This window comes from Sminthopsis crassicaudata, chromosome 1 (genome assembly GCF_048593235.1).
Source record: "Sminthopsis crassicaudata isolate SCR6 chromosome 1, ASM4859323v1, whole genome shotgun sequence".
Lineage (NCBI taxonomy): Eukaryota > Metazoa > Chordata > Mammalia > Dasyuromorphia > Dasyuridae > Sminthopsis > Sminthopsis crassicaudata.
The window spans coordinates 374,396,140-374,540,318 of NC_133617.1; the positions used below are offsets into that span (position 1 = coordinate 374,396,140).

At 35.7% G+C, this 144,179-nt stretch overlaps 2 protein-coding genes across 2 annotated transcripts; both read left to right on the forward strand.

The window, feature by feature from the left end:
* Positions 1–409: 409 nt before the first annotated feature.
* On the forward strand, positions 410–25,831 carry ELAC1 (elaC ribonuclease Z 1). Its single transcript, XM_074279381.1, has 4 exons — positions 410–644; positions 5,621–5,785; positions 19,367–19,834; positions 20,724–25,831. The coding sequence occupies exons 2-4, from the start codon at positions 5,629–5,631 to the stop codon at positions 21,203–21,205; spliced, it is 1,107 nt and encodes a 368-aa protein (XP_074135482.1). The 5' UTR covers positions 410–644; positions 5,621–5,628; the 3' UTR covers positions 21,206–25,831.
* Positions 25,832–42,862: 17,031 nt separating this feature from the next.
* Positions 42,863–99,569, forward strand: SMAD4 (SMAD family member 4). Its single transcript, XM_074279383.1, has 12 exons — positions 42,863–43,016; positions 61,226–61,609; positions 62,239–62,413; positions 62,726–62,755; positions 65,613–65,825; positions 69,396–69,515; positions 69,607–69,723; positions 70,497–70,547; positions 88,663–88,846; positions 89,863–90,031; positions 96,124–96,262; positions 97,725–99,569. The coding sequence occupies exons 2-12, from the start codon at positions 61,361–61,363 to the stop codon at positions 97,934–97,936; spliced, it is 1,659 nt and encodes a 552-aa protein (XP_074135484.1). The 5' UTR covers positions 42,863–43,016; positions 61,226–61,360; the 3' UTR covers positions 97,937–99,569.
* The last annotated feature ends 44,610 nt before the right edge of the window (positions 99,570–144,179 follow it).

Below are 144,179 nucleotides of genomic sequence, written 5' to 3' on the forward strand. Positions count from 1 at the left end.
TGGAAAAGGACCTTCAGGATTTAAGCGGGTTGGGAGAAGAGGGGAATAGGAAAAGCACTAGAACCTGAATTAGGAGCCGTGACTTCTAACCTAGGCTCTTGATTCCAAATTAATTCACCCGGACCCCGGTTTTCCTCTTCCAACATGACAAGAGTCATCAACGAAACATGTTTGTCTGGTTTTTAAAGCCGCAGGTCGGAACCTTTGATCCTCCTCCCGCCGGTTCTCCCCACGGTCCGCGAGGCATATCCAGGAAAGGGGGCGGGTTGCGGTTTCTGCAGCCCCCACTACCGACGCTACACACAAGGATTTAGGGTTAGGTGGATTTCTGAGGAGAAAGCGCTTCGCGGCCGCTCCGGATACCGGAAGCTGGCCAGCATCTCCTGCGGGCGCGCGGGGCAGCCCGAGAACGTCGCCGGGAAGCCCAGGCGCGCCGGCTCGGACACGGAAGTGATCGCGGGGGGGCCGAGAAGCGGGAGACACATTTCCGCCCACTGCTTATTTCGCGCCCCCCAGCGTGGCTGCCCGCAATCTGCAGCGCTTGGGCTTTGGGTTAGACTAGCGCCCTCGCTTCGGCCTGGCCCTCGGGAGGCGCGCTGCTTCTTTTCCCTTCTTCTCCTGCCCCGCGGCCGCCCCGAGAGCTGGTGAGTAGAGCCTTAGCGCTAGGTCCCGTGGTTCTCCCTGACCCTCCTTTCCCCGCCCCGGTTAGGAGGGTCCGGCCGGCAGGCGGCCCGCACCCTCGCGCGTGCGCTCTGCTGCCGCCCGCGGACTCGCTCGGGGCGTCTGCACGGGACTGCCCGCGTGCCGCCCCGCGAAGCCTCTGCCGGCTTCCTCTGGAGGCGCTCTTCCTGAAGTACGTGGCGGTGCGCGCGGGCCAAATCGGGCTTCCTGGGGCTTGAACCTTTCAAACCATCTGGGCTGGACCAGCGACTTCCTCAGTTTTCTCATCTGTAAAATGGGAGAGTGCAATTAACTACAAGATCCCAAGAAACCTAAAGTCTGCGTAGTAAAAACTTGTGTTCCTTAAGTTCATAAAACCATAGCAGTTAGAAACTCGAAATTCATTCCCTCGAATTAGGGAAAAGTGGAGAATCTGATTTTTTTATTGTTATCAATAACATCCCAGTCCAGGCTTTTGCTTTCTTTGCAATTGTGGTTTTAGATGAAGAGGTTAATCTCTTTTGTGTAATAAAACTCTGTCAGTCTGGAGAAATCTATGGACCTCCATCTCAGAACGTCTGTAAATATATAAAATAACGAACCTAAGGTTGCACAGGAAATCAGTAGTATTGAAGTTTAGTTATCGAAATATTTATATTTTAAAAACCTGGGAGGACTTAAGTGAGTTGATGGGAGTGAAGTGAACTAAACTAGGACAACCGTGCACACAATAACTGCAATATCTATCGTATTCAAGAGGGGCAGCTAGGTGGCGCAGTGGATAGAGCACCAGCCCTGAAGTCAGGAGGACCCGAGTTCAAAGGTGGTCTCAGACACAACACTGCCTGGCTGTGTGACCCTGGGCAAGTCACTTAACCCCAGCCTCAGAAAAACTATATATATCGTATTCAAGTTTGAATGACTTAATCTCTGCAATAAAACTGTCCCGATGGATTCATGATAAAAAAAAATCCTGTCAAAATAACTATTTGGACATGTACACATATATTGTATTTAATTTATACTTTAACATATTTAACATGTATTAGTCAATCTGCCATTTGGGGGAGGCGGTGGGGGGAAGGTTTTGCAATTGTCAATGCTGAAAAATTCATGCATCTATCTGGTAAATAAAAAGCTATAATAAAAAAAAATAAAATTAGCCAAAACTTAAAAAAAAAAAAAATGCTGTCCACCTCCATAAAGAGAACTGATGGATTCTGCATGCAGATTGGAGAAAATATAATTTTTTCACTTATTTTTCTTGCCTTTTTTTTTTTTTTTTTTTTTTTGCAACAAGGATAAAATAGAAATTTTTGCTTAATTTCACATGTAATTGATATATTACTTACATTTAAATGGATGAGGAAGGGATAAAAATTAGAACTTAATATTTTAAAAAATATTATAAATTTGTAAAATTTATATCATGTTATATAATGTGAGATATAAGTTTATGTAAAATACTTAAAATGTTAGCTATTTTTAAGTTAAAAAAATTTAAATTGTATTACTATGAGCATTCAAGAAAGAAAGACATTCGAGAAATAAAACTCACCCACCCCAGATTAAAAACTTCTCTTTTGGAAGGCATCTTTCAGGGTTTCAGTAGTTTTAGACTCTTTGTGATCCTATTTAAGTTTTTTCTTGGCAGAGATACTAAAATGTTTGCAATTTTCTCCTCCAGCTTATTTTACAAATGAAGAAATTGAGGCAAACAGGAATAGGTGACTTGTCCAGATGAATCTTCCTGATTCCAAGCCCAGTCCTCTATTAACTGTGCCCCCAACTGCCCCTCTAATGCCACCCATCCCCTGTGAAAGATGAGGGACTCCAAATAGATTTAGCATGTGGCAATTTGCTTTGCATGACTTTGCATGGGTGTAAAAAAGGCTTTTGCATTTTTTTAAACAAGAGGAAGTAAGAAAGAAAATGATTTCTCCCAAGATCCCTCAACCAGGGCCTCAGAGTTGGGATCTGAAATAGTTTTTCCAGGGTCAAGGCCAGGGGTACGAGGAGATCCAGAAAAGATTAATGATTTTCCTGAAGTCACACATCTTTTTAGTAAAAAAAAGGACAGAGACCCAGTTATCTTGACTCCCATTAAGTCAGGTGGCAGAGAAGGAAGGCTGGAGCATTTGGGAATAGAAAGAGGGAAAAATCAAGAAGCAAGACTATTTTACAACTTCAGTGTTGTTTCTGCATTTTGTTAGACATGTTGGGTCTTAAGAGAATTTTAGATACACAAATATCATAATATCTACTTTTAAAATTATTATTCATGCCTCTGTTCTCAACTTTAATATATTTCTATTGTCCATTCATTTTCACTTGTGTTTGACCCTTCATGACCCCATTTGAAGTTTTCTTGGCAAAAATACTAGAATGGTTTGCCATTTATTTCTCGTTTGTTTTATAGATGAGGAAATTGAGGCAAACAGGATTAAGTGACTTGCCTAGGGTCACACAACTGTGGAGATCAAATTTGAACTCAGATTCCAGGCTCAGCACTCTGTGCACTACACTATCCAGCTGCCCAATCTTAAATTAGGTTATTATTAATTTTTAATATTTTAACTGGGCAGTTAGATGATGCCATGTCTTTGCCAAAAAACTAAAATCCAGATGGAGTTATGAAGAGTCAGATGAAATTGAAATGATTGAACACCAAGTTTAATGTAATTTATACAATTTACATACAGTATGTTATGGTTTATTTTCACCATCTCTACTTGGTATAGTACAGTGATTCTCAAACTTTTTGGTCTCAGGATCCTTTTCCAATCTTAAAACATTTTGAGGATCCCAAAGAGCTTTAGTTTATGTGGGTTCAATCTGTTGATATTTACTATATTAGAAATTAAAATCAATTAATTCATTTAAAAGTAACAATAAGATGATTACATTAATTCAAATAACATTTTTATGAAAGATATTTTCCAAAACAAAAAATCAATAGAAGAACATCTTACATTTTTTTTGCAAACAAATCTCATTAGTTATGGCTAAATAAAATATAACTGATTTTCATATCTGTTTCTGTTTCTCAATCTGTTGTAATATTGCTTGAAGTATATGAAGAAAACTTGGCCTCACACAGATAACTAGTTGAAAAAGGGAGGAATATTTTAAGAGGCAAATAGCACCTTAGTATTATTATGAAATTAGTTTTGCAGATCCCTATAAAGCTCTCAAGGATCCTAAGGGTTGGATTCTGACTTTGGAGTCAAATCCTGGCATATATTACCAGTTACCATTCCATTTACCATTCTGACATCCAAATTTTTCATTGTCAAGTGGATAATGATATTTTAATTAGCTGTCTGTCCTGAGAAAAGCATTTTTGTAAACTTTAAGGACTTTGTAAATGTGAGTTGTTATTCATTAGAAATTTGAATTCCTACTAATTCCTGAAATGGGGCTAGTACTATATTAAAAGGTGACAGGAATTTGAAAGAAACAAAAATATGTGGTTCCCTGGGATTTAGGTTTAGTTGGGGAACAAAGTTGTACGTTCATGAAACAATTAAATAGCAAAGAAGTGTTGAAATTGAAATCTTTTTGCATGAATAAACTGGGGAAACATTTTTACATTCAAAAGTTCTGATAAAGGCCTTATTTCCAAAATATAGAGAGAACTGACTAATTTATAAGAAATCAAGCCATTCTCCATTTGATAAATGGTCAAAGGATATGAACAGACAATTCTCAGGCAAAGAAATTGAAACTATTTCTAGCCATATGAAAGGGTGTTCCAAATCATTATTGACCAGAGAAATGCAAATTAAGACGATATCGCTACACACCTGTCAGATTGGCTAGAATGACAGGGAAAGATAATGCAGAATGTTGGAGGGGATGTGGGAAAACTGGGACACTGATACATTGTTGGTGAAACTATGCATGGATCCAACCATTCTGGAGAGCAATCTGGAATTATGCCCAAAAAGTTATCAAACTGTGCATACCCTTTGATCTAGCCTTGCTACTACTGGGCTTATATCCCAAAGAGATCTTAAAGAGACCTGTATGTGCAAGAATGTTTGTGGCAGTCATTTTCGTAGTGGTTAGAAATTGGAAATTGAATGGATGTCCATCAATTGGAGAATGGCTGAATAAATTGTGGCATATGGATGTTATGGAATATTATTGTTCTGTAAGAAATGACCAGCAGGATGATTTCAGAAAGGCCTGGAGAGACTTACATGAACTGATGCTGAGTGAAATGAGTAGGACCAGGAGATCATTATATACTTCAACAACAATACTGTATGATGATCAATTCTGATGGATGAGGATCTCTTCAACAAGGAGATTATCCAAATCAGTTCCAGTGTTCAGTAATGAAGAAAGTCAGCTACACCCAGAGAGAGAACTCTGGAAATGAGTGTGAACCACAACATAGCACTCCCACTCTTTCTGTTATTGTTTGCTTGCATTTTTGTTTTCCTTCTCAGGTTTTTTCCTTTCTTTCTAGATCCGATTTTTCTTGTGCAGCAAGATAACTGTATAAATATGTACACAAATGTTGAATTTAACATATACTTTAACATGCTTAACGTGTATTGCACTACCTGCTATCTAGGAGGGGAGGGGATGGGGAGAAGGAGAGGAAAAGTTGGAACAGAAGATTTAGCAAGGTCAATGGCGAAAAATTACCCATGCATATGTTTTGTAAATAAAAAGCTATAATAATAATAAAAAAAAAGAAAAAATGTTTTTGCATGTAATTAGGAAACACCAAATGAAATAAAAATATATAGAAAAAAAGGACTTTTTGAGCCCTGCAGTATTTAGAAGTTTACCCTGTGTTTGTGTGTAATACTACAATATTGGGTTGCTTCATGGAGGGTACTAATACCAAGAATGCCATTCACTTTTTAGCAGTAATGTCTACAGGGTTACCAAGTTGGTGATTTAGGATATGTAGAGATCTTAGGATTCTTTTTTGTTGTTCCAGGGTTGAAGATGGCCATGGATGTCACTTTCCTGGGAACGGGCTCTGCATACCCATCACCTACCAGGGGAGCTTCTGCTGTAGCTCTCCGATGTGAAGGTACCTGCTGGCTCTTTGACTGTGGGGAAGGGACACAAACGCAGTTCATGAAAAGCCAACTGAAAGCAGGTCAGTCATTTTATCTTAGGTGCTTCTTTTATTGTTTAGAATCTTTTAAAATTCCATCATTTTGTCTACTTTTCAAGGTTCTTTAACCCAGACTGTTGCCTATTCAGACTACTCTCTCATTCACCAAATATTTATGAAGTGCTTATTTCCTGTAAAACACTTTGCCCAGTTACTTGGGGATTTAAAGCTGTGTAAGAAAATCCTTGACCTCATGGAATATCCTGAAATAAATACTATTGATTTTGATGGTTGTGATGAAAATGATAAAAATATCAGGAGGCATACAGATGCCTGTATCTGAGGCAATTGGAGAAACTTTCATAAGGAAAGTGGGTTTTTTATTGAGCTTTAAAGAATAAATAGAATTTTGATGAGTTGGATTGTTAAAATTTTTTAAAATTCTACATTCATCTCTTCCTTCCATCCCTTCCCCCAACCATTGAAAAGGCAAGAAATATGAAACAGTTAGCTATGTTCTTCCAAAAAACACAAAGGAAAAAAATATACTTTGTTCTACACTCTGAGTATATCAGTTTTCTATCTAGAGTTGGATAGCATTTTATAGAATGAGTCCTTTGGCATTATAATGGATCATTGTATTGATCAGATCAATGATCTTAGCATTGATCAGCTAAATTTTTCACAGTTGATTTTCCTTATAATATTGCTTATTTTTGTGTAAATTATTCTTGTGCTGCTTACTTTGCAGTTCATATATGTCTTCTCAAGTTTTTTTAAAAATCATTCCCTTCATCATTTCTTACCACAGAATAGTTAATTCAACACAATGATATACTACAACTTGTTCAGCCATTCAGTTTCCAATTTTTTGCTACCTCAAAAATTGCTATTATAAATATTTTTGTACAATTAAGTCCTCTTTTCTTTTCTTTGATCTTCATGAAGTATAGACCTAGTAGCAGAATTGCTGCATCAAATGTTTGCATAAATTTATTGCCCTTTGGGCATAATTTGTTCCCTGTTGAGGTTTTCTTGGGGGTCTCTGGAAGCAGCCTTCTGTTCAATTAAGTAATCACCATAAGTATAGCCAGGTGTTAAAGTCCAAATCCTTTATTGTCTCCTTCAAAGTCTTGTCTCCTTTCCTGGCGCCCGGTTAGCTTTCTTAGAGACCTATTTCTCTCCTCGGTTCCAAGAGCTTGAGCTCCTGCCTGCCTCCTTCTCTGCCCTCTGAATCTCTCAGAATCCAAAGGTTTGTGCTTCAGCCTCCAGCCACCACAAAGGTGGACAATGGAATGAATCTATTTCAGCCTCCAAGAGCTTTTAGTGCACTTGTCCTCTCTGGCCCTAAGAGCTTCTCTTCTGTGGTTCTCAGTCCCTTTGCTTATATGCTCAACGCTGAGTATACACCAATCATTATATCACTAGGAAACCATTATTTGTTGGAGGATTAAATCAATGCTAAACTAGATTTAGCCATTTTCTCCTCAATTCCACTTAGTAACTTGTTTCAAGTTCTGGCCCATAACATCTCCTTATAGGATTAAATCAGTCATACTGAACCATGCTAAATTAGATAATTATTGTCTCTATCAATTCCACTGACTTAGTACCTTGTAAGAATTCTTTGGTTCAAGTTCAGATTTCTGGCCCAAAACAGTTTTATATTCTCTAGAATAGTTGGATTAAAACCACCAACTGTACGTTCCTTTCCCTATTTTCCTACATCCCTTCCAATGTTTGTCATTTTGTTTTTCTTTCATCTGGGATGTCCTAGGAATAGCATAATATCTTCTGCAAAAAGTGATAGTTTTATTTCATTTTTGCTTATTTTTCTGACATCTTAGCCATTTTGAAGGGTGTAAAGTGGTACTTGAGAGTTGATTTAATTTTCATTTCTCTAATGTATCAATGAAAAATCTAAGAGGCAGTTTATGGGTAATTATTAATTAATTTATTAATTCTAGTTAGTAAATCATTAATAAATCAAGGTCACTGGCCCGCTTGGAAACTGAAGATACTTCCTGGAGAACAATGAATGCCATTGGAAAAGAAGGTTTCAGTAATGATAGAAATCAGCTTTGACTGGTTAACAATCAGTGAGGGGATAGATATATTAATGAAGTGGACAAAAAATCTATAGCTCCTCCTGCTAAGAAGGTGACCTAATCCTGAGACTCACCTGCCTCCAGCAGTTTAGACAAAAGGGATACCCTAAATCCTAATGGAATGTCCTAAGGACAGCAGCTTATTTCTAAAAGGCCAGAATTTGCCTAGACTGGACTCTATTTGTAAAGTCTTCTAGTTGGTTGGGGTCTCACCCAAGATCGAGTAATGTGCTCCTGGACGATTTGAGTGTCCTTCAAAGACTGGCTGAATAACCTACAGGGACTGGTGTCTGAAAGAAGATTTAGGAAGGATTTTCCCTTAATCCTAATATAGTAATTGGTTATTAAGAAAAGAGAAAAAGAATCATTTCTCTTATTATTAGTGATTTAGGATTTTTTTTTTTTTTTTTTGCTGAGGCAATTGGGGTTAAGTGACTTGCCCAGGGTCAGACAGCTAGAAGTGTGAAGTGTCTGAGGGCAGATTTGAACTCAGGTCCTCCTGATTTCAGGGCTGGTGCTCTAGCCACTGCTCCACCTAGCTGCCCCTAGAATACTTTTCATATGACTTTTGCTACCTTTGATTTCTTTTTATGTGTGATCATATCCTTTGACCTTTTCTCAATTGAGAAATGGCTCCCATTTTTTATAAATTTAGCTTAGTTCTCTATATATTTGAAAATATTCATCAAAGAAACATGCTGTAAGTTTTCCTCCTGCTTTCCTTCTAATTTAGGCTAATGTTTGGGAAAAACATTTTAATTTTATATAATTAAACTTATCCATTTTATGTCTAATCAACAACTCTTCCCTTGCTTGGTCATGAACTCTTTGTCTAGTTATAGATATGATAAGTAATTTTTCCCATGATCCTTTAACTGTTTTTGATAGGAACATTTATGTCCAAATCATGTACCCATTTTGAGCTTGTCTTGGTATACACAGTATAAGATATTGGTCTATGCCAGTGAGTTCTTGTCCTAATAGCTGAGAACTTTGGTTTTCTTAAACTCTAGATTACTGTGCTTATTCACTTCTGTATCAATGTACCTAATTGATTCTGTTAATCAGCCAGCTTCTTTCTTTTTTTTTTTTAAATAATAGCCTCCCATAGATAGCAAGTTATTCAGTATATGTTAAACATGCACAATTCTTCTATACATATTTACACAATTATCATGCTGCTCAAAAAGAAATGAGAAAGATAAAAAAGCAATCAAACAGCAAAAAAAGGTGAAAATACTATATTGGGATCCACATTCAGTCCCCATAGACCTCCCTCTGGGTGCATATGGCTCTCTATAAAAAAAGTCTATTGGAATTCAACCAACTTATTTCTTAGAGTAACAAATTGTAATATAGTTTGAGATCTAGTACTGATAGGCTGCCATGTCATTTTTTTTCATTACCTTAAAACTCTTAACTTTTTGTAGTACTGAGTGAATAAGTTAACTTGGATAGAATTGTCATTTTTGTTATTGTCTTTGCTTATCCATAGGCATTTAATAATACTCCTATTATTTAGATCTATCTTTATTTGTGTGAGGGGTGTGGTGTAGTTGTGTTCATATAATTGTAGTGTGTGTCTTGATGGCTCAGATTGAGTATAAATAGCACTTGTTTCAGTTTTGGCCAGAAACCCTGAAGATCCTCCCTTCTCAGATTTTTTTCCCCCTCTGGGTAAAAAAGGTCATTCATTCTTTGTTTCATTTCTTACTTAGCTTTAAGCACAGAATGGGCAATGCCTCAGACAGACTTGGGAAAGATCTTAGAATAAAGCCAAGGCCTCCCCTTGGAACCAGGGCCATCTCTACTTGTCTTGATCCACATCTTGCCAGATGAATCCAGAGGAGAGAGGGAGGCAGCTGGCCCTGCCCAGCCCTCCCTCACTTCAGTCCAATTCACTTGCAAGTCATAGCATCACCTACCTGATGTCAGGGTCCTTTTCCAGAGATAAGGACAACAACAACATCTTAGCAAGTGAACTCCCAAGTATTTTATACTCTTTACAGTTATTTTATATCTCTTCCTGCAAGGTTTTATTGGTAGTATGTGGAAATGCTGATGATTTGGGTGGGGTAACTGTTAAAGTTGCTTCACTTAGTTTTTAGCCATTTCTTTTCAATTCTTTAAGTGTGATGAGTACTTCAGGCTTTCTCTGCTAACCCCACCTAGTTACACAGGACCTCACCTTCTGAAGAAAGTGATAATCTTGTTTCCTTGTTGCTTATGCTTTTTCCTTCAATTTATTTTTCTTGTGTCATTTCTATAACTAGCATTTTTAATGCAATATTGAATAAAGTGGTGATAAAGGGCATCCTTGCTTCACCTCTGATCTTACTGGAAAGGCTTCTAGTTTGTCATTATTACAGGAAATGATAAGTCTTATTTTTAGATAGATACTGCTTATTTTAAGAAAAGCTCAATTGTATAAATATACGTAGATTGGATTTAACATGTTTCTATCATGTTTAACATATATTGATTACTTGCCATCTAGGGGAAGGCATAGGGGAAGGGAGAGGAAATTGGAACACAGGGTTTTGCAAGAACTGATGTGGTTTTTTAAATGTATTTTTTATTATTATAGCCCATTTTTCCCTTCTTCCCCCCACTCCCTCCTCTAGATGACAGGTAGTCCAATACATTTTAAATATGTTGAAATATATGTTAAATACAATATATGTATACATATACAACAGTTATCTTGCTGCACGAGAAAAATTGGATCTAGAAAGAAAGAAAAAAACCTGAGAATGAAAACAAAAATGCAAGCAAACAATTAACAGAAAGAATGAGAATGCTATGTTGTGGAATACACTCTATTCCCATGGTTCTCTCTCTGGTTGTAGATGGCTCTCTTCATTATTGAACAAGTGGAACTGGTTTGAATCATCTCAATGTTGAAGAGAGCCACGTCCATCAGATTTGATCATCATATAGTTTTGTTGTTGCTGTGTATAATGATCTTCTGGTTCTGCTCATTTCACTCAGCATAGTTCATGTAAATCTCTCCAGGCCTATCTGAAATCATCCTGCTGGTCATTTCTTATAGAACAATAATATTCCATAATATTCATACACCACAATTATTCAGCCATTCTCCAATTGATGGGCATCCTCTCAGTTTCCAGTTTCTTGCCAATACAAAAAGAGCACCCACAAACGTTTTTGCACATATGGGTCCCTTTCCCTCCTTTAAGATCTTTGGGATATGGGCTAAGTAGAAACACTGCTAAGTCAAAAGGTATGCGCAATTTGATAAACTTTTGAGCATAGTTCCAAATTCTCTCCAGAATGGTTGGATCCGTTCACAGTTCCACTAACAATGTATCAGTGTCCCAGTTTTCTCACATCCTTTCCAACATTTGTCATTATCTTTTCCTGTCATCTTAGCCAATTTGAGAGGTGTGTAGTGGTATCTCAGAGTTGTCTTAATTGCAAGAGCTAATGTTGAAGAATTGTCCACTGTTTTGAAGAATAAAAAGCTTTTAAAAAATTTGAAAAAAGAAAAAGCTGTATTACTTTTATGCTTTCTAATGTTTTAATAAGAAAAGAGATTGTACTTTGTCAAAAGCTTTTTCCTATTGATATAATCATATTTTTGTTTTTGTTATTGATATGATTAGTTATGCTTATTGTTTTCCTAATATTCAGCCAGTCTTGCATTCTTAATGTAAATCTCAATTGGTCATAGTTTAGGCCTTTGTGATATATTGCTGTAATCTTCTTGCTAAGATTTTATTTAGATTTTTGAATAAATATTCATTAGGAAAATTGTTCTATAGTTCTCTTTTGCTGTTTTCTCTGATTTCGTTATCAAGCTATTTGCGTCATAGAAGAAACTGGTAGGACTTCTTTACTTACTTTTTCAAACAGTTTGTATAATTTTGGATTTTATTGTTCTTTAGAGATTTGGTAGAATTTGCTTGTAAATCCATCCGGTCCTTAAGGTTTTTTGTTCCTTTAGGGAGCTTGTTTATGGCTTTTTTTTTTTTTTTTTTTTTAAATGATATGGCTAAAGTATTCTATTTCAGTTCTGTGAAAATGGGCAATTTATGTTTTTATAGATATTCATTTACGGGCAGCTAGGTGGCGCAGTGAATAGAGTTCTGAACCTGAAGTCTCATCTTCCCAAATTAAAATCTGGCCTGATACACTTAGTATCTATATCACTTTAACTCTTTTTGCCTCAGTTCCTCAGCTGTAAAATGAGCTGGATAAGGAAATGGCAAACCAAAGCAGTATCTTTGCCAAGAAAACTTTAAATGGGGTCACAAAGAGGCTGTCAAAATTGAAATAAATGAACCTAAACATATTCATCCATCCTAGATTGTCGTTTTATTGGCATATAACTGGGCAAAATAGCTTCTAATAATTATTTTAATTATTGGTTGTGCATTTACCTTTTTCATTTTTGGTAAAGAAATTTGGTTTTCTTCTTCCTTTAAAAAAGTCAAATTAGCCACTATTTTATTTATTTTTTTCCATAAAACCAAGTTCTAGATTTATTTATCAATTCAGTGTTATTGTTTTTACTTTCAGTTTTACTAACCTCTTTTAATTTTTAGTAATTCTATTTTGGTGTTTAATTGGGTATTTTAATGTTCTTTTAAAGTAGTTTTTTTTTTTTTTAATAAGTTACTTATCAGATTCATTGATCTATTCTCTCTCTCTCTCTTATTTATGTAAGCATTTAGACATAGACATTTTCCCCTAAGTACTGCTTTGGCTGCATGCCACAAATTTTGGTATGCTATCTCATTGTTGTTATAATCTTTATTAGCATTAACGAATATTTCTTTAATTTTTTCTTTGATCTCATTCCTTAGAATTAGATTATTTAGTTTCCAGCTAATTTTTAATCTGTTTCCAAGAACCTTTATTGAATTTAATTTTTCTTATATCATGATTCAAAAATAGTACATTTATCTACTTTTCTACATTTATTTGTTTTTATGCCTTTGTAAAGGGTAATTTTTTTTGTGAAGGTGTCATGTACAGCTGACAAAAAAACAGTATGATTCTTTCTATTTCCTTTTAGTATTCCCCAGAGTTTTATTGTAGCTAACTTTTAAAAATTCTATTTATCTCTTTAACTTTTTTCCTTTTTTTCATGGTTAGATTTAGCTAAATTGCAAGGAGATAAATTGAAGTCTCCTTTTAGTATAGTTTTACTGTTTATTTCCTCTAATAAATCAATTAACTTTTCTTTCAAGAACTTGGATGCTGTGTCATTTTGGGTGCATATGTATTTAGTATTGATACCAATTCATTGTTTAAGATTTCTTTTAACAAGATGTACTTTCCCTCTTTTAATTAGTTCTGGTTTTGCTTTTTGTTTGTCTGAAATGATTATTGCTATCACTGACTTATTTGCTTTAGATAGAACTTAATAAATTCTGCTTTAGCCTTTTATTTTAACTATGCATGTCTTTCTCTTTCAAGTATGTCTCTTGTAAAGAAAATATTCTTGGGTTCTGGTTTCTAATCCACTCTGCTATTTCCTTCCATTTTATAGATAAGTTCATCCCATTCCCATTCACAGTTATGATTGATAATTCCATCCTTTTCTTTTGTACTTATCCTTCTCTTTTTATATATTCTCACTTCAAAAGTCTCTTTTGCTTCTGATTGCTGCTTCCTCTAATTTATCCTCCTCCTTAATCTCTCCCTCCCTTTCTCTTAGCCCCTTCTCTTTCTACTTCCCTATAGAGTAAGGTGAACTTCTATACCCACAGCTGTTGTGTCTAGATAGATATACATGGGTAGAGAGATATTTTCTCCTTTTTGAACCAGTTCTGATGAGAGGTTCAAATCTTGCCCACTTTGCCTCATCATTTTCATCTCCACCATAAAAGTATTGCTTTGCATGTTTTTTTAAAGTGAGATTCTTTTCCTTAATCTTTCTTTTCCTTCTTTTCTTCCAGAGCATCCTGCTCTCACCCTCTTCCATTCTTCTTTTGAGATTATCCCAACAAAATGGACTTACATCTATGCCCTCTGAGTAGACTCCTAACTGCCCTAATAATGTTAAAGTTCTTCAGTTACATGTATCCTCTTCCTATATAGTAATATAAATAGCTCAACCTTATTGAATCCCTTATGATTTCTCTTTATGATTCTTAAATCATGTGTTTAAATGTCAGATTTTCTATTTGAGTCTGGTCTCAATTTTCATTAGGAATGTTTGAAAGTGCTCTATTTCATTAAATATTAATTTTCTCCCCTTTGGATTATACTCACTTTTGCTGGATAAGGTATTTTTGGTTGATATCCTATCTCCTTTCCTTTCTGGAATATTTTATTCCAAGCTCTTTTGATCTGTTTTAGTGGTAGCTGTTAAATCTTGTGTGATACTTACTGCATTTGGATGATTTCTTTCTGGGTACTTAACAATATTCTCTCTTTGACCTGGGAGCTCTAGACTAGAAGTTTTCATTTAGGGATTACTTTTAGGAGGTTCTTGGTGAATTCTTTCAGTTTCTATTTTGCCTTCTGGCTCTAAGATATCTAGACAGTTTTCATTTATAAATTCTTAAAATATGATATCTAGGTTCTTTTTTAAATCCTGGCTTTCAATTTGTTTAATAATTCCTAAATTGTCTCCTAATCTTTTTTTCCAGGGCAGTTTTTTTTTCTCCTCTGAAATATTTCACATTTTCTAATACTTTTTTCAGTTTTTTACTTTGTGTTATTGTTTCTTGATGTCTCATGGAGTCATTAGTTTCTGCTTGATCAGTTTTAATATTTAGGGAATTATTTTCTTCAGGAAGAATTTGTACATCTCTTACCATTTGGCCAATTCTGATTCTTAAGAAGTTATTTTCTTCAGTATTTTTTGGTACTTTGTTTTACCAAACTGTTAATTCTCTTTAAAGTTTTCTTGCATTGCTTTCCTTCATATTCTATTTTTTCCTCTCTTTTTGAGTTTAAAATCTTTTTTCTTGCTTTTTTTTATTTTTATTTTTTTAAATTTTTTTTTTATTCATTTTTCCAAATTATCCCCTTCCTCCCTCCACTCCCTCCCCCCGATGGCAGGTAATCCCATACATTTTACATGTGTTACAATATAACCTAGATACAATATATGTGTGTAAATACCATTTTCTTGTTGCACATTAATTATTAGCTTCCGAAGGTATAAGTAACCTGGGTAGATAGACAGTAGTACTAACAATTTACATTCGCTTCCCAGTGTTCCTTCTCTGGGTGTAGTTATTTCTGTCCATCATTGATCAACTGGAAGTGAGTTGGATCTTCTTTATGTTGAAGATTTCCACTTCCATCAGAATACATCCTCATACAGTATTGTTGTTGAAGTGTATAGTGATCTTCTGGTTCTGCTCATTTCACTCAGCAACAGTTGATTTAAGTCTCTCCAAGCCTCTCTGTATTCCTTCTGCTGGTCATTTCTTACAGAGCAATAATATTCCATAGCTTTCATATACCATAATTTACCCAACTATTCTCCAATTGATGGACATCCATTCAACTTCCAGTTTCTAGCCACTACAAAAAGAGCTGCCACAAACATTTTGGCACATACAGGTCCCTTTCCGCTCTTTAGTATTTCTTTGGGATATAATCCCAATAACAGCAATGCTGGGTCAAAGGGTATGCGCAGTTTGACAACTTTTTGGGCATAATTCCAAATTGCTCTCCAGAATGGCTGGATTCTTTCACAACTCCACCAACAATGCATCAGTGTTCCAGTTTTCCCACATCCCCTCCAACATTCATCATTATTTGTTCCTGTCATTTTAGCCAATCTTACAGGTGTGTAGTGGTATCTCAGAGTTGTCTTAATTTGCATTTCTCTGATCAGTAGTGATTTGGAACACTCTTTCATATGAGTGGAAATAGTTTCAATTTCATCATCTGAGAATTGTCTGTTCATATCCCTTGACCATTTATCAATTGGAGAATGGTTTGGTTTCCTATAAATCAGGGTCAGTTCTCTATATATTTTGGAAATGAGACCTTTGTCAGAACCTTTCCTTTTAAAAATATTTTCCCAATTTGTTACTTCCCTTCTAATCTTGTTTGCATTAGTATTGTTTTTTTCTTGCTTTTTAAAAAAAATGCTTTTTTTTTTTAAGCTTTTTGTAAAAATTATTTTTGGGCTTATGTTCAATTTGCATTTTCCTTTGAGGTCTTGGGTTTGTAGATGCTTTCAGTTCATTACTTTCTTCTGAATTTGTATCTTTAGTTTCCTTGTCAGCAGAGAAGTTTTTGGTTGTCAAGTTTTATTGTTGTTGTTTGCTGTTCATTTTTCCATCCTGTGTTTTGACTTTAACTTTATGTTAGATTTGGGTTTTGCTCTCTCTGGAGGATTGGAGGTAGGAGAAGTTGGATGTGGGGAGGGAATATAATGAGTTCTTCTGTTTGAGACATATTTTATTCAGTAGACCCTTGTTAAGCATCTATTAAGTGCCAGGTTCTGTGTTTAACACTGGAGATACAAAAAGAGACTAAAGCAAGCCCCTATCCTCAAGGAACTTACAATCTAATTCTAATATATAATCTCATACATATATAAATGCTGAGAACAGTTACAAATGAGACATTAGAAAAAAGCCTCTTGAAGGAATGATACTTATTGAGCCTTGAGGGGAGTGAGGGATTCCTAGAAGCAGGGATGGATGGGGTAGGAATCAAGTCCTTGGGATGAGTAGTTTGTGCAGAGAGGGGTTCGGAATATTGTTTGCGCCCCTCAATAGGCCACTTAATTTGGCCAGACAAAGCTCTTAAGGGAGTGTCAGCCTGGAACAGTAACCCCTGGCAGCTACACTGACACTGTGTGATGAACAGAGAAGAATGGGCTGTCCGGTGCAGGACAGGAGACATGTGCTAATTGTTTAACTCTTCCAGCCCGCAGTTGTCCCCAGCAGGATAAAATGCACATTCTTCTGTTCTTTCCTTCACAGCCTGGCCCCAGGGGACATTTCCAGGCTTCTTCTCTATCCCTTTCATACCCTACAGTACCTCTCCTTGCTCCCACACAGTCCTTCATCTCTCCTCTATTCCTCCTTGTAGTAGTCATCTTCCATCACTGAAGTGCACTTCTTCTCTGGCTCTCCTTCAGGTTGCAGCTCAGACAAAAACCTGTGCGAAGCCTTTTCCCACTTTGTTCCCTCCACCTTTGCCATCCACTTTGTATTAAACTACTTTACCTTTATTTCTATTTCCATTATATTATGTGTGTACATATATACATGTGTATATAATATGTATATGTATATGTCAACTCCCATTGGAATAGAAGTTCCTTTCAAATGAGATAGTTTAATTTTAACAGATAAATGCCTTTTGATTAATGAGCAAAGGGGCAGTGTGGGGGAAAGACCAGGTTTGTTTGCAGCTGAGATGCATATAAAATAGTAATGACAAGGAAGTCTAGAAAGGTCAGTTAGAGCCCAGATCATGGAAGGAATTCTACACCTAGCCGAGGGGGTTGTGCCTGATTTGCCAAGTGAGGCACCTTCTATTTTTGTCAGATTGATTGTCTTCTTCCCTCATATTGTTCTCCCTGGCTAGAATGCCTTCTACATTCAGCCTAAACAAATCTGCATCCTACAAGGCCCAGGTCGAGTGCCAGCCACTCTCCTGACAAGCATTCTCTGCTTATTTTAGTCTTCTCTGATTTCCCTGTCTTCTGAATTCCTACAGCTCTTCCATTCTAAAGCAGAGAAGTTACTCTTAATTACATGCTGCCATCCATTGCTCTCCATGTGAATCCTGTCTCCACAAATAGATCATAAGCTTCCTTATAGCAGAAACCAGTCTTATGCCTTTTCAGTACCAAAGTAGAGTGCCCCTAAGTAATAAGTATGCTGCAAATACTTGTCTTTTGGCTGATAGCATTACTCTTTAAATACTTTACATGCCTGAGTTAAAGTAAACTTATATTCTAATGGGAGAGACAAGAATTATGTATGTATATATATATATGTATATATATATATATATGCATATATATGTATATATATACATATATATATATACACATAAGTATATACATACAGAGAAAATAGAAACAAAGATAAAATAGTTAAAGACAAAGTAGATGGCAAAGGTGGAGGGGATAAGGTGGGGAAAAGCCTTCATGCAGGTGGTATCTGAGCTGCAACCTGAAAGGGAGTCAGAGAAGAAGTGCCATTGTGGACCTACTGCCCATTAGAAATTTTTTTGTCTTAAATTTATCTCTTTTAAATTTCAGTTTCCTTCTACCTCTGTTGACAAAGTTCAGATTCATTTTTTCTATCCCTCTTATGATAATCTAATTGCATTTTTACTCTTTAATCTTTCCAAATGAAAGTCCTGATTTTTTTTTTTTTTTGGCAATCTATCATGCCTATTTCCTCTTTCTTTGGTAATTGTAGTTATCTTTCTGTTTCTTACCTTATTTCTGTTATGTTTGCCATTAAATATTATATCGTCTGTAAAACTATTTAATAAAATGTGAGAAATAGTTTTTCACTTAGTAGAAAAAGGCTTTCTAGTTTTTGATATCTAGGCAGTGGCCCTAAGTTCATTTGTTGTTGTTATTATTATTGAGGAAGATGGAGAAAAAGAAGGGTAGAAAAAGAAGGGTCTGATAATATTATTGATGAGGTGAGGTTTAAACCAAGTCTTAGCAACCTCCTCAGAAGTTTTGTACACCTCTGAGAAAGATCAAATCATGTTAAGACATGCCTAGGCAACAGAAGGGGAAAATAGACATCCCAGAGATGAGTATCGCTTAGTATTTGTGTCAAAAGGCCCAATTTACCCTACTTCCTTAGACTACCCCCCAATGTTTGGCTACTAATGATAGAGAAGTTTCACAAAGATGCATCTAGAGAACAAACTGAATTGGATGTTAAACTCTTGTATCTGGAGTGTTCATCTGAAAAAACTTTTAAACCATGTTAGGTCACAGATAGATTTCATGTTTTTTTTTTTGTTGTTGTTTTTTTAATCCAAACTACAATGGAACTTTGAAAATTAGAGTAAAAAATTCCCTTCTCTTTTTCCACTTCCCCCTATGAGTAGGGAAATTGGAGTGAGAAAGAATAAATGCTTGACAATTTAAAATTATTTTAATTAAAAAATATTTGTAGGGGGAAAAAAAGAAAATTAGAATAGTCAGTAGTCTGAAATTTCATTGGTATGGCAGCTTCTTCCACCAAGGTAAATTGAAACCTGTCTATCGCTGATGGTGTTAGAGAGCTTTCTGAAACTTCAAGGTTAAGTAATGTGCCTAACTTCAGAGAGCTAGTTAAGTGTCAGCAACAGAACTTGGACCCATATGTTCTGGACTCCAAGCACCCCTTCCACTATTCTGTGCTGTATGCTATAATTATCACAAAAAAGATCCTTGAATCACTCGGTTAACTTCAGTGAATGAGATCATGGGAAATAGAACCCTTAATTATATAGTACTGCTCTGTATGCTTTTTAACTTCCAAGTCATTTTGTTTTGATCCCTCCTAAATAAAATCATGATCCTATTTTTTCTGTTTCATTTTGAAAGGGAGAATTACAAAGATTTTCATAACTCATCTTCATGGAGATCACTTCTTTGGCCTTCCTGGACTTCTTTGTACTATCAGTCTTCAGAGCAGTCCCACTGCTTCTAAAACACCTATGGAAATCTATGGGCCTGTGGGCCTTCGGAACTTCATCTGGAAGACTATGGAGCTCTCCCACTCAGAATTGACCTTCCCTTATGTGGTCCATGAGTTGGTGCCCACAGAAGATCAGTGCCCTGCTGGAGAATTAAAAGACTTTTCTTATCTAGATGGAGCTGACAGCTCTCCCAAAGAGATACAAGGGAGAACGATCCTCTTGGACTCAGTTGAAGGCTCTTATGTTCTGGTCAATGATGACCAATTTCTTGTAAAAGCATTTCGCCTCTTCCATCGAATTCCATCCTTTGGTTTTTCAGTGGCAGAAAAGGAACGTCCAGGGAGACTCAATGCGCAGAAGCTAAAAGATCTTGGTAAGTTGCCCATAATTGTGTTAGGGTGATCTTTGATGCTACTGAAAGTGTTTAAACTGTGAACCAGACTATCTTATCTGTCCAAGCATTCAAGAAAAATCTTATGTACTTAAATTCTTTACTGGAAGTTTGCTCATTGATTAAAAACTTAATTCCAGAAGGCAAAAGCTAAAAGTGTATGAACATTGGAGGGAGGGGAGGAGGAATGTTAGTGTAAATGTAGAGCATAGAACTTTTTTTTGTCAAGAGTCCCTTTGGAGCAGTGAACTATATAATTATGGGAATGCATTATCAGAACTACATCCCAGTTTTTGTTTAGATAAAGCTACCTAAAAACTACACAGATTCACCTGCCTAGCTTTTAAATAGTATTTGTACTGTATGTGTGTATAGTTATTCCAGGCACACTTCACCTGACTTCATTATGCAGTTTCTAAACAGTACAATGCTAGGTAAAATGGAAGTTATAGAATCAGGGGTTAGTTCCACAGCAAAAATATTAAGAATGCTCACTTGCCTTATGTAACAGTGACCTTTATGGTGATGGTTTGGTTTTATATAGCAACAAAGGATGTTGAATTTTGCCTTTATTCATCAGCCTGTTCAGTTTGTTGGGTGACTATAACTTACTGTGGAATGAAGGATCATTGCCGTAATCAAACCAGACAGCCTCTCCTATGTTCTGAAAGCCAGTCACACAAGATAATTGAGCTTCTAGAAAGATAAAGTTAATCCTAGTGTGTTGTATTTTTTTTTAAATGATTACACAATTGTGAGAAGAATCAAATGCTTTTTCTTTTTGACACTTGTGATGATGATAGAGTGGAACATTCTTAAGAAGTTGTAAATACCATTCCTGTGATTTAATCACATCTGCCTTCATCATTAGGTGTCCCGCCAGGTCCTGCCTATGGGAAACTGAAAAATGGAGTTACTGTCGTTTTGGAAAATGGAGTTAAAGTTTCTCCTCAGGATGTCTTAGAAAAGCCTATTCCTGGAAGAAAAATATGCATTTTGGGTGACTGCTCTGGGGTTGTAGGTGATGGAGGATTGAAACTGTGCTTTGAGGCAGATCTTTTGATTCATGAAGCCACCCTAGATGATGCACACATGGACAAAGCCAAAGAATATGGTCATAGCACCCCACGTATGGCGGCAGAATTTGCCAAGTTATGCAAAGTCAAGAGACTGGTTCTAACTCATTTCAGTCAGAGGTACAAACCACCTCTCTTGTCTGGAGAGGGAGAAACAGATGATATTAGAGAATTAAAAAAGCAAGCAGAATCGGTGTTGGATTTCCAAGAAGTGACTCTAGCAGAGGATTTCATGGTGATTGACATTCCAAAGAAAAAACCCATCAGCATTACCTGAGTATGTTTTCATGTGCCAATTTGTAATGGAGTCTACTCTCCAGATTTCTGTCTGAAATTATTTTGGGCCTAATAATCGTAGGAGGGGTGGGGCTGCATTGCTGAATTGACCTGTGTAGCCTTAATGGTATTGCTCAGAGTGGCTCTTAACACCAGCAAACTTCTTAAAAGTCCCAGTTTTATTAAGTGATAGTCTTATTAGATAAATACTTAAGGTAGTTAACTGTTTCTTTGAATTTGATCCAGTATTTTCCCCTACCAGCTGTGTTTATTCAGTTATTTCCTAAATGCAGAGAAAACTGTTTTCTTTTTCTTTCATTCTTCATCAATTAATTTTTAAAAATTAATAGCTTTTTATTTTCAAAATACATGCAAAGATAGGAAAATTCTGTTTTCTGCTAACAATGGATTAAGCAGAAAAAGAGAGGAGTATAAGGAAAAATTTTAAAAAGCATTTGAGACTGAATATAAAAATTCAAAAATGCTATATTTTAGCTGAAATGTTCTTAGCACAAGGTTGGGATAATCATCTCTCATTTAACTTGGTTACAATTTAAATCCATATCTGGACTCTAATCAAAGCTGCTAACTTGTATGGTTTTAGAATTAATATCTGGATCAGTCTCTAATAAATAAAGTATAAGAGACTGTAGGAATTCTTTGTTTGGACTGGCATACTTCACGTAATCAAATATTACTTGAAATAAATGGGTTGCAGTATGCATCAAAACATTTGTGGTGTTCATTGCAAAAAGCTAGAAATAAAGTAGATGCCTTTCCATTGGGAAATCATTATACAAATTATGGCATATGAATATAATATAATATTTCTGCAATGTAATAAAAAGTAACTATTAGGAAGTCTGCAAAGACTTAATCTGAATTGAGGTAAAGTAACCAGAACCAGGCACGTGATCTTTATGATTACTACAATAATGTAAATAGAAAAAACAGAAATGAAACTAGATGTTGTGTCATTATAATGTTCAATCTGAAGAAGAGGAGAAATTGTATCTCTCTCTTTTTAAGTACATTCCCTAAAACTAGATTTATCAATGTGTTAAAACTGTGTTATCAGTTTTGTCATCTAATAGCATCGAGAGGCAACAAAAATCTGCTTCCCTTTCAATCATTGGTTTTTTGGCCCTATATTCCTTTTTGCAATACGTTATCTAGTGGACCTTTTAAAAATATGGAATTTGAACACTACTTTTCTGCTGCAGATTATATAACATTAAAAAGTTCCACAAGAAATTTCATGCTAATGTGTAACTTAGATTGACCTGACCTATAAGTTTCTTTAGTGCATTAATTGTAAATATTTATTTAAATATATATCTTATACAGGAGTCCTTAATATTCTGGTGAATAGGTTTTAGAGAGTCCCAAGGGAAATTCAAAGATAAAAATTTTTAAAAAGGAGGCAATCATATGATCCTCCCCATGAGTTTTGACCAACTTTTCTCTGGCTCTTCTGTGTTTATGGCCTGTTGGGGAGGTGAAAGGGGTGGGCAGCAGAACTGAATGGACCATCAGAACATGGACTCCTAAAGACACTTGTAGACTTTCTCAACTTGGAAAGTGATACATTAGTTGTCAGCAAGAACCAAGGCAGAATTATGAAATTGAAAATTTCTTCCTTGGTCTTTACTATCTCCTTTCTGCTTTTCTTCTTTTTCCTAATTGCAAATAAATCTCTAATGAGGGCAGGATTTTTTTTTTCTTTTGTATCAGGGGAACTTTCTATGACCAGGCTATATGCATCTTCCACACAGTTATCCAAGTTACTGATGATATTACTCTTCTCAGTTAATTCCAGACTACTGCTTGTCTTAAGGCTCAAATATAAACTCCTCTGTTGGGCATTGAAAGCCATTCATAACCTGGTGCCAATATATCTTTCCAACCTTATTACATTTTATTCTCCTTCATGTCTGCTGTACCTCATCTATGTCCCTTGAAGTGCTGTCTCTTGTGTCCTCCTTTCCTGGAATGCACTTTTTCCTTCCCTTTGTCTCTTAGAAATACCAATACCTTTAAGATTTAGCTCATAATGGCAGAAACTAGGCATGGACCCACATTTAACACCACATACTAAGATAAGATCAAAATGGGTCCAAGATTTAGGCATAAAGAACAAAATCATAAATAAATTAGAGGAATATAGGATAGTTTACCTCTCAGACTTGTGGAGGAGGTAGGAATTTGTGTCCAAAGGAGAACTAGAGACCATTATTGATCACAAAATAGGAAATTTTGATTATACCAAATTAAAAAGTTTCTGCACAAACAAAACTAATGCAAATAAGATTAGAAGGGAAGTAACAAGTTGGGAAAACATTTTTACAGTTAAAGGTTCTGATAAAGGCCTCATCTCCAAAATATACAGAGAATTAACTTTAATTTATAAGAAATCAAGCCATCCTCCAATTGATAAATGGTCAAAGGATATGAATAGACAATTTTCAGATGATGAAATTGAAACTATTTCCACTCATATGAAACTGTTCCAAATCACTATTGATCAGAGAAATGCAAATTAAGACAACTCTGAGATATCATTACATACCTGTCAGATTGGCTAAGATGGCAGGAACAAATAACGATGAATGTTGGAGGGGATGTGGGAAAACTGGGACACTGATGCATTGTTGGTGGAGTTGTGAAAGAATCCAACCATTCTGGAGAGCAATTTGGAACTGTGCCCAAAAAGTTATCAAAATGTGCATACCCTTTGACCCAGCAGTGCTACTACAGGGCTTACATCCCAAGGAAATACTAAAGAAGGGAAAGGGACCTGTGTGTGCCAAAATGTTTGTGGCAGCTCTTTTCATAGTGGCTAGAAATTGGAAAATGAATGGATGTCCATCAATTGGAGAATGGTTGGGTAAATTATGGTATATGATAATAATAATATAATAATAATAATAATATGGAATATTATTGTTGAGGAATACAGAGAGTCTTGGAGAGACTTACATCAACTGATGCTCAGTGAAACGAGCAGAACTAGGAGATCATTATACACTTCAACAATGATACTGTATGAGGATGTATTCTGATGGAAGTGGATATCTTCAACATAGAGAAGAGTTAATCCAATTCCAATTGATCAATGATGAACAGAATCAGCCACATCCAGAAAAGGAACACTGGGAAATGAGTGTAAACTGTGAGCTTTTTTTTTTGTTTTTCTTCCCAGATTATTTTTACCTTCCAAATACAATTCTTCCTTTGCAACAACAACAACAAAATTTGGTTCTGCACATATATATTGTACCTAGGATATACTATAAGATATTTAATATGTATGGGAATGCCTGACATCTAGGGGAGGAGGTGGAGGGAAGGAGGGGAAAAATTCAGAACCGAAGGGAGTACAAGGGATAATGTTGTAAAAAATTACCTATGCATATGTACTGTCAAAAAAATGTTATAATTATAAAAATTAATAATAAAAAAATAAGATTTAACTCATAGCAATTTGGAACTATGCTCAAAAAGTTATCAAACTGTGCATACTCTTTGATCCAGCAGTGTTACTACTGGGCTTATATCCCAAAGAGATCTTAAAGAAGGGAAAGGGACCTGTATGTGCAAGAATGTTTGTGGCATCCCTCTTTGTAGTGGCCAGAAACTGGAAACTGAGTGGATGTCTGTCAGTTGGAGAATGGCTGAATAAATTGTGGTATATGAATATGATGGAATATTATTTTTCTGTAAAAAATGATCAACAGGATGATTTCAGAAAAGCCTAGAGAGACTTAGACTTGCATGAACTGATGCTGAGTGAAATGAGCAGGACCAGGAAATCGTTGTTTACTTCAACAACAATACTATATGATGATCAATTCTGATGGACGTGGCCCTCTTCAACAATGAGATGAACCAAATCAGTTCCATAGAGCAGTAATAAACTGAACCAGCTACACCCAGCAAAAGAACTCTGGGAGATGACTATAAACCACTACATAGAATTCCCAATCCCTCTATTTTTGTCCGCCTGCATTTTTTATTTCCTTCACAGGCTAATTGTACACTATTTCAAAGTCTGATTCTTTTTGTAAAACAAAATAACTGTTTGGACATGTATACATATATTGTATTTAATTTATACTTTAATATATTTAACATGTATTGGTCAACCTGCCATCTGGGGGAGTAGATGGAGGGAAGGAGGGGAAAAATTGGAACAAAAGGTTTGGTAATTGTCAATGCTGTAAAATTACCCATGCATATATCTTGTAAATAAAAAGCTACAATAATTTTTAAAAATTAGCTCATAAAGCCATGTTCCACACAAAAACTTTCCTGATACTATCTACCCCAGCTCCTTGTTTCTTCTTAAAATCAACTGTTTTGTATATATTTGGAAATACATGTGGTTTCTCCAAAATAGATTTTAAGTTCTTTGAGAGTGAGGACTGTGAGTTTTTGTTTTTGTAACCTAGAACCAGGGTTCTTAACATGTGGTCTGTAAACTTGTTTTTGTGTGTATATGTTTTGATAACTGTAATTCAATATTTTGAATTGTTTTATTTTTTAATGTATTTTGTGCATTTTTTTAAAAATCGTGTCTGTGACACAAGCCCAGAACATAATTACTTAATAAATGTTTGTTGATTGAGTCCTCTTTCCTACTATTGTATTAGAATTTGCATTGTTTAATATTTGTAGTCACCTCCACACACCTTTGCCAATTACTTGTCATCTTTTATTAATTTATTTACAGATTGATAGTTCATACTGGTGTCAAAATATTTTGGAGATATCCTGTTTCCAAAAGCTAAGGCTCAGCAAGCAGGATGTCCCCTGAGTTCAGCATAACAATTATTTGCACCTTGGAATGATCTTGCTTCTGTCAGAGTGTATTGCTTGGACCAGCACCAGGTGCTCACTGAAGAATTTAGCTCGCCTTATTTCCCAGGGCCATTCATTGCATGTTCACAATCCTTGTCCTTTGTCACTGATAGATACTGGACTTCTGTTCTTGTCCCATTACTCTGGTTCTGTACCCTACAAGGAGCCATAATCCCCATTTCTTGAAACAGTGACTTAACATGGGACCCAAGAACACCTGTGTTGTTGTCCCAAGAAATGCTAACCATGAGAACTATCTCAAGATCTAAGAATGATTGTGTTGTGAACCTTTCATGTATATAAGTGGCCCTAGCCTTAGTAGCCACACTAACCTTCTTGGAGGAGGGTCTTCCACCTGAAGGAGTCGTTTTCCTCACTCTGAAATTAATTAAGCTGACTCCTCTCCCTGACCCTGGCCACCCCCAGGTTAGAGGCCAGTTCCAGTCCAGTTGACACAAGTAATTGTTTCACATGTTGTGGTGCATAAAGCAATTACAGCATCATAGGTCTGTGGCTTCCTTGGGGAGCACTCTTAGTTCTGGGATCCCCAGTTTGATCAGGGGTCCAAGATTTCCCTAGAATGGGCTTCTTCCTGGGCATGTTTCATTCCACGTTCTCAACCTCTTAGGCTATAGAACTAATATAAATTTGAAGAGTATATTCCAAATTATACTCATTAACTACAATATTTATTGAATATCTAGGCTGAGCTCTATGAAGTGGGGCTGTTAATGAACTGGCCGGGAGAACACAATTCTTCATCTAGCTGTTTTGGTTGCATTTTATCCAGGGTCTTCTCCAGTTGTCTTGATCTATGTCTGTCCACTGGACCCAGATGGCTCTAGAGGGGAAAGTGAGGCAGGGGACCTTGTACAGCCCTCCCTCCCTTAACCCAATTCACCTGCATGTCAGGACATCACCTCCCAGATGTAAAGAACAAAAGATAAACAATAGCTCTTTATTGGGTCATTATTGGGTAGCTACATGGTATAGTTGATAGAATACCTGGCCTGGTATCAGGAAGGTTTCATCTTCCTGAGTTGAGATATGGCCTCACACACTTAATTTTGTGATCCTGAGCAAGTCATTTAACCCTGTTTACCTCAGTTTCCTTATCTATAAAATAAGCTGGAGAATGACATGACACATCACTCCAGTGTCTTTGCCAAGAAAACTCCAAATAAAGTCATGAAAAGTTGGACATGACTAAAAAACAACTGAATAACATTTATTAAATAAACAGCTACTTTTAATGAGAGCACACTCTATTAAAGCTGTTGCTCATATGGCCTGGCACTGTTTATGAGCATTCCAGAGTTCATTTGTGGCTTGCTGAGGCCATGCATATAGTATTGTTCCGTATTTATGATTGTGAGAAAAGAATTTATCTGTTGGGTTTTCTAGGATGTGGTTATTCCCAGGATGATCTGTAGGTTTTTCCACTTGAAATTAACTGTATCCCTCTAGACACAAGACAATCAGTTTATGTTGAGTATTATATGTAATAATCATTCTCCATAAGAAACCCAAAGATCCATTCATTGTCCCAGTCTTACTCTTTAACACTGGTAGCAAGGGTAAGTCCAGTAGTTTCTTTCCAAAATCTCTTGCTCAAGGATGTTCTCAGAAAAAACCTGGAAAATCCTCCATGAATTTAAGCAAAGTGAAATGTACTGTGTATAAAGTAATAGCAATATTCGTGATGAGCTGTAAATGACTGTGTTATTCTCAGCGATACAATGATCCATGACTACTCTGAAGGACATATGATGAAAGATTCTCTCCCTACCCAGAGAAGGAACTAATTGTGTCTGAATACAGATTAAAGCATACTCTCTCTGTGTCTTTATTTTAAAAAAAATTATATTTTATTTTATTTTTCTTGATTTTTTTTTTTTTTTTTTTTTTAGGTTGGGGGATCTTAGTTTTTTGTCACATGACTTTTAAGGAAATCTTTTACACAACTTCACATGTGGTTTCTTAATGGAGGTTGGCAATGGGGATAAAGGAAAGAATGTGAAACTCAAAAGTTTTAAAAACAAATGTAAAAAAATGGTTTAAAAGTCACTGGGGAAAAATATTAAATAAATAAATTTAAAAAAAAAATCTCTTGCTCAGAAATGCTCCCAGAACATTTCTGACTTTCTAATAATCATCTATGATTATTTTCTATGAATTCATTGAATTTCAAGACCATTTGCATTTTTTACTTGCCCATGTTATTTGGGGCAATGAATTTCATGTGTAAAACTCAACAAACAGTAGTAAATTCCCTATTTTGCTCAAATGCGAGGTGCTATGTTAGGTGTTGGGGATATAGGTTGGGGGGAGGGGATGACGCTTTCCCTCAAAAAGGCCACATTCTGCTGGGAGATAGGACATGTAAGCACTTAAGTCTAATCTAATTTGAGGTGCCTACAAGCAATAGCAAACAGGGAGATAGGGAAAGGATTCCCTTATCAGCTGGTTCCTGAGCTGAATTTTGAAGAAAAGTATTCCAAGAGGTAGGGATGAATTAGTACATTTCAAACATGTGAGACAGTAAAAACAAAGGCACAGAGGTAAGAAATGAAATTCTGTATTCATGAAACAAAATAGTTAGGGGCAGCTATGGGGTGTAGTAACTAGAGCACCAGCTGTGGAGTCAGGAGGACCTGAATTCAAATAGGGCCTCAGACATAAATTAGCTGTGTGTCCCTGGGCAGTGGTGGGAGAAAAAAGAATCTTGGGATTATTAAAGTAGAAAAGGACCTTTTAGTTTAATAACCTCATTTTAAAGGTAAAGAAATAGGCAAAGACCAAAACAAAAAAAAGCCAAAAAAACCACACCAAAAAAAGCAAAACCAAACCATACATAAGATTTTCCTTTAAAAGGACAAAATAATGTATTTCCCCCTTCCTCTATAAAAGGTTATGACAGCCTAATTGATGTTGAGAAATTTCAGTCTTGTTCAACTTTTCTTGAACTCATTTGGAGTTTCCTTGACAAAGGTACTGAAATGATTTACCACTTCCTTCTCCAGTTCATTGTATAAATGAGCAAACTGAGGCAAATAGGGTTCAGTGACCTGCCCAGGATCACACAGATCACACAGATACCTCAGTGTCTGAGGTCAGATTTGGACTCAGGAAAAATGTTAATTCCAAGCCCCAGTCCTTTATCATAACACTGTGACCCCTAACTGCCCAACTGACGATAAGATCTCCTTTTTATTTAAGAAATTATGATGGAGGATAGGGGTGGGTAGAAAGGCATATAACAAAAAAGGAAATCAGGGGTCTCAGATATATCTCCAAGCTTATCCAATGTTAAAAATACTTTCCTCTGAATAAAGCTGGCTGAGATATCCTGCTGCTCAGATGTCAGCATTCTAATTATATACTCGGCAGACGTGGCAGGTATGGAGATTGAATTCACTTCCATACAAGTAAAATGGGGGAAGGCTCGGGATTCAGTGTCCCAGCTCTACAAATCTTCCCTCTCTCCCCTCCCCCACCAGTATCTGCAGCCTAACCAGCCCCAGGTAGAGCCAGGTAACCGAATTTACCATTACCAGAATGGAGATTGTCCAATTCTCGTTTGTGTTGTCCGTTCTATGTTGAATACAAACCCTCCCAGAACTGGACCCAAATGGATCCGTGCCTACCTCACTCAGGGTCACTCTTTTTGGTTTACCAGTATCAGCGACAGCTGTATAAGCCTGGCGGACACCAGCAGATCACTGCTTGGGTTCAAATTTCTAGGTGCTAGAAGTGACTTCCATGGGAGAGATGTTTGCCAAGGATACACAGGATCCAGTGGCAATCAGTAGCCCCTTCCTACCAGCCCTTAGGTGGGCAGCGATACCTGGCCTGGAAGTGCCACTTAAAACTGCTTTAGCCAGGTGTGCATGTACCCAGCAGGATACTATCCTGATGCTGAACCAGCGCACATCCAAAGATTTTCTTTTTTTTTTTTTTTCTCTCTCCGTAAGGATAATCAAGGGGAAAAATACATCATAACATCTCCTGGACACAAGGACTCCCAAAAGGGAAGAAGAGGTAATCTTAGGAAGAAACCGGAGATTGGGAGCTGCAAAGGGGAGGGCAAAGCAGAGAGAACACTGGCTTTGTAAGCTACAGGAAGGCTCTCCAGTAGCCTGGGAACAATGGAACCTGCAGGCCACATTGAAGATTATCGAGTTAAGCATTCCAAGCCAATCTGAGGACAACTAATCACAGCAGCATTCTTTATATTATCTCTGATTTTACCCCCAAACAGCCCTGCCCTGGGTGACCTTCCTTCAGTCTCACAAGGCAAAGATGCAAGCTAATAGGATGCTGTCCCAATGTTAGCAGATTCCCCAGAAATTGCTGCCTGTTTGCTCCACTTTTCTAGAGGTAATCAAAGTAATTAACTCCCTAGGGGTTATGAGGGACATCCAGCAGATCCAAGCCAGCAGGCTACCTCTAGTCACTTTTTTATCAATATTCCTTAGGATTGTAGTAATGGGGAGGAGGAGCAAGGGAAGGAAGTAAGCTTTTATATGACCCTCACTATGGCACAATGCTAAGCACTTTGTAAATATTATCTCTTTTTTTATTATTATTATCTCATTTGTTGAGGAAAGGCCATTTCATTTCCCCAGATGGGATGTTGATTCTAGAACACTTGTAGTTTTAAGAAAACAGTGGAAAGGTAATGTTATTAATTTTTTTTTTAATTTGCAAAACCACAGACATAAAGTGCCAATGTTTCAGCAGGGGTGCCTCTGGATTGGTCAGTCATCTTTTAACTTGGCATAAATATTTCATTAAATATGCCACTTCCTAAAAATTATCTCAAAAACCATTCAGCATAATATTCTATTTACTATGGTTAAGAATTGCTGGATTTTTCTTTTCCCTCATATAGTATTTACCTGTTCTAGTACTTTTTTACTGTCTTATGCTACAGTCAATTTCTTAGATACAAAAACACAGTTCCTGTTCTAAAAGTACTTGAATCTATTTGGAGAGACAATATATGACCACAAAATCATCAATATAGGATTAGGAAGGCCTGTGATTCATCACTGTCATTTTTTAAAAGCTTTTTATTTTCAAAACATATGCATAGATAGTTTTTAACATTCACCTTTGCAAAACTTTGTTCCAAATTTTTTCTCCCTTCTATCCCCTCCCCCAGATGACAAGTAATTTAATGTATGTTAAATATGTGCAATTCTTCTGTACATTTTCCCACAATTATCATGCTTCACAAGAAAAATCAAATCAGAAGGAAAAAATGAGAAAGAAAACAAAATGCAAGCAAACAAAAACAAAAAAAGTGAAAATACCATTGTGATATACACTTAGTCCCACAGTAATCTCTCTGGCATCACTGCTGTTTTACAGAGGAAGAAACTGAGAGCCAGAGAGGGTAAATATTTGCCTGAGACCACAGATATTAAAAACATCCGAGGCAGGATATGAACCCAGGAATTACAACTTCAAAGTGAGAACTCTCTTTCCACTGAACCATCTTGTGGTTCTCAGTCTCTCAAACCTAAAGATGTGATCCTGAATAAAAAAAAATATATTCGTTCATATTTCCATCCATTGGGATGTTCGTGTTTATAATGCACTTTGCAAAGTAGCACCTGCTAAAAATTCCAAGAGAACCTGAGAGATGTTAATAATGCTATGCATTATTATAACATGTATATATTATAACAATAATGTTAAGCTGAGTCTTATGGTTATTCTCCACATGCATAATGTTTTTCAATTGATCAATCAACGAACATTTATTAACTGCCTACTGTGTTACAGACACTGTGCTAAATGCTGGGAATACAAAAAGAGGCAAAAGAGAACCCTTGCCAATGTGGAGCTTACTGCCTAATGGTGGAGTTGACCTGTAAACAAATAGATACAAAGCAACCTGTATACAAGATAAATAGGAAAAAATTGACTGAGAAGAGGCAGTGGAATTAAGAATAGGTTGAGACAAGCTAATTTAGGTAATCAGGTTCTAAAGAATGGAATTCCTTGGTTCTCTGATGCTTTTTACCTCATCTGGTACTTTTGTAGGTGTTCTGTCAATGGCATGTAATATATTTTATTTGACTTCACTGTATTAATTTGTTAACAGATGTAAGCATTGTCCCGCTCTTTAATTTCCCCATCTGCTCTACATTTATTCACAGATGGTTATGGGGGTGGGGTGGGGGACTAGAGACTTCTGACTGGCTCATATCTGAATATTTTTTTAAATAACTGTAATCCTCTGGAATGAAGAGAAGTTGGTTGCTGGAGGCCATTTTAGGTGTGTTCTGCAGCAATGTATAACATTGTTGTTGCCTTGTCCATCTATTTTAAAATGTTCATACAATTGCACATAGCAGAAAACTACAAATTTGTTTTTATTCTTGAGTACAGCATTATTTATTTCCATTAGCCAATATTTTAAACCACCTATTTAAGATATTCAACTTATAGGTTCAAATGTGGAAGGATAATAGGGATCATTGGACCATAGTTGGAGGAGACTTCAGAGATGACAACTTTTAGTTAATGCCATTTTGTTACATTGTTTAGAAATCACTGAGTTATTCACTTTGCATGGTGATGACCATGATGGAGAAGCTACTAATTCTGTTGAGCTCTAAGGTTTGTAAAACGTTTTGTAAACATTTCATTTAGGAACTGCTGAGGGCACAGTAGATAGAGGACTGGTCCTGGAATTAGGAGGACCTGGGTTCAAATATAGTTTCAAATATTTCCTAGCTGTGTGAATCTGGATAAGTCACTTGATTCCGATTGCCTCAAAAATAAATCAAAACAACAAACTATCTCACTTGTTTCTCACAACAACCTAAAGAAATAGATGCTAAAATCATTCCCATTTTGTAGATGAGGAAACTGAGACAGGCAGAGCCTTTCCTGATCCATTCTGTAAGAATGACCCATGATTATCTTCACTTTATTCTGCATTTATCTAGTACTTACATACTTGTTGAAGATTCTCTATTCTATTAGACTGTGGACTGTTTCTGTGAAAAAGGAACTGCCTTTTATTGTATCCTTAGTGCTTACTTAGCCAGTGCCTTGCGAGTAGTAGCTATTTAATGAATGCTTAATGATTGATTGATTTGGCAGGTCATCAAATCCTGTTTGCCTCAGTTTCCTTATCTGTAAAATGAGTCAGAGAAGAAAATGATAAACCACTCTGATATCTTTGACAAGAAAACCCCAAATAGGGTCACAGAGAGTTGGACATCACTGAACAATCAATCACACCTAATTGGTTAAGTGAATTGTTCATGGTCGCACAGCTAGAGGGAGCAGCTTGGGTAGTATTCAGACTTAGGTCTTTAGAGACTCCAGATTCAGAATTTTATCCATTGTAACCACCTAGCTGCCCTTATGGTTACATGGTGCTTTAACATTTATGAAGCACTTTACATAAATTATCTTAATGGACTAATGACACTATAAGGTGGATGTTATTACAGATGAATTAATTGAGAATCGGAAACTTGCCCATGGTCACATAGCTAGCAAATATCTGGGGTGGAATTCAAATCCAGTCTCCTGACTCCGAAGTCCAGGGTCTTATTGACTCTAATACTCTGCCTGTCTGTAATGAAATTTATCAGATGTAATGAAAATGATCAGATTGCAGGAGCACAAGAAGTAAACATAAGAAGTACGAAGTTTATGAAGAAGAAACAAAGGAGTATGGTTCTATTCAAAGTAGAAATATGACCAAGTTGATTACATCCTCCCCCCAAAAAATTATCTGAAAATTATATAAATTGGCTCTCACTGATCAAATCAACTAGATATTTTTCTTCATTTTGATATAAACTAATTTTTATTGGGCAGTGAGATGGCTCAGTGGATAGTGCACCAGGTCAGGAAATCCTGAGTTTAAATTTGGCCTCAGACCCTCAGACCCTGGACAAATCACATCATCCTCTTTGCCCTCAATTTCCTCAACTGTAAAATAGACTGGAAAAGGAAGTGACAAACCACTCCAGTATGTTTGCCAAGAAAGGCCAAAAGGTGTCATAAAGAGTCAGATACAATTGAAAACAACTGAACAACAAGTTATCATGTAGAGTAAGCAAATTTTTCTTGTATTAATAATGCTTCTAATATAATTATTAATTATGAGTATAGAGAAGAAAGGATGAAAAGGTACCATGAGGATAGTGAGAAGTATATTAGAAAGAGATTTTGAAATAGTAGACTAGATTTTAAAATATTGTCCTTGCCCTTTAGTACCTGAATGAGCACTTTGGTCTTAGCCTCCTCGTCTGTAAAAATGAGAAATGACCAAAGCCAGTAGTTCTCAAACTTTTTTTGGTTTCAGGATCCTTTTACACTCTTAAAAATCATTGAGGAGCCTTTTCCCTCAATAGGTTTGTTTGTGTGGGTTATACCTATCAATATTTACTACACTAGAAATTTAAATGTCTTATAGCTGACTTTTTGACCTCATGGACACCATGAGAGTCTCTGGGAGTCCTTACACGACATTTCAAGAATCATTGATCCAGGAGATTGCTAAAGTCCTTTTCAGCTCTAAATTACTATATATTATATGTGATATCTTAGGCATATCGTATATAATATATTTTAGCTCTAAATCCACACAATGTTAGTACTAGTAATCTAGTTACAACCTCCTTTTATAGATGAAAAAAGAAAGGTACAGAAAAGTGATGCAATGGTTAGAATGCTAGACCTAGAGTCAAGAAGACCTGAGCTCAGATCCAGTTCAAGCCACTAGCTGTGCAAACCTGGGCAAATCATTTAACTTCTGTCAAATGTAAAGTGAAAATAACAATGGCATTTATCTCTTAGGGTTGCTATGAAAACCAAATGAAAGAACAGAGCCAAAAGGACACAGTATTTATAAAATTATGGATCCAGATCTGGAAGAAATTCTCTTAGAGACCATTGAATTGAACTCCCTTGTTTTGCAAAGAAAGAACGTGAGGTTCAGAGAGACTAAGAGACTCGTTCCAAAACTCTACAGCCAGAATTCAGTTTTAGGTTATCTGACTCTCAAGCTGGTCCCCTTTTCACCACTCCATGATGCCTTTAATTTTCATTTCAAAAATATTTTTTCCAATTAGATGTAAAAACAAATTTTAGCCTTCATGTTCTACAATTTTGAGTTCCAAATTCTTTCCCACCACCACCCCCACATTGAGAAGGCAAGCAGTTTGATAAAGGTTATACATGTGCAGTCATGCAAAACATATTTCCAGATTAGTCATGTTGTGAAAGAAAACACCAACAACCCCCCCAAAAAAACCCACCTCAAAACAAAATAAAAAACCAATAGGCTTTGATCTGCATTCAGACCCCAACAGTTCTTTCTCTAGAGATGGATAGCATTTTTCATCATAGGTCTTTCAGAATTGTCTTTTTATGAGGCCTTTAAAAGTCTGACTTGGACTATAAGGAACAAGGACTGTAAGGAACTAATTGAACTTGGCCCCTAACAAAGGCTTTTTAAAGGGCAAATTACTAAACCATGTTGAGTAGCATAAGAAATGATTTGGAAAAGTTTTAACTGGAGAAAAGAAATTTAACTAAAAGATCTTTGTTAAGGTATCTTAGAGCCTATGACTCAAGTCAATGCTTTGTTGATCATGGGGAGGGATGGGCTACAATAAGACCTAATCTCAACCAGGAGATCATTATACACTTCAACAATGATACTGTATGAGGATACTGATGGAAGTGGATATCTTCAACATAGAGAAGAGCTAATCCAATTCCAATTGATCAATGATGGACAGAATCAGCTACATCCAGAAAAGGAACACTGGGAAATGAGTATAAACTGTGACCACTGTTTTGTTTTGTTTTTCTTCCCAGATTATTTTTAGCTTCTGAATACAATCCTTCCTTTGCAACAACAACAACAACAAAATTCGGTTCTGCATATATACATTGTACCTAGGATATACTATAAGATATTTAATATGTATGGGAATGCCTGCCATCTAGGGGAGGGAGTGGAGGGAAGGAGGGGAAAAATTTGGAACAGAAGGGAGTACAAGGGATAATGTAAAAAAAAAAATTACCTATGAATATGTACTGTCAAAGAAAATGTTATAATTATAAAAATTAATAAAAAATAAAAAATAAAAAAGACCTAATCTCAACACTAAAGGAGTTTGTAATCTAAGGATCATCAATTCATCATGTTATATGAGAGGAGCCTATGGGGTTCTCAAGGTCACACACCTAGATTTAAGTGAGGGTATGTGGTACCAATCCCCCTCCCCCATCCCTCTCCTTACTGCACCACACTGATGTTACTAGAAGGAACATAGGAATCACTATTATGCTGTTTATAATGAAGTACTCTGATATGTGGAACAGTTTTTTAAGTGGTGCAAAGGGGGGGATCACTCAATAATTAGGGCTCCATAGAAACCTTGGAGAAGAGCTGTTGCCTAGCACTTGGAGCCTGGAAGACCTGAGTTCAAATCCAGCCTCAGTAACTTATTAATTGTGTGAGTGAACCTGGCCAAGTCACTTAACCTGTCTGCTTCAGTTTTCTCATTTATACATTGAGCTGGAGAAGGAAAGAGCAAACCAGTCCAGTATCTGCCAAGAAAATCCCAAAATGGGGTCACAAAAAATTGGACACAATGAAATGATTAAACAACAACAAATATCTGACCATTGTTGTGAGAATCAAATGAGATAATGTAGTTCAGGGGTTCTTAACTTTTTTGTGTGTGTCATGCATCCTTGTAGCAGTCTGTAGTAAGCTAAGGATTCTTTCTCAGAATAATGGTTTTCAATGCATAAAGTAAAATACTGTAGGATTAAAAAAAAAACCAATTATATTGAAAAAGTCATCAAAATGTAAGAAAAAAAAATTCACAGAACTTCATGTTAAGAACATATGATTATAAATAAAGTACTTTCCAAATTTTATAATACTACATAAATGTGAACTATTATTATGAGAAAGATCATCATCATAACTCAATTTATGTTAAGCTTTGCAAAGTACATATCCTATAATGACCCTTTGAAGAAACAACTCAGCTTAGGGGGATGCTTAAGATTGGGACACATAGAAAATAAACCAGATCATAGTTTCCAGCCCCTTTGGCTTACCCAATGGTCCCAAAAGAATAACTTAAGGTCTTCTTTCACTGAAACTTCAAGGACAGTTTTTTTCTTTGTCTTTTAAAAAATACTTTATTTTTCAAAATACATAAAAAAGACAGTTTTCAACTTTTGCAAAACTTTGTGTTCCAAAATGTTCTCTTTCTCTTCCCTTCCCCTTCCCAAGACAATCAATATAGGTTAAAATATGCAATTCTTCTAAATATATTTCCATATTTGTTATGCTGTGTAAAAAAAAAAAAAACCAGATCAAAAGAGAAAAAACATGAGAAAGAAAAAAAAAACAAGCAAATAAACAACAACAAAATAATACTGTACTTTGATCCACATTCAGTCTTCATAGTTCTCTCTCTAGAGATGGATGACTCTTTCCTTCTCAAGTCTATTGAAAATGCAGGGGCCATTTTTTTTTTAAGATGGCATTGAAAAATACTAAGTAAGTTTTGTAGGCTATATTGACATTCAATGTCAAGGTTTTAGTAAAACACTTAAATTTTTTTAAAAAAGAAAAGGAAGGATCACTCTAACCCTTTTTCACTTTCTCACTTTAACCCTCACTCTTCCCCTTTCTTGCTCCCCATTAGATTCCAACAAAGGCTCTTTTCCAGACAGAGTATGGCCTTAGTGGTCTTTGAGTGGAATCAGGAGTCAGGATCCACATTTTAACTTAGGATCTTCTGTGACAACTTTTGACTGGAGGGTTTTTAGATGAACTTCTGAACTCTTTGGGCTCCATTGAAGTAAATAGAAGTTGCCCTGTGCCCACGGTCTCTCCCACAATGCATATCTAGAGAAGAAAAATTTTGTGATTTGTATCTAGCCAGCACATCTTCCTTGAGCAAGATCTGTGTGAGTTTCATGCCAGACCTTAGTTAGCATGAGAACCAGGCTCTAGAAAAACTTCAGCAACCAGCAACTCAGGGAGCAGTGACACTGTGGGTGGCTATGTGACATTTCTCTCTTTGGTGTTTGAAAATGCATGCATTTGGATGCTGACTTAACTCAAAAGGGAAAAAGCTCAGTTTTTGTCAGGAAAATGGGAAAGGGTCTTAAAGAGTGATTTTCTTCTATTGGACTCTTTTCCATGCATTCTCTTCTCTGTTAGAAGAGAGGATGATGCTGTAGTAGAATCAAAGGGTTCTAACTAATTTCACAGGGGCTCAGGAAGCCTGACAGGAATGAAGGAAGTATTGGGATGGAAAGCTGGGGGGGGGGGGAGCTTTGACAGTGGAAAAGCAGCAGCTGGATGAAGCTCGTCAGAAATGTCAGGCAAGGGAAAGTGAATGAGGAAAGGGAAAAGGGAAGAAGAGAAATTCTCAGAGGACAGCGGAAAAGAGAGTGAAAAACAGATAAATTAAGAGGTAAGTTCTTATGGCAATTAGAAAAAAAAATTGTTTGCAGTAGGGAAGGAAATTCAAAAGAAAATCAGATGCTTTTTTTGGGATTGTTTTGGGATTGGGATTTGGTATTCTATTTTTCCTTCTCCAAAATATTTAGAAAATATGATTTTTCAAACTTTGGGTCCACATAAAGGAGTATGATATAGTATGTATGTGTGTGTGTCTATGAAATCCTGATGTCAAGCCTATTACTTCCAACTTAATTATTTAAAAGGTTATACTTGACTGACCTACAAACTTTGTAGATAATAACTGTAATTTTTTTTTTTTTTGGTCTAAATACAGCATTAAATAAAGATCATCTGGCTTTTGAAAAAGACAAACAGAATTTAGTGCTGTTGGCTTTTTTTCTCTCAAAATTGGATGCTAAAACAAAAATCCCAACCACAAATATTCTTTAAGAGATATTTTTGTCACTGGGATGATGAAACAACACATGCCACTTCTGGATATTTATTTTGCTTTGTTTTTTTTAATAACAAAATCATTTGCTGCAGCACTTTCAATGTTCTTTTTTATGTCTATGATAGTAAGATTATCAGAAAGTGCATTCGTTCGATGGAAAGGTGTCTACTTTAGGCTGTTTTGGAGCTTACTGGGAGAAAAGAGAGAGGCAAAATAATTTTTCCCTCCTCTCATTTCTTCATGTTCTGAAGAAAATTAAATTTATTGAAAGTCATTGTTAACCACTCCACTGGAAAGCACTTTTTGTAACATCAGTCACTTAGAAATTGTGGGCTTCTGAATTTTGGTACAAATTTCTCTGATTTGTCTGGAAAGGAAATCAAGAAAGACACTCACTTTACTTCCTATTTCATTGGCTTGCTGTAAGGAAAACATTTGTAAACTTTAAAATGCTATATAAATATGAGCTTCAGTTTTCATGATTTCTAACATGTCTTTATTGATTCTCAACAATATATTTTGCATGCCTGCTATATTTGAGATGTTGAAGAAGACAGTGATCTATATACCTAAATCCTTTTCCTTATGGAGGGACTGATTTGGGGGATTCTTAAAAAATTGGGTCATATCAATTATTTATCTAGGATTTGCTTGGGTTTCTTATCATCAGGCCTGATTCTACTACATTGAGCAAAATCTGGGTTGAAGATTAAATGAGATAATATATGTAAAGCATCTTGCAAACCTTTAAATGCTAGCTATTCTAGCTATTATTATTCCAGGGCTGTGCCTAACTTAAAATGAACCAATTGGGAATTATCTTTGCCTCATCAGAACTTTGAGTCCCAAGCTTTGGATCAGAACTGATCTACTCTTCTCAGGATTAAAAACAGGATACTATTTAACTACTTAATTTCTCCCTTATTTTGAGTATTTAATCAGAAAGAAGAGAAGATATCAAATATCCTAAATGTGAAATTAGTCACTTATTGAAACATTTGTGTTTTTTTAAATCCTTATCTCAGTCTCTCTGGAATTATCACCCCAAACAAGAATCCTTTTTTTTTTTTTTTTTTTTTTTAAGTTTTATTGCTGCCTTTTGATTTTACACCACAGTTATTCCTCTTTTATCCTATTAATCTATTATAAAGTCTTCCTTGAAACAAATAAACAAAGAGTAAGCAAAGGGAAGGAAGTAGTACAATGTATCATTCCACATCCTACTCGGAATTATCTTAGCATTTTTTTTGGTTGAACTATTGCTGTTATCTTAATAAGTTACCAATATTGACTAAATAGATAAGAGGTGCAATAAGAGGGAATCTTGAACTGAGAAATTTGGGGATTTGGATTTTAGTACTCATCCTGCTTTTGGTTGTATGACCTTTAATTAAATATTAGTTAACTATTTGTTAACTTGTAACTTGTAAAAGTAACAAAATAAGAAATCAGATTATCATTAAAGACAATTTATATCTAAGTCTAAAACTCTCATTCTGTAATTATTTAACAATCTGGGCCTCGGACACTTATTAGCCCTTATTAGCCGTGTGACTGAGCAAGTAGTTTAACCTTTGCCTGCCTGTTTCTCAAATATAAAATGAGGTTAGTAACAGCTTTTGCTGTTTGGAGGATCATGTAAAAATTTTTAGCACAGTGCCTGACCAGTAGTAAGCACTACATGAATATTTCCTTTCCCTTTTGCTATTTATAAAATGCTTCATAGGAACCATGGATCAGACAATACTCCTAATTCTCCATTCTAACTCTTTATACACATTTTACAGATGGAGAAACTGAGGCTCAGTGATACTACATTAAATACTTAAGAAAGGATCTGAATGGAAATCTTATATTTGATAGTTGAACTGAAATGAGTCTAGTTTAAACTTTTTTTTGAGGTGGAGGTAGGGTGACTGATGGGGAATGAACACTAGTTTCTGTATGTTCTTTAGAAAAAGAAAAAGCTCAATTTAAAAAAATTTAAGGAACCCTCTGAAGCTCAGTCACTTATTTTGTAACACGTCTGTTGCTTCCGAAATCACTGTGATGGGTTTTAGGTGTTTGGCTAATAGAACAACACTGACTCTATCATGGATCAATTTCAAATGAGACGCTGGCTTTTACTTTCTTCAAGCTTTGTTAGCTCAAATGGAACTGTTATGTCATTGATAAGGAAGTTCCGTTTGAGCCCATCTTTCATACCCCACACATTTTGTGCTTGAATTGAAAAGGAACTTAGAAGCCAATCCAATCCAAATCCCCTTATTTTATGAAAAAGAATTTGAGGGCCAGTGATTGAAGTCTCTCATATGAAGTGTCAGGTGTTAGATTTAAGCTGATTTTCTTCTGTTAAATTCTGTCCAAAGTTTTGGATGTGGGGAGGGATCCTCCTAATTTTTTCTTGATTCAAATATGCGTGAAGCCCTGTACGAGGTACTAAGGAACGCACAAAGGTTTTCTTCTCCTTATTTGTGTAAATGGTCAGTCTCTGTGACGCCGCTGACTCCACTTTTGTTTTTATATCTCCAACTTGGTGCCTAGCACAGAGCAGGGGTGCAAAGACCATTTGTGGAAGGAACGAGGGGGGCACATGTGCGCGATGGGTGTGTATATGATACACACACGTACAACAAATGCACCTGCATTCTGGAAGTTATAGGTGACGACTGCAATATACGTACGATACATGTATCGCTGTATACGAACAGACCTTTACATATCCGGTAGCATATAGTCACGTGTCTATATGTATCATACATAGCTTGCGGCCATATCTATGTGTGTGTGAGTGTCTTCATATTACTTGGCCTTAAGGAACTTTGCAGTCACTATTGTGTGGTCATTTAACCTCCCCCCCCCCCCCAACTTTTCATAGTGGGGGAGTGGAAAACCTTGGAGTTCAGCAGTTTTGACTGGGCATTTATGAGTCTATGTATTTGGAGGTTGGGGAGAGGGTGGGAAAGGAATAAAAGGCTATTTATCCCAACTTTGCCCCAAACTATGTCTTCACGAACTCTCATTTGTCAGGGGGCGTAGTTGCAAAAAAGTGTCTTTGACGACTTCCCTTTTCTCCACCACAGGAGAAAATGCAAAAAAAAAGTAGCCGGGAGATTGCTATGGAAACTACGCAGTCACTTCTCCCGAAGCAAAGCTGGGAGCTCGAGGCTGTTCGGGTCTCTCGGGTAGGGCAGAGCCAGCAACCTCATAGCGAGTCCTCCTTGCTCCCGGCCCCTCCTCCGCTTCCATTCATTAAACTTGTCCTCCCTACTCCAGGCCTGAAGTCCAGGGCGGCGTTCGACTCCAAAGAACAATCTGACTAGCATGCGCCTGCGCTTTGCAGAGTGCTCCGAACTCCCCGAGGTGGAAGCAGGGGGAGGAGAAACAGAGGAGGCCTGGTGGCGGAGGAACTAAGAGAGGAGGGAGGAGGGAGGAGGGAGTGGGGGTGGGGGTAGGGAGCGAGTAGAGGAGAAAGGAGAAGGGGAAAAAAAAAAAAAGCCACACAGGCTCTGGTTTAAAAAAAAAAAAAATTACCCGGATGTGGTCTGCGTTTGCGCATGCCCAGTGCCCCCCTCGACAAGTTGGCAGCAACAACACGGCCCCGGTCGTCGTCGCCTTCACGGAGTGTCCCGGGTGGCGGAGTCCGTACTCCCGCTCGCTCTTCTCCCGAGGCCTCGGCCGCCTGGTCCTCCGCTCGGCCGTCGCCCGGGGGGCGGGAAGGGGCGGGCGCCCCGGCGGGTGAGCGGAGCCCGGTGTTGTCTTGGGAGAGGCCCCCGTCCGGGTTGGCCGCCCGGGAGCCCGAGCCGGCCCGGCCCGTAAGGAGGAGGGGGGCTGCCCGGCCCCGCGGAGGGGCAGGGAGGCCGGGGGCCGCGGCGGTGGCGGCCCGGCCGGGAGGGAACTCGCTGTGCGCCCCGTGCCAGGCCGCGGCGGCGGCCCAGCCTTCGCCCGAACCCAGGGGCGGGAGAGGACCGCCGCCGCCGCCGCCTCCTCCTGCCCGAGGCGGCCGGAACTCAGGTAACAGCAGCGCCATGTCCTCACCCTACCCCCTCCCGGCTGAGCTCACCCCTCCCTGGGGATCCCATCCTAGCACACGTGGGCCTCCTCCTTCCCAGGCCACAGGTGGAGCCGGCTCGGCCTCTTCGAGCTTTCCCCCCGCCCGCCCGCCCGCCGGGGCTACACCCAGCGGATTCCCGGACATCCCCGGACTGCCCTGGGCAGGGCCGGCCACTTGCCGCCACTACTCTGCCGGAGTCGCTCAGTTATATCTAATTGATGGCCGGCCCCATCCCTTTCTCCCCGACCCCTCCGGGCACTTTTTGCCTTGGCTACTTCCTATCCTTCCCCTTCGGAGCTTAGTGCATAATGCTGGGTGATGAAGCGCCCCCTCCAACATCTTCCTCCCTCTGGCTCTTACAACTCTTTGTTGTTCGGTAGTTGTACTATTTGGCCGTGCAAAGCATGTTGGGTTGGAAAACGAGAAACCTAATTTCCCACTGGAAGTTGCGGAAGACTTTTAAGTTTGGTTCACGTCCTGTTTTTTTCTTCCCTAATCCTTGCTCTGCCGCTTTGCAACTGTCTTTTTTCTAGTTTTTGGACTTTTACTTTTTAAATTCATTTACCTTTCGAGTACTGTGGTTGGGGATGCTTTGGAGAAACAACATTTATTTATCTCTCGCAGCTGTAAAGAAAAATCTGAAACGCACAACTAACTCTTGATAGTTTTTGTTTGTAGACATCCATGGTTCATTATAATCGAAGGCTATAAGTTTAGTGGAGAGTCTAGTGTGGGGTGGTGACTTCCTGTACTGTGTACGATTTGATAAAGGTTCAATCAGGACATTTGGTTATTTTTTTGGTCATGGGGAGGAGGTGGACCTTAAATCTTTCTTTAAACAATGAACAAATTTATGGCTTCAGCATTTGAAAAACAAATGGCAGGTGATTTCTAATGTCTTTAGTTTCTGCAGGAAGGCTTAAACAGAAATACTTATTTGGGGGAAAAAAAGTGAGTAATTTTAAGTAGATAATTTCTAAAGGCTTGTGAGTGAATTTAAGGCTAATTTAGTTAACGCGTTCTGACTTGTGCCGGTTAGCACCTTTGAGCCTTAGCATGATGATTGCTTTTTTTTTTTTTTTTTAAGTCATGTATTTTTATGAGCCAGAAGTCATTTTAAGATTTTAGATAATGCCTAGGCTTTTTAAAAATAGAAAACATAAAGGAATCTACATTGTGGAGAGATCGGTCTTGCATTATTTAATTTACTTATCAAAGTATAATGCAAAATTTCTTAGCATTTTTGTTCAATCCTGGTCTAAAATTATTTTAATAGATACTATTTTAGTTGTCTACAAGAAATGTTGATCAGTTATATGTTTGATTTTTTTACTTGGTTGAAATACTAAAATTTAAATTTAGGACGAACTTTTTCTTTCAATTATTCCACTTGAAGTGGAAAGACCGAATATGGATTAGTAAATCATTACATGTCTACATTTGTCAATTTAAACAGTATCATCCCTAACATTTCTTTGTGAAATAGTAAAAAACAGGTTTCTTACATCACATTTGGAAAATTAGAAATATTATAAATTACTGGGTGTATTAGATTTTTAGCCTAATAAAGAACTCTCCACTCCTGTCTGTGCCTTTGGGATATAGATTTTTGCCCCCAAAGTATATCTTTCTAGATAAAATAGGAAGTCACTTAACTAAACCCTCCTGCCCCAGTCTCATTCCAGCTTTCCAGCTAGGAAACTGCCCTTTCTGATTGAACCAATGTTACAGTGATGTCATTAAACACTATTCTAACTGGACACCTAGTTGCTGGGGCAGTCAACTCCATATCATACCTAATTGTTTTCCAATTTGAAAATGAATAATATATGTATTGACTAAATTTTTGCTTCTTTTTGAGTAAACACATAGCATATCTCTTCATTATTTTAGATGTTACTTCTCAGTTTTTCTATTTAATGAATTGTTGGCAGGGCTCAGAGACTAGTCAGTAGAATACTTTTATTGGCCTTTTATGTTTTCTTTTCTTTTTTTTTAATTTGGAGGGGGAATTGTAGGAAATGTAGAAAAAGGGGGGAAACCTATATTTTAGTAGTGATTCAAAGCAATATAAAATTTAACCTGTCTGTTTAATGAACTTTTTAATTTTAAACTTAAAAAATAATTGTCTATACCCAATGTTCTGCATATAGCAAACAATACTTTTAAAATGATTAAATAAAATACCAAGAGAAATGGTAAAATCTAAATCTATTTTGACAAAGTATTTTCCTCACAACTACCTTGTGAGGTGAGAAGTAAAAATAGCATTTGATAAAGATGAGTAACACTTTTTTCAAGTTACTTTAAGTGACCAATTTTGTCCTTAAAGCTTTCAAATGAATGCTATCTTTTTTTTAATAAAAAAAGAAGCAGTTTACAGACATGCCTTGTGGAGTTCTTTATCAGTTAAAAGTAATATTAAATAATAATTTGGCAATTGTGAAACATATACTCCCTTTATCATTTCTGAAGGAAGTCTGCGGTTTTAGTGATAGGAAATTTATAAAGTAGAACTTGAGGTTCTTTCAAATTGATTGTCATGGGATATGATTTGATACCTAAAATGAGTTTGTTTCCAGTATAAATAAAGTATAGAAATATGTAAAACCATGGGAAAGTAGATTCTTATAGCTAACAAACTTTAAGTCTTGAATCCCTGGTATTGCACTCTTTGATTAAGTGAATAAATGTTTATGTATTTAATAAGCACTTGTGGCTATCTTTAATATAATTGTCCGAAGACCTTCATATCTGTTTTAAGAATTCCATCAATATTATAGCTTCAAAATGCCTGAAGACCCATTATTTAAATTTAAATGCATTTCTTCAGAGCAAAAAACTTAAGGTCTAACCATGTAGTTTTTGGTTGTTATCCTGTACTAAGTTATAAAGCCTTCTAATTGATTTTAGTTTCCTATGTTACTTTTACATACTCAGCATAATGTTGCAACACAAATATTCAACAAATGTTATTGTTATACCTTTTTATTCCATTTCTTGTAAAAAAAAATTGCAACTTTTGTGTGATTTGTGCTACAAGACTGTTTCTTCCTTGTAATATATTCAATCAATAAGCATTTATTAAGGTACTAGACATCATGCTAGGTGTTAAGGATAAAAATAAAATGAAACAATCCCAGGCTGATAATATTGAGTTTAAGGAAATTGAGAATCAGAGTGGGAAATTTGATGTTTTTATAATTAACTATGAGTTTTAAAAAGGTACCTAAGCAAAAACAGTGCTTAAAATTATGTGGGTCGTAAATTTTAGAGATTAATAACTATGTGTAAAAGGTAGCATTTAGGTGTCTAGTGAAAATTGTAGATCCTCTCTAGGTGTGAGATGTGTTTGAGAACTATGTTAATTTCTCTAGTAACTGTGATATCATTCAGTAAGAATCTTTAATGGTACCTGACTTTGTATGTGTGTATACAAATTTGTGTGTGTGTATGTGTCATATCTATCCATCTAGATCTCTTTGAAATGTGTCTCAGTTATTATCAAAGGGGTATAACAGACTTTCAGGCTTCTTTTGTAAACTACTCTAGAAAATTAAAGCCAGTTATCATTCACTGATTTCCTAGATGTGATTTAAAGAGTACATTGAATATTCTTTAAAATCATCTTTCTCCTTTTCTTTTCATCTTTTGGGTTTTGATTACTAATTGTTGATATTCAGAATGCCTAAATAATATGTTTTGGTTGCTTTGGGAAGGTGAGAGAATAACTCCTTTTTATTATTATCTGTGTCATGATTTTAAAGCCTTTATTTACTAAAGTTGTTATGAAAATTGCTAACTCTAAATGTGTTTTGTTATGATACTTCTTTCAACCCCATACACAATTGTTTTGAAAGTATATCTGACTTTTTAATAGAGCTTTCTTTTTGTTAGTTTGTTATAATAAAAATATAGCAGTTACTTCTGCTTTTTCTATAGAGTTCTATAGGATAATTTGTTACAGCCTTAATAAAAAAAATAGAAACATCCAAATAATTTTTGAAGTTATGAAATAAAATTTTAATACTGACATATTTTACCTCGTTTGTGAATTGCTGTGACCATAGTACTAATATGATTCTAGAACCTAGTTGGCATATACTGCAAAAATTTAGTAGCTACTGATACTTATCCAACCCATTATGTTGAGTCATCTGATTGGAGGATGTAAGGAATTGTAGTTAGCAGTGTAAAATCTGCAGGGAATGAGGACAAATATTCTACAGGTGCATCCATATCACATATTTAATCACAGCAGTTTTATAGCACTAAGATTTATTATAGTTCTTCCTCATAAAATAATTCAATGAGATAATGCATTGAAATGATTTATTTACTTATTTAATATTTATTTAAACAGAATAGAATAAGTGGTGAGTAAGCTATCCAGTAAAATCAGATGTGTTTAGCTGTTAACATGTAATATTTTCTGCCAAACATGTATTATATACTAGTATATATAGAGCACTACTTATTAGGTACTAAAGAGGATACAAAGTGTTAACTATGATGTTACTTTCCATGCTCATGAGGAACTATTTTCAATTTAATATAGAGTAACACTTGTCATGTTAACTTCATTTCAAATTATATTTGAAGTTTAGATTTTAAAAATTTGTTTTCAATCTTATAACAACTAATTCTCTGAATTATTTTTTTTTGGAGGGGAGTATAGAAAGGGGGAGGTGCAGCAGGGAGGCAGCTACATTAGCAGTGGACAAGAATACAAAATTTGGAGTGAGAAAGACTTATCTTCCTGAGTTCAAATCTGGCATCAGACACATACTAGCTGTATGACCCTGGATAAGTCATCTAACCAAAGTCATTTCAGTCACAGTTTTAATACTGTAGAAGTGGTGGATTGTTAAAGGAATAGGGACAACAGTGAAAAGTGTAGTTTCTGCTACAAGGGAAGAGAAAAATCTGTATAAACTAGGTACAGGAACTAAAACAGCATTTATACCTTCAAGGTCCATTTATACCTTAAAGGTCCTGTTATAGTTATAGTACAGTAGTTCATAATGTTGACCCCAAGCACTTACAGTTTCTCATCTGTAAAATGAGCTGGAGAAGGAAATGGCAAACTATGCTAGTATTTTTGCTGGCAAAACCTCAAATTGGATCATAAAGGGTTGGACAGGACTAAAAACTACTGAACAATAAATTTCCTTCAATTAAATTGTCAGATGCACTTCCATCTCTTTTCTTACTATCTGTCTAATTATTGTTGGGAAAGTCACCTAACCTCTCTGGACCCAGTTTCTTTATCTGTAAAGTAATGATTTTTGGATTAGCTGGAGCTCCTTTTCTGCTCTAAATCTATGATCTTATTATGTCTGTCAAAACATGAAACTTTATTTTTTTAAATACATGAACCTTTGCTTTAACACTCTGGTGTTAAATCTCAGTTCTCTTTTGAAACATAAACTGAACTATTTATGAAATGAAATGTTTCCTTACATATTGTTTAATATTAGAAATTAGCAATTTTCTGAAGCTTTGTGACATATTTTCATTTCAGTCACAGTTTTAATACTGTAGAAGTGGTGGATTGTTAAAGGAATAGGGACAACAGTAAAAAGTGTAGTTTCTGCTACAAGGGAAGAGAAAAATCTGTATAAACTAGGTACAGGAACTAAAACAGCATTTATACCTTCAAGGTCCATTTATACCTTAAAGGTCCTGTTACAGTTATAGTACAGTAGTTCATAATGTTGACCCCAAGCACTTAAGAAAAGGGAGAAATATATAATGCATTTCAATGACTTCCATAAAAATGATTAAAGTTTTATATTTAAAGTGATATGTATTTGGTTATAAATAACAAATATCTATTTCATGTAATCACTAAGGATACAAAAATGGATATTAGGTCTCTAAACTTAAAGGATTTCTAATTAGTTGGGGAGATAGGACTTATCCAAAAAAAGTAAAAATCAATCAATGGCATGTAAGAAGTGTTTAATAAATGTTTGTTGTTTGATGTTTTTAAATGATGTAGCTAATCTCCACTCAGGACAAACCATAAATTTTGCTCCTGATTACAGTTCTTTTCCTAAGCAAATTCTCATCGATAGTTGGAGCTGTATATATCCTAAGAGGCTTCTTAAAATCAAAATACTGGAAACAGAACTCATCTATTCCTCCAAATTTTCATTCTTCTAAACTTTTCTGTTACTGTTGAGAGCACCACCTCAACGAGTCTTCAACTATCTAATCTATTTCTAGAACTTGTTGTTTCTTCTACCTTCACAACATCTTTCAAAAATGTACCTTCTGTCACAGTGCCACTACTTTGGTTGAGATGATTATCACCTTCAGTCTGGATATTGCAATACTTTCCAATTGGATTCTCTGCCTCATGTTTCTCCCAACACCTATCTATCCTCCATCCATTTGCCAAAAGTGATTTTACTAAATTGTAGGTTTGACCATATTTTCCTGTCCTTACTTCCCCTTAATAAATTTCAATAATTCCTTCTTCTGATCTCTAGGATTAAAGTCTTTCATTTGTCATTTACAGCACTTCACAACCATAGCTCCTTCTTAACTTTCCAACATTTTACTTTTCTACAGAATCTGCAATTCTGACCTACTTGCTGATAACTCATTCATGACACACCATATCCTATCTCTGCCTTTGTACTGCTTATACCCCTTGTCTAAAATATTCTCTTTCCTTATCTTCATCTCTTAGAATCCTTGGCTTCCTTCATGACTTAGCTTAAGTGCCATTTTCTGCAGGAGTCCTTTCTTGGTCCCTTCAGTTATTTGAATCTTCCCCTCTTAAGTTATTTTTCATGTATCTTGAAGGTGCCTGTTTATTTACATACTGTTTCTCCCATTTTCTAATTAGTTCTTTGAGGATAGAAACTATTTTTGCCTTCTTTGAATATATGGAGTTTAGCAACTTGCCAGACACAAAAGTGTGTAATAAATAACCATACACCTTACCTTTTTTTTTAAAAAAAGATGTACTTTGATTTGGCACATCACATTATAAAGAACGCTCTTTCTCCCCACTGTGGACTAGTAGAGTACTAGACTTGGATTTAGTCCTATTTCTGACAACGTATTGGGCAAGTCACTTAATGTCTCAAAGCCTCTGTTTCTCATCCATAAAATGGAGAATAATACTAGCTAGTATCATAGGTTGTTGTAGGTGAGTTAACATATATATGTGTGTGTGTGTGTGTGTGTGTGTGTGTGTGTGTGTAAAATTTGCTTGAAGCAAGTATGAATAATCATTATATTTATAGTGATTTGAGCCTATAGTAACTTTTGAAAAGATTCTTTTATATTTATACTGGTAGAGTTGACTTCTCAATATCTTTTGATATTCTGTACCATCTAGCTGTCCCTAGACCATAAAGTTCTTGAAGGAGAAGAAGATAATATAAAATAAGATAGGTTATGACTAGATCATGAAGGACCGTAAATGCAGAACAAGAATTTGTAGTTCATATTAGAGGTAATAGGGAGCTATTGGGAAATTTTTCAGCACATCAAACTTGCTCTTTAGGAAAATTACTTTTGTTGTATAAAGGATGTATTGGAGAGGGGGAAAATGAGGGGAAACCAATTGGTCGCCTTTTGGAATAGTAGTTCAAAAAAGAAAAAAGAAATGACTGTGGGACTGAAAAGACAAGTGAACAATGTGGGAGCTGTACCTACAACAGTGCCTTGGGTTTTGAAGGTAAAGATAATTTTGTTTTGGACATAAAGAATCAAACATCTAGTTCTTAAATGTTCATTCAATAGGCAGTTAATTCTTGAGCTGAGGTTGATAAATAGTTATGGAAGTAATCAGCATTGGTAATTGAATCCATTGAAATAATTGAATACTTAAGAAAACTATAGAAAGGGAAGAGAAAGGCAATAAAAAAGATGTAGAAATATATTCACAATTAGGGGAACACTGTATGACAATTTATCAAAGAGGAGTAACAAGCAGTCAGATAGGAGAATTAAGCAAGAGCAGTGTCACATAAATCTAGATAGAATATAACTATGAGAGAAAAGAATGACCCGCAAAGTCAAGAGTAATGAGAATTTGGAAAAGGCCATTGTGTGGGGCAATTAAAACTTTATAGGCAACTTGGAATTCATTCATTTGATTTTAGTATTGAGTTTGGAAGCCAGATTACAATGATTTTAATAGAAGAATGTCTGAGAGAAAGTGGGAGCAACTAGTAAAGATGACTTTTTCTAGGAGTTTGGCTGTAAAAAGGAAGGTCCACTATTAGTGATGTGTGAAGCACTTTTACATTTGTTGGTTGTAATTCTTCATTTGAAAACTTCATATAATTTATCACTTATTGAGAAACAATTCTTAGACTTCTCAGATTTTTTTTTTTATTATATATATATATATATATATTTTATAATATTATCCCTTGTATTCATTTTTCCAAATTACCCCCCCTCCCTCTATTCCCTCCCCCCGACGACAGGCAATACCATACATTTTACATGTGTTACAATATAGTCTAAGTACAATACATGTGTGTGAATATCATTTTCTTGTTGCACAATAAACATTAGAATCCAAAGGTACATGCAACCTGGGCAGACAGATTGTAGTGCTAACAGACTTCTCAGATTTTGTCAGTTTTCTATACATTTTAAAAAGTCTGACTGATTAGAGATTTATTTTTGCAAAGATTTTTTCCAGTTTTAATTGCATACTATATATTTTTTAGATTTCTTTTTTATTTTATAATTATAACTTTTTTTTGACAGTACATATGCATAGGTAATTTTTTTTTACAACATTATCCCTTGCACCCCTTCTGTTCCAAATTTTCCCCTCCTTCCCTCCACCCCCTTCCCTAGATGGCAGGCAGTCCCATACATATTAAATATGTTATAGTATATCCTAGATACAATATATGTGTGCAGAACTGAATTTTTTTGTTGTTGTTGCTGCAAAGGGAGAATTGGATTCAGAAGGTAAAAATAACCTGGGAAGAAAAACAAAAAAATTGCATACTATATTAAAATTCTGTTTGTCTTTTATTATTTTCCTCTATTCTTTGGTTATGAATTTTTCTCCCACTTGTTATTATAAAAGATGAAATTAAACATTGTACCCCTTATTTCTCAATGCCTTTAAAATGTATGACATATAAAATTCAGATATAAAGTATAGGTATGTTGTCAGGGTTATTTAAGACTAAAAGGTCTTGGACATTTCATAGAGGGATAAACAGAAATAATTCATAAATTAGTTAATAATTCTTCCTTATTATTGACATTGCTGTTGAATCTTCAGTGAAGGAAGAATAGTATAAAGTTAAAATTGGAAAACTTAAAAGCCATAAAATTGGGATCTTAGAAGTCATTAATCAAAACCTTTTATTTTGCAGATGAGGAAATTGAGTGATATATTGGTCTTGTTTTCCCCTAGAAATGTTAGACCTTTTGAGAGCAAAGATTGTCTCAGTTCTGAATAAAATCCAGAGTAGTGCCAAAGATATGGTAGGTAATTCTTAAAATATTAGTTGATATTGTATATTTTGTGCCATCATCCAGAGAGAGAAATATGGAGACAGAATGTGGATTGAAGCATACTATTTTCACATTTTTTTAAACTTACCTTTTCTTTCTCTTTTTTTTCCCTTTTGTTCTGATTTTTATTTTATAACATGACTAATATGGAAGTATGGCTAAAATGATTATAAAAGTATAGCCTATATCAGATTGTTTGCTATCTTGAAGAGGGGAGACATAAGGGACAGATGGAGAAAAAAATTTGGAACACAAAAATCTTACAAAAATGAATGTTGAAAACTATCTTTACTTGTAATTGGAAAAATAAAATACTATTGGAATTTTAAAAAAAAATGGAAACTAGGGGCAGCTAGGTGGCTCAGTGGATAGAGCACCAGCCTTGAATTTAGGAGGACCCGAGTTCAAATGTGGTCTCGGACACTTAACACTTCCTAGCTGTGTGACCCTGGGCAAGTCACTTAACTCCAAACTCAGAAAAATAAATCAATAAATAAAAATGGAAACTCTCAAATTTTTTTTTGCAGATTTTTATTTTAACAATTTTTTTTTTACAAAATTTTTAACAATTTCAACAAATTGTTTTCATAGTCAGGGAATTATGAGAATAATAAAGACACAAATTAGGGGTATTACCTTGTGCCTCAGGAAAGATTTCTCTACTTATATACACCTGTAAAAAAAAGATATTGTATATTTTGTTCAAAAAGTAATAATGTGTCCTTTGTTGTAGGGAAGAGTGCTTAGAATCAAGATATATTTATAATAGCTTTTTCTTTTTTTATTAATTTTATAATTATAATTTTTTGGACAGTACATATGCATGGGTAATTTTTTCTTTTTACATTATCCCTTGTATTCATTTTTCCAAATTTTTCCCTCCCTCCCCTATATGATAAGCAATCCCATACATATTTAATGTGTTGCAGTATAACCTAGATACAATATATGTGTGTAAAACCAAATTTCTCGTTGCACTGTAAGAATTGGATTCCGAAGGTATAAGTAACCTGTGTAGAAAGACAATAGTGCAAATAGTTTACACTCAACTCCCCAGTGTTCCTTCTCTGAGTGTAGCTGTTTCTGTCCATCATTGATCAACTGGAAATGAATTAGATCTTCTTTATGTTAAAGATATCCACTTCAATCAGAATATATCTTCATATAGTATCATTGTTGAAGTGTATAGTGGTCTCTTGGTTCTGTTCATTTCACTCAGCAACAGTTGATTTAGGTCTCTCCAAGCCTCTCTGTATTCCTCCTGCTGGTCATTTCTTACAGAGCAATAATATTCCATAATATTCATATACCATAATTTACCCAACCATTCTCCAGTTGATGGGCATCCATTCATTTTCCAGTTTCTAGCCACTACAAAAAGAGCTGCCACAAACATTTTGGCACATACAGGTCCCTTTCCCTTCTTTAGTATTTTTTTGGAATATAAGCCCAGTAGTAGCACTGCTGGATCAAAGGGTATGCACAGTTTGATAACTTTTTGGGGCATAATTCCAGATTGCTCTCCAGAATGGTTGGATTCTTTCACAACTCCACCAACAATACATCAGTGTCCCAGTTTTCCCACAGCCCCTCCAACATTCATCGTTATTTGTTCCTGCCATCTTAGCCAATCTGACAGGTATGTAATGATATCTCAGAGTTGTCTTAATTTGCATTTCTCTGATCAATAGTGATTTGGAACACTCTTTCATATGAGTGAAAATAGTTTCAATTTCATCATCTGAAAATTGTTCATATCCTTTGACCATTTATCAATTGGAGAATGGTTTGATTTCTTATAAATTAGAGTCAGTTATCTATATATTTTGGAAATGAGGCCTTTATCAGAACCTTTAACTGTAAAAATATTTTCCCAATTTGTTGCTTCCCTTGTAATCTTGTTTGCATTAGTTTTGTTTGTACAAATAGCTTTTTATTTTTCAAAATACATACAAAGATAGTTTTCAACATTCACCTTTGCAAAAATCTTATGTTCCATATTTTTTTCCCTTTCCCCCACCTTTTCCCTTGCCCACACAGCAGGTAATCCAATACAGGTTAAACATGTGCAATTCTTCTAAACATATTTCCATATTTATCATCAGCATTATTATTGTAAATAAAATTAAAAGACACATAAGCTGTAGTCAGGTGAAGTATAGCTTAGAAGTTCTCTTCAAAGTAATTGGCATAAGTGGTTTCATTATATTCCCAAAGGGTAAGATATATCTCTTGGGATATTTCATCACATCTTGCAATTCTTAAAATAATCATAATCAGATCATTAGCCAGATATTGTTGGGGTTTTTTTCTTTTCAATCTGGATCTGTTATATCATTGATTAAACTCCCAGAAAAAACATTTCACTCAACCAGTGAAAACATTTGTACTCAAGCACTTAGTTTTAGGGAGTTAACCTGGAGTTAACCTTATTTGCCTAGGTTCTCATAACCAGCATTATTTAGAACATATTGTTTTAATTGCCAATATTTGTTGGAAATTATGTAGAGGTATGTGAAGATAGAATACTTAGATGAAGAACTTGTTTGTATTCTCCAAATTAAGTCAACACATATTTAGACTTCAGCTTGAAAGTGAGTGCAGTGGAAGATAGCAAAAATTCTATAAAATATTGTCTGTTTAAGTTTGGGAGATAAGAGTGGCCAAAAACATGTTAATTGCTCTGAAACTATACTTTGTATTATGCTTTCTCTAAAAAGAGAAGTGAAAGTAATTGAGTGTGGAGCATCTGACAAAAAATGAAATCAGCTATATCCTACTAAGATGCAAGAAGTAACAAGCTGTGGATGTAACTATTATTTTGGAACACATTGTCTATGTACAGTCAAATCATATAGCAAAGGTCAGAGTAATAATGTTGCATTAGGGAGAAAAAAGTATAAAAGAAGTCACTGTGAACTCCAGCACAAACCTGGTTAAACAAGCTTTTGAAGCTTAAAGATCAGGAATGGATAAAATTGAATAGATTAATTCTTCTATCCCTTCCAAGAGAAATTTATGCACAGTAATTGCCAGAGTGAGGCTAAAAGTTCTCAGAAAATGCCTTAGCTAAAAAAAATGTTTGTTATTCTTGCTTAGTGGGTAGCTAAGGATGATTACTTAGAACACAAATTCCTTTTTTTAAAAATTTCTTTTATTTTATTAATACTTTTTATTTTTATTTGAATAATTTCCATGTATTTCTTATCCCCTAAGAAAAAGAATTAAGTCATAACCTAGCCATAAAAAGATACATTAAAAAATTAGAACATCCCAGGGTGATCAGGGGAAAGGGAAAAGAATTTATCTGTTCCAAAACAAAATTTGTTTCTTTTTTTCCTTTCTTTTTTTTTTTTTTTCTGAGGCTGGGATTAAGTGACTTGCCCAGGGTCACACAGCTAGGAAGTGTTAGGTGTCTGAGACCAGATTTGAACTCGGGTCCTTCTGAATTCAGGGCTGGTGCTCTATCCACTGCGCCACCTAGCTGCCCCCCAAAACAAAGTTTCTTAAACCACTCACAACCCCATATGAGATCTTGTAATTGAATGTGGAGATTGTGAAATTATGATTTATTATCAGTAAATGTTTAATTTGTATACTTATTTTATATACTTATATACCCAGGGTCAGATAAAAATTATTCAGGCAAAAAGGGGTTGTGAGAGGAAAAAGTTTTAAGAACTCTGTTCTGAAATATTTATAACAGCTCTCTTTGTGATGGCAAAGAACTGGGAATTAAGGAGATGCCCATTAAATGGGGAATGGCTAAACAAGGTATAGCATAGGATTGTGATGGAATACTACTGTGTTATAAGATATGATGACCTTGTTGATTTTAGAAAAATATGACAAGACTTGCTTGAAAGAATGAAGAGTAAAATGACCAGAATCTAAGAGAATGTTATATACACAGTTACAGTAAGAAAAACTTTGAACAACTAAGTCATTTTCACTATCATAAATACTCAAATCAACTGCAAAGGAAGTTTGCCGTCCACATTTAGTGAAAGAACTGACAAATAGAAGTAGATATAGTATGGCTACAACACACACACACACACACACATATATATTCTCTCTCCTCTAATGACAGTCATCTTCTCTTGGTCAAGGTGGGGGAAGGGAGGATAAAGTACACTGCATCAAGAACAAAAGAAAACTGAGAAGAAAGCACAGAAAAACATGGTAGCTTTGAAAATGATATATATTATTCATTAAATAGTTTGTTTTTTTAAAGTAAAGTGTAAAATAGAAAGTCATGGTTTTATATTGAATCCTTTGTGTTGTGCTGTGTGCGTGGAAATTTTGTCATTTTGTATTTAAGTTCAAAATGAATAAAAAATAATGAAAAAGTAAAAGAATTAAGACTAGCCAATAGATAACTGTACCTGACGCAATATTACATATCCGTAGTTTTTCTACCTTGCCATGAAAAAGGATGATACATATATCCTCATATTTGATGCAGTAACCTTGTTGGTCTTTATTCTTCAAATCTTTACCCACTTCAATCCATTTACCTCTCAGTTGTCAAAGTGATTTTCTTTATAGTATTATTGGTCTGGACAATGTCATCTCCCTTCTCAGTAAACTCCAGTGTCTTCTACTTGGACCTTCAAAATAAATATAAAATCCTCTGACATTCAGAGGTCTTCATTTGTCCTCCTCCATTCTTTTTATTTAATATTGCCACATGAATGCTTCCTTCCTCAATATATTCTTTGATCTAGAGAAACCACAAACAAGACATTCCATCTTCTGGCAGAGCATTTTCACTGGTTCTCCTCAATGCCCATAATTCTCTCTTTCTTTATCTACATTTCTTGGCTTCCTTCAAATTCTAGCTAAAATCTTATCTTTTGTAAGAAGCCCCCCATTTCTTAAGAGCCATTTCTACTTCAGGTCACATAACTACCTCTATACCTAAAATGGTGTGTCCAAATATGGTGGTTCTACTATTGTTACTGACTGAATAGGTCACTAAAAAAATGCTTTCAAGTTTGATTCTATTACAGATGGTACCATAGGAATTTCAGCTATTATGGCATTCAGGATGACTTTTTTCCTTCGAATGGTAGAGAATTTTGAATGTGGAATGTTACATATGTTAGTAGGTACACAATATCTGTTGGTTATACTTAATACTTTTTAGGGGATGGGAAATACATGTTAAAAACAAAAAGTTCCTTGAACTGGGTCTTTTTCCTCTTTTTGAATCTCCACATAGTAGACATTTAATAAATGCTTTTGGTTGATTCTTTTTCAGGGCCAGTGTTTGTATTTATAGTGTTACAGTTTTGGGACAAAGTTGTTTTCACAATACTATGAAAGGGTATAAAAATTAGTTGGACTTATTAAACTTTTCCCACTCATGACCTCTTTTTTTGCCTGAGAAATTTTTGCGCGACCCTGGATATTTAGGTATATAAAATATGACTACAAATCAAATATTTACTGATAATTAATCATAAAAAATTTTATTTTACAGCAATTCTGTGGTCTACATGTAATTTTGCCATTTATTAAAGATGAAAGTCAATTTTCATAATGAGACAGATGAGCTTGTTTATTTTTACATAAATAATTTAATTTTGGTGGAATATTTGATGTTGCAGGATATAGAGCATTCAGAAACATTTTACTGTTGCCAAATATTTCACTGGACCCCATATGGGGTTATTACTCACAGTTTAAGAAGCTTTGGACCATATGACTACTAAATACTTTGAGTATTTTGTATTAAAGAATGGTTTTAAAAAGGTATGATTTTGTATTAGAGGAAGCTGGGTGGTGCAGGTGATAAAGTGCTGGACCTAGAGTCAGGAAGACCTGAAATTAAATCTAGTCCCAGTCATTTGGTAGCTGTGTCACCTTGGGCAAGTTTGCCTCAGTTTCTTCACTTGTTAAAATGGGGAGGGAGGGAATAATAAGATCTACTTATCAGTTTTATTATAAAGGTAAAACAAGAATTTATAAAATGCTTTTCAAATCTTAAGGCATTATATAAATGCTAGATATTATTATTAAAAACAATTTAGAAAATGAACAGGCATATAGTGACATAAGAAATTAAGCTTGATCATCCTGGAGGCCATAATAGCTGAAATTCCTATGGTAATATCTGTAATAGAATCAAACTGTTAGCATTTTTTTGTGACCTATTCTGTCAGAATTACAATTACAATACAATAATAGTATCATAATAAAACCAAGAAAGTGAAACTGGCAAGTGAATGCTGTGGAAATAACAGTTTTAAAAAACTATCATAAAGGAAGGTGAAGGGAGAAGATCATGATTGTTTCTTTACCAGAATTTTTTTTAATACTATTGAGAAGGTATTAGCAGCTAGAAGTCCATTTTTTTTTTCCTATTTGTATTACTGCTTTCTCATCTCTATAAAATCTTAAGTGAGTCATCCATCTTTTGAAGCCATTGCCACTAAAGACAGAAACTGGGAAAGTTTTGCAATTGATATTTCTCAGCAAATCATACTTTTATGGTGACATAACTGATAGATATGGTTTCTGTTGTGTTTTTTGTTTTTTTTTTTTATTGATTTTGAGAAAGCATTTGGCTCTGAGTGAAGTGCTGCTTTAAAGACTTCTGCTCAGACAAGGTGTCTCTTATGCCAAAATTGTATAAGTCTCCACAATGGATGTTTCTACAGATGGTAATTTATTCCACTAAGTATTGACATTTGGACAAAATATTAAACAAGGTGAAAATGTTTTCACCAAATGTATTTGGTTAATGTTTTTGGAAGGTGTTTTATACAAATTCCAAACAAAGGATGGTGGTAATTTTTCAATTGTTATTCTTCATAGATGGCATCTTAATAATTTCCTGGAGCCGTGCAATATGGCATTTGTAATGTAGATTTGTGCTAGATATGTGTCCCATTATGTTAATCTGGGTGTATCTATATATCTGTCTATTTGAAAGAAGTAATTAGATATCAGTAATGATCTAGGTCCAGAGTTACTTAAGAAGAGATCAGGCTGATTGGCAAATGGAAAACTGAAAACATGGCACAATGATTGTATTACATGCAATTCCAACTTACATGCAATGTAAAACAATTTCTTGATAGTATTATTCTTTGGATGATGTATAGCTTCAAGTTAATAGGATAAAACAATCTCAGAAGAAATAAAATTGCAAAGAATTCAGATCAGTGATAAAATACATGACAGATCAGAATGGACATCAGACTTCATATTACAAGTGATGGCATGAATACATGGAGTATAGTAAAAGATATTCTTAAGTCAATGTAAGGCATATAGTAAGAATGAAAGAAAACAAATGGATAGTTGCAAAATAATGTTGTTACTTTTTAGAAATGGAAAGCATAAGAGGTAAGCCGATAATTATCAACCAGTGTTAACTAATACTGGTTGGAGGGCTTGTGTTCCTATTAGTATAAGCATTAATCATTGATCATATCAAGTGTCAAAGTATGTACCATTGTGTTTTGTAAGTGAAATTTTGAAAAATTTGGGACTTTGGACATGGTAGTAGTTAATTTTATTTTCTGGTGAAGTTTCCCTTTTGATTTAAACAAAGAAGAAATAAATGATAAGCTTGTGCCAAAAGGTTGGTTATCTTTTTTTTTTATACAAGTTTACATCATTATAATTACAATGTAATTATAATTACAATTATAATAAATTGTATTATTTAGAAAGGAAGAAAATCAGCACAACTAATCAATACATTGAAAAATTCTGAAAATATATAATATTTTTTTACCTTCAAGAAGGCATGGGTTGGAGATATCCTCTCATATCTCTTAATTTGAATCCTGCTGGATCTTTATAATTCTGTTCCATTTACTTTTAATTTTCTGGTGGCTAGTTCTTTTAATTTATGCTGTAGTTATTATAGATGTTTTCTTGACTCTGTTTTCTTCTTGACTGTATCAGTTCATATAAGTCTTTCCTGTTTCTGTATATTTGTTACACATCATTTTTATAGCATAGTTTAATATTCCATTATATTTAGGTACCTCAGTTTGTTTTGCCATTTTCCAATTTATGGGCATCTGTTCTATCCTGGCCCCAACCCCAATTCTTAACTATTATAACAAGTGAAATTATAAATGTTTTGGAGCATTATGGGGTCTTCTTACCAATGGTTTCTTTTGAGTATAAAGCCAGTAATGGAGTCTCTACTTCGCTAGACTAGTGATTGTGGTTGAATTCTACTCTTCAAAATTTTCTTAACATTTTTGTGATGTTATAATTATTGAATTTAATCTTTAGTTTTGAATTATATTTTATTATTAATTTTTTGTGAATTTCAGTTTACCCAACTCCTGTAAAAGATTAATTAAATACATTTTACAATAAATACACCTTTAAGGTAGTAGTAACATCTTGACAATTTTTGTCTTTCTGATATTTAAACATATTTATTATCTTAAAAGCACAGGATATTAGAATTTCAGTCTAGTGGTCTCTGACTTGACATTTTAAAAAAATACCTTATGTATGTAAACAAAGATCTCAAGTTCTATAAATTTGAATTGGGAATTGAACTTGAACTTCTTGAGAACAAGTTTTGTGTTTCCTCATTATTACAGTATACTTGGTTAAAATCAAAGAAAAAAACAGCTTTCCTAATCTTTCTTGTTCTCTCTCATATTTTTCCTAGGTTATCCTGTATACCACATGTCTGTAACTGTTTTGCCTGTGGGCAGCATTAGGAATTGTTCCTTGCTGCCTGAACACTATCAGAATTGCTCTAGAAATTTTGGACTTAATTGATTCAAGAAATAAACGGTAACAAATGGACAATATGTCTATTACTAACACACCCACAAGTAATGATGCCTGCTTGAGCATTGTTCATAGTTTGATGTGCCATAGACAAGGTGGAGAAAGTGAAACATTTGCGAAAAGAGCAATTGAAAGTTTGGTAAAGAAGCTGAAGGAGAAGAAGGATGAATTGGATTCTTTAATAACAGCTATAACTACAAATGGCGCCCATCCCAGCAAATGTGTCACGATACAGAGGACATTGGATGGCAGGCTTCAGGTTAGTTTAATACAACAATTTTTTTTTTTAAACGATGATTGATTTTCTATTCTTGTTATTTCTTTCTGAGATGTATTTGTGAATGCAGAATAAATTGTTTGGTTCTTCCATTTCAAATACTATTCTACTGAAAGACTAAAAGTTACAAGAATATATTCAAAAAGATACTTTAATACTATAAATTAAATTGAATTTTGACTTAAAAAAACCAACTTGCTTTTCTTTACTGTATATCTTAATATCTTAGAATGTTATTTAAAGTATGGCATGTATCTAGTACTTGAATTATATTGAAAACTAGAAAACTTTTCTCTTTAACTTAATAGGCTAAGGAGTTTAGTATTGAGTTTATTCCATGGTCTTAAATATATTTTGTAAATAATTTATTTAATGAGATAATAAAATTAGATGTACTTATTGCATGATCTCTTGTAACCATTCAGTGAGTAGTTTACCATTCAAATTTTAGAGGTAGACTATCACAGTCAGTCTTTTAAACCTAAATTTCTCTAGGAGCATTATGGAATCTATTATCTTCTTGAATTTATAGTTCAGTATTTTAGATGGTTTCAGACAGTTTACATTTATAATATACATTTATAAATTGTCTTATTTTAAAATTTCCTTAGGTGGCTGGTCGGAAAGGTTTTCCTCATGTGATATATGCTCGTCTCTGGAGGTGGCCTGATCTTCACAAAAATGAACTTAAACATGTGAAATACTGTCAGTACGCTTTTGATCTAAAATGTGATAGTGTCTGTGTGAATCCATATCATTATGAAAGAGTTGTATCGCCTGGCATTGGTAGGTAGACCAATCCTTTACTAATAGAATTATTATCGAAAGATTTGAGAGCATGGGATAACTTTGTTTATCTCAATTGTGAATCCAAAAAAAAAAAATTGTTGTTATATAATGTTTAGTTACTTCAAATAAATCCATGTATTTAATATTTTTAAAACTTTTCAAAATAAGATTTATAGTTGAATATATGTTTAGTCAATTTTGTAATACATGATTGTGGGTTTTTAAATTTATTGTCTTGTTCCATGGTGATAATATATTTTTCTCTTTTTTTTCCTCCTTTGTATTGTCCTCTCCTCTTTTCAAATTAAGATCTCTCAGGATTGACATTGCAAAGTTCTGGTAGGTAATCTGTTTTTAATCATTGTCTCTGCTTTCTATATTCTCCCTCCTAATTTGACTATAGATAGATAAATTTTCAGTGTGAGCATTTATATTTGTGAAATCTACAAATTCTATAAAGCAGGGCTTGATTTACTGTTTTGTTGGGTGTCTAAACTTAAGGAAAACAATAATAATGCTGATTAAACTTAAAAATATGTCCTGGTCACATTTTTCTTTTTTAGAGACAGGATTGTTAAACCTTTATCAGCACACCCACCTCTACTTATAGCTAGGAAAATTGAAACACAGATGGGTCGTATGATTGGCAAGTGGGTTTTGCTTTAAGAACTGAAGTTTGGTTGCTTTTGAGCCTATTGCTAATGATGTTATGGTCACATGGACCAGGTAAATTTGCACAAATAAATTTTTTTATCCTTGAGGATTAAACTTCTTCCCTGAGAAGCATTCATGTCATTTAGTACAATTTTCAACATATTATAAATAAATTGTTTTTTGATTCATTTTATGTTACAAATATATTTTGTTATTTGATGAAAGATTGGGCAGGTATGGGTAATTCAGAACTGTATGCTGTCCTGATAGTGGCTCATTGCTATCTCTTTTGAAATAGGAGAGATATAGAATTGGAATCAGAAGTGGTTTAAAGTCCTGCCTGCCATTTAGTAGCTATGTATTGTTTTTCTTCTCTGGGCTTCCACTTCCTCATTATCAAATGTTATAATAATGACTACTAATTTACTTCATAGGATTGTTGTGGAAGGGGGAAAATGTACTTTAAAATACTTAATATGTTATATAAATGATTGCTTGTCTTTCGGAAGGAAGGATCTGTACCTTTGATTTTTCTAGTACAGGGAACTCCCAGTGTGGAAACTTCCTCTACCTGTGCAGGGGAGCAACTCATCTGTAATTTATGAGTTACCTGGAGACATTGAATTTAAGTAATTTGCCCATAGTTGCATGGCTAGTATGTGTCAAAGGTAAAACTGGAAGCCAAATTTTGCTAATTCCAACCTTCACTTATACTGGTCTGTCTCTCTAGGCATTTTAAATTTGTATATTTTTTTAAAAAGTCCTTTCATCTCCTATAAGGGTTATTTAACCTTTTTACTCACCAGGTGACAACTGTTTTCCCTGTCACCCATTGCAGATGCAGTGTAGGACTTCAATAACTTTGAAGTTATATGCTTTAGATTTTTCAAATCTATTCCCTACCCACCATCATGGTATGGGATGATATGTAGAAAGACATAAACATCCCTCTTCAAATTTTATTTTTTGTTTGTGGAGCAAGAAGTTTTGGGGCATTTCATAAATTATTCTTGATAACACTGTACTTTGCCTCCCTCTAGTGTTGGTCCTCTAAATGTTGCCTTCTGGGACTCTTCCTCACAGAACATACAAAATCTTCCAGACCTCAACAAAGAAGTCTAAAAACAATTCCATTTAGCTTCTTCACTGATTTCACTAGATGACTTGCTCAGCAGTACTATCTAGCTGAATCATTAGTGCTTATATGTTCTAATATACCTAAGTGATATTTATAATTATCAAAGGGGAAATCTGGTGAAAACATTACAGATTTGTGATATATTAACCGTGCTCCTCTTAGAAAATTATGACAGTGCAACTATCAGTGCACTTGTTTTCTGTAATAGTAACACATTTGCCACCCCTCAAAGTATCCTTTAATTTCCTTTGCAGTCTTCTCCCTGATACAGACTGCCATTCCTTCCTTTCTTGGATTTTAGTGTGGAGAAAATTCTTGATAAGGAAACAATGACTCTGAGAGGAAAAATAGGGAAAATTTATATTTTAAAAGAGAAACTTTTAAATCTGAATGTTTTGGGAAATATAATCTAAAGATTCAAAAACTAGGTATCCCTTTTAGCTCCATTTTTTTTTTTTAAGAACATTCATCCAGGAAACTGTTTTTCATTGTATTGTTCATAATACCATACATAAATTTATTATATCTATCTAACTTTTAGAAAGAAATAATAGTTTGACCTCTATTATATAGGAGCTATATGATTCCCCAGAAAGTGTGCCAGTAAATATTTAATAACTGCTTCTCCTAAGTATCACGTTTAATTTTAATCTGCATTATTGACATATTCTCTATCACTTTTTAAGTCTAGACAATCAACAGAACAATAAACTAAGCCCTGGTTTATAAATGCTCTCATTTGAAAATTAACATTTGGCTCAATAGTTGACCTGACATCAGCATATCTCTGCAGTAGTGATAATCTGAAGTTCTTAGGTTTAAAAATTTTAAAAAGTTATTCATCTGGAATTTTATTTAATATAAGAGATATTAGGTGTTAACATTACCTGTCTTCTCTAGTAAATAATAAAGCAAAGTGCTAAAACCATGCATTTCTCTTCCTGAATGTGGCTTGAAAAATTGGGCTTTCCAGCTAGAAGAAGAAAAAATGTTTTCCCAAACTTTGATTTGTGCCATTATAACAATTAAACATATTATTCTTATGGTGAAAGTTGCAAGTCAATTAGTTAAATTCCAGCTTTCTTTTGTTGCTCTAGAATCTAAAAATTATTTTAATATTATTTATAATTTTAGTGCTAAAATCAGCCTACAATGCTTGTCTTTGAGACATTCAGAAGCTTTAGGATATTCCCCATATCAGGCAAAGAGTTTATACATTGATAATATTTGATGCCTTTCCATATCTAAAATAATAAGTAAATAAGTAATTTTTCCTGAGTTTAAGGTGATTCCCAATTAGGATTAGGATTTTCACTAAAGGAACTTAATAGGTTTTTTTTTTTTTTTTTTAATGCTTATTATGCTGTTTTGATAGATTTTGAATTTGTTTAACTTTTAATACAGCTCCATCAAGTATGTTGGTGAAGGACGAATATGTTCATGACTTTGAGGGACAGCCATCATTGTCCACTGAAGGACATTCAATTCAGACCATACAGCATCCACCAAGTAACCGTGCATCTTCAGAGACATACACCAACCCAGCCATGTTAGCTCCATCTGAGTCTAATACTACCAGCACCACTAACTTTCCCAACATTCCTGTGGCTTCCACAAGTGAGTGATATACAAAATATGGAATTAGAAAGTGAAAATCACCTAAATTAGACTACTTTTATGTAATCAGATTTTCCATATGAAATTTAAGAAATTAAAAGGAAAGAATTGCCATGGTATCCTTAGTAAGTACTTGCCCATCTAACATGTTCATTAGTCTATGGATTGATCCTGGAAAATAAAGTAAAATATATAATATAGCCAAAGATATTTATAAATATTAGTAAGATTCTCTTTGAATTATAGCTTTGTGTTAATGACCCTATTAATATAATATATAATGTTGTAGGCAAGGTATTAAGAAGTCTCAAGATTTTAAACATTCTTTTAAAGAATTTTTTTTATTGTTCAAAGCTGTTAACTATTTTGATGTTTTTTATATTATAGAAATATTAATATTGAATTAATTCATTGATCTAATTTACTTTTTATTATTATTTGGGAAAAATGAATATTCAGTAATATATATTAACTGGAATCTCAGCTCTCCTCAAAAAATACACTTGAGAAAAAAACTAAATGATTTTGACAGCTTATTGAAATATAAGTACCTCCTCTTTTTCTGATGAAATTGAATGTAAAGCAAAATTCTCTTTACAAATAATTCTCTACTTACACTAATCCTATTTTAAGAATAGGAAATGATAAATGATGGTGAAATGGCTACAGCAATTTAAGTGAAGTTTATTATTGTTGCTCTGAATTTAGTTAGTATCCTTATTGATTGTATGCCCACAATGCTTTGCTGCTAGGCAGGTAGAAAATCAAGAAAAAAAGTATCTCATCTAAATATAGTCTCTATCTCTTCGTTAAGGGCCATTATCTGGTCAGGAGAGTGATTCTTTTCATTACTCATAAAAAATTTTTTAAAAATTTGATTTTTGTAAGTAAAAATGTACTTGTGAGTTTTCTTATAACATTGAATTTGCTCCCTTCTTTAGCAAGCCTAGCAATTTGCTGATATAGTGGGATTGCTATGTATTGAAAGAAGAGTAACACTAAAGTTTTTTAAAAACAGTGTACATCATGTAATATTCTGCTGCCACTTGCACATCTGACTTAACCTAATTCAGAAAATCTCATAAATTCAGAAAATCCCAAAGTTGAATTTATTCATCCTTAGTTATTGTCATTTATTAACCCACTATGTATGAGGCACTTTGCTAAGAACTTGGAATACAAAAAAAACCAAATAACAGTTTCTGCTTTCCAGGAGGTCTTTGAAGTTTGCCTTGGTATAATTATAATTATTGGAACATAAAAAACTCAGATGCGGAGTAGCTTGCTTCTGCTTGAAGACTAAAACAATTCATTTTGTGAGTTACTTTTGCTCACATTTTTTAAAATTGTTTTTTTTCCCCCTCAAACCACTTGCTTTATATTTAAATTGGTGAATATATTAAGGAAAAATTATAGGAAATGTAACAAATAAGGGATGAAGAAGATGCTCATATGGATCTTAAAACAAAAGGCATTTTTATGGAACTTGTGGATAAATAAGAAAAAAAAAAAAAAAAGGACCATGAGGCTAATTATCTCTTTCATATGCTTAAAAATAGTGTTAAAATAAAGCATCCCAGACCACAAGCACTAGAGAAATTTTTACTAATAATCTGAAAATAAATTTTTTAGTTATTTTGATTCTCTCTAAATATCAAGTCAACTTCAGTTAATGTCATTATTGTTAATGTACTTTCTTTCCAATGGGAGTCGTTGAAGAATTGAGCTTTGGGAGGGAACAAAGTAGCTTTTTTTGCCCAGTTGAATATAAAAATTTCTCACTGATTTTTATTTTTTGTTTAGACTGTTAAAATGTTTCTTTACTTAAAGGAAAGGTACTGATATAATTTCATTTTATACAAAGAATATTTTCCTCTTTTTACCTTGTGAATTTAATCACTTGGGATTGAGGGACTGTGATTTGTGGAATTATGAAGGAGTCTGTATTTTTGACACTTTGAACAAGGGGGCCTTTCTAACTTCATAGAACTCTGATTTAATTGAGTAGAAAACACTACAAGATAAGGAAGTTAGAATTAAAGTACTACTTACATAGGAAGAATAGATTTTTTTTTTCTTGATTGAAATTTAAGCCATTTTTACATCTTTTTTTAAATGTCCCCCAAAAGTTGCAATAATATATGTGTGTGTTTCAAAGACAATCTTTATTTATACCTTTTAATAAACTAGGTAGTAAATTTCAATGTAATAAGCAGATCCTTAAGTTAATAAGTTGTATTCTGCTGGGGAGGATATTTCTTTTGGGGAGAGTATTCTTTCCCTCTTTTGAGAGAAACCAGTTACCATTGGCATTCTTTTGGTGGCAGGGAAAGGGAAATCCTTGGTAGTTCTTCAGCATTACAATTACCATCATCTAGGATGAGGATGCTTAGGATAGAAAAAAAATCTGTACTGAAAATGAGAGATTTTCAGGAAATGGATTTAGAAGGATACAGTTATCTTTTTAGCATTGGACTGCTTTAAACCCAGAAACAGTAAAATTCCTGAAAAAGAGGAAATGGGAAAAAAAAGGTGGTTCTTTTTCTCAATTTTAAATACACAGATCAGTACTTAAAATAGTCTGGAGTAGTCACATTTAGTAGTGTAGTTAAATAACAACTGCTATTAGTACGTCCTTGGTAGGAGAGTAAGCTATGATTCATAATCTTGATCTTTTTTCTCTCTACCTTTTCTTATCTCCCATTAGAAATAGTTCTCTTTATCTCTTACCAAAACCTTGCTATAGGTCTTAGTAGCTCTAAGTCCATTGATTCCAAAAGCTTAGCTCCTTTCCTATAGCTCAACTTCTTCTACTTACCTGTAGTTTTTAATTCTACAACTTTAGTGCTAACACCAAACTATGCCATTACCATTAATCCAGTACCAGCAGTATATTTAATCCTCCTAATATTCTTTCATAGTTTACCCAACTACTCTGAAACAAAGCAAAATCAGAATTTTAGAAGAGTTAATTTGTCAGTTTTTCAAAGTGGAAAATTGGCAATTCAGTACATAGTTTCCTTGGTCCTGGGACTTTGGAGTTCTATTCAGAAGAGTCCTGAGGAAACTGGAACAGATGGCCAGGTGTGGAGCAAGGAGCAAGCTGGCGAGCTTCTAGAGGGGTTATCAGAATGGATCAGGTATGGTGGATAAAAGAGGGACTGGGAGGATTTTTATGGCATTTGGACTGTATAGCAATAGTGTTTTTGTTTTTTTTTTGTTTGTTTGTTTTGTTTTTTTTTTTGTTTTGTTTTTTTTTATAAGCATTCTGAATAAATAGGCCACCATAAATTGTTCCAAATGTTATGTAATGTAAAACTCTCTTTTATCCTACTTCAGACACAAGGAATGTTTTACTTATAGATTATTTCAGATTTTTGTTCTTTTATTAAATAGTCAAAACAGCAGTTGATTTCTAGGGGCTTTCTTCCCCTGTTTTTATAGTGGTGCTTATCAGTAGAACTTTTTATTCTGAAATTATAGTGTTAAAATACATCTTTTATGCAATCTAAAGAATCAGTGACACAAATAATTTTTGATTTGTAAAAATAAAAATTGTTGTTTCTTCAGGTCAGCCTACCAGTATATTGACAGGCAGCCATAGTGAAGGACTTTTGCAGATAGCTTCAGGACCTCAACCAGGACAGCAGCAGAATGGATTTACTGCTCAGCCAGCTACTTACCATCATAGTATGTACATTTGTTACTATTTTAAAAACTTTCATATTCTTCAGAAAATAGGTAGTTATCTAAATTAATCCCTCTGGATCTTAATTTTTAGACAGTACTACCACCTGGACTGGAAGTAGAACTGCAGCATATACGCCTAATATACCTCACCACCAAAATGGTCATCTTCAGCATCATCCGCCTATGCCACCCCATCCTGGACATTACTGTAAGCTGGTTTGGAGATTTTGTTTGTTTGTTTTGATACAGGATATTGTTTTAACTTTTATTGTTCAATTGTGGGATTTAAAAAAAAATCACTAAAACATTTATAATTTTGTTATAATTACCTTTTGACATTTCTTTGTAAGCATTACTTACTTTTAGTAGTTCTAAATTCATGTCCTGTATCAACACATAATGTTATTTACACTATATTAATTTCCATTCATTTTATTATTTTGTTATTGGTCTTTGTCTTTTTCATATATTACATATGTTACATATTAACAACTAGTTTGTAAGATCCTGGAGTACAAAGGGCTAAGCAGCTGTGCTTGCCTCAGTAGTCATCAACATAGAATGAACACTTCAGATGTGAATTGCCAAGATAAATTCTTGAACATAGATTTGATTTAGAAGCATATTTCTAGCAAAGCCCTCAACCAAATATCAGTGAGACCTTGAGGGGTAGTTAGGATTAATGTTACAAGAATATGAATATTTAAAAGTTTTGGCAGTTGATCTTTTAATAGTTAATGAATTTATATTTAGAACTGATTTATATTATTTGAATCATTCTTTGGGATAGTCATTAGAGAAAATAAAAAAAGAACAAAATTTAAATCTCTTAAAATATTTACTCAATAATGAAACAAATTCATTTCTTAGAAATTACTTGGATGATGCATTGGATCTATGTTATAGACAAAGAAGGATTATTTAGAATTTTAGATCATAGGGAAAATTAATGGTGTGGGAATTTTGTTATTGTTTCTCTAGGGCCAGTTCACAATGAGATTGCATTCCAACCTCCTATTTCTAATCATCCTGGTAAGTATGTTTTTAAATATGTTTAGTTATTTTTATAGCCTTTAAAAGGCTCAAATATATTACACAATCAATCTGTGACTAGATTCAGAGACAAATAAGAAATTTTACTTATCTACCTTTTGTTAATGGATTTTTTTTAAAACTTTCTGGCAAAGGAATAGTTTCTTAATTGGCATAAATAGTTACTATATGCAAGGTGACTTTGGTGTATTTTAGACTCATCTTTTAATTCAAAAGAGTATAAAGGAGTGATTTCTGCAAAGTAATTGTGATGAGTAAATATGTGACAGGTTTGGTATGGATGAAATTCACAGTAGTGTTGCTTTTTTTAATTATAGCTTTTTATTTTTAAAACACGTGCATGGGTAATTTTTCAACATTGACCCTTGCAAAACCTTCTGTTTCAACTTTTCCCTTCCTTCCCCCTACCCCATCCCCTATATGGCAGGTAGACCAATTCATGTTAAATATGTTAAAAGTTTAGTTAAATGAAATATATGTATACATATTGATACAGTTATCTTGCTGCATAAGAAAAATTGGATCTAGAGAGAAGGTTAAAAAAAAAACCTGAGAAAGAAAACAAAAATGCAGGCAAATAATAACAGAAAGAGTGGAAATACTATGTTATAGTCCACATACTAAATCAGTATTGCTAGGTAGATATTGTTGCTAACTAAAATGAAAATGTTTCCTTTTGAAGAGGTGTAAATGTAAGTAAATATTCTGAGTGGTGCAAATTCTGAACCGAAATTATTATATTGTAACATACCTAACTCAGTCTCTATGTCAAGATCTTCACTTTAGATAAACTGCTAGCTCCCTGAGACGGCCAACTTGTGGATATCTTACATTTTTTTTATTAAAGCTTTTTATTTTCAAAACATATGCATGAATAATTTTTCAAAATTGACCTTTGCAAAACTTTGTTTCAATTTCCCCCCTCTTCTCCCTATCCCCTCCCCTAGATGGCAGGTAATCCAATACATGTTAAATATGTTAAAGTATATGTTAAATACATGTATACATATTTATACAGTTATCTTGCTTTATAAGAAAAATCAGATCAAAAAGATAAAAAATTAGAAAAAAAATGTAAGCAACAACAACAAAAAGAGTGAAAATGTTATGTTGTGATCCATACTCAGTTCCCACAGTTCTTTCTCTGGGTTTAGATGGCTCTGTTCATCACAATATCATTGGAACCGCCCTGAATCATCTCATTGTTGAAAAGAGCCATGGTGAACATCTTAAATTGTCTATCTGAGTGATCTAACATAAGATAAAGCGTCTGATTTCTGTGAAGATTTGTCTCTTAAGCAGCTGGGTTGGTAGTGGTCACACAGGTTCAACATGACCTGTCATAAAGTTACTTTCATTTCCATAATTGGATTTTGACTGGGTTCTCAGGGTTTTGTTGATTTGTTGATTTGGGCTGAACTTGTGATTTCTTTTGCATTTCTTTTGTGAGGGAACTTATATTTAGGACCTTTTTTTTTTTTTTTAATAATAGCTTTTTATAATCAAAATGTATATACATTCACCCTTGCAAAATGTTTTAAATTTTTCTTCCTCTCTTTCCATCACCCTTTTCCCTAGCAAGTAATCCAGAATATGTTAAATGTGTACAGTTCTTCTATATATATTTCCACATTTATTGTGCTGTACAAGAAAAATCAGATCAAAAAGGAAAAAAAAAATGAGAAAGAAAACAAAATGCAAACAAACCACAACAACAAAAATGAAAGTACTATGTTGTGATCCACATCTAGTTCCCATAGTCCTCTTTCTAGATGGATGCAGATGGTTCTCTCCATCACAAGTCTATTGGAACTGGTCTGAATCACCTCACTTTTGAAAAGGGCCAAGTCCACCAGAGTTGATCAATGTATAATCTTGTTGTTGCCATGTCCAATGATCTTCTGGTTCTGCTCATTTCACTTAGCATCAGTTCATATAAGTCTCTTCAGTTCTCTCTGAAATAATCCTGCTGATCATTTCTTACAGAACAATAATATTCTAAAACATTCATATACCACAATTCATTTAGCCATTCCCCAACTGATGGGCATCCACTCAGTTTTCAGTTCCTTGTCACTACAAAAAGAGCTGCTACAAACATTTTTCCACATGTGGGTCCTTTTTCCTTTCTTATTATCTCTTTGGGATACATGCCCAATAGAGACTGCTGATCAAAGGGTATGTACAGTTTGATAGCCTTTGGACATAGTTCCAAAGTGAATTGCAGAATGTTTGGATCAGTTCACAACCACCAACAATGTATTAGAGACCCAGTTTTTCCCACATCCCCTCCAACATTATTCATTATATTTTCCTGTCATCTTAGCCAATCTGAGAGGTATGTAGTGGTACCTCAGAGTTGTTTTAATTTGTATTTCTCTGATAAATAGTTATTTAAAGCATTTTTCCAATATGATTATAAATGCCACCTTCATTTCTCTCTCATTTTTCAATTGTTCATACTTTGGTTTGGGCTCACTCAGAAATGTTGCAGGTTATATTTTATTTATTTTGAATTACATTAAAAATTTTTTGCTTACATTTTAATTTCTGAACTGACTCCCTCCCTTCCTACTATCCTCACTAGAGAAAGTCATCATTCTTCCTCCCCCCTCTCCTTAGACACAAATGCAGGCATGCACATGTGTATGTGTAAAAAATTATTCCTTCTCTGGAGATGATTATCATCTTCCTTCATAAATTCTTTGTACTTGATTTTAAATATTTATAATACTCAGAATAACTTAGCTGTTCACCTTTATTTTTTGAACAGTATTGTTATTTTATACACAGCATTCTCTTGGTTCTGATCATTTCAGTTTTCATTATTTCATGCAAGTGTTCTTTTTCTTTTTTCTTTGCAAAATCAACTTCATTGCTTAACAGTACAGTAGTATTCCATCCAGTCATATATCACAACTTGTTTAGCCATTCCCCAATAGATGGGAATTCCTGTGCTTGTTTGTTTTCTGCATATCATGTTAGCTACTCTGTTTCTTACCCAAATTGATTTGATAGTTATGATTTTGTAGAATAAATTAAAATTCAATACTGCTAGGTTATCTTCCTTCCTTTTTTTTTTTTTTTTCTTTAATTTACTTGTTATTATTTTTATTATGTCATTTCATTAAGAGAGAGAATGGAGGTAGTTAGGTGGCGCAATGGATAGAGTGCTGAGCTTGGAGTTAATAATACCTCAGACCCTTGCCAGCTATGTGACTAGGAAAGTCACTATATTGCTGTTTGTCTCAGTTTCCTCAATTGTAAAATGGAGATAATCATAGCTATGTCCCAATGTTAGGAGAATCAAATGAAGATAATACTTAGAAAATGGTTAGCATAGTTTCTGGTTACATAAATGACTTTGCCCCACTCTTCATTCTTGCCTAGTTGTTTCTCCAGATAATTTTGTCATTTTTTCCCCCTAGTTTTATAAAGAATCATTTGGTAGTTTGTTTGATATACCTCTGAATAAGCAAGTTAATTAAAGTAGTATTGTTGTTTTTTTCTAATTTTATTGGCCTGCCATGATTAATTTGTATTTCTCCAATTGTTTAGATCTGTCATTATTTCTATAAAGACTTGTTTTTTAACTGTGTTCATATTATTCTTGTGTGTATTTTGACACTGACTTTCAAATAATTTATACTATTTGTGTGTGTAATTTAAATGTAATCTCTCTTGGATTTGTGGTTATTTGTTTCACAATCTACAATTTACCTGAAGTTGTTAATTTTTTAATTTAGTTTTGTAATTGACTATTTAGGTTTCTCTATTAGGTAAAACATTTTATCAACTCTAAGAAGGGATAATTTTGTTTCCTCAATGGCTGTACCTATTCCCCCTATTTCTTTTTATATTCTTATTGCTATAGGTAGCATTTCTAGCACAACATTTTGAATAGTTATGGTGATACTAGAAACCTTTGCTTTACTACTAATCTTACTGAAAAAGTCTCTAACATATTATCATTACAGATAATTCTTGCTCTTGGTTTTAGCTAGACATTATTTGTCATTTTAAGGAAAGATTCTTTCCTTTTAACAGAAAAGGGAGATATTTTGTCAGTCTTTTTTTTTCTGTTGATAAAATCATATGTTGGGGTTTTGGGGGGGTTAATTATATCTAATTTTCCCAATAATTAAGCCACTCTTCATTCCTAATATAAATCTAGCTTTGTTACAAATTATATAAGTGTATATAATTTTGGTTATATTCTATATTACTCTGCTTGCTAATGTTTAACTTAAAAATTTTGCATTGATATTTTTGCTGCATCCCCAAAATTTTGGCATGTTGTCTCATTGTTTTTATTATTATTAATAAAATTTTTGTTTCTATGTTTGTCCTTTGACCTCATTCATTAGGGTTATTTTATTTTTATTAATTTTAAATCTTTGGTTCAAAGACTATTGAATATAATTTTATTACATGTTAACAGTTCTATTTTTAGTTTTTTGCATTTGTTGTGTGAGGCTATTACATGGTCAGTTTTTATGAAGGTATCTTGCACAGCTGAGAAATACATGTTCTGTTCAGGTTCTTCAGTTGTTTATTTGTTTTTTATTTGTTTCTTTATTTTGGGATTAGATTTGATTGGATCTAAGAAGAAACTAAATGTTATTAGAGATTTTACTGTTTCTTCCTGTAAATCATTTAAGTTTTCTTTAAGAATCTGGATGCTTTGCCATTCTGTGCATATATTTTATATTGACATTATTTCATTGCTTATAATATTTGCCAGAAAAATGTAGTTTTTCTGTATCTTTTTTAGTTAATTTTTCCTCTTGCTTTGATGGAGATCATGATTGCTTCCCCTGCCCTTTTTACTTGAACTGAAGTATAAGAGGTTCTGTTCCAGATTTTTATTTTAAGTCTATGTATCTTTCTGCTTCAAGTATGGTTCCTAAAAATAGCATATTGTTGAATTCTAGTTTTCTAATCCATTTTGTTGTCTTCTTCCATTTTGAGTGTGAGTTCATCCCATTCACATTCACAATTATAATTGTTAATTGTGTGCTAGACCTAGAGTCAAAAAGACCTAAGTTCAAATCCATCTTCAAGCACTTAATAGCTTCCTGCCTCAGTTTCTTCAACTGTAAAATAGGAATAATAATAACACCTAAGTCAGAGAGGAACAAATGGTTATGATTACTCAATAGGAATTTAAAGAATATGCACATTTCTAAGCCTTTCATAGAACCTTTCCAAAATCTGACCATATGCCACATTCACACTAGATGAAGAAAAAACAAAGTATATAAGCCCATTATACTCAATTATATGCTATTAAGCCTGGAAAATAGGTGAACAAGTCACAAATGAATTCCCATAGGAAAATAACTTACTTGCAAGTGAATTTTATTAATCATTAAAAGAACAAATAGCTCCTTTATTATATATTGTTTGCAAAACCAGAGATGGAAGGTTCCTTATTAAACACACCTCAGACAGATATGGTCTTGCTACTCAGACTATGAAAAGAAAAGGAAAAATAAATTAGCTCCAAACTATAAGCCAACATCAAAAATGAATACTAATGTAAAAGTACTTTATAAATAATTAGTATAGACATTGTAGCAACATATTTAAAAGTTTAATCTATGACCAGCTTGGATTTACACCAGGAATTCAAGGATGGTTTGATATTGGGAAAATTATACATTATTTCCCTAAGGATTAAGAGGTCAGCAGATAAGACCAAGTGAATTTCAACTGCAGAAAAGGAAACTATTAACAGTCATATGAAAGAGTGCTCCAAATTACTAAAATTATAGAAATAAAAATAAAAACTTTGAGATGTCACCTATACCCATAAATGCAAACCATTCTGAAAGAAAAGAAGACTTTATCACTAAAATACTGTTGATGGAATGGCCCAATCATTCTAAAAAACAATTTAATAGGTAGTCAAAATGGCAGACTAACAGGAGGTAGTACTCTTGTACTAGAACACTCTCAAAGATCTAGAAAATACATCAGATAAAATTCTGATAGGGAAATTCGAGGAAAAAAAAAATCAGTTTTCCCCCCACCTCCCACCCCCCAAGCACATGTGAGCTTAGGGAGACTAATAGAGGCATATGTATTGGGGATAGGGTCTGTTCATGTGCTCAGGGACTGAAAGACGAATGAGACTAGGAATCCAGGGCAAGAAGAGATAGATCTCAGAGGATCACTAAACTAACAGAACAGAACAGGTACCATCTGACAGCTAGTTTTGATATCTACTACAACAAGGTCACAGATCACGGTAGACTGAAGACCTGCATCTGAAGTAATAGAAAAAGAGTGATCCTAGTTTTTGGCTTTAAAATTATATATTTGAACAAAGAACAAGTTCAAAAGCAAATGATAATTGTGTGGATCTGATGCCATGGGTACAGTTCTTAGCTCTAGTCTCTATCTCAGGATTTAGCTTGCAAGGGAATTAACTAGAACAGAAATCCCAGATCAAAGGAGAATCCACAGTTCAGACATGAAGCTGCAGAGCCTCTTAACCGATTAACAGTAGTCAAGTCCTGGAGAAGTCTCCTAAAATTTTCAAGCAGGTACAAAGCTTTGACCCCAAACCTGGGTAAGGAAGTAGCAGAATTCAGATCAGAAGGGAAGGGAAAAGAATTTGCCCTGTATCATATCACTTGAATACAGAAAGCTTACAGGTAACAGTAAAACGAAACCTCAGCCAAGACATTCCCCACAGAATGGATCAGTGCACAGGCTCAGTCTAACACAAATTCTAATGTCAAGAAGTTGGAAAGATAAGCAAAAAACAAAAACCACCACAAAACTATTATAATAGGGAAACAAAAGACATAAATACAGAAGAGAATAACTTGAAAAGAATTACAAGCAAAGACTCAAAAGAAAAATCCAGTAATAACACTAATTTAATCAGAATTCTAAAAAAAAATAAAATAAAAGTTTTTTAAAAATCATTTTAAAATCCAAATGAGCATGATGAAGAATGAGAAAAGCAGCAGCATTAATGGAAGAAAAATATGAAATGCCCATTAACAACTTGAAACAATTGATACAAAACTTTAAAGAAAACTCCCTGAAAATTAGAATGGCTCATATAGAAGCTAATGAATCTATGAGACAATAAGAAACATTTTTTTAAAACTCAAAAGACTTAGGGAGGGGAAAGAAGAAAAAAAGGAAGCCTGGAAAATAATCTGTTAAAATTCATCAAACTACATTCATCCCATGACCAAATTAAGAGTGCAGATATCATTTAAAAAATTAAAAAAAAAAAAAAAGATCCCAAATTTCTTTAAAGCAAAGGGCAATGGAAAAATAGAAAATAATTTATCAGGCATCTCATGAAACAAATTCCAAAACAAACACTTCCAGGAATATTACAGAAAAATCCAGTTTTTCCAGATGAAAATAAGAATTCATGTACCAAGAAGCCACAGTCAGTATCACATAAGATTTAGTTAGCACCACTATATAAAAGCAAAAAGCTTGGTATACTATATTCTGGAAATGCTTAGCTGATCTTAAAAGGAAGAATGAAAAAAGATGGGAAGCAGACACTAGGAAGTGTTGGAAAAGAGGAAGAATGAAAAAAATTATATAAACGGGATATACAAATAAAAGTCCAACAAGGAAGTAGAGTGAGAAGTGGTTCTAAATCTGAATCATTCAAGGAGTTAAGAATACACATACATACATACACAACTAGGTTCATATTCGATTTCTCTGAAAATTTATTTAGGTCTTAAACATTCTTCTTGTTATCTTTCTTTTAGATTTCTCCAGATCTGAAAGTAGCACATTGAGATCACCAGCAAAGGGGGGGAGGGGGAGTAGTGTTTCCTTTGATTGTATAAATATTATTACATTCAGTGGTTATATATTTACTATTGATATTTTTTCATTGTCTTTGTTCCCTTTAAAAATATAATTTCCCTGTTTAATTTTTTAAACTTTTTTTTTCAAATAAGCTTTTTGAAATCATGATTCCTATTCCTGCTTTATATATATATATATATATATATATATATATATATATATATATATATATATATATATATATATATTTTTTTTTTTTTTTTTTTTTTTTTTTTTTTGAGGCTGGGGTTAAGTGACTTGCCCAGGGTCACACAGCTAGGAAGTGTTAAGTGTCTGAGACCAAATTTGAACTCGGGTCATCCTGAATTCAAGGCTGGTGCTCTATCCACTGCGCCACCTAGCTGCCCCCCCCCCTGCTTTTTTATATTAACAGAGATGTTATAGGAACTATTATAGATTTTTTAATTTTTTAATTAAAGATTTTTATTTTATTTTCAAAATATATGCATGGATAATTTTTCAGCATTGACCCTTGCATAACCTTGTTGTGTTCCAGATTTTCCCATCCCCTCCCCTAGATGGCAAGTAATCCAATTATGTCAAACATATTAAAAATGTTACATCCAGTATACACATACACATTTATAGAATTATCTTGCTACACTAGAAAAATCAGATCAAAAAGGGGGGAAAAATAAGAAAGTAAACAAATTTCAAGCAAACAACAACAAAAAAAGTGAAAATGCTATGTTGTGATCCACACTCAGTTCCCACAGTCCTCTCTCTGGATATAGATGGCTCTCTTCATCACAAGATCATTGGAACTAGCCTCAAACATCTCACTATTGAAGAGAGCCATGTCCATCAAAATTGATCATCATGTAATCTTGTTGCCATGTACAATGATATCCTGGTTCTGCTCATTTCACTTAGTATCAGTTCATGTAAGTCTTTCTAATGCCTCTCTGAAATCATCCTACTGATCGTTTCTTATAGAACAATAATATCCCATAACATTCATGTGCCATAACTTAATCAGCTATTCTCCAACTGATGGGCAGCCACTCAGTTTTCAGTTTCTTGCCACTACAAAAAGGGCTGTCACAAACATTTTTGCACATGTAGATCTTTAGGGACTATTTTTTTAAAATTTAATTTTTACAAATAATTTATGCATAGGTAATTTTTCAGTATTGATAATTGCAAAACCTTCTGTTCCAACTTTTCCCCTTTCTCCCCACCCCTTCCCCCAGATGGCAGGTTGACCAATACATGTTAAATATGTTAAAAGTATAAGTTAAATACAATATATGTATACATGTCCAAACAGTTATTTTGCTGTACACAAGAATCAGATTTGAAACAGTGTACCATTAGCCTGTGAAGGAAATCAAAAATGTAGGTGGACAAAAATAGAGGGATTAGGAATTCTATTTACTGGTTCATAATCAGCTCCCAGAGTTCTTTCGCTGGGTGTAGCTGGTGTAGCTGGTTCAGTTAATTTTTGCTCTATTGGAACTGATTTGGTTCATTTCATTGTTGAAGAGGGCCTCATCCATCAGAATTGATCATCATATAGTATTGTTGTTGAAGTATACAACGATCTCCTGGTCCTGCTCATTTCACTCAGCATCAGTTCATGTAAGCCTCTCCACACCTTTCCAAAATCATCCTATTGGTCATTTCTTACAGAACAACAATATTCCATAATATTCATATACCACAATTTATTCAGCCATTCTCCAATTGATAGGCATCCACTTAGTTTCCAGTTTCTGGCCATTACAAAGAGGGCTGCCACAAACATTCTTGCACATACAGGTTTATAGAGACAATTAACAGCTTATTTTAATTTTGTGAATATGTATTTTAGTTTTTTAATAAACAATATTGTATTGGATTTTCTTTTTTTTATATTTTTTAAATTTTTTTTTAAATTTTATTATTTTTTTTATTCATTTTTCCAAATTATCCCCTCCCTCCCTCCACTCCCTCCCCCCAATGGCAGGTAATCCCATACGTTTTACATGTGTTACAATATAACCTAGATAGAATATATGTGTGTAAATACCATTTTCTTGTTGCACATTAATTATTAGCTTCCGAAGGTATAAGTAACCTGGGTAGATAGACAATAGTGCTAACAATTTACATTTGCTTCCCAGTGTTCCTTCTCTGGGTGTAGTTATTTCTGTCCATCATTGATCAACTGGAAGTGAGTTGGATCTTCTTTATGTTGAAGATTTCCACTTCCATCAGAATACATTGGATTTTCTTTATGAATAGTATTTTAATTTTCCAATTACATGTAAAGATAATTTTCAGCATTCATTTTTGTAAGATTTTGAGTTTCAAATTTTTTTCTCCCTCTCTCCTTTACCTCCCTCATCCCCAAAACAGCAAGCAGTCTGCTATAGGTTATACATGTACAATAATTTTTAAACATTTTGTATTTTCTTTTTGATCCATTCTGCCACTCTCCTGTTCCATGAGCACATTCCATCTATTTTACATTTATAGTTTTTATTGTTTGGGTCTATTTTTCCCCCTCCAGGTTAGCTTCATAATACAATATAAAAGCTACCAACAATTGCTAATAGCTTTTTCTCAATATTAATCTTTTTGACCTCTGCAGCCCTTTCATATTGCTCATCACCCTCTTTTTGTTGTACTTCTCTAGGTTTTTGCAGATTGCTCTTTCTTGATTCTCCTTCCACCTTTGACTATCCCTTTTCTGTATCCTTCGATGGTTATTCTATGTTATGACAACCATGAGTGTACCTTAAAGCTCTGTCCTAAAATTAAAAAAAAAAAAAGCTCTGTCCTAGGCCCTCTTTTTTCTTCCTCTTCAAGAATTAACTCTATGTTCATGATTTTCAGATCTGTTTATCCAACCCTACCCTTTCTCTTGAACTAGATGTCTTATAGACCTGTCAAACTCAGCATATCAAAGTAAAACCCATTATTTCTTTCTGAAACTACATAATTTCCTCACAGTCACTCAAGCTAATGAGCTAACCCATGATTCCTAACTCCCATCTCTCTTCAATTTCCATGTCAAATCTTTTGGAAGATTTTTAACCTTTCTGGGTTTCAGCTTGTCTATAGAATGAGGGAGTTAGGCTAATTGGCTTTTGAAGTAGCTTATTGCTCTAGATCTATGTTGTAAGAAAAGCCTATCTTATAACTTCTCTCTACTAAAACAAATAGGAGGGAAGAAAGAAAATGAATTTGGTACTAATCTGTAGTCTGAACTATGTAATTTCAATTCTCTTCCCTCTTTTTATCATTGATTCTTGACTTTGTTTTTCTTTTTGTAACATTCTCTTCTACCTACAAACATGCCTATGTCTCCTCCATCATTTAAAAAAAAAAAACCCTTCATTTGATCCATCTAGCTTTGCTGTTGCCTCATATTTCTTCTGTCCTTTGTAGCTAAGCATCTCAAGAAAACCCATCTATATGTATTCTGATGGAAGTGGAAATCTTCAACATAAAGAAAATCCAACTCACTTCCAGTTGATCAATGATGGACAGAGGTAGCTACACCCAGAGAAGAAACACTGGGAAGTGAATGTAAATTGTTAGCACTAATATCTGTCTGCCCAGGTTGCATGTACCTTCGGATTCTAATGTTTATTGTGCAACAAGAAAATGATATTCACACACTTGTATTGTACCTAGACTATATTGTAACACATGTAAAATGTATGGGATTGCCTGTCATCGGGGGGAGGGAATAGAAGGAGGGGGGGCAATTTGGAAAAATGAATACAAGGGATAATATTATAAAATATATATATATATATATATATATATATATATATATATATAAAATAAAAAAAATTAAAAAAAAAAAAAAAGAAAACCCAGCTATAGTAGGTGTCTCTACTTTCTCTCTTCTCACTCTGTTCTCAAACCCAAATAGTCTGACCTATAACCTTATCATTTCACTGAAACTTCTCTTTCCAAAATTATTTGTAATCTCTTAGTTGCCAATTCCAGTGGCCTTTTCTCAGTTCTTAATTCTCCATGACCTCACTGTAGCCTTTGATACTGCTGATAACTATCTCTGCTTTTGATAACTCTCTAGGTTTTTGGAACACCATTCTTTCAGGTTTAGTCTCCTTCCTCTCTGGTTGTTCTTTCTCCGCCTGCTTTGCTGGATTCTCCTCCAGATCATACCTTTTAACCATAGATTTCCCTCAGGATGCTGTACTGTATATAGAAAGAACTGCTCCCTCTATATTGCTTCGCTTGGTAATTTCATCAGTTTCCTTGAATTTGATTACCATCCTTATGCTGATGATTCTTAAATCTATCTTTTTGTGCCTAAAGTCTCTGCTGATTTTTAATCTTGCATCTCTAACTAACTTTAGAATATCTCAAAATGGATATCTAGTAGATGCCTTAAACTAAACATGTCCAAACAGAACTTATCTTTTACCTAAACCTTTACTCATCCACCCACCTACTTCCTTTTCACTTTTACTGTAAAAGGCAACATTGTCATTCTAGTGTCACAGGCTTACAACTTGTAACTTATCCTTAACTCATTGCTGTCCCTCATCCTCTTCCTTTTCTTCCCCCACTCCCCTATCCAATCTATTTCCAAGTCTCTCAGGTTCATCTTTGTAAAGTGGAGATCTGCTCCCCTTTTCACCTCAGATACTGTCACTACTGTAGCCCTCATTACTTTATGAGTGATTATTGCAATAGCCTGTTGATGGGTCTGTATGCCTCTGCTCCCTCTTTTCCATTCAGCCACTAAAATGATTTTTTTTTTAACTGCAGATCTGATCGTGTCATTTCTCCCTATTTCATAAGCTCCAGTAGCTTCTACAGCTTCTAGGATCAAACACAGAATACTCTGTTTAACATTCAAATCCCTTCATAACCTAAATCCTCTATCCTTTCCAGTTTTGTTTTGTTTTTTCCACCTTATTTCCCTCTACATACTTCAAGCCAGTGACTTTGGCCATCAGGCTATTCCACTAACAAGACATTCCATCCTTAGGCTCTAAGCATTTTTGCTGGCTGTTCTGCATACCTGCAATAATACCTTCCCTGCAATAATACTTTCCCTCTTTAACTTTGTTTATTGACTTTCTGGCTACCTTTAAGTCTCAGCTGAAATCCCATCTTTTATAGGAAGCCTTTCCCAACCTCTCTTATTTCTACTTTGTCCCTCTTATCAATTATTTTCTATTAATCCTGAATAGAGTTTATTTGTATATATTGATTTGCATGTTGTCTCCTCTATCTGATTATGAGTTTCTTGAAAGCAAAAACTGTCTTTTGTTTTTATTTTTTGGGGGGTTATCCCTAATATGCTTGGCATGTAGTAGGCACTTAATAAATGTTTATTGATTCATTTTACTTTTATTGATGCCTTTCTTAATTCTTATACCCTGTTAAACTCACCTGATCTGTTTTGCTGATCAATTCCAGGTTCTACCCTATACTTTCTTCATTCACAAGTATTCCTAACTTTGACTAGGATATCATGAGATTACTACTCCTTCCCCGCCATCTCCTCCATGCTTAACTCTTCACCCTTCCTCTCCTCAGTCTTTTCCTACTATATATCTTTTCCCTCTACTCTCTCTTTTTTTTTTTTTCTTCTAACATTAAATTAAGTTAAAAACATAAAACCCAACTAGATCTTTTTGGTTTTGTTTCTTCTGATCTTTGAAGATAGTGGAAATTATGAAGTGATAATTTCTTTTCCTTTTAATAGAATGTAGGAATTTATTGCTTTTTAGTTCTCAGAATTGCTTTCTTTTTTAGATTTCTATTATTTTCTGAACTTGCATTTTCTATGTAGCTTTTTTTCCCCCTCACAGGAGTGCTTCAAAATTGTCATTCTCTTAGAGAAATCTATTTTTTCTTGATTATAATAGGATCAGTTAGTCTTAGTTTTAGATTTTTTTCTTTTCCATTTAGCTGTATCTAATTCCAAGCTTTATATTTGCTATATAGTCTTATGTTATCTTTAGTATAATTAGTGCTTATATTCTTATATATTTGCTATATAGTTTTGTGTTATCTTTTTCTATAGTTCCTGGTTACTTGGTCTTTGTGGTTGTTTAGATTTTTTTCCCACAGACTTGGAAGTTCTAGAGTTTGACTATAACATTTTTGATTTTGTTAAATTTGGTGTTTCCTTCAAGTGGATTTGCTTTGTAGTTCCAGGTTTTTTCTTTTGTCACAATTCTCAAGAAAGTTGGTGGTTTTAAAATTCCTAATTTTCTTTTCTAAGGAAAGAAATATTGATATTTTTGAAATTTTTGATTTTTGATATTTTGAAATATTTTTGATAGCTAACTCATTTATTTTAATTGTTTTGGTTTTTTACTTTGTTTTGATATTTTTTATTAAAATATTTAGTTTTCTTTTCTCTATTCTGTTTTATAGGCTACCTACTTCCTGAGTGAAATTTTCCATCTTCTGTTATAAGCTATTTGTTTTCCCAGGTTTTTCTTATGCTGACAGCTCTACATTTCTTTATTGATTTTACTTTTATTGATGCCTTTCTGGAACTTTAGCTTGTAGTCTCTTAATGCATAATTTTACTTTTGTTTACATACATCTTCACCTTCTCTGTCAGAGACAGACTAGGAAAAATTTCCCACCTTGACTATTCTTTTTTTTTTTTTTAATTAATTTTATAATTATACATTTTTGACAGTATATATGCATGAGTAATTTTTTATAACTTTATCCCTTGTATTCATTTTTCCAGAATTTCCCCTCCCTCCCTCTACTCCCTCCCCTAGATGACAGGCAATCTCATACATTTTACATGTGTTACAGTATAACCTAGATACAATATATGTGTGTAAATCCAATTTTCTTGTTGCATGTTAAGTATTGGGTTCCGAAGGTATAAGTAACCTGGGGTAGATAGACAGTAGTACTAATATTTTACATTCAATTCCCAGTGTTCCTTCTCTGAGTGTAGTTGTTTCTGTCCATCATTGATCAGCTGGAAGTGAGTTGGATCTTTTTTATGTTGAAGATAACCACTTCCATCAGAATACATCTTCATACAGTATTGTTGTTGAAGTGTATAGTGGTCTTCTGGCTCCGCTCATTTCACTCAGCATCAGTTCATGCAAGTTCTCTCCAAGCCTTTCTGAATTCATCCTGCTGGTCACCTTGACTATTCTCTCCTTTCCCCTGTTATTTGCATTTGCTGGAGTTATCATTCAGCGAAGTGCTGGGAGTATGGCTGCTTAACAGTAAGCTCTTTTTTAGGACTAGAGTGAGGCAACCAACAATTCTGGACAATTTTTTTAGTCCTTTCTTTTCCAGAATTCTTACTCTTTGGAACATCAAAGTGGTAAATTGGTGGGTTTCTGGGATTTCCTCTCCCATTCCTTAGTTCTAGGGTGGACAATGCATATTCACACACACATAAAAGGGTATGTTGGCTCGGTTCTCTCGGGCGAGCGTCTCTCGTCTCGCTCTCTCTCTCTCTCTCTCGCTGCTCTCTCGTCTCTCTCTGCGTCTCTCTCCATTATGATGTAACACAAAGCTTCTTAAACAAAAATGATTTGTATACCTATTTTATATACCTGTGTGTCTGGGGTCACATAAAAATTTCTCAGGCAAAAAAGGAGTCTCGAGTAGAAAAAGTTTAAGGAGCCCTAAACTAACAAACCCTAGTTTTGTTCTTTATATATGATAGTCCCATCTCTCTTTATCACTGATTGATTCCCATCTCTGGAATACTATGCCTCTTCACCTCTTATTGCTTTCTCTGACCACTTTTAAGACTCAACTCAAATAGTATCAGAGCAGGTTGTCCTAGAATGTATTTCTTTCCCTTCTTCCTTTTAAAGTTCTTAGCTTCCTTCAACTTTTACCTCAGGTGCCACTTCTTACTTTTTCTTACTTCTTCTGATTTTCCTTCAGTTATAAAAACTCTTTTGAAATTTTGTTGTATTATTTTATATACTTTATGTTTATTACATTTTTTCAGGTTGTATTTTCCCTTGTGAATGTAGTAAACTCATTGAGGGCAGATACTGTTTTGTTCTTGTCCTTGTATTTTCAGTACTTTCTACATGGTAGACATTTGAATTGAATTGAATTGTGTTATCACTTAAATTACAAATCTTGGCAAACTGTGCAGAGCTCTATGAAATTAATAGATTACTAAGTTTGCTTATTTCAAACAGTGTTCATATTGATAGAGTGAATAAACTGTAGCAAAATACTAAATCCCTGACTAAAGCCCAGTATCTAAGTGGATCTAGGGAGGAATGTTATCTGCTCTTTATATGGAAACAAACTGACCCTGCAGAATTTCTTGTTTTGACAAAATTATCTTGTACAGACAGAGATACCTTGTATTGGCACCACAGGTACTATATGTATTTAGTAGGTTAAACTATATGTGTCAAAAATCAAGGGCTATCTCACATTATCTATACTATTATGATCTGTAACTTTACTGATGCACACAACTAGTATAGTTAGCATACATTGATTAGGATCCTTTTTTGTAAAAGATCTTACCATCCCCTTATTAATTGTGATTAAAAGTTCTTTAGGAACTTTGCTAGCTTGCTAGATGACACAATAAAACTATACTCCTTGACTTGAAAATGGTTTGATTTTGTGAATTCATTCCAGATGATTCCATACTTTTATGACTTTTTGTACTTTATCAATAGTAAAACATTCTTAGTCAGTTCCTTTGAAATTTGTTCTGATGCAATTTACCTTTTACTATCACATTTTTCTGAGAATTGGCTATTCCTTTTTGACAATAGAATGAAATTAACTCCTTCCTGGAAAAACACTTCACATTAGGGGGGAAAAAATCAACTGCAAAAGTGTGAGGTGAGAAGAACCTAACTTAAAAGTTCATCCGAGGCTTTGGGGGTTTAATGTTAAGCTTAGTATAAGTAATAGCATGATATTGCTATCAAAAAAAGCTGACTATTATAGGCCTGTAGAAGATAATATTCAACAGTAAGGAGAATGATAGTACTTTTGGTTTTTTTTCTTTAGTTAGATTACATCTCATTTATGATCAGTTAGAAGCTTCATATTTAAGGAGAATGTTTTCAGATGGAGGATGATTAAGATATAAAAGGGACAAAAATCATGTTATGTGAAGATCAGTTGAACAACTTAAACAGGAGTGGTGTTAGAATGAGGGTCCTTATCTTGAATAAGAGAAGACTTAATACTTTGGTAGAAGGAACCTATTAGTTCCTTGTAGTTCAGTGGAAGCTCCTAATAAAGGAATATAGCATAGAGAAACTAAGTCACTTCCTTAAGATCAGATAGCCAACAAGAAACATTGTTAGGATCCAAATTCAGGTTCTCTAATTTTGTACAAATCCTATTACTCCATTAGTTATAGGAGGTATAGTATCTTTTGGATAGAAGAATTAGTTTTGCTCTCTTTGAATCCAGAAAGCATATAACTAAGCAAGTGTATTCCATGTTAACAGAAAGGTAGATTTCAGCTCAGTATAATGAAAGATTTTCTAATAATTATGATGAAATGGACTCAGTGTTCCAAAATTGTTCAAGTAATTCTAGAGACTGCTGATCTTAGATGTTGACTATCAATTGATGAGGAGTTTGACTAGACTTCTTATAAAGCTTTTTCTTCCTATCATTCAATCATCCCTGTGTCTTTTAGCAGTTAACAGATTTCTCAGTTAATTGAGATTAACTAGCAAACCTCAATAAAGGCATGCTCACATTTAGCCATTGTGTACTTAACACCGAAGTCATCTTCAGAATCTCCCATCTCTATTGCCTATTGACAGATTATTTTTTTAAATGCCAATTTTTCAACCCTGGGTACTTGGAATTTATGTTGTGACTCCATTGGTGTTAGCCTACAACAAAGTCCTATTCTGATTCCTCATTGTTGTAGGAAGGCGATCTTAGTTTCTTGAAGAATGGGCCGATGGAATATAATATCTAAGAGGATTACCTATGTGGAAAACCTTTAATCCCAACCCATCAATGGACAGTCTTCTAAGGAGCAGTCTTTGTGAGAACAGCATTTGTGGTGCTGTATACACAGTGGATGTTCAATAATTTTACAAAACCATGCTTGCATGAAAATTAAAAAAAAATTTTTGTTAATAATCTCGAGGTAAAGATGCCCACATTTTTGTGTAGTATTAATATCCCTTCCTTTAAATGAATTTTATAATAGTCCAGAAGCTCTAAGGAAGAGTTTTAGGCATAATTACTTTATGAATGTGGAAGTCATTCCAGTATCTCTTGTTCAAGCTCTATTTGCTTTTCCCTATAGCTCCTGAATATTGGTGTTCAATTGCTTACTTTGAAATGGATGTTCAGGTAGGAGAGACATTTAAAGTTCCTTCAAGCTGCCCAATTGTTACTGTTGATGGATATGTGGACCCATCTGGAGGAGACCGCTTTTGCTTGGGTCAGCTGTCCAACGTGCACAGAACTGAAGCTATTGAGAGAGCAAGGTAACATGACAAAAACGAATGTGAATGTGTGGGCAAAGTAAGAATTGGTCATGTTTTTCCTAATGCATACATTCCTATATAGATTATATGGGCTTTTATGTAGTGAGGGAAATAATGTAAAAAAAATTTTTTTTTGTTTTTGCAATTTTAGTTCTGTCATTAAGTGGCTAAATAATTTGTAATTCTATAGTTTATTAGGTTAAGTGATAGGGTATGTAAAGTTCAAAAGACAGAATTTCTGAGTAATTAATCATTTTGGTAATTATATCTAGTAAATAATTAATAAAAGGATGGTCATTTGGCCTTCTCTGTAAATGGAAGACATCTTTAAAGGCCTCTTGAAAGAGTGAGCTTTCCCAACAGGGGCAAAAGAGGAATCAATTCTTATTGATTAACAGTAAGAGAATGGATATTATAATGAGAAGCAAACCTACTTTGATTATGTTGCTTTTTATTCTTGGTGGTTTTCATCTTTCATTCTGGAAAAGAACCAAATGGCATCAGTATGTTAGAGTCAAGTTACAGTGTGTCTGATCAGTGACTGATCAAACCAAAAGTAGTTCAGAATGCTCTGCCACTGATTGGGCACAAAGAGTCCATATGAATATTTGTAATGTATTCTCTAACTTTGCAAAATCTGTCCCCCCCCAGCCTAATTGTACTCCCTCAAGTCTGGAATTCATAATGGGCTGGAATTCACTTAGATTAGATTATTTTTGTAAGGTTTTTCTAGTTGGATGGAGTTAGCATTTCCATGTAAGTGAGATGGCCTAAATAGGGAAAATTTTGGAGCAAAGTTAGTAATGGCCATCAAAGGCTAGCTGAATTAATATTGTTGGGGTTTAATTTCTGATGAGAAAATAGAAAGAAAAAAATCTTAATCTCAATTAATAATTGGTTATTAATATGAGAAATAATTTCAGGGATAAGATAAAAGAATCATTAATTAAAATGTATTAACAAATTTTGGTAAAATGTGCAAGAACATATTTTAATTTTCTTTTCCCTCTTTTAAGGTTACACATAGGCAAAGGTGTGCAATTGGAATGTAAAGGTGAAGGAGATGTTTGGGTTAGGTGCCTCAGTGATCATGCAGTGTTTGTGCAGAGTTACTACTTAGACCGAGAGGCTGGACGAGCACCAGGAGATGCTGTTCATAAAATTTATCCAAGTGCATATATAAAGGTTAGTGTTTTAAATTTTGTGGGATTTATTTCTTTTTAAAACTGTTACCACTTACAAGAATTTGGGCTACATGGAAAATGAATCATGCTTATTTATAATAAGTGTGTATTTATTAGAAAAGTAATGATAAATATTCTGAGAACTTAGTGGTTTTTGTAGAAGCAATTGTGAGCTAATTGTTTAGTGATTTTTTTTTTTTCTTCAGTTAGCAGGCTCTTGGTAGTTGACACTTTTATAAAATTTATACTTTAGAGTAACATGAAACTTCTTAGTTATAAAAATATTTAAATGTAGTGGATCCTTACAAATTCCAGTTATACTCATTTGGAGTTTGCAAAAATAAAGACAATTCTATGTGATTGGTTGTCATTAAATAAAAAAAGTTAAAAATTTCTTCCCCACAAATTTTTAGTATCTTATAAATGATGGGAATGCAATCTAAAATTATATTTCAAACTACGGACTGAAAAAAAAATCCTTCAATATGTCTTCAGCATCTGGTCTAGCTGTTCTTGTACGTTAACAGTATTTTATTGATTCATTATTGTGTAATTTAGGCCTATTGTGAATTTCCTTGTTTTCACTAACTTGTATATATGAATCTCATTCACATTTAATAATATCTATTTCACATAAAAAGAATGGTAATTTAATAATTTGTGTTTTTTTTTAGCAAATTGTGACCATTTTTATGAATTTAGTGAGGTTTTACTGTATGCTGATTAATAGTGACTGAGGAGGTTTCTTTAGTTTCTGAAGTTATTTAAGGTACCATATTAACTGAGTCATACATGTCTAGTGCAGAAATGGTGGTCCTTACAAGCCACATTCTTAGGGGTCTGCTTATAACCTACTGTGTCATTAAAATTTGTGGGTTTATTTAATGATAGATCATTTCTGCAGTAATTAAGTTTCCTATATTAAGGTTTAATTGGTATAAATTACACTTTTGAATTGCCATAAAAGTAAAAGCTTTGTTTAATGTTTGAGCAAAAGTATCATACTTGAATACCCAGAGTGTGACACTTTGTCTAAAGACAAAGACATCCATCAGCCCTGTGATTGACCATTTTTACAGTGATCCCAAGCTTTTCTTGTTAGCAATGAACAAATTATAGGAAGTATTTTAAATGCACAATGCAAACACAGCACTATTCCATTGGTTTATTAGACCTTTTTTTTTTTTTAATTGACCAAAAAAAGTTCATATATTCACTCCATTCTGCAACTTATCAGTCAAGAATAAAGAGGTATCTTGGATGTACACAAAATCTAAGCAGTTGCATTTTATTTATTAACAATCTTTGGACAGTAGAACCTAAGGTATATATATAGAGAGAATGGCATCCATATTTCCAAATAATTTAAATAAACAAATCCTCATTTGTTTCACAAAGAGGAAGTTCAGTGTAATGGATAGTGAGATGGCTTTGAGGCTAGGAAGACCATGAGCAGGTCACCTAACTGCTTGGTACTCTAGAAACTGTAAGACTGTAGATTGCAAGGTACATGATAGTGTGCATTGATTGGTAGACTTAGCTGGAAATTTCTCTATACCAGTGAAATCACAGGTCTTTTCTTGATCCCTCTCCTTTGATTCCTTTAAAATTATTAGTACCAATGTTGTCATTCAATCTTTTAGACCAAATAAATCAGTTAGTATTATGTATAATCCCTTCAATAGTGAATTAAGACTGCATATCATACTAACTAGAGTCTACCACCAGAAAGTCATAATTTTATTTCTACCCTCAAATTCCTTCCATTTCATAACTAATTCTCTGGATATTTGGGAACTTTTTTGGGAAGTAGTATAGTGTGGTAAAAAAGAATACCAGACTTGAAATTAGTGTTGCAAACATAGGATTTACACTCTTTCTGTTATTGTTTGCTTACATTTTTTTTCTTCCCAGGTTATTTTTACCTTCTTTCTAAATCCGATTTTTCTTGTGTAGCAAGACAACTGTATAAATATGTATACATATATTGTATTTAACATATACTTTAACACATTTAACATGTATGCGACTGCCTGCCATGTAGGAGAGAGGGTGGAAGGAAGGAGTGGAAAAGTTGGAACAGAAGTTTTTACAAGGGTCAGTGCCATGCCATGCATATATTTTGTCAATAAAAAGCTATAATTAAAAAAAGAGATGCATCTATATAAATTTGTTACCAGGGAAGACCCATTTTGAGGATTTTATCATGGAATTCTGAAACAGGATTATAAAAGAGAAGAATCATTTAAGACATTTTCTTTAATGCCAAATTAACCTGTATCTAAACTAAACTGGAGGGCTAATGCTTGCTTGCTTCCTAGTTATAATATTCTAGGCGTCATTCCATGCTACCTAACATAAATTATGACCTCAGAACTTCTTTTGTATATCATTTGAAAACAGACCAATCTTTACATCTGAAAATTCACACTGAGAACTGATTGAAATTCTCTGTATTCCTTAGGATTTCATCAAACCTCTTTAGTGCTGAATGTCAACAGTGAAAGAGTGCTAGGTATGAGACACTTACACTTCTCCATAGTGTAATTCCTAGATTAGAGATATGCCAAGCTGGAACATCTGCAGGAAATATATATCAGGGATTGGGACGAAGGAGCATGGAAATATATATTTAATAAGCACTAGCAATCTAACACAACTGCTAATTAAGACCCGTTACTGGAATTCTGCAGAAATAGAATTATCAGTGCATTATGTGAGGCCTTTGGAGAAGAGAGAAGTTGAACATGGGACTAGAATATGGCCTACTGCTCCTTCGCATTGGCTGATTCCTCCTAGAACTTGTTTCACAGGACACCCAACTCGGCATATTTTCATTCTTCTCTAGGTTATGATTTTCCCTATCATGTAGCTGTGCTTAATGATATCTTTCATCTTTCCATCATCTCCTTTTTCACTTTGGCATTGCCTTCCCTCATTAGTATGTAAGCTCCTTGAGGGCAGGGACTTTTAGATTGCATTTGTATTCTTGTAGTTTAGCTCAATGACTAAATATGGCATAAAAAGCACTTAATAAATGCTTATTAACTTTAAAAAAGGAAAGAAAGAAAGAAAGAGAGAGAGAGAGAGAGAGAGAGAGAGAAAGAGAGAGAGAGAGAGAGAGAGAAAGAAAGAAAGAAAGAAAGAAAGAAAGAAAGAGAAAAGAAAGAAAGAAAGAAAGAAAGAAAGAAAGAAAGAAAGAAAGAAAGAAAGAAAGAAAGAAATATGTTGCAAAACAGGAAAACAGGCACCAGAACACCACTGAGTAATGATTTGGCTTTGACTCTCCCATATTTTTTCTCTAACATCTCATTCTCAAATGAAAGTGTTCTTTTTTTTCCTATCCTAAAATACTTTGAATTCTTCTTTTTCTGGGATCACACCTTTCCTTGTATTGTACTTGTTTATGTATATTCCTTGTCTATATGAGCAGAATGTAACTTCCTTAAGGACAAGGGGTTGTTATCTTTTTAGTATTGAATTTCCATATCTACTGCCCCAGTGCTTTGGGCATAGTAAGAATTATATGTGAATGACCTGAGTTGGAAACACAGGTGGGGAAGGGAGATTTTATCTAGTTTACTTTAGTTCATTCCTAATATGCAACTATGAAGTGGATGGGTTTTGTATATGTGATACTGTTAGTCAACTAAGTACATACCAAAAAAACCAAAACTAAGTACATAGCCATTATGGATATAGAATGAAGAAGTTTCTATTTACATTTTAACACTTTGGTTCTTAACTCAAAATAAGTCTGGGAAAAATATGTTATCTTTTGTTTTCAAGATTAATTTCTGCCTCTGCCACTTCCCTTTTAATTATGATCTAGCATTATGATGTTCCTCTGGGTATGTATTGGGGTGGGGAGAAGGAAGTCTACACTGTTGAGTTGGGATTTTTTTTTTTTTTTTTTTTTTTTTTTTGCTGAGGCAATTGGGGTTTAGTCACTTGCCCAAAGTCATAAAGCTAGGAAGTGTTAAGTGTCTGAGACTAGACTTTTGAATTCAGGTTCTACTGACTTCAGGGCTGGTGCTCTACCCACTGCACCAACTAGCTGCCTCCGAGGTGGGAATTTTTAACGAACATTAGTTGGTGATCTATTAGTAAGTAGGTAAGTAATGGGATTAAGTGTTCAGTGGACCCATGACTTTTGCTTTGTTCCATGACTCCTAGTCTGACTATAGCCTTATACCTAGTAAATGTATCTTATTTATTATAAGGGAGTCTAGGCAGGACAATTTTGATGGCTCAGAAGTTGTTTTAAAATGTACTGAGGTTTGAGGGATAGACAAAAGAGTTCCACTTACGCAATAACTCTATACAAAATAGGATAGTCTTGGAATTTTGATTATATTTGGTAATAGCTGATTGGACTTCTTCCTAACAGGAGAATATAGTCACTTCACATCAGTTTTGTCCATAATTTCTTGAAATAATCATGTTCAGGTTATTCTTTTTTTGTTTGTTTTGCTTTTTTAGTCATGGCTTTTACTCAAATGTATAGCTTGCATAAATAAGTGGTTTTTAACAATCTCTTCTTGATCTGGTTTCTAGGCCAATTATTTTTGATGAAGTGTTTTATTCCTTTTTTTAAACTTTTGATTTTAATATTTCCTATTGAGCCTTTGTGTTCTATTTGGTATGTTCTAAATTTCAAAGCATCTGTTTACTTGGATTTTATACTTCTTGATTAGAATGAATAAAATATAAATCAGAAAGTTAGTATGTACAAAACACTGTACTAAGCAGTGGAGGTACAAGTAAAAAAAATTAAGATAGTCCCTTGATCTTAAGGTGCTCACATACTGATGGGAGAGACAGCATATAGGTGGTTTCATTTGCAAGTTGGATGGAAAAGTCCTATGGTTTTCAGCATATGGCAGCAAAACAGATGGTAGCTCATCATCTTTCATATCATTTACATGATAAAATCATATTAGTTACTGATGTTCCATTATCTGATAGTACCAAGAACTTTGGTGGCAAGAATTTACTTTATGATTTCAGTAGCTGTTGCTACAGCTTCTGCAGGAGCACTTGCCAGGCAGTTCCATAGGAATTGCTTCCTAGGTAGATGGTGGAGGCCAATGAGCTAAAAGCATTGCTGTTCTCAGAGCTCTTGGGTTTAGGGTCCTGGGTTGTTTTTATCTGAAGGGAAATATTGGTCAGGGTGCTAGTACTGATTTGGTTTGCCTGGCACATGCTGCTTCTTGTACTATTAAGTCTTCTGAGCCTTTATTCCATTGTTTTCGTTTCTTTTCTACTATTTCCTCTAGCATACTTATTATATTTATGTCTTCAAAAATAAAAAATCAAAAAAACATGATTCACTTCTTCTGGGAGTTTGTATTTGCCTTTTGGCCAAGCTGGGTAGGTGTTTGTGTTTTTTTTTTTTGTTTGTTTGTTTTTTGTTTTTTTTGCTTTGCACATGGCTGTTTTGGAATTATTTTCTTCTTCTTAGTCTGTGTTTTGGATGTTCCTGGAACTATATAATAACTCAGTATTTGGGGAATTTTAAAAATATACTCCAGTCTTATATCCTAGGTTTGAGTGACAGAGTTACAGGCCTATTCTACAATTTCTCCTCTGGCCCACCTGCCTTTATGATCTTAGGCTGGAAAAATGGCCCATTGTAGTTTCTCCTTCAGTTTTTGTTATGACTTACTTGAACTGGTTATATCTTTGTGAGAATAATTGTGGGGAAAGTGGGGCTAGTCTGCTTCTTCTTACTCTTCCCATTTTTACTGGTTTTCTTGAGTATGTTTTTTAATGCTGCCAAGAGAAATGAAGAACAACAGAGGGAGAGAATACCTTTTCCTTCTCCCTCTATTTCTCTTAGTATAAGAATATATATCCAGAAGGATTAGAGCTAACTTAAAGGTGGGAACATACACACAAGAATTATGGGCCACCACCTCTCCTAAGTAAATTTATGCCAGTTTTTCAAGATAAAAGACCAAATATATTCTTTACATATTATGTTCCAATTAGGGCTATAAATTTAAGATGGTATAAAGATGTACTAGCTTTAATTTAAAATACCTTTTCTTGCTATTTTCAATAATACAAAATTTGTACTTTTTTCAAAAGGTATTTGATTTACGTCAGTGCCATCGTCAAATGCAACAACAAGCTGCCACTGCACAAGCTGCAGCAGCTGCTCAGGCCGCAGCAGTAGCAGGAAATATCCCCGGACCAGGATCAGTAGGTGGAATAGCCCCTGCCATCAGTAAGTAGCCTTTTGATTTGCCCTTTAAAGAAAAAAAAAGGCTAATGCTTAGCATTCTGTCCTCATAAACTATTTAAAGTTACCTTTCTTATTGGGATTATAATACTTAAGTAACATGAATTTGTTTACAAGTTTCTTATGTGGTAACTGATTTTTTCTTAATTTCAAGAGGAGAGTGGGGTCAAAATAATAAAAATTACTGCTGACCCTTTTGTGCTCCCTCCTTCCTATCAAACCAGGCCAGAGGCTCTATCAGGGTGGGCTGCGATTTTTTTTTTTTTTTTTTTTTTTTTTTTTTTTTAAATTTTAGCAGGAAAGTGAAACCTGATTTCAGAATCAGGCACCTCTCAGGGTTTTTTCATTGTTAAGTTATTCTAAGCATGGAGATAAAACTGAGTGAGGGTGGTATTTGATAACGTGTAGAACTTTTTTTTAATTTTAGGGTAAAATTGAACTGTGTGCCAGGTTTCACACTGATGGGGAATTTTTTACTGCAGAGTTAAACTGCTGACTATAGACTTTTATGATGGAAACACGTGGCACCATCTTCCACGTCTGAAGGCATAACTAGTGATTCATTCAACCCCTGTTCTTAACCTCTTCAGTGTGGTAAGCAAATCACACTGGCTAAGAAAACTGCAGTGGCCCTGCAGGTTTCTCTACAGTACATACAAATTCTTCCCATTAGTTTCATTGTTATATTGATGGGTTCAGATTGACTATATATGTTCTGACTTGAAAATGAGGTGTAGAATAATCTCCATTGTAGTTTCAGTTTAGAATTCAGTGCTAGCTAGCATTTAATTTTGAATTACGACAGTTTGGCTTTTTTTAATTCCTCACGCATCAAAACCATCAATGTAATTGTTGATGACATAAAATATTTTCACCAGAGATCTCAGAAGTGTTACCAACATCCTCATTCTCATTCCAACACCCCCATTAAATAACATAGTAACTTTGTCCACTTTATTTACTGGGAAATTGAGGCACAGAGGTTATCTTGGGTCAAAGAAATCCTAGTGGAACCAGAAATAGAAACAATCTCTTTACTCCCTATATTTTATTTCCAACTAGGCTATGTTAATGATAGATGTAGACACTAAGGTTCTTGTAACCAGACCATTATCTGTGTACTACTGTGGCCTAAACTTGAGTTGTTTCATTTTTACCTCCATTTCTAAAGACAAAGTTAGGGGGAGTGTTTCTAGATTGTGGTCATTTGATATTTTATATAGGTAGATACTAGAAGCTCTTGTGAGCAGCAAGCCACCTCAGCCCAAAGTGTTTTCAGACCCTTTTTGTCAAGTGAAGGTCTCCAGTTGTTTTTTGGCACTTTGGCAAAGAGATTGTATGCTGAGCAGATACTGAAGAAAAACTGGTCATTTTACTTAATTTGGAATGTGGGGAGGAGGGGGGAGATCAACCTGTCTATCTGACACACTGCATTCTCTCCTGTCAGGTCTGTCAGCGGCTGCTGGGATTGGCGTAGATGACCTGCGCCGCTTATGCATACTCAGGATGAGCTTTGTAAAAGGCTGGGGCCCTGACTATCCAAGGCAGAGCATCAAAGAAACACCTTGCTGGATTGAGATTCATTTACACCGTGCCCTCCAACTCCTAGATGAAGTACTTCATACCATGCCTATTGCAGACCCACAGCCATTAGATTGAGGTCTTTGTGCTGTGGCTAAGTGTCAGCATGGTGGACTGTAAAATACTCTTGTTTATAACCTGAAGATATATTTTACTTTTGTTCTGCTTAATCTTTTCATAAAAGGTTGGAAAATATGTTTGCTGCCTTGCTCCTAGCAGACAGAAACTGGATTTTAAAAATTTCCCCCATTTAAAAATTTGTTCAGGTATGAGACATGACTCTGAGCTTGAAGTTAGGGGGAAAAACATATCCAGATGAAGTCCTCACTAGCTATATATGAAGGAATCATTCCAGTGCTGGAAAATGTAACCTTTAGCACATATTTAGAACCTTTTGTGTGCAAAATCTATATACATAATCTATAGATGTTATTCTACAGAACAAATTCATCATTGCTAATGTTTAAAAATGCAGAGAAAGTTTTTAAAGATAATTCACCTCTATCTCATTCTGTATGTGAGTGGTTACTGCTAAGCATATATCTTAATCAAAAATACTGTGCCATGTGGGTGAGTTGATATTATTAAGAGCAACTTGACTCTGCATTTAAGGAAGTTTGGTCACAAAAATTTCACGGTAACCTCTTCCCAAAATAATTTCTTGGAAACTTGAACAAGTGAAGAAAAAATTTTAATTCACATTTTAGATTGCAGCTTCAATTTTACATTTGCCAAGGCGAATATGTATGTACATATTTGAAAATTCCTTGTTGCTAGACAAAAACTTGTTTTAAATTACATTTTTCTCTCTGTCTGATAACTGTGATTAACAAGACATATTTCTCTGCCCTTTTAAAGATAGTAGCTATATTCTTTCTAAATTTCTGGGCATTGGGTATGGTTACTAAAAAGCCTGGGACAGGAATTGCTTTCCTTCATTAATTCATAGGGAAAACTTTTGTATTTTTAAAACACTAAAAGGAGTATTATCACTCCCCTTAAATGTCACACTGTTCTGCAAAGCTGATGATGCTTAAACTAAATAATGAATTACTAGTATTTTGGAAACTGCTAAAATCTGTGTTAAATACTGTGCAGAATAATGGAAACATTACAATTGTTCATAATGGGTAGTTTAACTATTTTTGTACTTGATTTGATGTGTGATTTTTCGTATACAGTTTAAATCATGTATGTTATGACATTGTTTGAAATTCAGTTTTTGTATCTTGGGGCAAGACTGCAAACTTGTTTTTTATACCTTTTGGTTATTCTAAGCCCTATGCCATCAATGACCATATCAATTGGCAATGACTTTGTATAGAGAATTTAAGTAGAAAAAGTTGCAATTGTATTGACTGTACAACAGACACAATATGTATGCTTTTTATCTAGCTAGTAGTATAAATAAAACTGAAAATCTCAGTATACAAAATTGGAATCTAGGTTTGCTTTAAAAAAATTTTTTTTGCACTCAAGTCCATTAATTCAATGGTAAATAATTTTTATACTAAATTGACAGGCAAAAATACAGTAGTAAACAAGCAACCGTGGTTGTTGATACTTTATACAAGACTTCTTCACTGTTCATTATGTCTATTGTGTAGAAGTTCAAGCCTTCTGTGAACTTTTTGCAGTAGCAGAAATAGGCCTGGTTGTCTACAAGATAAAAATAATGTGAAATAAAATATAGTATCACTCACAGATTTCATTAGGTCCTTTTTTTTTACTTTTTTGTTTAAGCAGCCCCTACAAACTTAAACAAGCAGGCTATAAACAGATTGTTTGATATTGTCTTACAAATCAAGAGTGGTATAGAATGCCACAGTCTGTAGAAACCTCTTTAAACATCAGCATCTTTTATTTTAGCCATATCTCTCTTCTTTGAACTTCTTGTTCATTTAATCTCCTTATTAAACAACATATTAGTAATCTTGTGAATTTTAACATAAGCCTGTGAGCTATGTATCTTAAAATATATAATAGACTTACAGCATGATATAATAAGCACCTTCTGTGTGCAAAGTATTTTTAAAAAAACAAAACAAAACTCATACAGCCTTGAGATTCTGTCTCTAAGAGTGCTTTCAAATCCTTTTATAAAGGAGGGGGCTACTTTTAGGTTCTACTTTATGCCTAAGAAGAATTTAGTGCCTATTATTAATCTCTAGGTCCCATCCTATTGTAGTTTTAAGAATTAAGAATATAGAAAAAAGATTTTTCAAATAGTTTTGGGAAATAGTCTTGCCTAAGGCCTTTCTGTGTGGCCATTATATCCATTGCCTTATTTTGTACTTCTTGGGCTTTCATAATTATTTTGAGAAATGGGGTAGATAGTGGAAGTAGAACAAGTCTTCCAGACTTGTAATGTCCCTGTTGTGGGGAACTTATCGTTGATAATTATTAGAATTTCTCATTCGTTCACGGATAGACTATAGACTCCTTAAAAGCAGGGACTGTTTTTTCCTTTATCATTATCCCCAGTGCTTAGCATATCTCTAGCACGTGGGTAGGTATTTAATAAATACTTGCTGAGCTTAGCTAACCCAATTGTACCCTTTTCCCAGGGGCCAAAATTAACTTATCCGTTGACCTGCTAAATGTTTGTCAACTTCAGGTGGTAGATTTATTTCCAGCTTTTTTTTTTTCTTTTTTTTTTTTTTTTCTTAAATACCACAGGGAGTTTGGAGAATAATGAACTTACTGAATTGCAGCAAATTATATCAGAAGTAATAAAAAGAAACATCAATTACAGCTCCTTTTGTGGTTAAGGAACTTTTTTGGGTGGTCTAAAATATACTGGATAATACACAGGGCTGAGAAAACCAGTATTTTTCTTTTTCTCCTTTTGCTAAAGATTTTGAACTTGCTACATATAGCCTATAACTTCTTAAATTGTAGTTGGAAAATTATGGTGAGTAGGCTATTTTCTTCTGGCTTTATTCATTGTTCTCTGACAAATTATATCATTTTTCCGAAATGGTATTGATTAAAAAAAAAAAAAAAAGAAAGAAAGAAAGAAAAAAGAAAAAACAACTATAGCCAGAGATTGTGTCATTTAGAACAGCAATCACTGATGTACAAATTTGTTGCTGGTGTATTCATAAGTCAATATTTAAAAATCTGTTTTCATCAGTTTCCTTAAGGGCATACTTGTCCTTAAGCAGTTTGTAACCCTTCAGTGCTTTAGTGGTGAATTTTTGTCACTGAAAAAATTCATGACCTGGTAGAAAATCAAATGGTGCTAAGACTCCTGAATTTCAGTTCTATGTTTTTCAGTTGGGACATTAGCTCCAGAGGTAAAGCCATCCTGCTAGAGGTTGTGTTCCATTGCTATAGCCCTAAAGAATTCAGGGTTAACTCCATACCATGATGAGGTATCAGAGGAGGATTTAATGGAAGATTCTATGACTTTTTTATAAGCACTACATTTAAAAATATTTTCTAGCCAAGGAAAATGGAAATACGTTAAACATTTCTTGGCTCACTAAATGTAAAGTGTAAAACATAATTTAATCTTTTTTTAATGGCTCTGGGTCAATATTATAAATATGAATTATTACATAGGGCTGCAATAAAATGGTATTGCCAAGGGTAGGTGAAGCTGTTTGTCCCTATATCAAAATGTGGTAGGATTTTGAGATCTTAAGCCTATTTTATAATTTTTCTCTCTGGCTTTCAGTATGTTTCTAGTTCCAGATTTGCTGTGGATTCAGAAATCACAATAAACCTGCTTGCATGCAACATACAGAATAAATAGGCTTGAATGCCTTGAAAGATTTTTTTAAACAAAGTGCATAGAATTTGTGATCTTGGGTCCATTTTATTATTCTTACAGGTTCTCACTTGTATTCTAAGTAGGAAGGAAGGAAATAGCTATTATTCAAAGTACTTTATGTGTAAATATTACCTTATTTGATCCTCAGAAGAACATGGGAGGTAGCTGCTATTATTATCCCCACTTTACAGTTATGGAAACTGAGGCACACAAGTTAACAGCTGCAGGAGTTCAGTGTCACACAACTAGTAAGTGTCTGTGGCCCTCTAAGCCTAGCTCTCTATTCTCTGTATCACCAATCTTGTCGTGCAGTGATTTCCTGAGAAATGCAATGGTATTGTATGTTCTGTTTTTTTCCTCAATGTGATGTTGCAGGAGAAAGGGTGGGGGGAAGAGAGAGAGAGCATGTCATGTCTTTGTATCCCTTGTGCCTACCACTGAGCCTTGGACATCATAGGTACTAATTGGATTTGAGAAATTGTGCCTTGGTTTTAATCTTCCTGAAACAAGATTTTTTTTTTTTTTTTTTTTTTTTTTTTTGCGCATCAGTATTCTTCCAGTGACGTTTTGTGACTTGGAATTATGAAATGTCAGTTTCCAAAAATCAAAATTGAGAGGGTCATGATAGGCATGAGTGAGATGCAGTTATATTGACTGTGAAGACAGTACAGGAGAAAACAGTGTGGACAGTATTATTGGGGACAAGTATGACTGGAAAAGGAAGGCTGTTCATCTGATGGATCACCTGAATGCTCCATTGATGTCAGGATCTAGGGGAAGGATTTCAGCATGTTGGGTAGATCCCCTTACAGGACTTACCTGAAAATATGGATAAGAATTGCATAAGGTAAAAGAAGATTTTATAATTTGAACTATAGGAAAGGAGTGACCATATAAGTGAAATCACTAATCCACTGAAATATAGAAAAGTGTTTTGAAGAACCCTGCTACTTCTTTCTATGTCAAGGTGATGCTGCTAAACCTGCTAAAAACATGAAAAACTGAGCACTAACTAGCCAGAGAAACTGTTATGCAGGGTATGCAGGTATGGATGTCTGAGACATCAAGCTCTCCCTCAGCTCAGTGTGTAAGAAGCAGAGGTTTGTCCGTTTCCAGTGTGTGCAAAACCCTTCTTTCCTCCCCTTTCCTCCCTCCCCCAAACATTAACATTGGTCCTTCCAGGAAAAGACCAATGATAATGTATTATGGGGGGAGATATTAGGATGTTCCAAGGCAGACTGAGTTCCTATTTGAGATATAAGACCAGCTGATGAAGTTCTGGCACTTTAAACTGTTCACTTAAGGAAGCCTCTCTCCTTCATTCAGATCTGGTTTTGGTATTTAGTGTGAATTGGGAATGGGGATGGAGAGGAGTCAGTAAACTGCAAGTTTGGGGATGGGTTCTGTCAGTAACTGAGATGAGGGTAAATAGTTTTCTCTCTTTGGCCCTCTGTTTCCTTGTTGTGAGGCTAAAGTCCCCATTCTTCCTCCACTGCTTGGTTCTTGCAGTAGCATTCAGATGTTATTAATAAGCCTTGTCATTTCTTTACCATTTGTAATCTGCTTTCCTGGCAGTTACAATTACTAGTCTGCCCTAGGCCCAAAAGAGTACCTTTGACCACTGACCTTTGCAGTGTCAACTCTACCCGTCTCGCCTCCTCTGAGGCCTTCAAAGGTCTCTGGCCACGATCTTGAACCGGTAACTGGTAGCTCACTCAAGAACAGCCACGTGCAATCTTAAAAGCCTTTATTATACCTACTCACATAATACCCTGACTTGTTAGCTCCCTAGTGAACACCTGGTCTGAAGACCCACGTGTTCACTACCAAACTCTTTACCTCTCGGCTATCCATTCAATAAGCATTAAGTGTCTTGATATGTGAGGCACCATGCTAGGTGCTGGGAATACACAGACAGGCCAAAGACAGTCCTCGCCCTAGAACTCACGTCTAATGGAAACAAAAGGCTTTAGTTCTTCAACTATATACCTAACAGTTCAGTGTATCGGTTTATGTACATATAAGAAATAACAGCCAAGAAAAGGCTTCCACTGGATCTTTAAATTTTTGTACTGTGATTTTTCCATCATCTGAAGGAAATAAGCAATCCTAAATCTTTTTTTTTGAAGGTACTACATACTGTCATTTGTTGATTTTATGATTTTTACCCCAATAGTGGTCAGTAACAAGTATTTTTAACAAATTAAAGGAAATTAAAATTCATCATGCTTTGACACTTTTAATGTTAGTGACATCCATCTAGATATTCTGAGGGCAGTTTCTGACTAAGATGACTAGAGGAGCTCAGATCCTTCTCCCTCATCCCCCACATAGATCAGTAAAACTCTAAAAATGCTCCAGAAGCAACAAAGAAAGGAAGGCAAAGAAACAATTATAATCTCCATTGAGTCCACAACTGAACAAGTAAACTTGGAGAGAATCTGAGGAGAGACAAGTCAAGATGGAAGACAGGCAGAGAACACAAAGCAGGGCCATATCAGAATCCGAGAAGCCCATGCCCCAGCCACCACTGGAGAAGGGAACTGTCAGTACCTGGGAAGTAAAGCACTTAAGTGTTTTTTGTTGATTGTTTTCTGGAACCCTGTTATCATTGTAATTGGTAGCATCTGTTTGGAGCTTATCAAGATCATAGAAAGGGCTGGGGCCAATTCTGGATGACAGGTTTGTACAAGGGAGTTATAGAGAAAAAGGCTGAAACTATCAGGAATTTACGCTAAACTATCAGGAAACTGTCAAAATTCAAGAATTCCTTCAAAGGTCAGGGCCATTTAGGTAAGCCAGCCCAAAGAATTCAAAGATTTAGGAAAGACCAGAATCTAATTTAGGAAATAGTCTGAAGTTAGAAAATGCTCAAGGCAATATAGATTGAGAAAAGCCCAAGGGATAAAGCCAGAACAACTCCACAAATCCAATTAGAATGTCAAAGAAAAGAATGATCTGAACACACAACCACTAGAGTACCTGGAAGATAAAGGCCAAAAGATTTTTTAAAAATAATGTTAAATGAAATAAAAGCTAAGAACGATAGAATGGGAAGGAGAATAGATTAGAATAGTTCTATACAAAAAAATAGTCTTACTTGAGAATTAGAATGGACCAAACTAAAGCAATGGTTTCCTGAGTTAAGAAATATTAAAGCAAGTCAATATGAAAAGGCATAAGAATGTAATCTGAAAAAAAAGATTTGACTTTAAAAACAGTCTAAGAATAATGTTTACCTGAAAGTCATAACCAAAAAAATTCTATATACCATATTTCAGGAAGTCATAATTGAAAACTGCCCAGATCCCTTAGAACTAGATGGCAAAGTAATCATCCTGAAAGAAATCCTAAAATTAAAATTCCTAGTAACATCATAACCAAAGTCAGGAACTTTCAGGTTAAAGAAAAAAAATATTCCAAGGTTGGAGGAAAAAAAGTCAAAGCAGTAAGAAATCAGTTAATATGATGCAAGCCTTAGGAGCTACCATTTTGAAGGACGAGATACTGGAATAATATTCCAAAAGACAAAATATAAAGGCTTACAAATCAAATATAACTTACCTAGAAAAAGTGAGTATAATTTTACAGAGGGGAAAATGGAAAATTTTCAAACATTTCCAAAGAAGAGATTGAAACTCAATAGAATCTTTGAAATGCAATTACAGGATTCAGAAGAAAACAAAAATAAATTTGGGTATTTAGGATAAATGTATTTGAGCATTTTAGAAGGGAAGAGGCTGCACAGTGATGAAGTGCTTATATTTTAAAATGGGAAGAATAAATATCCTCTCACAACTCATATTCAGGGGTCAAAGAGGGAGTTCAATGAGATGGGATGTAGTGCTGCTGGTGGTAAAGCTTTTGCTGTGTTTTAAGATGCAGTTTGATGTAATAGATTTTGAGTTAGTTTTAGAGTCAGGACACTTAGTTCAGAACCTGCCTTGGACGGTAGCTATGTGACCCTCTGCCTCAGTTTTCTCATGTATGAAATAAACAGTCTTGGCATGTTAAAATCTATCATTTTTAGAAAGAAAGGAGAAATAAGGAAAAAGAAAAAGAGGGAAGAGAAAGAAGAGGGAATTTATTCTCAGAAAATGAATTGGAGAATATGCAAATCTAGAAGAAGGGATGGAGGAACACTCATCACATGAATCTTGTTTTTATCTGAATTTTCAAAGAAAGGTTGAAACCACATCTAGTGTTGAAATATATTCAGTTCAACTGGGAAATAGGCAGAGAATGAGATGGGGAAGGCAGGTTTAAAAGTGAGGGATTAATTATAAGCAAACAAAGGCTTATATTAGAGAGTTGAACAGGAAGGGGGAATTAAAAGCAAAGAAACAAAATCTGTGATTGGGAGCCAGGCAAGAAGGAAAGAGGAGCACTAGAGCAGAAACATTGTTTTGGTTTATGGATCAATATTGGATCAAAAGTCTTTTACTACCTTTTTTGTAAACAGAGGGGAGGCAGCAAAAAGGGAAAAGTTGTAGATGATAGCAAGGAGGGGGATACACAATCATAACTGTGGACATGAATTGGATGAACCTACTCTTAAGTGGAAGAGGATATGGATGAGCTCACCTGTAAAATGGAAGAGAAAAATAGAATCCAATATATAAAATGTATTTGAAAAGTGATTCACACAATTAAAATATGAGTTGACCATATTTTATTATGCTTCTGGTGAACTAAAAAAAAAGCAAAAAATAACACTCATGATCTTATATGAGGTAATAGAGGCACTTGGGTTGTATAGTGGTTAAAGCTCTGGGCTTAGGGTCAAAAATACCTGACCCTAGCTGTGTGACCCTGGACAACACATTCAACTTCTCTTTACCTTTGTTTCCCCAGTTGTAAGATGGGGATAATAATAGCATTTGCCTTACAGAATTATTTTGAGGATCAAATGAGATATTTTAAAGTGCTTGACACAGCTTACTCTGGACAAGAGGAACTTGAGAATTAAGTTTAGGTAACATATAGACTTTTAGATTCTGGGTTCTTATATCTGCCCCATAATATGGAACCTGGAGGGATGAGTAATACTGAAAGAAGCCTGAAAAGGGTAAGAGTTTAGTCCAGAAGGCTAAATTGGTGGTTGGACCCTGGGTCATTAGAAGAAAATGTTAAAGGCTTGTACCTAAAATGTTGAAAACCACCCCTATTATTCTGGCCTTTTGAGCAATGAGTCTAAAAAGTCTTTCAGTTGTACCTTTCTTGCTGTGTTGGATTTTTTCTTTTTTTGTTGAGATATGCAGTAGAATCTTTCTTGAGGATCTTGTAATGGAGTCTGTTTTACTCATGCTCTCATTATTTTGCTAAGTAAATGGATGCTGAAGGTCTAGGCAGCATGCTTGACCAAATTTCAGAGGCAGCCTTTGGCTTTATTAAGTCTCATGTTCTTTTTGTGATCAGGAGACTAGAGGTACAAATCTCCTAATCCTAATTTTAATCCAGCTTTTAAACAGGGAAAGAAGATCAGAATTAAGCTCTTGTTTGGGGATAGAGTCTGTGTACCATGTTGTCCAGAGCACGAGATTTGGAGTCTGAGGACCTATATTCAAATCCTAGCCCTGCTATTTACTCCCTATGTTCACTTGATCTCTATGGGCCTCAGTTGCCTCTGTAAAATGAAGGATTTGGACTAGATCCTGTGATTATAGAAAAGGGGGGCAGATGTGCTAAAAGGGATACTTGATAAGGGAACAGGAAAACTTAGTCCCCTTCCTTTCCTTGCAGAGGTGGAGGACTATGGGGTGAATCATTAAATATACTGCTGGCTTCAGTGTGTTAGATCTGTTTTGCTTAACTGCTTTTTTCCTTCTCGCTTTTGATCTTTTTCTTAAATCTTTTTTCTTTCTAAGAAGAGGAAGGTGATATAAAAAAGATAATAAAAATATAATAGTCAAGAGATCTGTGTTCCATTGATCTTTCCCCTCCCTGAAGACCTAACATCAACTTTAAAGGTTAGTCCTAGACCTAAAACTCCTCTGGCTAAACTTTGTGACCAAAACTAGCTTCTGTCTCTTCTTCCTTTGGCTAAACAGGTCCTAAGACAAGCCTTCTGTGGTATGAATATGTTTGTGCAGTCTGTGACTAGTTATACCTCCTATCTGACACTGGATAGCAATAATAATGGTAGCTATTATTTCTTAACACTATAAGGTTTTGCAAAGTACACACTTTATCTCATTTAAGGCCTCACTGCATTGTGAAGCTGTTCTACTGCAAGTATCACCCTCATTTTACAGTTGGGAATATTGAGGCAGAAAGTGTTCAAGTGCCTTGCTTTGGATACCTAACTTATGCTGATGGTGGGATTGTGAGATCATAGATTTAGAATCGGAAGGGCCGTTGGAAATGCTAGAGCAGGCTAACCTCTTCATTTTACAAATTAGGAACTCTGAGGTCCAGAGGGATCTAGTCAATCAATAAACATTAATTAAAGTAGCTACTGTCTAAGTGCTAAGTGCTGGAGATAGAAGGATAAAAGACAGTCGCTGTCCTTGAGGAGTTCACAGACTAAAGGAAGAGACAACTTGCAAATAATCATCTACAAATGAGCCACATGTAGGACCAATGGGATTACAATGAAGGGAAGGCACTGTGGGGAAAGGCTTCCTGTGGAAAGTGGGATTTCATTAAAGTGACTTACCCAAGGTCATGCAGACAGGAACAGAAGCAGGATTAATATCTGGGTCATCTGACTATCCTGACCCAGTTTTATTCTCAGAGAATTCTGATTCTGTCTCTTTCCCACTAAATTCATGCTTTGGATTCACAAATACCTTGTCCTTGTCTCCCAATGAAGGGTACTTCTTTGTTTTACTTGCCTACCTCCCCACTCTTGCTATTGTCACCAAACTGTCTACACTGTCTTTTGGATAGGATGGGAGTTGGGGAGGAGGAAGATAAAGAAGAGGATGAGAGGAACTAAAGGATGTAAAGCTAGTCCCCTCCTTCCCTGGTCTCCCATCTCCTGTCCCACAGCCTTGCCCCTGGGGACTCCAGCTTCTCTGGGATGGCAAGGTGCTTTGTAGTGCTGGAAGCTAAGAAGAACAATATCACTCCACATCCTGGACAGGCTCCACCTGGCCCACCTGGCCCAGGGGCATGTCTGGCACTTCCTAACTGATGAAATTCACTAATAAGTAAAACTGGGCTCCTCTTTGGCCATCATTAAGTCCAGGTTTATCCATAAGTTCCTTGTAAAAGTTATTTCACTTTCATATCCTAAGTGCCCAGTATGGAGCCTAGCACACAGCAGGTGCTTAATAAATGTTGTTTAATTGTTTTTGGAATAGTCTATTCCATCTTCAACCGATTTCACTATTTTATTCCCTTGCTCAAGAACCGAATTGACTCCCTGTTGCCTAGCAAATCTACTGCAAATGGCTGTTTGAGATTCTCAGGGATCCAGAAGATCTGGTCCTCAGCTCCAACACTCATTAGCCTTGTGATCTTGGGTCAGTCACAACCTTTCTGAGCCTCAGATTCTGTAAAGTGAGATTAGTGAATTATAGGATTTAGAAGGGGGAAAGGGTCTGTAGGCATTACCTAGTACAACATCTCATTTTACAGATGAAGAAATTGAGGCAAAATCTCCTTCCTTCAAGGAGCTTATATTCTACTGGGGAATACAGAGCTATCAAAATTAATTTTTTATTGTTATGAACACAATAGTATTAATAATCATGAATGTTTTCTTATACAAAAAAGCATAAAAGAATCTGTTAAATACAGCTTGTTTTAAGTCTATATTAATTTCATCACTTAGTTCCAACTCTGTCCTGCTTGTGTCCCTTTCTGAATTTCCTTTTTTTCTTCTTTGTGTATTTTTATAATGTTCCACTGACATGGAAATATTAATGCTGTGCTTCTTTAAACCCAATTTGGTCCTTTGTCTTCAATATAGTCTCTCCTGCTTATTTCAGTCCACAGACCTCTCACATCTCTTCTTTGTCTCTCTCTTTCTCCTTTCTTTCTCTCTGCCTTTGTGTGTCTCTCTCTAAATTCATAGAGCATCCACATTCTGTACTCCCTAGTTTAGCTTTAAACCTAGGTTAATATTTCACTTTCAGGATTTGAATAGCACATTTTCATGGGTGTTAGACTTGTCTCCCCAGTTGGAGTATAAATCCTAGGAAGCAGAGACCACTTCTCTCCTCTGGACACCTAGTCCAGTGCTAGGCACATGGCAAGGATTCAATAAATCCTTGTTAAATGAGAAAACTTTTAGATCCTCAAGTTGTGAATTTATGTTCTCTCTGAGGAGAATATGTGGTGTGTCTGTGAGTCCAGCTCCTACATCTGCCCCTCAGGGTTCCATGCATGATTTGTGGGATTTTCTTTTTTCTGATGATATGTTGTGAGCCTCCATTAGCTATGTTCTCCTCATTGTAAGTCGTCAGTAACTAGCCTCCAGTTTTTATTTAACTATCTAACATCAAATGGCTTTTATAAAAGGATGTTCACTTCAGAAACAAGAACAACATACCTTTTCCCCAAAAGTTTGGGGAGGGAGGGAAGGAGGTACTCCCTTCAATCCACCTCAGTCTCTAGGGGAGAAGGCTTATGATTCAGTTCAGTACCCACAAAAACTGGTTCCTTCAAGCTCATGTTCAAAGGTAACATCTCTGCTTAACCACCGTTGGCAGAAGGAGGTCCTGATGGTCACTCGTTGCTTCCTGGGGTATTGGTGCTAGGCTGATTGGAAAACCCCACCTGGAATGCCAGGGCATGAAAGGGCCCCCTCACTCTGGAGTGCTGGAATGCTGAGGTGGTCTCTGAATCTTTTGGAACGAAAAAGGTTCCTCAGTTTTCTCCCCCTCCATCTGAACAGGAGAAGCACAAACACAGGGGTCAAGGCCTGAGGCCCACAGTCTTCCAGGGGAGCGAGCCCTGTAGCCTTTCTCTGTGTTTTCTTGTTTTTTTGTTTTTTTGTTGGATGAGGGAAGGACATAAATAAATGTTGTTTTTGGAACAAATGAGGACATGAGAAAGTAGGAAGAAATTGATAAGCCTTTTTAAATGCCTCTGCAGCCAGGCAAAGAAGCCCCTCTTCACCACAGAGTTAGCCAGCAGAGCCAGTTACCGGCACAGGAGTGACCTATCATCTCTCCAAAGTGCTTTTATTCCACCTCATCTTGACCGTGGGGAACACAAGCTCCTAAGCCTCTTCTGCATGAAAAGGCACCGCCTGGGGTATTCCTGAGCTATGCTGGGTCTCCATTACATCTCATTTCATGTACATGACTTCCTTGCCTCTCAGTGAGCTACTTAGGATCCTCCCCATCCTGTCTGGTTCCATGCCAGGCTAATTGCCACGATTGGACACACCGGAGAGTGATTTTCTGCCCTGTGACTGACTCTGAGTAATGGAAATGCATACCCTCACTGTATTCCCCAAGTCACAACCTGTACAGTGGTTAAGTCAAGCTCTCCCCCAGAAGCTGACAATAATTTACTACAATTCCACATCAGCTTTGATTCTGAAACAAAGGGCAAATGTGTCAGTGAGGCTTTTAACTGTTCACCCAGCTTGTCAACTATTGGGCAGAGTCATTAAGCCAGGGAAGGGACATTCAATAGTACCTCTGAGACTTGCTAACTTGAGAGGATTTGGGAGGGTGACTTGTTTTCCTTCCTCCTTACAGATGGCTTCCTTCACCCTAACTTTCTTATAAAAGTTATTTTTTTTCAATTAGAAAGCATTTTTTTCTTTCTCTTGTATTACCCTACCCCCACTCATCTCTTATTGGGAAAAAAAAATAAAACCACTCGTGGAATGAGTATGCATGGACAAGCAAAACAAATTCCCATATTGACCTTGTCCAAAAATGTGTCTTGTTTTGCAAATTTAGTCTTAATTCTCTTTGCAACAGAGGGCCCAGGGTCTCTACTTTTAAGACTATTTCAAGATTCTGGTTCTGTATCATGCTAAGCAACTGATTATATATGGTCTGGTCACATAATTGTTTCATAGCCATGTGTATATCTTGTTTACCCAATTAGAATGTAACTGCATGAGGGTTAGGACTGGCACTATGAAATTAAATTCTTTTTTTTTTTTTTTTTTTTTTTTTTTGAGGCTGGGGTTAAATGACTTGCCCAGGGTCACACAGCTAGGAAGTGTTAAGTGTCTGAGACCAGATTTGAACTCGAGTCCTCCTGAATTCAGGGCTGGTGCTCTATCCACTGCGCCACCTAGCTGCCCCATGAAATTAAATTCTGAAAAAAAAAATTATGGGGCCTGTACTATGCCCTCCAACCATAAAGAGTAAAAAGAAATTGTCCCTGCTCTCATGGAATCAAGGTTAAATTAAATCAACAAGCATTTATTAAGCACTGACTAAGTGCCAAGCTCTATGCTAAGCACTGAGAATACCAACACAACCAGAAAAGAAATGTAGTTCCTGTTCATAAGCAACCAGTTTAATGGGAAAAGACAACACACAATAAGAAGCTGGAAAATGTGGGGCAAAAAAGGCTGGCTCACATTCTTCATTTGATAAATGGTCAAAGGACATGAAGAGACAATTTTCAGGTGAAGAAATGAAAACCATTTCTAATCATATGAGAAAGTGGTCTAAATCACTATTGATCAGAGAATGCAAATTAAGGCACTTCAGGTACTACTACACACCTGTCAGATTGGCTAAGATGACAGGAAAAGATAATGCTGAATGTTGGAGAGAATGTGGGAAAACTGGGACACTGATGCATTGTGGGTGGAGTTGTGAAAGAATCCAGCCATTCTGGAGATCAATCTGGAACTAGGCCCAAAGGATTATCAAACTGTTCATCCCCTTTGACCCAGCATTGCTGTTATTGGGCTTGCTTATATCCCAAAGAAATACTAAAGAGCGGAAAGGGACCTGTATGTGCCAAAATGTTTGTGGCAGCTCTTTTCATAGTGGCTTGAAACTGGAAACTGGGTGGATGCCCATCAGCTGGAGAATGGCTGAATAAGTTATGGTATATGAATGTTACGGAATATTATTGTTGTGTAAGAAACGACCAACAGGAGAAATACAGAGAGGCTTGGAAAGACTTACATCAACTGATGCTGAGTGAAATGAGCAGGACCAGGAGATTGTTATACATGGCAATATCAATACTGATGGTCGTGACTCTTTCCAACAAGATGATTGAGGCCAGTTCCAATGATCTTGTGAAGAAGAGAGGCATCTACACCCAGAGAGAAGACTATGGGAACTGAGTGTGGATCATAACATAGCATTTCCATTCTTTTTGTTGTTGTTCTCTTGCATTTTGTTTTCTTATTCATTTTCTTTCCTTTTTGATTTGATTTTTTCTTCTGCAACAAGAGAATTGTATAAATATGTTTACATGTATTAGATTTAACATGTATTTTAACATGTATAACATATATTTGATTGCTTGCCATCTAGGGGAGGGGTAGGGGGAAAGAGGGGAAATATGAATCACAAGGCTATGCAAGGGTTATTGTTGAAAAATTATCTGTGCATGTTTTGAAAATAAAAAGCTTTAAAAAAAAAAAAAAGGCTGGCTCAGGCACTTTCCTCAAAATGGAGATTCTGGGAGGAACAGATCAACCAGAGGAAGGGGGCACAGGGGCTTGGGAGAAGGCCAAGATTACAGTAAATTTCCTGAATGAAAAGGATGTCTTAGCATGAGGAGAAAGTATGGAGAGTCAGGGGCAAAACCTGGAGAGGAAGGAAAACATTATTGTCAAATAGGGGAGTATGAGTAAAGGCAGTAGTAGAGCCCTAGAAAGAGACAATATATCATCAATTTGCACAGAGGTTGCTGGGAGATTTGGGATAATGATCAGGAAAGGCTTTGGGAAAAGTTGGCTTTTATGGGGAACTTTGAAAGATAAATAGGGTTTTGACAAGTAGATGGGGCAGGGAGAAATCATTCCAGGCAGAAGAAACAGTTCTGGAGCAAAGTCTAGGAGGCAGTAATGTGCAGAATGTGTTTGCAGGAGATGGCAAATCATCCTGTATAAAAGCAAAAATAAATAATGTGTTGAGAATGGGGAGAAAGGGGTCCTGAGCTTAAGTGGGGAAAACAGGTTAGAAGGTCTTCAAGGCTAAGTTTAGTTTGATTTAAAAAAAAAAAAAACACTAGGAAATGTTTCTTGTTTTTTGGTTGGCAGCAGAGGCTGCCTGGACTCCAAGTTAATATTCAATTATTCTATTTAATATGGGGATGGTGGAAAAGTTGGAGCTATTAAGTGATCACAAAAGCCAATGGCTCTGAAACTCCTTCCTCTGGGCTCTCCCAGGGGGCTGAGGTCTTTATTCCTCTGTTTTCTTTGTCTATTTTAATAAGAATACCCAGGGAAGTCATGTATTCATTCTTCTCCAGGTCAGTTCCTATAGTCCAGACTTTCTTTCATTTCCCAACATGGGTACCTTTCCCTTCTCTGTTTTTCGGCTTCTTAATGTGTTATTTTTTTCCCCATTAGAATGTAAGCAGGCAAGCATTGTTGATGTTTATCATCGGACCCAGCACATAGTAAGCCTTAATAAATCTTTGTTGACTTGATTTGACTTCACTAAAGAGGAAAAAGAGGTATATAAACCCAAGAGAACCTCACCGAATATGTTCAGCAATACATGGAACCTTGCAAAGGTTTCAATTTTCACTGAAAAGATTCCCATTCAATGGTCCTCCCTTGCAGCCAGCTGGGAGTCCTCTTCATAATAAAAGTGAGACAAACTCTCGCACAGGGACATGGATATGTGTAGGTTAATGACTGAACATGGCAACTATGTCCATCAACCTTCTAGCTCTTAATAGTTTATGGACCTCTAGGAAGTCAGGCGGTAGAGCCAAGTGGAACACAGATGGGGGCCTAAAGTAAACACATTGCTTTGGAATTTCCCTTTCCCTTCTCTTCTTCTTGTTTTCCTTGGGTTCCAAAAGAATCCATGAGGACTCAACTCAGCTTCAGGTGGCTCCTTTGCCCTGTAAGAGACAGGAGACACTTATGCTTGGGGTAGTCAGAGTGCTCGATGGTGTCTGGCTCTGTGTGTTTCTTGGGTTTGGGGTGGTTCCTTAAGCATAATTCACAATTCATGTTAGCTTACTAGAAGGGGTACTTCCTTTTAGTTTGAAACTGACAAGTTTAGGACAAAAATGGGACAACTTCACAAACTAAGGAGCAAACTTACAGCACCCATTTCTCCATTAGACTGCAAGTATTTACAAGGTGTTTTGTTTTGTTTTTTAAATGATTTTAGGTATTGTAATTAGAATAAGTTGGAAAACTACAAAGTTTGGGGAATGTCTTACCTTTGTGTAGGCACCAAACATAATGACTCTAATCTTTTGGAGGGTAGATACAATTATAGTCTGTATTCTTTTGGAAACCAGGATGGTCTTGTTTATATCCTTGTTCCCATTTCAGGTTTCTCTCTGATTGGCAAGCAAATCTTAATGAGATGTCTCAGGACAAAAAAGGTATGGTGTCATCAGCAGTGTCTATTCTTTGAAGCTCCAGCCCTCTGATGACTCTGGAATTCTTAGATGGTTGAGGGAGACAGGATATTCCTGGACAAAGAGAGGACGAGGAAGGTTATGGATCTGGAGATTTGAAGGAAGGATACGAAGGAAATGAGGGAAGAAAGGGAAGGAGGGAAAAGAGAAAGGAGAGAAGGGATAAAGAGGTTGAAAAAAACAAATTTGAGGATCAGTGGGCATCAGTCTGGATAGAAGGGCCCTTCTTACTCCACCCAGTGGAGACACTAAAGTGAAAAGCTAGTGACTCTTATGTCCTGAACAGGTCTCAACTCTATGGAGATTCAGTAGTAAAATAATTCATTCTTCAGGATTTTGGGAGCCTCGAATATGCCCTCTCACCAAAAAGAATATATGCAGAATCAATAGGAATCACAAAATTTTAGACCCTGAGGTACTTGGGACATTATCTAGTTCAACTAACTCCCTTATGTAATAAAAAAGAAAACAGAACCTAGAGAGAACTGAAATAATTTGTCATTGTCAAATTCTCTATTCCTATTGCCACAATAAGAACCCAGTTTCCTTGGACAGTATCTCTTTCCACAATACCATAATTATGAGTGTTCAGAGAAGCATGAGATTTTATTTTAGTAAACTTTTTTATTTTTCAATTACACGTAAAGATAGTTTTCAACAGTCATTTTTAATAAGATTTTGATTTTCAAATTTTTCTCCCTTTCTCCTTCATATCTTGCTTTAGTAAGCAATCTGATATGTCCTACATATACAATCATGTTAAATGTATGTCCACATTATTCATGTTATGAAAGAAGAAATAGAACAAAAAGCAAAAGTCATGAAAAACAAACAAAAAAAAAAAAACAAAGAAAAAAGATGAGATTAGTATGCTCTGATTTGCATTCAGACTCTAAAATTCTTTCTCTGGATGTGGATAGCATTTTCCATCAGGAGTTTTTTGAAATTGTCTTAGATCATTGTGTTGCTGAGTCTATCACAGATGATCATCTGTGTATGATGATACTGTGTATAGTTCTACTCACTTCAGTCATGAAACTTCTTAATGAACTTCAGTCAGTTCATGTAAGTTTTTTCAGGTTTTTCTGAAATCTACCCATTCATCTTTATAGCTTAATAGCATTCTATTCCATTATACTATAATTTGTTCACCCATTCCCTAAGTGATGGAAATCGCATCAGTTTTCAATTTTTGCCATCACAAAGAGCTGCTATAAATATTTTTTGTATGTAACTGTTCCTTTCCCATTTTTAATGATCTCTGGAATACAGACCTAGAAGTGGTATTGCTAGATCAAAGGGCATACACAGCAAATAGAAGGTACATTTGAACTAATAAGGTGAATAGCTTACTTTTTCACCTTTAGTGAAAAATCCATAGATAATTTTTTTACTAAAACTACAAACAATGAAAAATGCTTCAAGATCTGTATATTCTCAGAAAACCTGTTCCTCAGTTATGTAACCAGCAGGCAGGGTCAGTGAGCCCACAGAAGCTTGAGGTGTGATTGAAAGAGAGAGAGAATGACTGAGTAAAAGAACCTTCAACTAAAATCTTACCTCAGGAATTCACTGCATACCTTAGGCAGGTCACACACACACACACACACACACACACACACACACACACACACAAATACAATGGAAGGACCAGAAAAATCTTCAGTGGGTCATATGATTCGAAATTCTCTCCCTTCTTCCCTCTTTTCCTCTCTCATTAAGAAGGCAAGCAATACAAATGCTATTGGGTGCCATTTGTTTTTTAGACTACAGTTCTTTCCCAACCATTGCAATCTATCCAATTTATCCTTTACTTATAACAAAAACAGTTAAGTCCAAACCAACCCACAAGTTAACCTTATCAGATATCTCATGAAACATTCTGCTCCTTTATTTGCCCAATTCTCTAACAAGAGGAGGGATGATCTCCAGGATCCAATTGGCCATTACAATTGTTCTAGCTTCAGTTGTCTTTCAGAATTTTTTTGCCTTTATATTTTTGTAGAAATTATCTATGTTTTCTCCTAGTTGTGCTTACTTCACTCTACATCAGTTCATGCAAGTCTTACCCATCATTTATTACATAATGATATTCTATTTCATTCATATACCACGTTGTTTTTAGTTATTCACCAGTGAATGGACACCTGTCAAAATTTGTTGTTTTGCTGCTGAAAAGTGCTATCAACAACATTTTGGTGCCTACTGTGAGTCAGGTATTTCTAGGTGCTGGGAATATTATGCTATGAATGTTATTTACACTTCTTTCTTTTTTAAACTATATTGGGCATGTTCTTAGTATTAGGACTGCTAGATCTGAGGGCTAAATGACTTTTCTCATGTAATTCCAAGTTGTTTTCCAGAAGAGTTGAGCTCATCAGTTCATTAGTCTGTCTATCTTTCTGAATCCATTGCTTATTTTCCATTGTAAGCTTCCTGAGGGGCAGGCTCTGGGGAAGGCAGGCTGAAACCCTTATGAGCCACAATAAAAGAATCATGAGGAATCAGATCTAATCAATTGCAGACTCCTTAGCCCTTTGTAATTTGGCATCGCTTTAGCTTTCTAGTCTTTAAAAAAAAAAACAAAAAAAAAAAACAAAAAAAAAAAAAAAAAAAACAAACAAACTATTTTATTTCAGGGACTTTCTGCTTCAATCAGACTAAGTCACCCATGGATCTTTATTAACATTTTACAATTTCTCCCTTCCCTTCCTTGCTCCAAATGCCTAAGATGTCCTCACTTGATTCCTCCTCCACTCCAGAAATACTGTTTGTCCTTTAAGACTCAGCTAAAATGTGACTTCTTCCATCAAAAACAATTATCCCCAGCTGGAAGTGAGCAATCAAAAAGCATATATTAAGCACTTACTGTTTGCCAGGCTTTGGAAGCTAGATGTCTCAGTGGAGAATGCTAGGCCTGAAGTCAGGAAGGCCTGAGTTCGAATCCAACCTCAGACACTTATTAGCTTGTGTTACTTTGGGCAAACCACTTGATTTCTGTTTGCCTCCATCCACTGAAACAGAAAATCACAAACCACTTCAGCATCTTTGCCAAGAAAAGTCCATGGAAAGTATGGTCCGCAGAATCATGAGGAGTCATACACAACTGAACAACAATTTAACAGGCACTGTGCTGACTCATCCCCTTAAGGGGTTCTTATTCTAATGGAGGAAACAACATGGAAATAATTAGATACATACCTCGGATGGTGAACCCGAAGAATTCGGAGAAATATGAGGAGGACTAGTATTTTGTAGCACTTATTGGCTATTTTCTCATTGGATTTTTCTTTCATTTTGTTGCTCAAACTAACCCTGGGAGGTAGACACTTTTATTATACTCATTTTACAGTCAAAGAAACCGAGACAAACAGAGGTGAGACGACCAAGGTCACACAGGTAGTTAAGTATGAAGCCAATGGGGAGAGAAATAAAATCCTGAGCCAATGATGGTTAGCACAGTGCCATTAGGGGGCGCGTCCCCCCTCGGTTAACGATGGAGAAACCTTTTCCCGGGAATGCACTCCGCCGGGAAGTATTGTTGGAGGTCTCCTAGGAGCTAACTGTGCTGCTGAAACTCAGCACATCGATCCATTTAAAATAAAAAGGAGACGAGGAAGCAGCTGCTGAGCAGATCCCTGAGCGGGGGAAGAGGGAAATACCAAAGGGCCCCAAAGGGGACCAGGAAAAATAGCCCCAATCAGTGGGATTGGAGCATTAGGCTGGCACGGACACGCAGGTATCAAGTGTCGAGACACTGTGGCTGAGGGAATTCTGTCAGCCGATGCTGACAGTGCCTGGGAAGGGTGGTGAGTGTCTGTGGGCAGTCACCGCGAGGAGGTGTCTGGGAGAGGGTGGGGAACACCGCTGGGAGCGGGACTTGGACCTTATCCTGGGACCGGCGTCCCCTGTCCGAGGAGAAGCCCTCCCGGGACTTCTAAGAAGGCAGGTAACTGCTAATAGCTAGGTGGCGGCTGCCCTGGGGAAGGGAACCCTGTGATTTCGGGGCCTCTGGGGAGCACCCACATCAGAGAGACCCTAACCACTGGCCCCTGCCCCCCGCCCTCCCAAAGCCCTTCCACATTCGTGAGCTCGCTTGACTTCGGCTCTCACGCATTTTGCGTAATTTCTCCCCAGGGAAACGCTCTTTGATCCTGTCGCTCAGATTGGGGGGAGATCCTCTCTTTGGGGACTGGAGGCTGCTCTGCTTTGGCTACATGAGTGCCTGCCTCTGAAAGCGAAGACAACCTAGCCCGGGACCCTAGGCGGGTAACTGCCTTCTCTGGTTCTTGTCCTAAGCCTGCCGGCCCCGTCAGAGCTACACCTGGGAAAGCCGCCGCCCTCCGGAACTAGGGAGGGGCCAGGAATCCCCTTACCTTGCACCCGTGTAGGAGACAAGGCAGGAGTCAGAGCAATCTAAGCTGGAACATTAATGATAGTCCTGAATGGAAAGATCATGGAATTTGGAGTCAGCAGATCTGGGTTCAGATTAGGATTCTGCCAGTTAATACCTGGTTTTACTCCTGGCCAAGTTACTTAACTTGTTTAGGCTTCTGTTTCTTACTCTGTAAGATGAAGTGGTAGACTACACCCTGAGGTTTCTGAAAGTAGAGACCTGTAGTTTTCCTGGGGGAATAGTTGTTAAAAATTTTTTTTTAAAAATCATTTGTGAACATCTGGGAATATTGGTTTTAAAACTGAGGCTCTTGAACTACCTGGGATACTGTTGGTTGACAGTCAGGAGACCACCATTTATTAACTGCTCACCCATAGTATGCCAGGCTTTATGCCAGAGGTCCTTAAACTTTTTAAACAGGGGCCAGTTCATTGACCCTCAGACTGTGGGAGGGCCAGACTATAGCAAAAAAAAAAAAAAAAAGCGCACACTCTGTCTCCGCCCCTCAGCCCATTTGCCATAACCGGGTGGGCTGCATAAACTTCCTCAGTGGAGCTGTGTAAAATATAAGAAAGATTTAATATATAATGAGCCTGGAAGGTTGGAGGCAGGTTGCATTGGACTTGAAAAGTCAAAAAAGAATCATACAGAAGATATGAAAGGTCATCTCTTCTCCAGAACCAGTGAGTGGGCCAGTAATCCCAATACCTTTCACCAGTCTAGGAGTGAAGAAGGCAGGAATCAGAGAAATTTAAACTGGGGAAAGGGTTAATAACATCATTTCAGTGCTACTCACTTAACTAGAAGGGATATCCTATAACCTCAAGTTTCTACAATATGGTCTGGGCCTAAAATAGACTCAAAAGGGGACCTATGAGCAGCTAAATTAGATTACAAATTTTACTTTAGGAGAGCCACTCAGGTCCTCATCCAGAGCCCATTTACTCTAATTTTTGTTTAAAGACAACCAGCTGTGTACACTTTCAGTTCTGGAAATATGATCACATCAGTTTTGGTATAATTTCTGAAAGTAGCATACCAATCTATTTCCCAATACCTCTACTCACCTTTGGATCTTTCAGGACCAAAGTGTCCTTCCCTGGCCATCATCCCCATTGTATGTTGCTTTTTTACCCCCTCCTCACACTCATTAGATTATAAGCCCCTAAAAACTAATCACATTTTTATGTAGTGAAGCATTACTTCTTGTGGCAATAGGGTATTGTTGCACATTTTGAAGGGAGGTAGAATAGTATTTCTAGCTTCTTCTACCCTCCCTCCTCCTTTTCTCCAAGGGAAATTTCATTTTCTTCCAGAAAAGGAAGCAGGATATTGGGTCTAGTAGTTCTCCTTAGAAGAGGAGGTATTAAGCTAGAATTATATTGGTCTGTTCTTTTCAGTATTATTAGTCTGGGGATCAACAACTCCTTCAGCTAATTTCCAGTTACTATTTCATTAATTGGGGGAGAAGCACACCTAGCTTTATATCCAAGACTTGATTTCCTTCCCACCAGACACTCCAATTCCACAATGAACATACATAACAAGTTTTAAAAAATATGCAGAGTTGATAACAAAACAGAAATCAGAGAAATTCTCATATGAAGATATATATTAAACAATACAGTGTAGAGGAGCTCTCCTATTGGGATCAAAGTAACACAGTTTAACATGAGCTCTAAGTTCTCTGAGACAGAGCAAGCGAGGGACAGAGACATGATGGAGGACTGCTAGTTATTTTTATGTTGGCTTCTTCCCAGAGTATTTTCCTTCAGCAATATGAAGTGGGTTTTTGGCATCTTCCATTGTCTTCATCAAAACTTCATCAAAACCCTCAAATACCTAAAATGACTGAATCCTCCCTTCCAAACAAAAACAAAAACAAAAAACCAAACAAACCATCCCACCTAAATAAACTGAATAGACTTGCAAGAGAATGAATAGTTTTTTGTCTCACTCTCACCAATTTTGACTCATCCCTTATGCAGGTACAGGTCATTGATATCTACTACTGAGGAAAGGGTCTTAAATCGATGGGCTTTGGGACTTGGATTATATATTCTTTTAGAATAACAAAATTGATGATGGGGGAGGAAGCCAAATAATTGAGAAATTATTTTTCAAAATGCATAAAATATCTGAGAGTCAGCTTACCAAAGCATCCTTAATGCTTAGATTCATTTATAAAAACACTCCTAAAAATAATGAACAAGATCTTTTTCCCCTGAGCAGTTTATGTTCTCCAGCTTATCTAACATTGAGGGTAGGGGAAAAGGAGGGAAAATATAGAACACAAGGTTTTATAGGTATGAATGCTGAAAATTATCCATGTATACATTTTGAAAATAAAAAGCTTCAATAAAAAAAAGAAAAAGAAAAATACCAACAGCTATTTGAATAATCATTGCATGAAGTAATTGGACTCTTCACTTTCGAATAGTGGCTTATGGGAAGAGAGAAGGGGGCATATTGGAAAGATATTAAAAAGATGAAATCCACAGGTGTTGGCAAAAGCTTGGATATGGGATAAGGATGGTGAAAGATAGTAAGGAATCCAGGATAACTCTTTATTTTGCCTGATGAACTGGGAGGATGGTGTTGTCCCTAAGTGGGAAGAGGATGGTTTAGGGGAAAGATAATGAGTCAAAAGATATGAACAAATAGCTCTCAAAAGAATGGGTAAGAAGGGTTTAACCCTCATATGAAAGAATGCTTCAAAACACTAATATTTAAAGAAATGCAAATCAAAAACAACCTGAGATTTCAGCCCACACCCAGGAAATTTGTAAAGATGACAGAGAGACAAACACAGAGACACAGACACAGAAACATACAGACAGAGAGAGAGGGGGAGGAGAGGAAGAGGGAGAGGGAGAGAGAATTGTCAGTTTTTGTGTTATTTTCTAAAGATAGACACATCAATTATCTGTTGACAGAGCTATAAACTGATGCAACTATTCTGGAAAGTAATTTGGAATTATGTAAAATAAAGCTATCAAATGGCCATACCCTTTGATCAGAGTTTTCATTTCTAGGTTTATACCCTAGGAGGAAATTGTTGATAAAAAGCAAGATTCTATATATACCAGAAAACCAGAAAAACCAGAAGGCAGCATTTTTTTGGTAGTAATGAATGAGAAGCCAAGAATGAGAAACAACATAAATATCCATAGATAGGGTACTCCAATGTAATGGGTTAAGAAGCAATGAGTGTACCAATACTGAGAAGAATGGAAAGTTGTAAATGAACTGAAAGTGAGATGACAATAATATAAATAGAATAACTACTATAAGACAATCAAAAGTGAAGTCTGTGAAATTATAAAAAGAAGCTTAGTCCCAAAGAAGAGATAAGAGAAATCGCCTTTGCCTTTGCCTCCCACCTAGTTCTTTGTAGATGTCTGGGTCCTTGGGTGTGAAATATTGTATGTCCTATTTTTTTCAATGTATCCAGTTTTGCTTATTTTTTCCTCTTTAAAAAAATTCTTATTAAAAGATGAATCTGGAGAGGGAAGGGTGAAAGGGCAGAAATGGGAAAATCTTTTTTCTTCTTAAAGCTTTTTAGTTTCAAAACATACGCACAATTTTCAATATTCACCCTTGCAAAACCCTGTATTCCAAATTGTTTCTCCCTCCCTTTCCCTGCTCCCTCCCTTAGATAGCAAGTGATAACTTTGTACAACTCTTCCATACATATTTCCACAATTATCATGTTGCACAAGAAAAATCAGGTCAAAAAGGAAAAAAAAAATGAAAAAGAAAACAAAATGCAAACAACAACAAAAAAGTGAAAATACTATGGTGTTATCCACATTCAAACTCCTCTCTCTGGGTGTCGATGGCTCTCTCCAAGAGATGAATAAATCTAAGCAATGTAGAAGAAAGGAGAAGAAGAAGAAGAAAGGAGGAGAAGGAAAAGGAGGAGGAGGAGGAGGAGGAGGAGGAGGAGGAGGAGGAGGAGGAGGAGGAGGAAAGGAACTTTGTTTTTGAATTTGTATCCCTAGCTCTAGCAATAGTGTTTGCTTCATTGCAGGCATTTAATAAGAGCTTTTCTTTTTTCATTCATTCATTCAATAGGCTCTATGGGCAGCCCTGTATTTCTGCCAAATACAATAATAGATGTTCATAATGATGACTCTGAGTCATATCTTATTTGAGAAATCAGGAGAGGGCAGTCATAGTCTGTAATCCCTATAATCTTTACTCCTTAGGGATTACGAAATTGGTAGAATCCATCAGTGGGGAAGATCTGAGTGATCACCCTAGCCCTGAGACCCCTTCACCTAGTAGTAAGTGTACTAATTGGGCAAAGGCATGGTGGCAGGCTGCAGGTAAAAAGGAAGTGCATTACCTGGCGATAGAAAAAAATGATGTGAATTTCTTGTGCATATAATAATCCCTCAATTATTACCAAGGAAATGGTAGCACCTGTCCCTGCTTCCTCCTTAAATACACACACACACACATACACACACACACACACACACACACACACACACACACACACACACACGACTGCTTTTCTCTGAAAGACCCTTACGTGTTCCTTTTAACCTGATTATACCTGGTTAGAAATGTTGGGGGTGGAAGTACAGAGTGTGCCCCAGACCCTTCCTTGCATTGACTCTGTGGGAGCTAATGATGAGAGATTTGGCCTCTTTTACAGTGGGAAAGCCTTGAGCTTCCTAGCTTGATGGGTACTCTTGTCCCAGTACCTAGACACTGTCTTGACTTGAAGTGTTTGCAAGCTGATGTTGGATTCCAGTTTAATGAGCCATTTTGACTTGGCCCCATGGCTGTTTTCCAGTCTTGAGCCTCATTCCAGGCCTTTTAGCACCTCCTGGGCACTCCTCAACTGCTTTTTGCCAAGGCACCAAGCCAAGTCCAGCCTCATAGGGGACCTGGCATCCTCTCCTGTATCACTTCCCTGGCACTCCCTCCCTGCAAAGTGCCCAGGAGCTAGTATTTACAGTGCCTGAACATAAGGACAGATGGAAAGCTGTATCTCTGTTCCATTCTGCCCAATGTCCTGTCCCTGGCAATGACACCATGAGGTAGTTCTTTCATTATAACCAACCTATTTACAGACTCCAAATTAAAAATCCCTGACACCATTGAAGGAGATCATGGGATCATAGCTTTGGAGCTGGAAGACCCCTCATTTAACAGATGAGCAAGCTGAGACCCCGAGTGGTAAAGTGGCATGTTTAGCAGTAAGTGGCACAACCTAGGTCCTCTGACTCAGAATTCATTTTTTCCCCTCTCTATGTTGTCTCTCAATAATAAGACAGGGGAATCCTGGTGTATTCTTAAATTGTAGCAGGCAGAGAGTGAATTGAAGTATCTGATGTTTGGGATTTGGGCCATGCATCAGGATCTTTCCATGTTCTCTCTATAGTCAGTACATTTGGGTTCTGGAGACTGCTGGGAAGCCAGGAGACCCACTGCCTGTCAACCAGGAGGTGACAGCCCAAGGCTGAAACTGAGGTAAATCTATCCCCGAGGGGCCACTGGAGATCTCCATACATGCTGCCCTGAGAATATGCTGAAAGAATGTAGGTGAACAAATGTTCTTTGCCCACATCCCTGAATTACAGTTTACCTCTGTAAATTTTCTCCAGGAAGCTTCTTTCTCTTCTGCCATCTTGGGAGGTGTAGAACGTTGTACCCATTTGTGAACAGCACAGAGAAGGATTGTGCATTGTCTCATTATACACACTGCTATAGAACCTTGATTGATGGCTTTTTGTTGTTTTCTGTTCTACAATACAGAGTATTTATATTGGTAGGGGGGTTGGACAATCATTTGCAAAACTGACTACTGAACATACTACTGGGAAACTTTCCTAGAGAAGAATCCTGGAACCAGATTTAGTTTTCAAGGGCAGTTTTTCAAATTGTAGAGGCTTATCCAGGATGACTGTGGATTGAGATTACTTATGAAGCAGTGGGAATTTTTTTTTTTGGTGGGGGGAGGCAATTGGAGTCAAATGATTTGTGTGAATGATTTCACACAGCTAGTGTCTGAGGTCAGATTTGAAATCAGAAAGATGAGTCTTTCTTTTTTTTTTTTTTTTTTAATTTTTTATTTTATTTTATAATTATAACATTTTTTGACAGTACATATGCATGGGTAATTTTTTACAACATTATCCCTTGCACTTACTTCTATTCAGATTTTTTCCCTTCCTCCCCCAACCCCCTCCCCCAGATGGCAAGCAGTCTTATATATGTTAAATATATTACAGTATAATTTAGATACAATATATGTGTGTAGAACCGAATTTTTTGTTGCACAGGAAGAATTGGATTCAGAAGGTAAAAATAACAGTTTACATTCATTTCCCAGTGTTCCTTTTCTGGATGTAGCTGGTTCTGTCCATCATTAATCAATTGGAATTGGATTAGTTCTTCTCTATGTTGAAGAAATCCACTTCCATCAGCATACATCCTCATACAGTATCATTGTTGAAGTGTATAATGATCTTCTGGTTCTGCTCGTTTCACTCAGCATCAGTTGATGTAAGTCTCTCCAAGCCTCTCTGTATTTCTCCTGTTGGTCATTTCTTATAGAACAATAATATTCCATAACATTCATATACCATAATTTACCAAGCCAATCTCCAATTGGTGGACATCCATTCATCTTCCAGCTTCTAGCCACTATGAAAAGGGCTGCCACAAACATTTTGGCACATACAGGACCCTTTCCCTTCTCTAGTAGTTCCTTGGGGTATAAGCCCAGGAGTAGTATGGCTGGGTCAAAGGGTATGCACATTTTGATAACTTTTTGCACATAATTCCAGATTGCTCTCCAGAATGGTTGGATTCTTTCACAACTCCACCAACTATGCATCAGTGTCCCAGTTTTCCCACAGCCCCTCCAACATTCATCGTTATTTGTTCCTGTCATCTTAGCCAATCTGACAGGTGTGTAATGATACCTCAGAGTTGTCTTAATTTGCATTTCTCTGATCAATAGTGATTTGAAGATGAGTCTTTCTGATTCCAAGCCCAAGGCACCACCTAGCTTGTTAGAGATTTTCTAATACACACACACACACACACATACACACACACACACACACACACACACACACAAAATATATATATATATATATGTAATATATTTTAGTTGACTAACCAATGATTTTTAAATGGTTAAGGAAACATTAAGTAGACATTTATCATGTGTATCAAAATTTGATGATTGTGTATTTTTATGTCCACTAGATATTTTAAATCCAATATGTCTAAAATGAAATTCATTATCTTTCCCCCTAAACCTTCCCTGCCTCTTACATTTCCTATTACCATAGAGGACAATACCATCCTCCTAGTCCCTCAGGTTCATAGTCTAGGAGTCAGCCTGGATTCCTTGCAATCTCTCACTCCCCCAGATCCAAGATGTTACCTTTGTAACATATCTCCAACATGCTCCTCTTCTTTCCTCTGACATTGTCACCTGGTGGCTGGTGAAGGCCCTCATCATCTCATTCCTTGACTATTATAATACCTTCCTGGCTGATTGGCTTGTCTCAAGTTTTTCTCTATCCCAATGTAGGATACTACATTCAGCCACTAAAGTGATTTTCCTAAAGTGCAGGTCTGCCCATGTCACCTCCTATTCAAGAAACTCCTGTTGTCTCTAGGAGCAAACACAAAATTCTCTGTCATTTAAAGCCCCCATAACCTACTCCCTCCTCTCTTTCCAGTCTTCTGACATCTCATTTCCTGACATAATACTCTTCCCTGCTGTTCCAGGAACAAGATACTTCATCTCTGGACTCTGGGCATTATCCTTGACTGTCTCTCTTGCCTGGAATCAATCAATCTATCTGTCTGTCTTTCTTTTTCTTTCTCTCCCTTCCTCCCCTTCCTTCCTTCCTTCCTTCCTTCCTTCCTTCCTTCCTTCCTTCCTTCCTTCCTTCCTTCCTTCCTTCCTTCCTTCCTTCCTTCCTTCCCTCTTTCTTTCCTCCCTTCCTTCCTCCCTTCTTCCCTTCTTCCTTCCCTTCCTCCCTGCTCCCCCCCCCCCCTGCCTATTTCCATTGGGCTGGACTCATTCCCACATTTTACATAATCATAACTGAACACTTTAGGAGATTCATTTTTTTGTATTAACTGGGAAATGACTCTATTTAGATACATACTGTCTTGAGTGGTCACCACATTTATTTGGTTATTGGAGAATTGGCCCATAGTCATGAACTATAAAGAACTGCAGTTTGGGGGGATTCTACCAACTGTTAGGATGATAGGACTTTATCCCAAACTTAGGACAATTTGGTGGGGGAAGAAGGAAGGATAACAGATTTTTGGTTAAAGTATGCAGAAAGTAAGATGAAGCATTGACAATATCACTGTGTGAGTTGTTTAAAACTGTGGAACACATCATGATCCCTAAATACTCAAAAGGGCTATTAAGAAACTAATTATGAAATACTACTGATGAGCAAGAAGTGGTAAAGGAGCCTTCAAAAGAAGAGGAGGGGAAAGGAAGAAAGATGGAAAAGGCTTGCTGAGGGGAGGCTAGAGTAGCCTGTGATCTAGCATCGATCTGGAAACCCATTGAATACTCCTTTCTCAGTCTTTCCAAAGGTCAGGGAACAGGCCACTGTGTCCCCCCCATACATCTTTTCTCTGTCATTTATAAATGAAATAGCTCCAAGAAGTTTCAGGTAATTATGACTCTGCCTTAAAAATAAATATTGGGTTGCATTTGTAAGGTTCAATACAGTATTTGGAGATCCTGACCCTAGTCCTGGCTCTGAATTAAATCAACAAACATCCTTAGGTAAATTACTTCATCTCTGCACCTCAGGGTCCTCATCTGTTAAAGAAGAGGGTTAGAATGTACACAATAACAAGATTATGTGATGATCTACTTCGATGGAAGTCGCTCTTCTCAACATTGGGGTGATTCAAGGCAATTCCAAATAGATCTGAGATGGAAAATACCAATTACTTATAGAGATTTGTGAAGACTGACTTCGGTCAAAGCATAGTATTTTCACCTTTTTGTTTGCTTTCTCTTTTTTTTTTCCTTTTTTGGTCTGATTTTTCTTGCACAATATGAAAAATATGGAAACATGTTTAAAAGCATTGCACATACTTAGCCTATATCATCACACTGCTTGCTTTCCTTGGGAGGGTGGAGGTAAGAATGTGAGAGAAAAAAAATTCTGAGCACAAAATTTTACAGAAATTAACGTTGTATATTGGATTACATGCCATCTAGGAGAGGGAGGGGGGGGGAAGGGGAGGAAATTGGAACACAAGGTTTTTCAAGGGTCAATGTTGAAAAATTACTCTTGCATATGTTTTGAAAATAAAAAAAATTCAATAAAAAATAAATGTTTGATATATTAGATTGCTTGCTATCTAGGGGAGGGGGAAGGAGGAAGGGATGGAGAAAACAATTTGGAACACAAGATTTTGCAATGGTAAATGTTGAAAACTATGCATATATTTTGAAAATAAAAAGCTTTTAAAAATAATGTTGAAAACTATTTATACATGTTTTTGGAAAAATAAAATATTGTTTTCTTCTAGCCCTCAAGTTCAGTGATTCTAATTTTTTCTCTCTCCCCTCTCACACACATATTCAGAGGCTGATCAAATTCCAGTCTGCTCCAGCAGGCTAAGGTGAAAGGTTATCAAATTCAGCCTCCTCATTTTACAGATAAAGAAACTGAGGATCTGGGAAGTGGAATCACTGGAATGAAACCACATGAGCAGTTCCTGTGGAACCTAGACCTATAGCCATATCTCCTGACTCCCCATGAATTGCTACTTCTACCAACCCCTTTTATCACCCCCAAAAAGGCTATGAGGAGATCCCTCAAATATTCTGCAGCTCTAGCCTTATCCATAATAGAATAGGCCTTTTGTCAAGGTTGCATGGGCAACTAGGTGGCAGCGCCACAGAGCACAGTGCTAGGCCTGGAGTCAGCAAGCCTCATCTTCCTGAGTTCAAATCTGACCTCAGACACTTACTAGCTGTGTGACTCTGGGCAAGTCATTTAATCCCTGTTTGCCTCAGTTTCCTCATCAGGAAAAGAAAATGCCGAACAGCTCTAGTATCTCTGCTAAGAAACCAAGTAGGGTCACAAAGAGTTGGACACATCTGAACAGCAACAACAGGGTGTGTAATTTGGGTTGTTTTACCTTCTTCCTTCTCCAAAAAAAAGAAAAAAATTGTCTCCCTCGTTGAAATTATTTCTGCCAAAGTTACTTTTTTTTTGGGAGGATGTTATAGCATCTAGGAATTCTCTTTTAAACCGAAAATTCTCTTAGGAGGAAAATGTGACATAAGTCATCTATTTTCTTTGTGTATGTGTGAGTGCTTATATATATGTATATATAAATAACATATTTATATAACATATTATTTTTCTAGTTACATGCAAAACAAATTTTTTAATATTTGTTTTTAAAACTTTGAGTTCCAGATTCTCTCCCTTCCTCCTTCTCCAATCTCTCCCCATATTGGAGACACATAAATTTTGCAAAACATTTCCATAAAAGCCATGTTACAAAAGAAAACAATTTCCCACCCCCAATTTTTTTAAGAAAAAGTTTTTTTCCAATAGTTTTTAATTTTCTCAAATACATGCAGATAGTTTTCAACATTTACCTTTGCAAAACTTTGTATTCCAATTTTTTCTTCTCTCTCCACCCTCTACCCTCAAAACAGCAAGCAATCTGATATAGGTTAAACATATTCAATTCTTCTAAGGATATTTTCATATTCATTATGCCGTGCAAGAAAAATCATATCAAAAGGTAAAAAACAAGAGAAAAGAAAAAAAAAAAAAAACAAGCAAACAACAACAAAAAAGAGAAAATACTATGTTTTGATTCACATTAGTCTCCAAAGTTCTCTCTCTATGCAGATAGCACTTTCTATCCCAAATCTATTGGAATTGCCTTGAATCATCTCATTGGTGAAAAGAGCCAAATCCATCACAGTTGATCATCCCATAATCTTGTTGTTACTAGGTACAATATTCTCCTGATCCTGCTTACTTTACTCAGCATCAGTTCATGTAGGTTTTTCCAGCTTTTTTGAAACCAGCCTGCTCATCATTTCTTATAGAACAATAATATTCCATTATATTAATATACCATAACTTATTCAGCCTTTCCCCTATTGAGGGGCATCCATTCAATTTCCAATTGCTTGCTACTACAAAAAGGCTGCTACAAATATCTTTGCACATGTGTATCCTTTTCCCTCTTTTATGATCGCTTTGAAATACAGACCCAGGAAAGACATTATTCGATTAAAGGGTGTGCACAGTTTGATAGTGTTTTGGGCAGAGTTCCAAATTTCACTCCAGAATGTTTGGATCATTTCACAACTCTACCAACAATATAATAGTGTTTCAGTTTTCCCACATCCTCTCCAAAATGTATCATTATCTTTTCCTGTCATCCTAGCCAATCTGAGAGATGTGAAGTGCTACCTCAGAGTTGTCTTATCTAATGAATAGTGATTTAGAATTTTTTCTTGTATGATTAGAAATGGGTTTAATTTCTTTATCTGAAAATTATTTATATCCTTTGATCATTTATCAATTGGGGTAATGGCTTGTATTTTTATAAATTTGAGTCAATTCTCTATGTATTTTAGAAATGAGGCCTTCATCAGAAACACTGGCTGTAAAAAAATTTTTTCCCCATTTTCTAATTCTCTTCTAATCTTGGCTGCATTGGCTTTGTTTGTGAAAAATCTTTTTACTTTAATGTAATCAAAATTTTAATATGATTTCTTTTGGATTTTTTTTCCTGAGGCAATTGAGGTTAAGTGACTTGCCCAGGGTCACACAGCTAGAAAGTGTTAAGTGTCTGAGGCCATATTTGAACCCATCATAATTTTAAAGGAGTTATTTTGTTCGATGGTTTTTTTTTTTCATTTCATCAATCCATTTTTTAAGAAGTTGTGCTGGGTCTTACTGAACTGGGTCTCCTTCCTTTGTGTCTGTACTGGGCCCAGTTCCTTCCTACCCAATTGAAACAGACCTCTCCTAAAGGCCTTCCAAGATATCTTAAGCTGGAAAATAATTACACTCTGAATATTTGTGGATTCTGTCACTCTGAAATGGACTAATTGGATGAAGTTTTCTCAAGAAGTATGAGCAGTAGGCCTAAGTCATATGATCTCTATTCCCAGAACCTGAAGGTCAGACCCAGTCAAGTGAAGTTACAGGAAGTGATATGACCCACAGGAAGCAGACACTATCTAATGAAAAGGCTTGGGTCTTTTTCTATTTAACCTGGTGTTCTACTTTCTGTTGGTTGGGTCCAGCACATGGTGGGAGCTGAGATGCTCCTGGATATGCTTAAGCCACTCCCTAAAGAGACTAAATAAATGCTTTCTTTTTGCACCTGAAGTTGTGGGTCTAGCAACCATCCCACACAACTCCAAAATCCATTTAGAGGCTTGATCTAGCATTGATTCTGAGGGAAGCTAGGGAGAGCTCAGACAATGTCCTGTCAACTCTACCATCTTGGCTCGGTCCTCCAAGAAAAATAAAATTAAAAATAAAGTATGCTTTAAGCTGTATTCAGACATAAACAGTTCTTTCTTTGGGTATGGATAACATTTTTTCATCATAAGTCCTTCAAAGTAGTCCCAAAGGGAGTTTTCTTAACAAAACTATCTCTGCTTCTAAATGGGAAACATTGAGCCATTAACACAGAGTGAAAAGAGTAATGCACTTATCAGGAAGCCTAGAGTTCCAATTCTTCTAGATACTTACAAAAAGTGTGACCAGCATTGAATGATTTGTGAGAATTGGATAAGGGTTTGGTTTCCATAGAGTTATGAAAATTGAATTAGAGAAAAACAGAGAAATAAAACAAATTAGAAAAATAAAACTGAAACCCAAGAAATGGAAATAAAAGAATGTAATTAGGGATAGGGGTTTTAAATTTGAAAAGGAAATAAAAAGATGTAATCAAAAGTGGAGAAGTAGAATAGGAGATATTGATAAGATATAATTAGGGATGGAAAACCACTTATCTATGGAGGTGGGAATAGGCTGATAGAATGCTCAGAGGTGATAGACTCTTGTGGGAGAATTAGAATTTTCAGATAAGATAGTACTCAGCCAATAGGGAATCAGGGAAAGAACTGAATTATTTCCTAATAAGGTGAATGCCAAGAAAAATAATGATGTGGTTGGGGGTGAAGATTCACAGTTTATTCTTTTCCCACAGCAGGAAATGCTAAAAGAAGCCCATCAAGCTGACCCACAAAAGGATCAGCTTTCCCAGACCACTTTATTACCATAGTTAAGGCAGTCATAATGTGAACTCCATCAACTATAATTACATACAAAAGAAAAGCTAATTTTTCCAGACTGCTTGTTACCATCTTGAAGAGAACTATGATGGGAACCCAGGCTTTCCCAGACTGTCTTGTTAGAATCTTTAAAATAGTCCCAATATTTCAATACACATCCTTGTCCCTCCCAAGACCCCACCTTTAGGTTCCTCTCCTCCTTCTGAGCTATAAAAGTAGTTTTCCCCTAAAGGGATGTTGTGAAATCATCTTTGGATTTTGTCTGTGACCTTTTCTCAGAAATAAAGATACCTTTTGGCAAAGAAAATCATTGTGATTTCATCACATACACCTTGTTTGTCAAACTAAGAATTGTTCTCTCCACATTAAACATATCTATATTACAAAAAGAAAGCATTTTTTAAAGCCTAGAAATGTGCCTTGTTGTCCTCCTGTTTCTATCAAGTTGTTTCTCCAGTTCCAAGGTAAACTCCTTGAAGGTAAGCATTGCCTTCTTAGTCAATTATTCAATAAGCATTAAGTAAGCACAACCCTAACCTAGGGATACAAAGAATAAGAAATGCCTGAGCCCTGCCCTTGAGGAGTACAGTCTAAAGGGGGAGTTATTTGCCTAGCAAATAACTAGGTACAGAAAAGTTACCATTATCTATCTATTTATTTATTATAGTTGTCATCATTCCCCCCTCCCCCCATGTCTTTCACTCTTTTTCTGTGCCTCTTTGTCTCTATCTCTGTCTCTGTCTGTCTCTCTCTCTCTCTCTCTCTCTCTCTCTCTCTCTCTCTCTCTCACTCACACACACACACACACACACACACACACACACACACACACACACACACACACACACCCCTTAAACTCCAGTGGTTCCTTATACTCTCTAGGAGCAAACACCAAATGCTCTGTTTGGAATTCAAAGCCTTTCATTAGCTAGCCTGTGGATTCAAATCTTATACTTTACCCTCTGATATATAATGTGTGATCCAGTGGCCTCTTGGCAGTTCTACAAACGAGATTCTCCTTTCTTGATTCCAAGCATTCTCTCTAGTTGTCCCCCACTCCCCCAAACCTGGAATCCTCTCCCTCCTTGGCTCCAATTGTGAGATCTGGGCAGAGGTTTAGTTTTCACACTTATGAAAATTGAATTAGAGAAATGAAATTTAAATTAGAAAATTGAAGCCTAAGAAACGGGATGCTAGGACGCCGAATAAGGAAATAAAACTAAAAGAAAGGGGAAAATGTAGTTAGGGGTGGGAGATTTGGAAGAACCTGTGTGTATGTGTGTGTGTGATGTAAATGATATGATCAGAGACGACTCACATGGGGGAATTTGACTCTTCAGATAAAATAGTACTAGGAGAAGAATTGAACTACTTCCAAATAAGATGAATGCCAGGGAAGGAGTAATGATGTAATCAGGGAATCACTGTGGGAGGGGGGCAGGGTAGGTTATACTTTCCTGATAAGTTCTGACCTCTGGTACTCAGCCTATGGGGTATCAAGGAGAGACTTGCATTTTAGTTATAAAAAAAGGAGGACAAAAATTGATTCCAGGCGGTCTTATTCTATAGCACCCACACCTGCAGTTTTGTAATTAAAAATTAAAGATTTTTAACTTCACCCCTCCCAAATCCAATGGAGTTATTCCTCACACAACTATTGACCTTTCTGGCTTTAAGTCTCAATTAAAATCCTACCTTTTACAGAAAGCCTTCCCTAATCTCTCCTAATTCATCTTTTTCCTTTTTTAGCCATTTCCTATTTAGCCTGTACCTAGTTTGCACTGTATATATATATTTGCATGTTGTGCAGGGACCCGCCCTTTATCTTTTCTTGTATAAGAAGATAAAATTGGGAAACAAACTGTCTCCAATCCTTACCGGGGCAGGAATAAATATACAGAAAGCCCTAAGCCACGCCCCCATGGAAAGGTGGACTTCATAGAAAGCGTCCGAAACTGCCCTCGCCTTCGGGGAGAAATCCCAGCTGTTGCCTCTAACCTTGGCCCGGCCACTGCCTTCCCCCGCCCCTGCAGTTAGTTCTCTGGTTTCAGTTCGGCTTCTTGGCTGGGTCTCTGCCAGTTTCTATCTCCCAATGCCAACGTCTCTTCTAGCTCTGCAAAGAGAAGTCTCGCTGACGTTGTTTTTCCAATCTTCATCCCCAGCCTGTCCTTGACCTCCAAGCCCTCAGCGGAAGCTTCCGTCCCAGCAAGAGTCAGAAGACCCGAGTTTAATTCTTGACTCTGCAATTTATTATCAGTATTGTTGAGCTTCAAAGCTGTACCCCCTTCAATATGACTTTTGAAATGAATTGAATTCACCATGTTTCAGTATCCTCATCTGTAAAATGGAGATAATTCCTTACTACCTACTTCATAGGGCTGTTGTGAGACTCAAATTAAATGGTGTAGATAAGTGCTTCATGTCAATGTTAGCCATTATTATTATTACACTCACCTGATGTCCAGACCATAAATTCGCTCTGCCCATTTGGGCAAATCCCAGAGCTCGTTCCTCTCAAGTAGTGTAGGGTAACATGCTGTATATATTTGTTTGTATATTGTTTCCCGTTAATTCATGGGCTCCTTGAAGGCAGAGACTGTATTTTGCCTCTGTGATTTTTAGCACAGTCCGTGGCCCATAGCAAGCAGGAAATTTATAAATGTTGAGTGGGGAGAGGGGGGAGCTAGATGGTGGTACTCATTTGAACACCAGCCCTGGAAGCAGGAGGACCAGAGTTCAAATGTAACCCCAGACACTTACTTACTAGCTGTGAATCTTTGGGCAACTCTGGTTGTCCTTCAAAAAAAAATTAAAATGTTGATCGACTGTATTTGAAGTAAAAGAGTAGGTTTAAATCCTGGCTCTTCCATTTATTATTACCTCTGTGACCTTGAATAAATTGGTCATTTCTCTGGGACCTCAGTTTCTCTTTCTGTAAAATGAAAGAACTAGACTAGAATACTTCTGATTTTTCCTTCAAGTTGCAGAAAGAAAGAAATGAGCCTCTAGTCTCAACCTTTTATTTTGAAGAAGACATGACATGGTTTCTTTGAATGCCTTCCATGACAGAAAACTCACTCAAAGTATACCAGTCCACCTAATTGCATAAATTTTACAGCTTTGCACCTACTGCATAAAATCTAACATATAAAAATAATTTTCTCATATTGAGCTAAAATTTCTTTGGGCTAGTTCAGGATATCAAGGATGCTGGTGAGAGGCTCAACTGAATGTTGCTTGTGATTCCTTTACACCTTTCTAAAATCAGATCTAAAGCTGGTTGGGTCTCAGAGTAAGTTAGTCTAACCCCCTGATTCCAGGAGGTCCTATCTATAGGACACCCATATCTGCAATTGTGTAATCAATTTAACTAATAAATTGCCAAAAATCTTACAGGTAGAAAGTAGCAGAGTCAATTTGAATCCAGCTTCTATAATTTCTAAGCCAGGATCCCAAGGTTCCTCTCATAGGATCTATGATGGATCTATCACCTCTTTGGATTTCAGTTTCCTCATCTGATAAAAAAAAAAAAAAAAAAAAAGTTTGAATTAGCTGTCTTCTGACACCCTTTTTTCAGATTTTGGTATTGGAAAGAATCTCATGGGACACTCAATTCAGCCTTTCCTGAGGGACAGGAATCCTTTTATTTTTTTTTTCCCTGAGGCTGGGGTTAAGTGACTTGCCCAGGGTCACACAGCTAGGAAGTGTTAAGTGTCTGAGACCAAATTTGAACTCGGGTCCTCCTGAATTCAGGGCTGGTGCTCTATCCACTGCGCCACCTAGCTGCCCCCTCTACAATATCCTTGACAGGAATATCCAAGCTGTCCAAGAACATTTCCAGGGAAAGATACCATGTTTCATGTAGAGGCATCTTAAGCAAGTCTGTCCCAGCAGTAATTTTCATCTGTTCTATTTTTGCCCTCTGGAGCCAGACTCTGTTGTTTCAGAGGACTGAACTAGGTCAGGCACTTTTTTTTTTTTTTTTTTTTTTTTTAAGCATAATATAATGTAAAGTTTTCTATCAATTTTTGTTGTTGTTCAGTCATTTTTCATTTGTGTTCAACTTTTGGGGTCCTATTTTGGATTTTTTTGGCAAAGATGTTAGAGTGGTTTGCCATTTCCTTCTCCATTTCTATTAATTAGAGCTGTTCATGCTTAAATTGGGATATCTTGGGAAGTAGTGTGTGAATTCCCTTTCTTGAAAAGACTGAATAATGCATGTCATTCTAGAACGTAATCTTGTAAAGAGTGAGATAGCAGAGTCATCTTTCATTTCCTATTCCTTGATACCTTAGAATCAATCAGTTGCTAAGTCTTGCTTATTTTTCTTCTGAAATCTCCCATTCTCTCACTGACACAAGTTCAATCTTCCTCATCACCTTTCACCTGGACTATTATATTAGCTGCCTAACATATCCTGCTTTCAGTCTCATCTCTTTCAATCCATCCTTTACATAATGGCTGAAATAATGTCCTAATGCCACTCCTTTCATAATAAGCTTTTACTAATTCCCCAGAGCCTGCAAGATAAAAATACAAATTTGCCTCTGCCTCATTTCATTTAAACCTACTTTTGGTCTTCATCATAATCTTCAGTTCCTCCATTCTTTCCAGTTCTTCCAGGCTACCATTCCTACTTTAGTTCCATTTTTCTCTATTTACAACCTTGATCCTATAGTTTAATTTTTCATTGTCTTTTGTTCTTTTTCCCCTTTGCCCCTTATCCTGACAATTGCTGCCCCACCAATACTCGGCTCTGGGTCTTCTTCCCCCATCCTCCAAATCTGCTTTCTTGAATTAAAATCCCCAGTTTTAATTTTTGAAATGAAAAAGCCCAGAACTCTGGCTGTTGTAGGCAATGAATGATACTATCATGCCAACTAGGATCACTTAAAATTCACATTCTTTTATCTCAATTGGTCCTTCATTGACATGTGGTAAAAATGTTTATTCTTCTTGATTGACTCTCTACCCCATTCACCTGAATGGTTCTTTTTCTGCTTCACAGAAACATTCTCAAATTTACCCTATTCTCAGAAAACAATCACATTATACTGCTATCCTCTCAAACATTCAGGAAGACCTGAATCCTAATCCACCCTCAGCCACTTCAGAGCTGTGTGACCTTGGGAAGTCACTTAATCTTGTTTATCTCAATTCCTCATCATACAGTGAACTGGTGAAGGAATGGCAAACCATTCTGGTATCTTTGCCAAGAAAATCCCAAATTCCGTCACAAAAAGTTATACACAATTGAAACAATTAAACAATGATAACAAAGAATAATTGTATCATTCTCTGTTCAAAGAGCTCAAATGGCTTTTTATTTTTTCCAGGACCAAACATATTCTCTTCTGTGTATCATTTAAATTTCTACCATTAATTACCTAGATAATCTCTAAGATCCCTTTCAATTATAGGATTTTATTATATTCCTACAAAGCAGATAATTAATAGACTAAGTAAGGATGAGTTTTAGTAAAATTTTAAGGAAGGAGAGGTCACTTTGTGCACAGGTGATCAGGAAATACAGTGAAGAGCTTTGAGTTCAGTCCCTGACATTAATTAACTGCATTTTTGACCAAGGTGCTTAAATTAACCACTTTGGATATCAATTTCCTAACTAGGTGCTTACTGGAAAAAGTCAGTACTTTGTAGGTTGGCTAGAGAAAGGCTGGAGCAGCTTGAGGAAAGCCCATTGAATCTGTTGTTTTGTGAAGAATAATTCAGGCTTGTTCTTTAGTTCATTTACAACTTGTTCCAGTTACACAGAGTTTCTCTGTACACATGTAAGTGTCTGGTTTGAGAGAGAAACAGAGGAGAAAAGATAGGCTTAGCATCTATTTTGCTGTGAACTGTGAAAAGACATTGGAACTGATTGGACAAAAAAAAAAAATCCTCTACTTTTTGCAGATAAAAGAAAGTAGACAGTTCTTATTTAAGGGAACTGCTTGCCATTGAAAGAGTGAAACACTTTTTCTCAGTGTCCTGCTAAGTGTGACTTTGAACAAAAAGAGCTTGCCATTGTTTACCGATTTAAAAGTAGAAGAGGATAAAAATAAAATAAAATTTAATTTAATAAAAGAGTAGAAGAGGGACAGCTAGGTGGCACAATGGTTAGAACCCTGATTCTGGAATCAAGAGGAACTGAGTATTCAGCCTTAGACACTTGACCCTTAAGAGTGTATAACCATGGGCAAGTCCCTTAACCCTAATTGAGAAAGAGAGACAGACACAGAGAGAGGGGGGGGAGGGGGATGAGGAGAGACACCGACAGACATTCAGAGACAGAGAGAGGAGTAGAAAATTGATGAGAGCTGAAAGGGAGCAGCACTTAGACACATGGATTATCTTACTCATATGCCTCCCTACTAGATTTTTCCATAAGTATGACCAATCTTTCCTAGGAACATTGTATGTATTGTCAAGGAAATGTATGATATACTGTTAAATTGCTATGATTATTCCTACTCTTGCCTGAATAGTTGTAATAATGTGTATTCCTGATTTGACTTTCTAGTGAATAAATATTATGATTATTTTTGCTTTTTCTTTATTAAGTAAATGTTTTAGGTTTAAGAATTAATGTTGTTGAGGTGACTGGTTTATATATAAGTGAGAAACACACATTGTAGTCTAGGGAGTTAGAGAGGAAGATCCTAGGTGTGGATTATCCCTATATTTAAATTATTATTATTATTATTATTTTTTCCCTCAGGCTGGGGTTAAGTGGCTTGCCCAGGGTCACACAGCTAGGAAGTGTTAAGTGTCAGAGTTTTGCAAGGGTGAATGTTGAATATTATTTATATATATGTTTTGAAAATAAAAAGCTTGAATAAAAGAGTGAAAAAAATAAAAATAAAACAAAATTAATTTTAAAAAAGTTCTTTCTCTGGTTCTAAATTGATGATCTTGATTTCTAGCTCTTCATCCTGAAGCCTCATTGCAGAACCCTTGAATTCCCAATTAGGATTATCCTTCCTCCAAACCCCCATGTTTCCTCCCAGAACCTCCTTTTTTAAGAGGGCTCCCAAGCCAACCATGTCTCCTTTCTCTCTAGGTTGGCATACTTAGAATTCTCTTTTCGTGCCCCCAGATCTGGTTCTTTTATTCCTTTACCTTTTTAAGATTTCTTAAATGTATTGTCTTTTCCCAAGAATATAAACTCCTTGATGGACTCTCTTTCTTTCTCTTTATATTTACATTTTCAGCACTTAGCATAGTATCTGACACTTAGTAAACACTTAATACTTGTTAGATTTTTTCCTTTTTAAAAAATTTGTTACTTTTATTTTAAATTCATTTAAAAAAATATTGAATTCCAAATTTTCTCCTTTCCTTCTCCCTCATTCATTGAGAAGGCAAGCTATATTATATTAATTATGCAAGCAAAGCACAATCTCATAATTAGCCAGTTACAAAAAAAAGCAATAAAAACAAAAAGAGTGAAAAAAATTATGCTTCCATCTGTACTCAGAGTTTATCAGTTTTTTCTTTGGCTGCAGACAGCATTTTTCATTGCAAATCCTTTGGAGTCATCTTGGAGTCATTAAAATAAATAAGATTTCCATAGTTGATCATATAATAGACAATACAATATATCTGTTGACTGGCTGATCTATAAGCCAACACTATAAACAGCAATAAATATTTGGGCAACATATATCCTACTTTTATTTGTGTTAATACCAAAGAGGCAACATGGCAAAGTGGCTAGAGAGCTGGTGTTGATGTCAAGAAATTTGTTGTATAATTCTAGAAATTTGTCTGTATAATTCACTTAGACACCTTATGAGAGAGCTCAGGTGGTCAGTTTCCCTTTCTTCTCCTCCAGATGTGTTGACATTGTGAGAGGGAAAATCAATGACTTGGCACTTCCATAGATGGGCCTCCGGTAACCCACCATCTACCCACTGAGATGGAGGATTTTGGAGTTTCTTGGATGCACATTGAGGACTATAGGCTCTAGGTCTCAGACTAAATACCTCCAGAGTGCGTGCTGCCAAATTAAGCCATGGAAATTTATGGCTTTTGGTTTTTAAAGGTATCAGAGCTTTTGCCCTAGTGAAACCCAGAGAGCTGTCCAGTATGAAACCACTATACACCTCCACACATAACACGTTGGGCTCAGGGCTATTTATTCAGTTCCATACTTTTGAGAAACTTTGCTACCTAAAGATATGGAAATTTCAGAGAATAACTGTTGCTCTGTGGGAGATTGCTGCATCAAAAGTTATGCATTTATCCAGGAAACTGTGATTAGAAAAGGAGGTGGGCTGATCTTATAGGATGTGAAAGTGCCATACTAGTACTTTAAAATGTAAAAAAAAGATCAAAAGGAAGGCTTCTAGCTTATTGGATAAATGCTCTTGGGAGGATTTATGGGAGAATATGCACGAGATGGTACATTTGGTTCTTTCCTGTTGATTCCCAAGCTTTTCTTATCTACTTTTACCTTATTCTTTTTTAGGACCTTTTCATAGTAGTCTGTACATTATACTGAGAAGAGGTGAAACTAATTTTCCTTCCCCAATTCTATCATGCACTGATAAAAGCTTACCTTATTTCATCCCTTCATCACCTTTACCTGAACAATTGTTAACATCTTCCTAATTAGACCCTCAGCTGCTAGTATTTCCCTTCTGTCTAATCCCATATTCATTCAGCAGCTAAAGTAATCTTCCAAAAGTATAAATCTAAGTCATTGCCCTGTTCAAGAACCTTCAATGGCTCCCTTTTGCGGATAGGATAAACATACTAGTTTGGCATTGAAAGGCCTCCATAATCTAGCTCCAGCATAATTTTCTATTCCATTTTAGCCAAACTGGCTTATTTGCTATTCCCCAAACTTGGCATTCTATATTCTACCTACATTTATACATTCTATCCCCTAAGACTGGGATAAACTTTCTCCTTATGTCTATTTCACAGAATCCCTAATTTCATTCAAGGCTCACTCCATGTGCCAACCCTCTTGCAGAGCCTTTTCTGATTCCTCCAGTCCTCTTTTCTTCCTCACATTATTGAGTATATAATTACCTATTTACATTTTAGATTTTTCTCTGTTCCTTATATAAAGTTCTTGAAGCTGGAATATTTTTCATATTTTTCTTTGTATAATTAGCACCTACCATACAATGCTTTGAACAATGCCTTATGGATAATAGATATATAATAAATGGTACTTTTTTTTTTTTTTTTTTTTTGGTTTGGATTAGCAAACAACTCTGAATCTGTTTCCTCATCTGTAAAGTACAGTTTATGATGATACTTATATTCCCATTGTCTCAGAGTTTTGCTAAATGCTTAAAAAAAATTTTAAGCTATAGGAATATGTGTAATCATCATTCTACAGTAGGGATATTCTTTGCCTTTCAGCTGTAGCCTTGGCAGGACAGTAAACTCAGCATTCAATTATGCTGTCCCTTCCTTGCCCCATTCTCTAGGTTCACACAGAATCCTTGACTGACTCATTAAAAATTGGTTTTCTTACATTTGGGCCTTGTCTGACAGTCTCCTTAGGAAAGCTAACTCTCAGTAAATATTTCACAAGTCAGCAAAGTTTCTATTTAGAGCTCAAAGCTTCCTCTTTTTATGAATTTCTTAATCTTCAGATCCCTTTTCTCCTCAGATATCCAGTGTCCTCTCCTCTTTTTCCCCTGCAGAGATGCCCCAGGAGAAAGTCTAAGTCTTCACAGGGAGGGGTTTGTGTGAATAAACAACTGATAAGATTTAAAGTGAATCATTAAAATTATTTGGTTCTGGTTGCAAAACAGAAGAGTAGATCCCTGGAATAGCTTAGATAAGCAAGAATCAGAGATAATAGAACTCAGTAAACCAGTATTTGATAAACCTGAGAGCATAAATTCCTTAGGAGAAAAACTATTGACAAGAATTGCTTGGAAAGCTGGAAAGCAATTTTGCAAAAAAAAACAACTGGATTTAGAACATTACCTTACAATCACATATTTAAGCTTCTAAAAGTTATGTGATTTAAATATAAAAGATCACATCTTAGGAAAATGAATAGAAATATCTTTTCCAGCTCTGTGCCTATCCATATTGTTTGTCACAGGGGGGTCTATTACCCAATGTACAGGAAGATTTTCTTGCTTTTTTTCTGACACCCTCAAAATACTAGTGGAGTATTGTTATCCTTCTCTCTTACCTTGTGACCAGCCTATATTCTCTTTCTCACTGTGGTACACAGATGGCTCTTGGCTCTTAAAAGCAATGCCCCTGGAACAGAGGATAAGCTTTGGAAGGATTGGAATGGCTCTGAGAAGAGAGTCTGTTTTCTAAGAACAGGATGAAGCAAATATACTTAGAGAAGTGCTTGTCCAGTAGGCTAGTTATCTAGTGATGAAACTTTTTTTGACCATGACAACCCATGACAGAGGAAATTATAAAAAAAATAAAATGGATTAATATTGATTACATGAATTTGAAAAGTTTCTCCATTAAAAAAAAAAATCAATACAGTTAGGATAAAGAAAAGAAACTCAAATTTTGGGGAAAAAATCTTTGCATTAAATATTTAAAAGTTTTGATAACCAAGATATTTATGGAGTTGATAAATGTATGCCTAAAAGACTATTTTGAACTCACAAAGGCAAGCACTCACATGCAGGTGAAAAGCAGCAATGCAAGGACACTCTCAAAGTCTCTTTGAAAAACTTTGGAATTAATTGCATGACATGAGGGACACTGGGAAAGGACTCTCCAGAATGATGTGCCCACAACAAAGAAGGCTCTGTGTTCTGTGAGCAAAACAGAATTGCAGTAATTCAGAAGAAATGTGAAATGTGCAAATTTGGAGAGATGTCCACTCCAAACAGGTGGTAGAGCCTTCCAAGCTTGTTAGATCTTGGTAAATCTTTGAATTGATCTAATCATTCCAAGGAACTTGAAGTTATGCTAAAAACAAATGGCTAAAATGTTTCTATTTTGCAATCCAAAGATCTTACTGCTACATATGAATACAAAAAAGGTCAAAGATAGAAAGATCCCATATATACCAAATTATTCACAGCAGCACTTTTTCTAGTAGCAAAGAACTAGGAACAAAGTAAGTATCCATTGATGAGAATAACTAAATAAACCTGCATGTAATATAATATTACTTATCAATAAGAAATGAAAAAAATGAATTCAGAGAAACTTGGGAACATATTTATGGAATAATGTGGTGTAAATGATCAGAACTAGGAAAATAGTATATATAATGACTTAAACAATATAAAGGGGGAAAACCTAAGAAAGTAAAAATGAATGGCTAAACTGTGATATATTTACATAATAGGTTATAATTGTAGTGTAAGAAATGTTGAATAGAAACAATTCA

Bases quoted from the DNA above. Each gene is read 5' to 3' on its own strand.
- ELAC1 (XM_074279381.1), top strand. From the start codon at position 5,629: ATGGCCATGGATGTCACTTTCCTGGGAACGGGCTCTGCATACCCATCA. The intron at 5,786-19,366 runs GTCAGTCATTTT...TCATTTTGAAAG, and splicing joins GAAAAGCCAACTGAAAGCAG to GGAGAATTACAAAGATTTTC. The intron at 19,835-20,723 runs GTAAGTTGCCCA...CTTCATCATTAG, and splicing joins GCAGAAGCTAAAAGATCTTG to GTGTCCCGCCAGGTCCTGCC.
- SMAD4 (XM_074279383.1), top strand. From the start codon at position 61,361: ATGGACAATATGTCTATTACTAACACACCCACAAGTAATGATGCCTGC. The intron at 69,724-70,496 runs GTAAGCTGGTTT...TTGTTTCTCTAG, and splicing joins ACCCCATCCTGGACATTACT to GGCCAGTTCACAATGAGATT. The intron at 90,032-96,123 runs GTTAGTGTTTTA...TTTTTTCAAAAG, and splicing joins ATCCAAGTGCATATATAAAG to GTATTTGATTTACGTCAGTG.